Source organism: Phyllobates terribilis, unplaced genomic scaffold, assembly GCF_046119375.1.
Source record: "Phyllobates terribilis strain yellow unplaced genomic scaffold, ASM4611937v1 Scaffold_7__3_contigs__length_470593459, whole genome shotgun sequence".
NCBI classification, from domain to species: Eukaryota; Metazoa; Chordata; class Amphibia; order Anura; family Dendrobatidae; genus Phyllobates; species Phyllobates terribilis.
The window spans coordinates 191535710-191646279 of NW_027362767.1; the positions used below are offsets into that span (position 1 = coordinate 191535710).

At 49.0% G+C, this 110570-nt stretch overlaps 2 long non-coding RNA genes across 2 annotated transcripts; one reads left to right on the top strand and one right to left on the bottom strand.

Moving 5' to 3' along the window:
* Positions 1-3590: 3590 nt before the first annotated feature.
* Positions 3591-89371, bottom strand: LOC141153062 (uncharacterized). The gene is made up of 3 exons (XR_012247230.1): positions 89069-89371; positions 10357-10414; positions 3591-3859 (listed from the first exon to the last, which is right to left on the bottom strand). It is a non-coding gene; the product is annotated as an uncharacterized lncRNA (long non-coding RNA).
* A 5963-nt stretch (positions 89372-95334) lies between these two features.
* Positions 95335-97282, top strand: LOC141153061 (uncharacterized). Its single transcript, XR_012247229.1, has 3 exons — positions 95335-95645; positions 95732-95825; positions 96139-97282. It is a non-coding gene; the product is annotated as an uncharacterized lncRNA (long non-coding RNA).
* Positions 97283-110570: the final 13288 nt, after the last annotated feature.

Genomic DNA, 110570 nt, shown 5'->3' on the forward strand with positions numbered 1-110570 from the left:
GGATTAGTCAGGCAACTGAGTTTAGGATAGATTGGAGGAATGCTTTGTTTGCCAAGGTTAGAGTCTTGAACTTGAGTCTCTGGGCAATGGGGAGCCAGTGCAGGGATTGTCAGAGGGGAGAGGCCGGGGAATAGAGGGGGGACAGGTGGATTAGTCGGGCAGCAGAATTTAGGTTAAATTCAAACGATGCGTTTTTGATGCGTTTTCGCTGCGGTTTTCCCGCCGTGGAAACGCTGCGAAAACGCTTGTAACAGGTCTGCCAGCTGTAGCAATGGTAATCCGGATGTTCTGTGCACATGATGGGAAAATTTCCACTCCCTATTACCATTGTGGTAAAAAACGCAGCATGACTATTTCTTGGCGATCCCACTTCAAATTCGTGCCCATTGACTTACATTGAATTGAAGCAAACTCGCAGGTATATTATCTATACCTGCGGATTTGCTGCGTTTCAATTACAGCCAATGGCCGCGAATTTGCGGCGGAAATGCGGTGCAGGTGATACCCAGGCCGGGAGAGGAGGACTACAATTCCTCTCATCCGACCGCTGCTCCTGCTGATAACAGCGAGAGCGACGTGGATGGGAGGAGCAGTAGTCTGCTTTGCCCAGCCCGTGTGCCCGTGGTAAAAAAAAAAAAAAAAAAAACTTATACTCACCTGTCCAGCGGCCCCCGGCGTCTTCCTGGTCCCCGGCGGCGATACTCTCCTCCCGGTGGCCGGCGGTACACTGCGGGAGCACGCGCTCCCGCAGTGTACCGGGCTGCCAGGACCTGCAGTGATGTCAGCAATCAGCTGATGGTCTCGTGACCATCACCTGATTGGTGACGCCCGCGATCAGCTGATTAGTCACGTGACTGATCAGCTGATGCTCACCTGACCCTGGGAACATTCGCAAGAATGTTCCTAGGGTGGTAAGCTCACCGGGGCTGATCAGCGGATCTTCAGCTGATCAACCCCAGTGACCTCCTGCAGGATGTATACTGATAGGGGTGATTTTACACCCCTGTCAGAAAACAGTCCTGTCTTCTACAGCAGTGACATCAGTGATGGCTGATGTCACTGCTGTAGAAGTGACCCGGATCGCTGTGGGACAATCGATGGCGGTACGTGGACTACGTCGTTGACGGCGGACAGGTGAGGACTATGGTTGTTTGTTATTTTACGTTTTTTAAGGAGATCGAGGGCTTCGCTGACGGAGTGTAATAAAAAAAATTGTAGAACCGTCTGTTTTTTAATTCATTAAAATACTTTATTCTGGCCGTGTCTTTTATTGAAAAAGCGGCGACCATTTTACTATGGGGTTAGTAATGGGGGCGGCTTATAGATGCCCTCCATTACTAATCTGGGCTTCACGTCAGCAGCCAATACAAGGCTGACGTGAACCCCAACCCCATTACCCCACTCGCCACCGTACAGGGCAGTGGGAAGGGCGGAAGCTAAGTGCCAGATTTGGAGCATCTTATGGATGCGCCATTTCTGGGACTGCTGAGGGGTGATATTAATAGCCGCGGAGGGGGCTAGTATCCATAGCCCCTTCCCTGGCTATTATTATCTGCCCACAGCTGTTTAGTTTAGCCTTTGCTGGTTAGATTTTATAGGCGGACCCCACATCAATTTTTTTATGGGATCACCATGTAATCTAGCCAGTAAGGCTAAACAAACAGCTGTGGGCTGATATTATTAGACAGGGAACATTGTTGTCTAATGGCCCCTTCCCCGGCTACTAATGTCAGCCCCTAGCGGTCGGCTTTCACTCTGCTGGTTATAAAAAATTACGCGGGAGCCCATGCAATTTTTTAAAAATTTAGGCTCTGTGCCCACGATCCAGACATAACAGCGCTTTGGACGCATATTTTTTGCTGCGTCCAAAACTTTGTATTCTATTGAACGCAGGTAAATCCACATATGTTCACTGAACCATGTGTATTTATCGCATTCTATACATTCTAGTGAGCAAATTTCTGTTGCGGAGACTAGCGACTCCGCAAGAGAATTTGACATGCTGCGGTCCTGAAAGACATGCCGCATGTCAGTGTCCGCGGGTGATCTGCAGCCTCAGATGCACGCATAGCGGACATGGGATTTCTAGAGATCCCATCCACTATGCTGCAACATCTAAACGCAGCAGGTTTGACACCATATAAACACAGTGTCAAACCTGCAGCGGCTCCTGACCATGGCTACATACCCAAACTCACCCGCAGCATGTCAACTTCTGTAGCGGACACGCTAGTCTCCGCTTATGATTTTGACCGATTGAAGTGTCATTACATGCGGTGGATTCACATGTACCAACAACAAAAGTGCCGCATTAGAACACCACGTTTTGGAAGCAACAAAAATGCGCTGCATCCAACGCGCTGCTGAGAGCTGATCGGGGGGACGTAGCGGCTAACAAACCAGCTGTGAGATGTTATTTAATGGCCAGGGACCATGTTTGCAAATGGCACCTTCCCAGGCTAAAAATACCAGGTCACAGCAACTGCATAAATTACATGAATAGAAATGCTAATGAAGATTGGGTGAATGGGATTAGCTGACACCCAGCTCTTTTGTTTGGTTATGATAAGGTGTCAATCAGACCTTTTCATGACCAAAACTAATTAAAGTAAAGTAAAGAGTTAAACACACAGACACAGAGCAAACACTTTATTTGAAATATAACAGACACATTCTTTAATCATTTAATGTAACCAATTTACTCACCCCAGTTCTGACGGTAATCCAAGGGTTTAAGCAATGTCCCACCAAATAACTTTATTTAGCCCCAAAAAGCATTCATTGATGTACAAAAACTTGTCAAAAACACCCAGCGTTTTTCCCGCCAAGGAGATGCAGAAACACTCAGGAAATTTCTGCTTCAAATCCTGATCGTGCGCACATACCCTACGCTATAGAGGCATCATACTGCATGAGGGTGAAAGTGAGGGCATAACACTGTGTGTAGGAGAATGTACTTTGGGGGCATCAGACTGTGTTGAGAAGTGTACTGTGAGGGGCATTATACTGTTTTGGTGGTTGTGGGGCCATTGTTGGAGGTTTATAGGCCATACAATGCTTCTTTGGGATCTTAAAGATGGAAATTGTACCTTCAGAGAGGAAGAGGACTAGAACTCTAGCTCCACCTACTAGAAGTAGCAATCCTAAAAGTCAACATTGACCTTTAAAGAGACTTAACACATGAGTTAGGATAAAAGCTAAAGTAGATATTCTATTTGAAGACATGTGTTTTGGGTTGTTTGCCCCTCTTCAGTGCAAAGCAAGAGATCTGATTTGGCTGTATGAGCAGTCTCTGACTGAGATCTAAGGGGTAATGTCTCTATTTCAACTTTTATCCTAAGTCATGTGACAAGGTTCAATAAAGGGTTGATATTGACTTTTAGGATTGCTACTTCCAATAGGTTGCATTAGACTTCAAGTCCTCTTCCTCTGTAAAGAAGCAATTTGCATACTAACAAAATAGTTAATTCTCCAGAAATGTCTTGCCGATTTCAGTTCATTTTGACAGAATGAACTACAACCCCAATTCCAAAAAAGTTAGGATGCAGTGTAAGATGTAATGAAAAGAAGGATGCAGGGACTTGGAAATCTCTTAGAGCCATAATGCCATATTTTATTCACTACAGAAAATAGAACAGGTCAGAAGGTGGAAGTTACTGTAGGGAAACATTAAGTCATTTAGAAACTGAAGAGGCAATACATCGAAAAAAAAATGGGCTCGGGTCACGTCTAGTGTCTACCGTTGAGTACCGTCCTCTCATCTTCTTACAATAGGCTGTGACTGTCTGGGAAGTGCACCAACTGCTTTTATTGATGAAAGGTCTGGACCGAAGGCGGCAAGTTCACCCGGAATCTTCTTCTGCGAAAGCCATAAAACTATTCATTCTCCCACATTGTCTGAGAGCTGAAATCTGTAACAGGTTATGGGCCAAGACACAACTACCATAAACCACTGCACAGCATAGCAAAGCACAGCACAGCACTGCATAGCATAGCACAGCACTGCCTAACACAGAACAACATAGCACAGAACAACATAGCACAGCACAACATAGCACAGCACAGAACAACATAGCACAGCAAAGCACAGCATAGCACAGCACAGTATAGCACATCATAGCACAGCACAGAACAACATAGCACAGCAAAGCACAGCATAGCACAGCACAGTATAGCACATCACAGCATAGCACAGAACAACATAGCACAGCACAGAACAACATAGCATAGCACAGCACAGTATAGCACATCACAGCATAGCACAGAACAACATAGCACAGCAAAGCACAGCACAGCACTGCATAGCATAGCACAGCACTGCCTAACACAGAACAACTAAGCACAGAACAACATAGCACAGAACAACATAGCACAGCACAGAACAACATAGCACAGAACAACATAGCATACCACAGCACTGCATAGCATAGCACAGCACTGCCTAACACAGAACAACATAGCACAGAACAACATAGCACAGAACAACATAGCACAGCACTGCATAGCATAGCACAGAACAACATAGCACAGAACAACATAGCACAGCACAACATAGCACAGCACAGAACAACATAGCACAGCACAGAACAACATAGCACAGCACAGAACAACATAGCACAGCAAAACACAGCATAGCACAGCACAGTATAGCACATCACAGCATAGCACAGAACAACATAGCGCAGCACAGAACAACATAGCACAGAACAACATAGCACAGCACAGAACAACATAGCACAACATACCACAGAACAACATAGCACAGCACAGTATAGCACATCACAGCATAGCACAGAACTACATAGCACAGCAAAGCACAGCATAGCACTGCATAGCATAGCACAGTATAGCACATCACAGCATAGCACAGAACAACATAGCACAGCACAGAACAACATAGCACAGCAAAGCACAGCATAGCACATCACAGCATAGCACAGAACAACATAGCACAGCACAGAACAACATAGCACATCACAGCATAGCACAGAAAAACATAGCACAGCACAGAACAACATAGCACAGCAAACCACAGCATAGCACAGCACAGTATAGCACATCACAACCTAGCACAGAACAACATAGCACAGCAAAGCACAGTACAGTATAGCACATCACAGCCTAGCACAGAACAACATAGCACAGCAAAGCACAGCACAGCACAGTATAGCACATCACAGCCTAGCACAGAACAACATAGCACAGCACAGTATAGCACATCACAGCCTAGCACAGAACAACATAGCACAGCACAGAACAACATAGCACAGCACAGTATAGCACATCACAGCCTAGCACAGAACAACATAGCACAGCACAGCACAGCACAGTATAGCACATCACAACCTAGCACAGAACAACATAGCACAGCAAAGCACAGCATAGCACAGCACAGTATAGCACATCACAACCTAGCACAGAACAACATAGCACAGCAAAGCACAGCACAGTATAGCACATCACAGCCTAGCACAGAACAACATAGCACAGCACAGAACAACATAGCACAGCACAGTATAGCACATCACAGCCTAGCACAGAACAACATAGCACAGCACAGAACAACATAGCACAGCACAGTATAGCACATCACAGCCTAGCACAGAACAACATAGCACAGCACAGAACAACATAGCACAGCACAGAACAACATAGCACAGCATAGCACAGCACAGTATAGCACATCACAGCCTAGCACAGAACAACATAGCAAAGCACAGCACAGCACTGCATAGCATAGCACAGCACTGCCTAACACAGAACAACATAGCACAGCAAAGCACAGCATAGCACAGCACAGTATAGCACATCACAGCCTAGCACAGAACAACATAGCACAGCACAGAACAACATAGCACAGCACAGTATAGCACATCACAGCCTAGCACAGAACAACATAGCACAGCACAGTATAGCACAGAACAACAAAGCACAGCACAGAACAACATAGCACAGCAAAGCACAGCACAGTATAGCACATCACAGCCTAGCACAGAACAACATAGCACAGAACAGCATAGCACAGCATAGCACAGCACAGTATAGCACATCACAGCCTAGCACAGAACAACATAGCATAGCACAGAACAACATAGCACAGTAAAGCACAGCACAGTATAGCACTTCACAGCCTAGCACAGAACAACATAGCACAGCACAGAACAACATAGCACAGCACAGTATAGCACATCACAGCCTAGCACAGAACAACATAGCACAGCACAGAACAACATAGCACAGCAAAGCACAGCACAGTATAGCACATCACAGCCTAGCACAGAACAACATAGCACAGAACAGCATAGCACAGCATAGCACAGCACAGTATAGCACATCACAGCCTAGCACAGAACAACATAGCATAGCACAGAACAACATAGCACAGTAAAGCACAGCACAGTATAGCACTTCACAGCCTAGCACAGAACAACATAGCACAGCACAGAACAACATAGCACAGCACAGTATAGCACATCACAGCCTAGCACAGAACAACATAGCACAGCACAGAACAACATAGCACAGCATAGCACAGCACAGTATAGCACATCACAGCCTAGCACAGAACAACAAAGTGCAGCACAGAACAACATAGCACAGCACAGAACAACATAGCACAGCACAGTATAGCACATCACAGCCTAGCACAGAACAACATAGCACAGCACAGAACAACATAGCACAGCACAGTATAGCACATCACAGCCTAGCACAGAACAACAAAGCACAGCACAGAACAACATAGCACAGCAAAGCACAGCACAGTATAGCACATCACAGCCTAGCACAGAACAACATAGCACAGCACAGAACAACATAGCACAGCACAGTATAGCACATCACATCCTAGCACAGAACAACATAGCACAGCACAGAACATAGCACAGCAAAGCACAGCACAGTATACCACAGCACAGCCTAGCACAGAACAACATAGCACAGTACAGAACAACATAGCACAGCAAAGCACAGCACAGTATAGCACAGCACAGTATAGCACATCACATCCTAGTACAGAACAACATAGCACAGCACAGTATAGCACAGCACAGTATAGCACATCACAGCCTAGCACAGAACAACATAGCACAGCAAAGCACAGCACAGTATACCACATCACAGCATAGCACAGCACAGTATAGCACATCACAACCTAGCACAGAACAACATAGCACAGCATAGCACAGCACAGCATAGCACAGCACAGTATAGCACAGCACAGTATAGCACATCACATCCTAGCACAGTACAACATAGCACAGCACAGAACAACATAGCACAGCAAAGCACAGCACAGTATAGCACTTCACAGCCTAGCACAGAACAACATAGCACAGCACAGAACAACATAGCAAAGCACAGCATAGCACAGCACAGCACAGTATAGCACAGAACAACATAGCACAGCACAGTGTAGCACAGCACAGTATAGCACAGCACAGTATAGCACATCACAGCCTAGCACAGAACAACATAGCACAGCACAGAACAACATAGCACAGCAAAGCACAGCACAGTATAGCACTTCACAGCCTAGCACAGAACAACATAGCACAGCACAGAACAACATAGCACAGCAAAGCACAGCACAGTATAGCACTTCACATCATAGCACAGCACAGTATAGCACATCACAGCCTAGCACAGAACAACATAGCACAGCAAAGCACAGCACAGTATAGCACTTCACAGCATAGCACAGCACAGTATAGCACTTCACAGCCTAGCACAGTACAACATAGTGCAGCACAGAACAACATAGCACAGCACAGAACAACATAGCACAGCAAAGCACAGCACAGTATACTACATCACAGCATAGCACAGCACAGTATAGCACATCACAGCCTAGCACAGAACAACATAGCGCAGCAAAGCACAGCACAGCACAGTATAGCACATCACATCCTAGCACAGAACAACATAGTGCAGCACAGAACAACATAGCACACTAAAGCACAGCACAGTATAGCACTTCACAGCATAGCACAGCACAGAACAACATAGCACAGCAAAGCACAGCATAGCACAGTATAGCACATCACAGCCTAGCACAGAACAACATAGTGCAGCACAGAGCAACATAGCACTCCAAAGCACAGCACAGTATAGCACTTCACAGCATAGCACAGAACAACATAGCACAGCATAGCACAGCACAGTATAGCACATCACAGCCTAGCACAGAACAACATAGCACAGCACAGAACAACATAGCACAGCACAGAACAGCACAGTATACCACATCACAGCCTAGCACAGAACAACATAGCACAGCACAGAACAACATAGCACAGCACAGCACTGCATAGCACAGAACAACAAAGTGCAGCACAGAACAACATAGCACAGCAAAGCACAGCATAGCACAGCACAGCACAACATAGCACAGCACAACATAGCACAGCACAGTATAGCACAGCACAGTATAGCACAGCACAGTATAGCACATCACAGCCTAGCACAGAACAACATAGTGCAGCACAGAACAACATAGCACACTAAAGCACAGCACAGTATAGCACTTCACAGCATAGCACAGCACAGAACAACATAGCACAGCAAAGCACAGCATAGCACAGTATAGCACATCACAGCCTAGCACAGAACAACATAGTGCAGCACAGAGCAACATAGCACTCCAAAGCACAGCACAGTATAGCACTTCACAGCATAGCACAGAACAACATAGCACAGCATAGCACAGCACAGTATAGCACATCACAGCCTAGCACAGAACAACATAGCACAGCACAGAACAACATAGCACAGCACAGAACAGCACAGTATACCACATCACAGCCTAGCACAGAACAACATAGCACAGCACAGAACAACATAGCACAGCACAGCACTGCATAGCACAGAACAACAAAGTGCAGCACAGAACAACATAGCACAGCAAAGCACAGCATAGCACAGCACAGAACAACATAGCACAGCACAACATAGCCCAGCACAGTATAGCACAGCACAGTATAGCACAGCACAGTATAGCACATCACAGCCTAGCACAGAACAACATAGCACAGCAAAGCACAGCATAGCACAGCACAGTATAGCACATCACAGCCTAGCACAGAACAACAAAGCGCAGCACAGAACAACATAGCACAGCACAGAACAACATAGCACAGCAAAGCACAGCACAGCACAGTATAGCACATCACAGCCTAGCACAGAACAACATAGCACAGCTCAGAACAACATAGCACAGCAAAGCACAGCACAGTATAGCACTTCACAGCATAGCACAGCACAGTATAGCACATCACAGCCTAGCACAGAACAACATGGCACAGCAAAGCACAGCACAGTATAGCACTTCACAGCATAGCACAGCACAGTATAGCACTTCACAGCCTAGCACAGAACAACATAGTGCAGCACAGAACAACATAGCACAGCAAAGCACAGCACAGTATACTACATCACAGCATAGCACAGCACAGTATAGCACATCACAGCCTAGCACAGAACAACATAGCACAGCACAGAACAACATAGCACAGCACAGTATAGCACATCACAGCCTAGCACAGAACAACAAAGTGCAGCACAGAACAACATAGCACAGCACAGAACAACATAGCACAGCACAGTATAGCACATCACAGCCTAGCACAGAACAACATAGCACAGCACGGAACAACATAGCACAGCATAGCACAGCATAGTATAGCACATCACAGCCTAGCACAGCACAGTATAGCACAGCACAGTATAGCACAGCACAGTATACCACATCACAGCATAGCACAGCACAGCATAGCACAGCACAGTATAGCACATCACAGCCTAGCACAGAACAACATAGCACAGCACAGAACAACATAGCACAGCACAGTATAGCACAGCACAGTATACCACAGCATAGCACAGCACAGCATAGCACAGCACAGTATAGCACATCACAGCCTAGCACAGAACAACATAGCACAGCACAGAACAACATAGCACAGCAAAGCACAGCACAGTGTAGCATATCACAGCCTAGCACAGAACAACATAGCACAGCACGGAACAACATAGCACAGCATAGCACAGCATAGTATAGCACATCACAGCCTAGCACAGAACAACATAGCACAGCACAGTATAGCACAGCACAGTATACCACATCACAGCATAGCACAGCACAGCATAGCACAGCACAGTATAGCACATCACAGCCTAGCACAGAACAACATAGCACAGCACAGTATAGCACAGCACAGCACAGCACAGTATAGCACATCACAGCTTGGGGAATAGACTGATACAAGGAATCTTTCAGAGATTTACAAACAAGAATCTTAGAATAGACATATAAAGGAAAGAATGAAAATGGTTTGTGTTCAAAGTGAATATTATTACCCGCTATGGAAGTTGAAAGTGGAGACGTCTACGGTTTCCATCAGAGTAATCCTGGGGGCTGAAATGAATAGCTTGTTAGTAAATAAGTTTTAGGTTTATTCAATAATTAACAATATTTGTAGATGAAGAGTACACGTGGGGATCAGACAGATTCTGTAAACCAGATCAGGTCCAGGAATCACCGACATCTACCAGCCTTAAAAATACACAAATAATCTGGGATTAATGAGGTGAACGGCTCGCTTTGTTCCCGCCACAGTCATTTACTTTCAGGGGATTTAGTGACAATGCAGACAGCATGTCTGTGCCTTCAGTATTATGTATGATAAACCCATCAGCTTTAAATGTTATTCACATTCTGGAACTAGCAGAATTGTAATCTAATTATTAGTTCAAGAAGATTGGTCTTATAAGAAGACGACTTCTAACTAAATAGGTGCAGGATCCATTGCAGTTTATTTGTCGTCAGAAATAGTTTTCAATGCATTATCCAATTATTTCAAATGTTTAATATTTTATCAGTGTTAACTGTGACAGATAAGGACAACTTTCACCTGATCATATCTGCAATGAACCATGAGTTATCTTTGGAAAATATTACAGCTCAGATGAAAAATTACTGGACATCTTCTATGTCAATGATGGACAATGTGCAGTTGAAAACTTTATCTATGGCCCCAAATCATGGTGTTTATTCCAGACACCTTCAAACATTGCAGAATTTCTGTGCATCACAAATCGTGCATCATGTGCATCACGACTTCAGGATTTTGATGCTAGTTTTGGCTGTTCTGCCAAATTGGTTAGAACTGGGGAGGATCCGGGGTGGGACGGATCATGGTAACACCCACCTAACAAATGTATTATAAGTGGCGGTGTTTCTTACAACAGAAATTTTATTCTAGTCCTAACAGGAGTAACATTTTTGTGGAGGTGCACCAAGGCTCTCAATGAATTAAGTGTGTTATTCCTGCACACCTGTCATTAACAATAGTTCAGGTCTTAGTAAATCCAAAGTTTGTGTTTCTAAGTGAAAATTATATTTTACAAAGCACAGTAAACATATATTTATTGTAACTATACAAGGTGAGACCAACTCTTGTACCTTTTTCATTTCTATCTGCCCTTAAGTGCATCCAGTTTCACATAGCAGAATGGGCGGTCATATTCTTAGCTGCTAAAGCTACATTTTCCCAGCAGCACTTGCTTCTCCTCAGTGCTGCAGACCCCTCACCCCTCTCCTGTGTACTCCTGACTACCCCACCTCTCTGAGTTATCATTAAAAGGTTATTTTCCACCTGTATCTTGAGTAGCACACAGCCTTCCAGTCTCCTTACTTTCTTGTTGCTGGAGGTGCGGGTATTTCTCCTTCTGGTACAGTATATATTGCTGAGCTTACTTATTCCAATGTAACACATTATTTGTCTGTTAGTGCTTGTTCTGAAATCTACACTGTCATCACAATACTATCATATACAGATATACAGCACCTTTGAAGAAGGGCACAGCTCAAGTGAAAAATGTGATGATGGGGGGGAAGTATTTTGCAGCAATGATAACAGGTCAAGAGCAGACAGGGAGGGTGTATAGAAATCAATGGGCTGGAGAAGGTTGGCTAATATCACAGGAGTTAACTCCTCAGCCTGTACTGTAGCTACTGCGCATACTTGGCCAGGCTCTGGTGGTAGATCTCCTTAGCTGTAAACAATGTAAAATAAAAGCTCTCACAGCAGGTTAATGACAGCATATAGAAAAAGCAAGGTAATTGCAAACTTTCATATTGCCTAAGTATAACCAGAGAATTACCCTGAAAGATAATGTAAGTGTGGAATTCCTCTTATGCTTCTGTGCACTCTCTGCTCCTACGGTATTAATGAAAACCAGCTAGAGGGTCAATATTCACCTAAATCACATGACTGTGTCTACAAAGAGCATGTTATAGAGGCAGAGTCTCTCAGAAACAAAGAGGGTCAGAGGTGATCAGTGAACAACTGTGTCTGAAAATTGGGGAACAATTTTAGAATATTGTTCCTCAATGCAAAATTGTTAAAAATGACTCTTTAAATGAATGGCTGTCCAGGTAATACATGGATGACTTAAGTCACAATTTGCATTAAAATGAGCACAATGAGATTTTTATGCAATGTGAAATAGTTGGCCATGGTCAGAATGTTTTACAAAGATTTTCTTTTGGAAGATGAGACAGAAAATGCTAAAAATGTGGGCGCAATTCTATGGTAGATTCATTATCTGATTAAAGACGATTACAATGTGTGCGTCTTTGGCACTTATTATTACCCCACATATTCCTTTTTAGACTGTTGTATAACATATAAGTCTTCATAACTGTGGACCAATGTTATGCACGATCATAAAGTCATCCAGTGGTTTGGAGCAACGCCATGAGACATGATGTAAAAGAGCTGCCATCAGCCACAAAGCAGGAAATTCTGGGTTGTGAAGCATTAAATAAAAGAACAAATTGTGCTCTTGTTTTCTCTTTTTATAGAACAAATATTGAAGTAATCTAAAAGTACTAAAAACGATAAAACGGCAATGCAACAAATACATAAAAATAATAGACAACTGTAGCAACAACCTGTTAGGAACAAAAAAAAGATGCACCCGACCAAGTGAGTGGAAATAGCAATATGGTGGAGGTTGTGCTCCTAGAACAACATTGCTTGGATGTAACTAGAATAAAACTTGCCATTTGTTAAAGTGAATGGACATTTTCTTTTATAATATTGTTTAAAGAAGCAACAAAAAGGTTTTCCCTAAACCTTTCTAAAAATATATGCAATGTACAGTCATGGCCAAAAGTTTTGAGAATGACACCAAAATTATATTTTCACATGATCTGCTGGCTTCTGGTTTTTATTAGTGTTTGTCTGATGTTTATATCACATACAGAAATATAATTGCAATCATATTATGAGGACCAATAGGTTATATTGACAGTTAGAATGAGTTAATGCAGCAAGTCAATATTTGCAGTGTTGCCCCTTCTTCTTCAAGACCTCTGTAATTCTCCCTGGCATGCTCTCAATCAACTTTTGGACCAAATCCTGACTGATAGCAGTCCATTCTTACATAATCAATGCTTGCATTTTGCCAGAACTTGTTGGTTTTTGTTTGTCCACCCGTCTCTTGATGATTGACCACAAGTTCTCAATGGGATTAAGATCTGGGGAGTTTCCAGGCCATGGACCCAAAATCTCTATGTTTTGTTCCATGAGCCATTTAGTTATCACCTTTGCTTTATGGCAAGGTGCTCCATCATGCTGGAAAAGGCATTGTTGGGCGCCAAACTGCTCTTGGACGGTTGGGAGAAGTTGCTCTTGGAGGACATTCTGGTACCATTCTTTATTCATGGCTGTGTTTTTAGGCAAGACTGTGAGTGAGCCCATTCCCTTGGCTGAGAAGCAACCCCACACATGAATGGTTTCAGGATGCTTTACAGTTGGCATGAGACAAGACTGGTGGTAGCGCTCACCTCTTCTTCTCCGAATAAGCTGTTTTCCAGATGTCCCAAACAATCGAAAAGGGGATTCATCAGAGAAAATGACTTTGCCCCAGTCCTCAGCAGTCCACTCCCTGTACCTTTTGCAGAATATCAGTCGGTCCCTGATGTTTTTTCTGGAGAGAAGTGGCTTCTTTGCTGCCCTCCTTGAAACCAGCCCTTGCTCAAAGAGTCTCCGCCTCACAGTGCGAGCAGAAGCACTCACACCAGCCTGCTGCCATTCCTGAGCAAGCTCAGCACTGCTGGTAGTCCGATCCCGCAGCTGAAACAGTTTTAAGATACTGTCCTGGCGCTTGCTGGTCTTTCTTGGGCGCCCTGGAGCCTTTTTGACAACAATGGAAGCTCTCTCCTTGAAGTTCTTGATGATGCGATAGATTGTTGACTGAGGTGCAATCTTTGTAGCTGCGATACTCTTCCCTGTTAGGCCATTTTTGTGCAGTGCAATGATGGCTGCACGTGTTTCTTTAGAGATAACCATGGTTAACTGAAGAGAAACAATGATACCAAGAACCAGCCTCCTTTTAAAGTGTCCAGTGATGTCATTCTTACTTAATCATGACTGATTGATCGCCAGCCCTGTCCTCATCAACACCCACACCTGTGTTAATGGATCAATCACTAAAACGATGTTAGCTGCTGCTTTTAAGGCAGGACTGCAATGATGTTGAAATGTGTTTTGGGGGTTAAAGTTCATTTTCTGGGCAAATATTGACTTTGCAAGTACAGTAATTGCTGTTAAGCTGATCACTCTTTGACATTCAGGAGTATATGCAAATTGCCATTACAAAAAATGAAGCAGTAAACTTTGGAAAAATTACTATTTGTCTCATTCTCAATACTTTTGGCCATGACTGTAGTATATGTGTAGAAAGGAGAAAGAAATCCGGCACATCCATCTGATAAAATCAGTATTCTTTATTCAAATTCCATTAAAACAAGAGGATCCATACAACAACCTTATGTCTGATGCGTTTCTCACTCTTAATCTTACTATGATCAATGGTGTCTGTCGCACCAGAAACGAGTCAGATTAATATTGCTGTTTGGATGCTCTTGTTTTAATGGAATTTGAATAGGAATACTGATTTTATCGGATGGATGTGCTGGATTTCCTCCCCCCTTTCTACACATAATTTGGCTGTGCATCACCAGCATTATTTGGCACCCACCAGTTGAAGATCTCATCTTTCTCCATTTTGTGGTGGGCGTGATGAGCTCTACACCTTTCTATTTGTTGCAATGTAGTGTTGTGGCGCCCCTGAGGGTTCGACCGCCACAGGAATGCTGCACTTCTCTAATGGAGTGTGGTGTTCCTCCTCTGAGGTAAGAACAGTGTGATAGTCGTGACCCAACCTTTGCATCCAACACCACATTTCTCCACCAGAGGGAGCTAGTATGCACTAGGTGCTGCTCCCCTGGTTACAGGGAGACTGGGGAACCAAGAGTTAGGGGAACCAGTTAGTGGGTGAGGGTGGAGGACTTACAAGTTAGTTACACCTTAAATTTCATATTTAATAAAAAGCCATCTTGGTTCTTGGTCTTGGTGCTGCCAATTACTGTCAGGTACTGTGATCTCCCACCCTGAACGTGGATCCTGTGTGGACCTGCAGCGGATGGGGACACAGCCCTCGTGCCCCGGCCTTGGGACGAGGGGCAGGTTGTAGACAAGGAATGTCTCGACCCGGTCAAAGACCAGGACCAAGAAGGCCCGGAGCTTAAGAGTGTGGCTCCACAGCAAATGGATCCCAGGCAGGATGCAGACGGAGCGGTGTACGCCACCTGTCCTCGCCATGCTGATATATTCAGAGGGACTCCGGCTGCAAGAGGGGTACCGGCCCCTGACACCCGACCTTGCTACTCCATGTCCTGGTCGGGAAAGCCCGGTAGGCCCTGAGGATCCCACCGGGTATCGGACGGAGCGGAGCTGCCACCCGTGCCCTTGCTCTGAGAGGAGCTCAGAGGGAGACCCGGCCTATTTGCACACACACGGACAGGAAAGGATTCGGTCTCCATCGAGCACATCGGGGACGTTACTGGTCGGTGATTACATAGGAGCTGCAGCGTCTCCAGACTTGTCTCCATCGAGCACATCGGGGACGTCATTGGTCAGTGATCACACAGGAACTGCCGGCAGCGTCTCTGGACTTGTCTCCATCAAGCACATAGGTGACATCATTGGTTGGTGATTGCACAGGAGATGCTGGCAGCATCTCCCTTCTTGTCTCCATCGAGCACATCAGGGGCGTCATTGGTCAGTGATTACACAGGAGCTGCCGACAGCGTCTCTGGACTTGTCTCCATCAAGCACATCGGGGGCTTCATTGGTTGGTGATTACACAGGAGCTGCTGGCAGCATCTCCGGACTTGTCTCCATCGAGCAAATCGGGGGCGTCATAGTTCGGTAATTACACAGGAGCTGCCAGCAGCGTCTCCAGACTTGTCTCCATTGAGCACATCGGGAACTTCATTGATCGGTGATTACACAGCAGCTGCTGGCATCGTCTCCGGACTTGTCTCCATCGAGCGCATCGGGGACATCATTGGTTGGTGATTACACAGGAGCTGCAGCAGTGTCCCTGGACTTGCCTCTATTGAGTACATCGGGGACGTAATTGGTCAGTGATCACACAGGAGCTGCCGGCAGCATCTCTGGACTTGTCTCCATTGAGCACATCGGGGACGTCATTGTTCGGTGATTACACAGTTGCTGTTGGCAGCGTTTCTGGACTTCTCTCCATCGAGCATATCGGGGTCGTCATTTGTCTGTGATTACACAGGAGCTGCCGGCAGCATCTCTGGACTTGTTTCCATAGAGCACATCGGGGACGTCATTGGTCGGTGATTACACAGGAGCTGCCGGCAGCATCTACGGACTTGTCTCCATCGAGCGTGTCATTGTTCGGTGATTACACAGGAGCTGGACTTGTTTCCATCGAGCACATCGAGGACGTCATTGGTTGATGATTACACAGGAGCTGCCGGCAGCGGATCTTGATGATTTGCCTAAGGGCAATCAGTGGCATAACCTTCCTCAGATGACCAATAATACCCTCAGTGATAGCGGCTGAGGCAGTAAGTGCATATAATTTTAGCACTCATTCTCGATACTGAATAAATTGAGATGTTTTGAAAATGTTGTTTTCATTTTTTTATTATTTGCAGATCATTAACATGTCTGTCCCTCCTGGGATATCCATACTTCCACAACATTTCCGCCTTGGTGTTACTATTCATTATTGAGGAGTGTAGCTGGATGACCTATTCTAATAGTGGGCAACCTCTTTATTATATACCCGGAGTTATAACAAATGTTACCTCCCCACATCAACACATTATATCCAATTTGAATCCTCTGACCTCTGATCCTCATGTATATGATTGTTACCTGAATTCATGGATATTAGTTATTTTGTTCCTTTACTTTTTATTTTTATCTTGCCTTTAGCTATTGCTTTTTAGGTGAGACCCGCACTGATATATTTTGGTGTGCTGTCTACAAGTTAATGTATTGATGTTTTATCAAGATGGTTGACAGTGGTGAAAACGTGTCCTTTATCCCACGTATTTCTTTTTCAGTACATTACTTCAGTGTGAATTGTTGTCTAGCATTATAAGTTTTTTATGTATCATATTGGGTTCATCAATATGTTACAAAAGGGTTTTATAAGAGTCAGATACTTAAATGTAACATTTCAGTAACTAATTTCAGTTGAGCTTCTGTTTCTTTTCTTTTATGATAAAAAGTTGACAAAGAACAAAAAGCATCACTGCTGGCAGTCTACAAGTGCAGATTAGTGTTGAGCGAGCACTAAAATGCTCGGGTGCTCGAACCTCCGGCCGAGCTCGCCGTGATACTCGGGTGCTCGAGCATTTTTGCGGCGGCACGCCCGGCAGTCTTTTAAAAGCCTAACAAGTGCCCAAAACGATAGTGACAGTGCTCAAATGACATGGGGACAGCATGGGGATCGCCCCAGGAAGCATTTCTGACCCCCAGGTCACTGCTGTCAACAACGTGGTCAGAGGTATTAAGCCACTTTTACGGGCTCACAATAAAACGTTCAAAAACGAAACTGAAACTTTTTTCCTGTGAAATATGTTAAGGAACATCCTTTCCAGGGAAAAGACTTGAGTATAAGTTAAAATAAATGACCAAAAACAAAAATACTCCTCCACACCTTCGGCTATGTTCACAAGTAGCATTTTTTATGCGTTTTTGCACTTTTTTATTGCTTTCAACTATGACAAATGCATTCACCGTGAAATGTCATTTTAACATTTTACAACTTTATCTGGCGATGTGCTGTGTGACACATGCATAAAGTGCTGAAAAGACAAGGGAACAGCATGGGGAAGACCCCTGGAAGCATCTCTGACTCCCAGGTCACTGTCTAAAAGTGTGCCCATCATAAGTGATCCTTACCGCATCAGAAGATGCAGACTTGCAACTATCCCCATGCAAGTTCTAGTCCCAGGGCAGTGTTCAATTGTATCTCCCCCATTCCTTGCAATACAAGCGCAAGTATGCAGGCTGCCACCGACCCACCCCCAGGCTGCAATACCATACTGCTTGCTTGAACTTGAAATTGGGCCTTTTAGGCATGTGGAGGCGGAATCTGGCCACCACGTCATGGCTGTGTTGGCGGCCTGGAATCTATACTCAGTCCCCAGCCGCCCGGCGGCCGGGTGTCCATACTCGGTCCCCAGCCGCCCTGCGGCCGGGTGTCCACACACGGTCCCCAGCCGCCTGGGGGCAGCCGGGTGTCCATAAACGGTCCCCAGCCGCCCCTATTTCTCCTTGGAACATCCCCCCACACACTTTTCTTAGCCCAGCCTGCTTTAGGCAGCATTGGACGAGCCCACCAGAGAACCAGACTTCTCCGGTGGGCCCTGACTTCTCCATCGGTGGAGTTGAGAGTGCCAAGGTGAGGAGCATGATGATGATGACTGAAGTTAGCATCTGCTATGTTTTCTTTTAATGCAAGTGTAAGTGTGCAGCCTGCCACCCACCCACCCCAGACTGCAATTCCATACTGCTAGCTTGCACTTGAAATGGGGCCTTTTAGTTTGGAGGAGGCCGAAGCTGGCCACTACCTCATGGCTGCTTCGGCAGCGAGGTATCCATACTCAGTCCCCAGCCGCCCATATTTGTCCTGGTGTGCCTTATACATAAGATTAAGCGCGTATACCAAAACATTACCTGAGCCCTCCCCAGTGCATTTAGTGGGAAGGAGAGCCTATTCCGCTGTAGTGTGTGCATGCCAAACCCCTGTTCATGGTACATGCGAAGATGCCTCCCACCTTGCACCTGTCGTTGCAGACTTGCAACTATCCCGATTCAAGTCCTTGTCCCAGGGCAGTGTTCAATTGTACCTCTCCCATTCCTTGCAATGCAAGCGCAAGTATGCAGCCTGCCACCCACCCACCCCCAGGCTGCAATACCATACTGCTTGCTTGCACTTTAAATTGGGCCTTTTAGGCATGTGGGGGCGGAATCTGGCCACCACACCATGGCTGTGTCGGCGGCCTGGTATCCATACTCAGTCCCCAGCCGCCTGGTGGCCGGGTGTCCCCGCTTGCTCCCCAGCCTCCAGGGGGTGGCCGGGTGTCCATACTCGGTCCCCAGCCACCCCAATTTGTCCTGGTAACCTTTCCCACACTTTTCTTAGCCTGGCCTGCTTTAGGGCAGCATTGGCCGAGCCCACCGGACTATCAGACTCCTCCGGTGGGCCCTGGCTTCTCCATCAGGGGAGTTGAGAGTGCCAAGGTGAGGAGCATGATGAGGATGATAGAAGTTAGCATCTGCTTTGTTTTGTTGTAATGCAAGCGCATGTATGTAGTAGTGGCTAGGCCTGAGGTGGTCAGCGTTTTGGCGTATATCCTACCTCCTCCGAGGATTGCTGGATGTTTTCCTGCTACTATCCAAGTTCTATGATTCCCGTTAAAACAAAGCTTCAGGTGATAAATGATGGATGAGGTAGTGGCAAAGGAGAAAGAGCAGGAGGAACAGGGACCATTCACATCAATATCAGGCCAGTCAACCAGATATGTCTTGTAGGATATGTTTCTGTAACCAAAGGAGCGGTTCGGCTACACAGTTATAGGGCATACAGTGAGTGCAATGCCTACCAAAAATTTCGAGCCACTCCAATGCCCCTTGGAAATGACATGGAGGTCAGAGGGCATTAACTAAACCTTTTTTTCCATTTATAGCAACTGGGTCTCCCGTGCACTGTTGGCCTAAGCAGTGAATGGAAGGCTTTCCAAAAATTATGAGGAACTGCAATGCCCCTTACAAGAGCCATGTGTGGCACCCCAGGGGTCTGGTCACCACAGTAATAGAGATATTACGTCGGAGAGCAAGTGGGAGGTTTCCTGGTCAGGATCCCTTAAACATGCAACATCCTCCTGCCCCAGTTCTGGGAGGGGAGAATTCTGCACTTATAAACTGGATCTGGGGCGGGGTTGAGTGAGTCAGAGAACAGTCAGAGTCAGAGTGAGAGCAAGAGAAAGTAACAGCAAGGAGCTCTGTAGGAGCTAGGAGCTAAAGACCAGGGCCTGGAAGCTGAGCAGAGCTCGCCCTGGCAGAAGACAATAGGAACCGGACACAGGAGTCCGAAGCTGTGAGGACTTATATATCCAGCAGCAAAAACCAGCCGGCAGGGGATTTCAGGTCCTCTGGCCATAGAAGCCCGGAGGCTCAGTCACAAGCAAGGGACCTGCACCGCCGTCGTGGAGCGGAGGCTAACAGAAGGCCCCAAGTCACCAGCCATACGGGTGAGCACTACACGGTACACTCAGGGACGTGGGCTACTTCTACCCGCTTACAGCAAGGTAGCCAGGAAGAGTGCAGACAGACGGGGAGGCCTACAACTCCACCTGGCCAGGGGAACTCCTGCTTGCTCACAGACTGACCAGGCCTCTTGTGCTAGCCAGTACTCCCGGGAGGGTCTACCTTATAATCATCAGTAAAGACCCTGAACTGCACTGCAAAGACTCTGAGTCGTTCCTGCTGCGCTCGTGCACCATCACCCCCATCATCCACACTCACTGCCCTGAGGCTATACTCCTCCCGAGGGGAGTTATCCCATTCTATGCTGCGCACACAACACCAGCCTCAGCGGTCTGCCTCGCAGCGGTGGTACTCCCTGACCGCAATCCACGGGTGGCGCAGTCGGACAATTAACCTCAAAACCTAAGAAAGACTGCCACTGGTTTGACCAGCCTGAGCCACAGGACCTGGTCACTGCCACGGAGACTACAGACCCCAGAGACCCGGCACCGGGTATCCCACACACGTGTACACACGGCCCAGGGGGCGCGTCACATGCAGTACAGCATATTACAAACATAAGTACCATTATTGGGGAGTGGGTCTCCCATAGTATTTGCTTATGCCTTGCAAGCAAAAGCTGCCAAAAATTAGGACGGAGCAACTTGCAATGCCCCTTAAAAGAGCCATGCAGTACAGCATATTACAAACATAAGTCCCATTATTGGGGAGTGGGTGTCCCATAGTATTTGCTTATGCCTTGCAAGCAAAAGCTGCCAAAAATAAGGACGGAGGAACTTGCAATGCTGGCACCCTGGTGGTATAGTGGTGGTGGAGGCTGAGGATAAGGAGAAGAAGATAAAACAGCCGAAACGATGAAGCATATACCCATGTGTGGGTGTGAAGCGGTGCATGTGAATACACCTCCCGAAATAACACAGTGGATTTGACTTTATGTTACTCTGCTGTCATTTGGTGGTGATGAGAAGTCTGGCCCAATCCAGCCCTTGTTCATTTTGATAAGGGTCAGCTTGTCAGCATTGTCAGTTGACAGGCGAGTGCGCTTATCAGTTATAATTCCCCCAGTGGCACTAAAAACACTCTCTGATAACACGCTAGCGGCAGGGCAGGCCAGGACCTCCAAGGCGTACAGAGCGAGTTCATTCCAAGTGTCCAGCTTGGATACCCAATAATTATAAGGCACAGAGGAATCACGGAGGACGCTGGTACAATCGGCAAGGTACTCCCTCACCATCTTTTGAAACTTTCCACTCCTTGTGAGAGTACCCAGCGCCTCAGGGCCTGTAAGCTGGGCGGGTGTCAGAAAACTGTCCCAGAACGTTGACAGTGTTCCCCTGCCTCTGCTGGATTGGAGTTGCATCTCTCTCGCCTGTACGCCTTGGTTGGGCAACGAACTGTGGCCTCTGCCACTAGCGTGTTCAGATGGGAATTTTTTTAAGAGTTCTGCAGCAAGGGCCTTTTGGTACTGCCCCATTTTTGTAGACCTCTCCACCTCAGGAATAAGAGAGTGAAAGTTCTCCTTGTAGCGGGGGTCTACAAGTGTCACCAACCAGTAATGACTGTCACCCAACATTTTGACAACGCGAGGGTCACGGTTAAGGCAGCGTAACATAAAGTCAGCCATGCGTGCCAGACTGGTAACGGGCAAGATTTCCGTGTCCTCACCAAGATGACGACTGACCATGCTCTCCTCCTCCTCCTCCTCTTCCTCCTCCCCCCTGTCCTCAGGCCACCCACGCTGAACCGACGGTATGACACTTGTACAGGTACTACCGTCTACAACGCATGATAGCAGCTCCTGTTCTTCCTCCTCCTCCTCCTCCTCCTCCTCCTCTCCCTCATTGTCCCCCAATGCACGTTGGGATGAGATGAGGCTGGGCTGTGTGTAATCGCCCGCTACGGCTTCTTGATCCATCTCATCATACTCTTGCTGCAATGCCTCCTCTTTAATTCTCTGCAGAAAGCGTTTCAAAAGACAGACAAGTGGGATGCTGACACTAATGATGGCGTCATCGCCACTCACCATCTTGGTGGCCTCCTCAAAGTTTGTCAGGATGGTACATATGTCAGACATCCAGGTCCACTCCTGAGGTCTTATGTGTGGAGTCTGACCTGAATATCGACAGCCTTGTTGCAGCTGGTACTCCACAACTGCTTTCTTCTGCTCACAAATCCTTTGCAACATGTGGAGGGTAGAGTTCCAACGTGTGGGGACATCACACACCAGTCGGTGTGCCGGAAGCTGCAAACGCTGCTGCAACACAGCAAGGGCGGCGGAAGCTGTAGCCGACTTGCGAAAATAAGCTGACAGGCGGCGTACTTTCACGAGCAGATCTGGCAACTCGGGGTACGATTTAAGAAACCGCTGAACCACGAGGTTAAGCACATGAGCGAGGCATGGTACGTGTGTGATCTCACCTCGCCTCAGAGCCGCCACCAGGTTACGGCCATTGTCACACACGACCATGCCGGGATGTAGGTTCAGCGGTCTCAGCCACAGATCTGCCTGCTCTTTCACAGCTGTCCACAACTCACAAGCAGTGTGAGGTTTATCACCTAAGCTTATGAGTTTCAGCACAGCCTGTTGCCGCTTGGCTGAGGCAGTACTGCAATGCTTCCAGCTTGTAACTGATGTGGTGATATCTGAGATGGAGGCTGAACATGAGGAGGAGGAGGAGGAGGATGCGCAGGAGCTGTACACTGTGGGGGCAACTCTGACTGACATAGGGCCCGCAATCCTCGGTGTGGGGAGGATGTGTTCCGTCCCAAGGTCCGACTGGGTCCCAGCTTCCACTATGTTTACCCAGTGTGCCGTCAGAGAGATGTACCGTCCCTGGCCACAAGCACTTGTCCACGTGTCCGTTGTCAGGTGGACTCTCCCAGTAACTGCGTTGTTGAGGGCACGGCAGATGCTTTGGGACACGTGCTTGTGTAGTGCGGGGATGGCACACCGGGCAAAATAGTGTCGGCTGGGGACCGAGTACCGAGGGACGGCCACCGCCATAAGATTGCGGAAGGATTCCGTCTCCACCAGCCTAAAAGGCAGCATTTCCAATGCAAGCAGTCGTGAAATGTGCGAATTTAGGACTGTGGCCTGTGGGGCGTTAGCTGCGAATTTCCGCTTTCGTTCAAAGGTCTGGGATATGGACAATTGAACGCTGCGGTGGGACGTGGACGTGGACGTTGATGCTGTTTCTTGAGAAACTGCCATAACAAGTGAAGACTGAGAGGAGGGGGCATCTTTACATGCAGTATGGACAGGGGATTGCCTTGCACACACAAAAGGGGGTTCTATTGCACGCACAATAGTGGAAGAAGTGGTGACACCCGCTGACACTGGTCGTGGACCCTGGGTTTCGCTCCACAAAGTCGGGTGCTTTGCTGCCATGTGCCTGATCATGCTGGTGGTGGTCAGGCTGGTAGTTTTGTCACCCCTGCTGATGCTGGCATGGCAGGTGGAACATATGGCCTTTTTGGGGTTATCAGCAGAGTCTTTAAAAAAAATCCAGACTCTGGAAGACCTACCGCTTGTACTGGCAACGTCCCTCGTGTTGGTGTTACGGGGAACGGTTGCCTGCCTTCTGTCTGCGGCCACCACACTGCTTCTTCCTGCCTGTTGGGGTACTCTGCCTCCCTCCCCCTGTGTGCTGCTGGCCTCACTCTGCATGTCCTCCTTCCACGTTGGGTCAGTTACTAGATCATCCACCACCTCCTCCTCTTCCACTTGCTCACCACGATCCTCCTCCTCACTTCCTGGCAATTGTGTCTCGTCATCGTCCACCTCTTGTGACAGATTGCCAACGTCGACTTCCTGTGGCTGTTCAAATATTTGGGCATCGCAACATGGGATCTCCTCTTCCACCACTTCAAGCGTATCAGGCGAGGGGCCCAAATATGGAGATGGAACAGTGAACAGCTCTTCAGAGTGTCCAAGTGTGGGATCACTTGCTGTCTGACGACACTCGGCATGGTGGGAGGAAGGAGCATCAGGGTGAGGAGGAGTATGCGGTCGAGACTCACGGCTACTAAGAGTTGACCGTGTGGAAGACAGACCGGAGGTGGTGGTGCCCAGGTAACTGGAAGTATTATCTGCTATCCAATTAATAACCTGTTCACACTGATCAGTTCTCAATACTGGTGTTGTTCTGTGCTTCCCTAGTAATTCGGTCAAGAAGTGGGAGCGAGAAGATGTGGCTGTTGGTTGTGGCACATTTTCACCTTGGCCACGACCCCGTCCTCTGCACGAACCATCACCAGAACGTCCACTTCCACGTCCCTTGCCACGCGCCTTGCCCATTGTAAATGAAGTAAAATAGCTTACACTTGCACTATCAATGGAAAAAGGGTAATAAAGAGTAGATTAGAACCGTGGAAGAGGAAAACCACAGTTATTGTTTACTGGGGTATACCACACTTTTTTAAATAGAGATATTTGCGGCTGAACAGTGAGCGACACACTCAAACTGCTTTTTTTTTAGATACCAAAGGCCCAAAACTGGATAGTACAGCGATTTGACCCGTGAAACTGCGAAACCACACTGGGATGTCGGGCCTACACCAGACTATTTTCAACAGATATATTTTTGTGTCACAACAGTCAGGAGACACTACTGTTTTTCTTTACGGAAAATATACCAAAACCTGAATAATAGAGATTTTTTTACCGTGGGATGGCAAAACCACAGTTATTGCTTACTGGGGTATACCAGACTTTTTTAAATATATAGATTTGCGGCTGAACAGTGAGCGACACACTCAACTGTTTTTTTTTTAGATGCAAATGGCCCAAAAGTGGATAATACAGAGGTTTGAACCGTGGAAGTGCAAAACAACACTTCTGTTTCTCTAGCCTACACCAGACTATTTTCAACAGATATATTTGTGTCTGAAACATCAGAGACACTCTTTTTTTTGGGGGGGGGGCACCAAAAGGTTAATAAGATGGGTATTTGTACAGTGTGAAGGAGGAAAAAAAAAGAGGATTTAGATGAAAAAAAAAAAGGATTTTTCCTGTCCCCTGAGACCTGGAGCTAATTCCAGCAATTTCAGCAACAGGAGCACACAGGACTGTAATGCAGCGTTTGCTGGTATAACCACTGCGTCTCCTATACAGCCTACCTGATTTCTGGGATGGATATTAGTCCTGAGATGGACTGTTTGTTTGATCTGGCAGCCTTTACAGACCCTACACTAACTATTTCGCAGTTTATATCTCTCCCTAAATCAGCAGCGCTGTCCCTACACTGTCTGATCTGGAGCGACTGTGTCCAAGATGGCGGCGCCCGGTTTTAAATACTCGAGGTGACGCTGTGCGGCCAGCCAATCACTGTAATGCCCACAGCCAACATGGCTGCGGCATTACAGTGACTGGCTGGCAATCCCTGCATGTTCATTGGCTCTGTAAAGAGCGCCAAACATGCAGGGCGGAGACCCGAGCTCCCGCCCGAGTAACCCGGAAATGCTCGGTGCTCGCCGAACATCCCGAGTAGCGTGATGCTCGGGCGAGTACCGAGCAGTGTCGAGCATGTTCGCTCAACACTAGTGCAGATCAGTCAGGGAAATCAGCATCTGAATTTTGGAAGCAGATTAGGCTGAAGAGCTATGATAGATCTGAAGCCTCTGTCACTCCAGCTCTGTTTCTCTATTTCCCACCCAGTGCCGCCTCTTCCTGTTGACTGACAGCCTCTATTCTGTGTGACTTCAGTCAAAGAAGCCGTCACTCAAGCAGGAGGAGGTGGCGCTGCGTGGGGAATAGTGACAGAGGCTTCAGATCTACCATAGTTCTTCAGCCTAATTTGCATATCAATGCAAACGATAATTTCTCAGGAATGGAGGAGCGGACTGGCCATCTAAAGGTATTGCTGGACCTGTGTTTGAAAGAGCGACACGCACATATAAATAGTTGGGGGATAAAATCCTGCTGATAGGTAACTGATCAGTGCAGCAATTTACTTGTTAACTCTCCTGACAAGGAGTAAATGATTGGTCCTCCATAAATATAACAATTCAGGGGCAATGTTTCTTTAAATGACATTGTGCACAGGCCGGCATGAGATACATTATGCAATGGATATTAAATGTTGCATTAGACAAATGTATTACATGTAACATATAATATTTACTGTCATTTATTTATCTGATGGAAATCTGGTGTGAAAATGTGGACTCTCTGCTGCTGTTCTCTTACAAAACACGAAGAAAGAAGAGAACGAAAACAATACAGAGCAAAACAGAAAGCTGTGCAACCTTCATCAAAGAAAACAGAACAAAAATGTGCGTATGCTGCAAAATAATAACACAGAGGTAAAAATACATAATAGGGATAAGAGAGTGAAGCAGATATGGCCACGATAAAGTGTCCTGCACTGCCACCTTCCTGCCAGAGAGGAGCATGTCTGCGTACACTGTGTGCATGTCTGTGTACGCTGTGTGCATGTCTGTGTACGGTGTGTGCATGTCTGTGTACGGTGTGTGCATGTCTGTGTATGCTGTGTGCATGTCTGCGTACGGTGTGTGCATGTCTGTGTACGCTGTGTGCATGTCTGTGTACGGTGTGTGCATGTCTGTGTATGCTGTGTGCATGTCTGCGTACGGTGTGTGCATGTCTGTGTACGCTGTGTGCATGTCTGCGTACGGTGTATGCATGTCTGCGTACGGTGTGTCCATGTCTGCGTACGCTGTGTGTCCATGTCTGCGTACGCTGTGTGTCCATGTCTGCGTACGCTGTGTGCATGTCTGCATACAGTGTGTGCATGTCTGCGTACGCTGTGTGCATGTCTGTGTACGCTGTGTGCATGTCTGCGTACGGTGTGTGCATGTCTGTGTACGCTGTGTGCATGTCTGCGTACGCTGTGTGCATGTCTGTGTACGCTGTGTGCATGTCTGCATACAGTGTGTGCATGTCTGCGTACGCTGTGTGCATGTCTGCGTACGCTGTGTGCATGTCTGCATACAGTGTGTGCATGTCTGTGTACGCTGTGTGCATGTCTGTGTACACTGTGTGCATGTCTGCGTACGCTGTGTGCATGTCTGTGTACGCTGTGTGCATGTCTGCATACAGTGTGTGCATGTCTGCGTACGCTGTGTGCATGTCTGCGTACGCTGTGTGCATGTCTGCGTATGCTGTGTGCATGTCTGCGTACGCTGTGTGCATGTCTGCGTACAGTGTGTGCATGTCTGCGTACGCTGTGTGCATGTCTGCGTACGCTGTGTGCATGTGTGCGTACGCTGTTTGCATGTCTGTGTACGCTGTGTGCATGTCTGTGTACGCTGTGTGCATGTCTGCGTACAGTGTGTGCATGTCTGTGTACGCTGTGTGCATGTCTGTGTACGCTGTGTGCATGTCTGCGTACAGTGTGTGCATGTCTGCGTACGCTGTGTGCATGTCTGCATACAGTGTGTGCATGTGTGAGTACGCTGTGTGCATGTCTGCGTAAGGTGTGTGTGTAACACGGGTACTTTAGATGCAGGGACACAGAAACACAGAGCAGCCAATACGGGGTTAATAAACAGGGGAGGTTTATGATAACAGGGTCAATCTCCACGCAGGAAGTAACGGGAAAATATGGGGGAAAAACAAGGGAAGTAGCAGGTAGAAGTCTATAACTGACAGTTCACAGTTTAACTAGATGTAGCAGGGTCGAACTGGTTGTAATCAACAGTTTTTACGCTTAGCTGACTCTTGCTCCTCACAAGGCAGTTGCCAGCTGATGCCGGTGTTGATTTCTTCAGGCTTCCCCGCCCAAACAATGCTCCGTCTTCTGGCGGCAGCGGGCGGTCTCCGGTTTTATCCGCTGAGCCCCTAGTCCATAGCATGGCACCTCAGGTGATCAGTTCCACGGACCCTGCGTCTCTTCTCCCTCTAGTCAGCTTGACTCCTCCGGTCCACTGTGACTCGCCCCCAGAGCCATGGGGTACTCGGCAGCCGGGCCTATGGATGCCGGTGGGGGATATCACGGTGGCTGGCCCGGTCCGTGGCCCAGGGCGGTCACCAAAAAGGGGAATTTTGTTTATATGGGGTTTTTGGAATAGTGTTCATGACGCCACCTGTGGAATGCGTCTAAAGGGAACCGCCGCTGCGGAGCAGTCCTCTGAGGCAGATGTTAGGGCAGCTTATGATGGAACCACAGGTGGAGCGGGCCTCAGGGCACCGTAGGGTAATGGATGGTGGTACAGATGAGAGACGGCCAGGACAGTTCAGGGAGAAATGACGGACACTCACACGGGGGTTTGCTTCGGTACCTTTACTGGTGTAGTTGCAGGTATGGTCCAGGGTACTCAGTAGACAGGGTGCACTTCAGGACTCTCCCCAGTGAGCGGGTATAGGGCCTCCTGATCCATTGCTTTCACTTGCTAAGCTTCTGACCTGCCTGGAGCTAGGCCTGGCTTGATTAATGTCTCTCTCTCTTGCACCTGCTGACCTGGTGGTAGGGCCTTCTCTTGGAGATCTCTCTCCCTGGACGCTGGGGCCTCCGTGACTCCTAGCCCTGGTACTGTAGTCAGTGTTGGTCGACCTGAGACTTGTAGTCCTCCAGGTGTCCGGTGGTCCCTACTGGGTGTAAATGACCCGGTAGGCGTGGACCCGGTGTCCCGTGTATATTTCAGGGTGAGCCTGGTACGCTCCTCTGCCCCCTCAACTCCTTTCTCCTTTCCTCTTTGCCATCGGCCACACTCAGGGCCCTCACTACGGCAGCAGCAGAGGAGCTGCGTCTTCGCTGCTCTCAAAGTCAGCACGCTCTCCAACAACTAACTAAGCTGCCTGGCTCCACCCTCCCTATATATATCCCTAGCGGGCTCCCTCTGGTGGTCTGAGGTGGTAGGGTGGAGGTGTGTGAATGTGTGAGGGCCTCTTGTGGAGAAGTCAATCCATGCACCCTACTGGGTTCTGTGGCACCTGTGCGGAGCAGGGCGCCACATTCCCCCCTAGTACAATTCAGTACTCCTGTACTGAAGCATTTTTTTCAAAACAGGTTAACAAATAACAATTATGAATAACAGCAATAATAATAACATTAATGCAGTTACAGTAAGTCCCGTAACCTGGTGTCCATTTCACTGGTGAAGATGAGCAGCATAAGGGACCCGCCCGAAAACCCTCAACGTAGGCCCTGGGCGTAGCTACAGGGCATAAGTGATCCAGGTGCTGGACCATGTCTTCGGCCACGCCAAACGGGTTTTTGTTCCGTGGTCACCTAAGGGGGCACTCCAGGGAGTGCAACTATGTACAGGAACAGTTTTTGGGCTGCTCTCAGTCCTCAGCCAACAAGTCTTTATACCCTGACGGGTAATCAAATAAACACATATGTTTAATTTCAGTTCATACAATAAACAATACAGTAAGCAATGCACAACTGGGTAACTATTTACACTGCAGGTATTTCTGACTTACTCCTTATACCTGGCAGGGACCTGGCCTTTTGTACTGCGTGCTGACCTATGTAGTACTGGGGTGTTGTTGATGTCTGCGTTTGCACTGTCTGCTACCCTGTCAGATCTACGTGTGGGTAAATTGTAAAACTGCCTTAACCTCTCTAGGGGACTGGCAAGTACACTGGTTACTGGGCCTGCTGGCTCTGCTTCTGCCGGTGATCCTTCTTCCGGGGATTCTTCCTGAGCAGGCTCTTCTGGGGCGGTAACAGGTGTGACTTGCAGTGGAGAGTCTTCTGGCTGTTGGTAGAAGTGCATCACAGGTATTATTACGGCTCCATCCAGTTGAGGCCAATCTGCCGGGAAATCTCCTAAGACAGTATGGAGTACATCTTCTTTGGGTTCTTCAGTCACTATAAGAGGTACTTCTTCCCGTGGCTTCAATAGACCTGGGCACAACTTCAAGTGGTCTCTTGAGACTGTTGCAGTTGTTTTTCCTCCATCTTTACTGTTTAGACAGGTTTTTCTATTGTCGAACCTGGAATCCAACACAGTGTCAGGCTCTCTTTCCCACTGGTCATGCTTGTGGCTTCTTCTCTTTCACTTCAGCACAACTTCTCCAGGTGTTAAGGGTTCGGCTGGTGCACTCTTGTTGTACTGTGCTTCCTGCTTATCTCTCACCCTATTTAGACTGTCTTCAACACAGGCCTGTACTCTCTCGTACTGCTCCTGTCGAGTCGTATCCCAGTCTTCAGTGGACATATCTGCTTCTGGCTCTACCACTCCAAGCTCCAGGTCCATGGACAACTTTCTGGGTCTTGCTCTCATGAGGTACGCTGGAGTGCAATAGGTGGAACTCACAGGTATGTGATTGTACAGATCTACCAGGTCAGGTAGTTTGTCTGGCCACTGGATCCTTTCTTATAGAGGTAAGGTCTTCAGCAGGTCTATGATGATATTGTTCATCTTTTCACATAGACCATTGGTTTGAGAGTGGTACGGCGTAGTCCAAATCTTCTTACACCCGTACAGATGGCAAAACTCTTTGAACAGTTCGGCTTCAAAGGCAGGGCCTTGATCCGTCAGCACCTTATCTGGGTATCCATGGGGCCTGCACGATCAAGCAGGGCACTTTGGCTGGAAGAAGCTGGACACCCTCCTGAAGAGTCGGTTTTATTGGGTTGGAATGCGGAGTTCCATAGAGAGGTGGTGCCGGAATTGTGGGCCCTATAGCCTCAGAAGAAAAGACTACGGCAGCCAGAAAGCACCCTTGCAGTCCATCAAGACAACCCAGCCCCTAGAGATCGTCGCGCTGGATCACGTCAAGCTGTCGCCCAGCAGGTCAGGCTACTCCTATGCCCTGACCATGGTGGATCACTACTCCCGGTTCCTGGTGGTAGCCCCCCGTCAAGGATCTGACGGCAGAAACTGCAGCAAGGACGTTTCAAGCATACTTCTGCAGGCCCCATGCAACTTGCAACTGCACTTGGGGACACTTTCAAAGTTTGCCCAATTTTTCGGACTGACTGACCTTCATTTCTTTAAGTAATGATTGCCACTCATTTTTCTTTACTTAGCTGCTTTTTTCTTGCCATAATACAAATTCTAATGGTCTATTCAGTAGGACTATCAGCTTTGTATCCACCAGACTTCTGCACAACACAACTGATGGTCCCAACCCCATTTATAAGGCAAGAAATCCCACTTATTAAACCTGACGGCACACCTGTGAAGTGAAAACCATTTCCGGTGACTACCTCTTGAAGCTCATCAAAATAATGCCAAGACTATGCAAAGCAGTCATCGAAGCAAAAGGTGGCTACTTTGAAGAACCTAGAATATAAGACATATTTTCAGTTGTTTCACACTTTTTTGTTAAGTATATAATTCCACATGTGTTAATTCATAGTTTTGATGCCTTCAGTGTGAATGTACAATTTTCATAGTCATGAAAATACAGAAAAATCTTTAAATGAGAAGGTGTGTCCAAACTTTTGGTCTGTACTGTACCTTCGGCACAGCTTCTCTCTATAGATGAACAGCCGGCTTCTCTCATTCCACAGTTGCTTGGCTTGTGGAGGAGCGTCCTTCTCCAGGGAGGAACCTTCCTGGGTTACCAACTGTGATGAGGTAAAGGGTTTAGAGTCTTACCACGATACCTCCTGGAGGTGCGCTGCTCGTGGACAATCCCATTTCTGTGGAAGGCAAGTAGCTCAATCTCCTCCAGGTCATCCACTTCTTCTTCAGTATCCGACTGGTGAGGCATTCTGGATAGGGCATCGGTGTTGGCGTTCTTGCGGCCTGCCCGGTACTTGATGGTGAACTGATAGTTTGACAGTCGGGCCATTCAACGCTGTTCCATGGCTGTTCCATGGCTCCCAACTTGGCTGTCTCTAGATGTGTCAAGGGGTTGTTGTCAGTATAGGCCGTAAACTTAGTGGAGGCTAGGTAGTGCTTGAATCGCTCAGTGATGGCCCAGACCAAGACCAGGAACTCCAACTTGAAGGAGCTATAGTTTTCTGGATTCCTCTCGGTAGGACGAAGCTTCCTGCTGGCATAGATAATCACCTTCTCTTTGCCATACTGCTTCTGACTTAACACAGCTCCTAGTCCCTCGTTGCTGGCATCAGTGTACAGCAGGAAAGGTTGGCTGTAGTCATGGTAGGCCAGGATTTCTTCGCCAGTCAGGACCTCTTTCATCACTGCAAAGGACTCAGCCTGCTCTTTACCCCACTGGAAGGGGGGTCTTTGCCTCTGTTGGACTGTCCTACCAGGAGATCTTGCAAAGGCGCTGCCTTCTTGGTGTAGTCCTTTACAAATCTCCGGTAATACCCCACTAGTCCCAGGAACTGACGCACCTCTTTGAGATTCTTCGGCTCTGGCCATTTCTGGATTGCAGTGACCTTCTCCGGGTCTGGTGCTACTCCTTCTGGACTGACAATGTGCCCCAGGTACTGAACCTTCCGTTTGAGCAGGTGGCACTTGGAAGGCTTCAATTTTATCCCATACCGGGACAACGATTCAAATACCTCCGCCAGGTGCTTAAAATGGTCCTCATACGTCTTGGAGTATACTATCAATGTCATCCAGGTATAGCAGCACGGTCTCGAAGTTACGGTGTCCCAAAGAGCACTCCATCAATCTCTGGAACATTCCAGGGGCGTTGTAGAGTTCGAAAGGCATACTGTTGAACTCGCAGAGTCCCATCGGGGTAGTGAAGGCCGTCTTCTCCCGGTCCTCCTCAGCAACTGCTACTTGCCAGTACCCACTAGTGAGATCAAGGGTAGAGAAGTAATTTGCAGACTTTAATGCAGCCAGGGATTCCTCCTATACAGGGCAAAGGGTATGCATATTTATTTGTTATGGGGTTTACCTGTCTGTAATCTACATACATCCTCATGCTTCCATCCTTTTTCCTGACCAGGACCAGGGGAGCTGCCCAGGGGCTACAGCTATCTCTTATTACCCCTGCTTTCTTCATGTTATGCAACATTTCCTTCACTTTCTGGTAGTGTGCTGGTGGTATGGGCCTGTAACGTTCTTTGATGGGTGGATGGTCACCTGTGGGTATATGGTGTTGTACCCCTTTAATCCTCCCGAAATCAAGTGGGTGTTTGCTGAATACCTGTTCGTATTCCTGGACCACCCTGTGTACACCTTGTTTTTTATGGACAGGAGTGGCGTCAGTCCCAACATGGAGCTGTTGACACCAATCCTCCAACTGAGCTTCGGAGTCATTGTCCTCCACTGTATCTGGTGGGGTCAAGGAATCCACTGTATGTATGGCCTCATCATTCACGGTGTACAACCTGGCAACAGTGGCGTATCTTGGTAATTTAACTTCATCCTCCCCACAATTTAGGAGACGTACGGGTACCCTCCCATTGCGTACATCAACCAACCCTCTGGCAGTTAAGAGTGTAGGTCTGTGCTCTGAGCTAATGGGCTCCACTACCGCCTGGTAGTTCTGTCCTCTGAGACCTATTGCTGCCCTACACCAAATCAGCATTTCACTCATCGGGGGAATCACAATGGGTATCGGGTCTGTCACAAGTACATTACCAATCTCACCACCTGTTAGCTTTACCTGTTGCTGGTACAGGAGGGCTCGAATCTCTCTCTGGAGCACCTTCCTCTGCCCTGATTTGGCAGTATCAGCAATCTGTTGGAGCAAAAACAACACTTCTCCCAGTTACCAACAATGTTTGTACCAAGTATCATATACATGTCTGTATCACCAGGGTTAGGCTTCACTACAATCAGTCCTTGGTCCTTTAGTTCCACTCTCCCCACCTTAACTGTCACGTCCTTAACCCCTACTAGGTTAAGAGGAAGGCCGTTAGAGGCATACACAGAGAGGTTCGGGGCTGGCGGGTGGAGTTCATCTATGGACCAGTACCTTTTGTAGTGGACATCAGGTATGATGGTTACCTGCGAGCCGGTGTCCAGTAACGCAGGTGTAGCTATGCCGTCCAGCACGATGGACAGGAAAGGCCTTCCTCCTACGAACCGGTGGTACCAGCTTGATGGGCCTGGTTGATTTATTCCTGGGTGTCGGCCCTCGGCCCCAGGGTTTGCTTGTTGAAAGGACAGTTCCACGCTGCGTGGCCTGCCTTGTGGCAGCAGTAGCAGATGAAGTCTCCTGGAGAGCGACGTTGGTCGTTGGTCCTCCCACGGGGTGGCGTTGTCCTCCTCTGGGGTGGCGTTGTCCTCTTATGGGGTGGCGTTGTCCTACTTCTTCTCCTCATCCAGGGGACATCCTCAGGGCTATCAGTGAGTAGGATCCTTCCTTCTGGCTCGGGCTCCGTCTGTACCTGCAGGGTGCTCAGGACAGTGGCCAGGGTTTTACTTAGCTGGCGCACTTCAGAGCGCAGGCTGTCCAGCTCGCTAGGGGGCACTGTTTGCGTCTTTGTTTCAGCCGTTAATGAAGGAGCAGTGTCCTTGAGGGTGTCAAAGGTGGCGTCTGGATGATCTAAAGCCCACCACCGTACAGTTCTGCTCTCCTCCTGGGACCTCAACCCCCGGATGAACTGTTCCGTCAGCATTTTATTTTCATCTTGTATGCTGGCTGGACTAACCTGTTTCAGGGCTCGCAGGGCTTCCTGTAAGCGCCAGGCGTAGTCCCGGACACTGTCCTCAGGTTTCTGGGCACAGTGGTAGAACCTCATCAGGAGATCTGTATTAGTGCAGTTTTCAAAAACAGTTTACAGTCTCTTAAAGATGATCGATACTGATTCCTGGTCTGCGGCTGGCCAGGTTTCAACTTCCCACTCTGCGGCACCAGTCAATTGGCCCAGCATAACAGCGACTCTCTGCTTACCAGCATTGGGGGACAATGAGAGAGAGGAGGAAGAACAGGAGCTGGTATTATGCGCTGTAGACGGTAGTACCTGTACAACTATCATACCGTCGGTTCAGCGTGGGTGGCCTGAGGACAGGGGGGGAGGAGGACGAGGAGGAGGAGGAGGAGAGCATGGTCAGTCGTCATCTTGGTGAGGACACGGAAGTCTTGCCCGTTACCAGTCTGGCATGCATGGCTGACTTTATGTTACGCTGCCTTAACCGTGACCCTCGCGTTGTCAAAATGTTGGGTGACAGTCATTACTGGTTGGTGAGTAAGTAGAAGATTACCATGCACACTGTCTAATATGATCAAGGTGCAGATGCAATGGACTGATAGTGTCCGTAAATTGCATAGAAATTAATTGATCGCACACTCTCTGAAATTTGCTTATTTGGTGTAAGTTTATTCACACAGGAAAATATATACAATGGTGACAATAAATTGCGACAGTAAGATGTTTCGGCCACCCAGGCCTTATTCATTAAGTCGCTATTGTAACTGGTTTAGATAATGGGACAACGGAAGGCACCAGGGTATACGAGTGGAGGTTCCAATTTGAAGCTTCACAGTGGTATCAGAGTTCATCAGCCTGTGGAGAGCTGTTGCACCTGCGTCATGGACCTCTCTTAGGTGAGGTTCCCACATGTGGTGGCTGCGGAGGGTGTGTGAGCGGCGTTGAGGGTGTATGAGCAGCACAGCGTGGGAACGCCGCTCATACACCCTCCGCAGCCACCACACGTGGGAACCTCGCCTAAGCTCTCCGCAGGCTGATGAACTCTGATACCACTGTGAAGCTTCAAATTGGAACTTCCACTCGTATACCCTGGTGCCTTCCTTTGTCCCATTATCTAAACCAGTTACAATAGCGACTTAATGAATAAGGTCTGGGTGGCCGAAACGTCTTACTGTCGCCATTTATTGTCACCATTGTATATATTTTCCTGTGTGAATAAACCTACACCAAATAAGCAAATTTCAGAGAGTGTGCGATCAATTAATTTCTATGCAAATTACTGGTTGGTGACACTTTTAGACCCCCTCTACAAGGAGAACTTTCACTCTCTTATTCCTGAGGTGGAGAGGTCTACAAAAATGGGGCAGTACCAGAAGGCCCTTGCTGCAGAACTGTTAAAAAAAATTCCCATCTGAACACGCTAGCGGCAGAGGTCACAGTTCGTTGCCCAACCAAGGCGTACATGCGAGAGAGACGCAACTCCAGTCCAGCAGAGGCAGGGGAACACTGTCAACATTCTGAGACAGTTTTCTCAGACCCTCCCTTCGGACAGACCCTGAGGCGCGGGGTACTCTCACAAGGAGTGGAAAGTTTCAAAAGATGATGAGGGAGTACCTTGCCGACCGTCCCAGCATCCTCCGTGATTCCTCTGTGCCTTTTAATTATTGGGTATCCAAGCTGGACACTTGGAATGAACTCGCTCTGTACGCCTTGGAGGTCCTGGCCTGCCCTGCCGCCAGCATGTTATGCTGACAAGCTGACCCTTATCAAAATGAACAAGGGCTGGATTGGGCCAGATTACTCATCACCACCAAATGACAGCAGAGTAACATAAAGTCAAATCCACTGTGTTATTTCGGGAGGTGTATTCACATGCACCACTTCACACCCACACATGGGTATACGCTTCCTCATTTCGGCTGTTTTATGTTCTCCTTATCCTCAGCCTCCACCACCACTATACCACCAGGGTGACCGTGGTCCGTGTTGCCATTATTGAAAGTTCCTCCGTCCTTATTTTTGTCAGCTTTTGCTTGGAAGGCATAAGCAAAGATTGTGGGAGACCCACTCCCCAATAACGGGAATAATATTTTTAAGATGCTGTACTGTATGGCTCTTGTAAGGGGCATTAAAACCGTCTTGTTAAGCTACTGCGACCTCCACGTCTCTTCCGAGGGGCATTAAAACCGTTTTGTTAAGCTACTGTGACCTCCACCACTTTTCCAGGGGGCATTAAAACCGTCTTGTTAAGCTACTGCCACCTCCACGTCTCTTCCGAGGGGCATTAAAACCGTTTTGTTAAGTTACTGTGACCTCCACCACTTTTCCAAGGGGCATTCAAACCGTCTTGTTAAGCTACTGTGACCTCCACCACTTTTCCAAGGGGCATTAAAACCTTCTTGTTAAGCTACTGTGACCTCCACCACTTTTCCAAGGGGCATTCAACCATCTTATTAAGCTACTGCGACCTCCACGTTGTAATGCACACGCCCGGACTGACTGGCGTGTGCTTGTTTAGTGATCCCACTGGACCATGAACCGGAGAGTGCCTGGAGGGGCGTAACTAAGTATCTGCCCGATCCGACCAAGGTCGCACGATGGCATACGACGCCAGTGCACCAGGGAGGAACCAAGCCGAGGGACCAGGTGCTACTCCAGGTCAGACCCCGGACACGGCTGTTGGCCTACACCGGGGAATACAGGAACAGGCAGGTTCGGCTGGCACACAGACTGGTAGGTATAGGCAGACACGGCTGGAATGCAGATGGGTGGATGCTGGCGAGCACGACTGGTATGCAGGCAGGGAGGTACTGGCTGGTACGACAGGTTGGAGCACAGAGTGGATAGGACCCAGTACAGACTGGGACTCAGGAACAGAACCGCAGATGCGGTGGACAAACACAGCAGAGTGAAACCGCACGGAGCGGCGAGCAAGAGCAGAGCAAGACGAGACCGCCAGTAGCGGTGAGCGAGAGTAGAGCAGGACAAGACTGCCAGAGCAGCGAGCAAAGAGTCAGAGCAGGGCGAGACTGCCGGAGCAGCGAGCAAAGGGTCCGAGCAGAGCGAGACTGCCGGAGCAGCGAGCAAAAGGTCAGAGCAGAGCGAGACTGTCGGAGCAGCGAGCAAAGGGTCAGAGCAGAGCGAGACTGTCGGAGCAGCGAGCAAAGGGTCAGAGCAGAGCGAGACTGGCGGAGCAGCGAGCAAAGGGTCAGAGCAGAGCGAGACTGCCGGAGCAGCGAGCAAAGGGTCAGAGCAGAGCGAGACTGCCGGAGCAGTGAGCAAAGGGTCAGAGCAGAGCGAGACTGCCAGAGCGGTGAGCAAGGCAGAGCAGAGCGGAAACCGCAGGAGCGGTGAGCAAGGCAAAGCAGAAACCGCAGGAGCAGTGAGCAAGGCAGAACAGAGCGGAAACCGTAGGAGCGGTGAGCTAGGCAGAGCAGAGCGGAAACCGCCAGAGCAGTGAGCAAGGCAGAGCAGGCTAGAACCGCCGGAGCGGTGAGCAAGGCAGAGCAGGCTAGAACTGCCGGAGCGGTGAGCAAGGCAGAGCAGGCTAGAACTGCCGGAGCGGTGAGCAAGGCAGAGCAGGCTAGAACTGCTGGAGCGGTGAGCAAGGCAGAGCAGAGGGGACAGGGCTCTGTTCACACAGAACAGACAGGAAGGGGAAGGCAGAACCAGAAACACTCAAGATACTAGCAATGAAGTAGCGAGTGGACACTAAACTCACAAACAGAAGTACAGGGACAATGAGTAGGAGTTAGGAGCAGGTTCAGACTCTGCAGAAAAAGGGAAGGTACGGACATAGAGAAAAACAGGAGACGGGTAGGAGACAGTTCAGACAGGAACTGTTACTGCAACAAATACAGGAACGATCCAAGGTAAAGCCAAGTGCAGGTTCAGACAATGCAGGAGAAAGGGAAGGTACGGACAGAGAGAGAAACGGGAAGCAGGTAGGAAACAGTTCAGACAGGAACTGTACTGCAACAAATACAGGAACGAGTCTGGGTATGCGGCCCCCAGAGGGCGGGACGAACAGGCTAAGAGCGTGTTCACACGGGCCTGGAAATACAGCCTCCAGGAAGGCAGACAGACAGCTGGCTAGATCGCACAGACAGGACACAGTTCAGACACGGGAACTGATACCATAAGGCAGGAAACATAGACAGGACCTGGCACATCAGTGACAAGAAGCCAACTGATAGAACAAGATGCTCAGGCAAGGATTCCAGGGAGGAGCTGGGTTAAATACCAGGTGACAGACAGCAATAGGCTGAGGACGCATTAGGGGTAGGTCTGCAGCAGCTACAAGAAACAGGAAGTTCGGCGGGCGTCGCCCTAAGCAGACAGAGCAGAGCAGAGCAGACAACATGGAAAGAAGCCAAAGTGACAGTCTGGACTGAAAATCGATTGCGCCCTCTTGCACAGTGGGAGATGGACCACTATGCAAGGACGCCGCCAGGTATGTTACAGTACCCCCCCCTTATGCCCCCTCTTCTTCAGGCCTGCCAGAATCTTCCGCAGGGAATTCAAGGGCCAATCCTTCACTTCAAGGAGATTACTTCTACTGTCCACAGAAAAAACTGGTCTCATCTGGGGAGCTAGGATGCTACCTCCTATCCAGCCATCCTCAGCAACAGATGAAATGGGTGGAGTACCAGGAACAGTACACAAGGAAGTCTCTCTCCACATATTTTCAGATGGCACCACAGAGGGTACAGGAGACAACTGGAAGTCCTCCGCCGGGTTGGAGGGGGGCAGAGACTTAGGAGTAACCTCTGCTTCGGGGTACATCTTTTCAAGCTCACAGGATGAAATGGGCGAGGTATCAGGTACAAGGTGTAGAAAAGTCATTGTCTCTTTGTTATGTGGTGGTACCCCGGAGGATTCCGGAAACAACTGGGGGTACTCCGCCGGGATGGAGGGGTGCCGAGACTCGGGGGTAACCTCCGCTTCGGAGTACACTTGTTCAGACTCACTGGATAAAGCAGGCAAGGTATCAGGTACCGAGTATAGGAGAGTCTCTGTCCATTCGCTATCAGGTAGCACCCCGAAGGGTTCAGGAGACACCTGGAGGTCCTCCGCCGGGTCAGAGGAGTGCAGAGACTCGGGGGTAACCTCTGCTTCGGAGTACACTAGGTCGGACTCACTGGAAGAAGCGGGCGAGGTATCAGGTACCGGGTATAGGAGAGTCTCTGTCCATTCGCCATCAGGTAGCACCCCGAAGGGTTCAGGAGACACCTGGAGGTCCTCCGACGGGTCAGAGGAGTGCAGAGACTCGGGGGTAACCTCTGCTTCAGAGTACACTAGGTCGGACTCACTGGAAGAAGCGGGCGAGGTATCAGGTACCGAGTCTAGGATAGTCTCTGTCCATTCGCTACCAGGTAGCACCCCAAAGGGATCTGGAGACAACTGGAGGTCCTCCGCCTGGTCGGAGGGGTGTAGAGACTGGGGGTTAACTACTACTTTGTGCTACCCATTGTCAGGCTCACAGGACGGAGCGGACGAAGTATCGGGTACCGGGTGTAGGGAAGTCTCTCTCCATGTGTCATCAGGTGGTATCCTGGAGGATTCAGGAGGCAACAGGGGGTCCTCCGCCAGGTAGTAGAGGTGCACAGGCTCAGAGGTAATCACTACTTCAGAGTACCCTTGGACAGGCTCACTGGTTAAAGTGGGTGAAGCATCAGATACCGGGTGCAGGAAGTCCTCCTGTGTGGATTCTAGGTGGGCAGAAGTCTCTTCGGGCAGGAGAACTGGTGCGCTACCCACGCACATTACCCGTCGGGGCTGCTCCGGGATATAGGGAAATGAAGCTTCAGCAGGGACTTCAAGGTTGGGATCAGGAGGTCTTTGGGAGGACAGACCCTGGTGTGACGGCTTGCCTCTACGCCTAGCACGTCTGGACTGCCTCTTGAGGTTGGGAGAAGTATTCCGGAGAGCGTAGTCATCCTGTGTGGATTCTGGATGGGCAGTAGTCTCTTCGGGCAGGAGGACTAGTGCGCTACTCACACACATTACCCATCGGGGCTGCTCCGGGATATTGGGAAGTGAAGCTTCAGCAGGAGCCTCAGGGTTAGGGTCATCGAAGACCATTAGAAAGGCCACCAGGAAGGCCTGCAGGTCCAGGACGATAGGATCCTGTGCGTCCCATAGGGGGGTGATCCATTTCAAGGCATCACCTGCTAGGTAAGACATCATGAATCCCACCGTAACCCGATCGGTGGGAAAACAAAGAGGGTAGAACTTGAAGTGTAGCAAGCATTGCTCCACAAATGCACGACTCAGTCTTGGATCCCCATAGTACCGTGGCGGATCAGCAGGAACGAGTGCTGATAGATCCCTCTGGATGGGTGCGTAATTAGCCTAGAACTCAGCTGGTAGCAAAAAAATAAATTTCTTCTAGATGCACGTATTCGCTGAAAAACATCTCAGAGAGCGAAGGCCGTGGGGCTCAACGGGAACCATGGCCTGAGCATGCAGTAATGCACACTCCCCGGACTGACTGGCGTGTGCATGTTTAGTGATCCCACTGGACCATGAACCGGAGAGTGCCTGGAGGGGCGTAACTAAGTATCTGCCCGATCTGACCAAGGTCGCACGATGGCATACGACGCCAGTGCACCAGGGAGGAACCAAGCCGAGGGACCAGGTGCTACTCCAGGTCAGACCCCGGACACGGCTGTTGGCCTACACCGAGGAATACAGGAACAGGCAGGTTTGGCTGGCACACAGACTGGTGGGTATAGGCAGACACGGCTGGAATGCAGACGGGTGGATGCTGGCGAGCACGACTGGTATGCAGGCAGGGAGGTACTGGCTGGTACGACAGGTTGGAGCACAGAGTGGATAGGAACCAGTACACACTGGGACTCAGGAACAGAACTGCAGATGCGGTGAGCAAGGCAGAGCAGAGCGGAAACCGCCGGAGCGGTGAGCAAGGCAGAGCAGGCTAGAACCGCCGGAGCGGTGAGCAAGGCAGAGCAGGCTAGAACTGCCGGAGCGGTGAGCAAGGCAGAGCAGGCTAGAACCGCCGGAGCGGTGAGCAAGGCAGAGCAGGCTAGAACTGCCGGAGCGGTGAGCAAGGCAGAGCAGGCTAGAACTGCTGGAGCGGTGAGCAAGGCAGAGCAGAGGGGACAGGGCTCTGTTCACACAGAACAGACAGGAAGGGGAAGGCAGAACCAGAAACACTCAAGATACTAGCAATGAAGTAGCGAGTGGACACTAAACTCACAAACAGAAGTACAGGGACAATGAGTAGGAGTTAGGAGCAGGTTCAGACTCTGCAGAAAAAGGGAAGGCACGGACATAGAGAAAAACAGGAGACGGGTAGGAGACAGTTCAGACAGGAACTGTTACTGCAACAAATACAGGAACGATCCAAGGTAAAGCCAAGTGCAGGTTCAGACAATGCAGGAGAAAGGGAAGGTACGGACAGAGAGAGAAACGGGAAGCAGGTAGGAAACAGTTCAGACAGGAACTGTACTGCAACAAATACAGGAACGAGTATGGGTATGCGGCCCCCAGAGGGCGGGACGAACAGGCTAAGAGCGTGTTCACACGGGCCTGGAAATACAGCCTCCAGGAAGGCAGACAGACAGCTGGCTAGATCGCACAGACAGGACACAGTTCAGACACGGGAACTGATACCATAAGGCAGGAAACATAGACAGGACCTGGCACATCAGTGACAAGAAGCCAACTGATAGAACAAGATGCTCAGGCAAGGATTCCAGGGAGGAGCTGGGTTAAATACCAGGTGACAGACAGCAATAGGCTGAGGACGCATTAGGGGTAGGTCTGCAGCAGCTACAAGAAACAGGAAGTTCGGCGGGCGTTGCCCTAAGCAGACAGAGCAGAGCAGACAACATGGAAAGAAGCCAAAGTGACAGTCTGGACTGGAAATCAAGTGCGCGCTCTTGCACAGTGGGAGATGGACCACTATGCAAGGACGCCGCCAGGTATGTTACACACGTCTCTTCCGAGGGGCATTAAAACCGTCTTGTTAAGCTACTGGGACCTCCACGTCTCTTCCGAGGGGTATTAAAAGCGTCTTGTTAAACCACTCTGAACTCCACAGCTCTTTCAAGGGGCATTGAAATGTTGTTTTTAATTAACTCTAACCTCCACGACTCTTCGAACGGGCATTGCATTTCCTCCTAATTTTTGGTAGCTTTTGCTTGGAAGGCATAAGCAAAGACTATGGGAGACACACTCCCCAATAATGGGAATAATGTTTGTAATATGCTGTACTGCATGGCTCTTGTAAGGGTCATTGCAAGTTCCTCCGTCTTAATTTTTGGCAGCTTTTGCTTAGAAGGCATAAGCAAAGACTATGGGAGACCCACTCCCCAATAATGTGAATAATGTTTTTATTATGCTGTACTGTATGGCTCTTGTAAGGGGCATTAATACAAATCTTGTTAAGCTACTGCGACCTCCACCACCTTTCCAAGGGGCATTAAAACCGTCTTGTTAAGCTACTGTGACCGCCACCACTTTTCCAAGGGGCATTAAAACCGTCTTGTTAAGCTACTGCGACCTCCACATCTCTTCCGAGGGGTATTAAAACCGTTTTGTTAAGCTACTGTGACCTCCACCACTTTTCCAAGGGGCATTAAAAGCGTCTTGATAAGCTACTGCGACCTCCACATCTCTTCCGAGGGGCATTAAAACCGTCTTGTTAAGCTACTGTGATCTCCAACGACTCTTCCAACGGGCATTGCATTTCCTCCTAATTTTAGTCAGCTTTTGCTTTTCAATGCATAGGCGAACACTAAGGGAGACCCACTCCCCAATAATGGGTAGAAGGTTTTTAGTATGCTGTAATCCACTTCTGCTTCCAGGGGCATTGCAGTTCCTCATAATTTTGGAAAGCCTTCCATTCACTGCTTAGGCCAACAGTGCACAGGAGACACAGTTGCTATAAATGTAAAAAATGGTTTAGTTAAGGCCCTCTGACCTCCATGTCACTTCCAAGGGACATTGGAGTGCCTCTAAATTTTTGGTAGGCATTGCACTCACTGTATGCCCTATAACTGTGTAGCCGAACCGCTCCTTTTGGTACAGAAACATATCCTACAAGACATGTGTGGTTGACTGGCCTGATATTGATGTGAATGGTCCCTGTTCCTCCTGCTCTTTCTCCTTTGCCACCACCTCATCCATCATTCATCACCTGAAGCTTTGTTTTAACGGGAGTCATAGAACTTGGATAGTAGCAGGAAAACATCCAGCAATCCTCGGAGGAGGTAGGATATGCGCCAAAACGCTGACCACCTCAGGCCTAGCCGCTACTACATACATGTGCTTGCATTCCAAGAAAACAAAGCAGATGCTAACTTCTATCATCATCATCATCATGCTCCTCACCTTGGCACTCTCAACTCCCCTGATGGAGAAGCCAGGGCCCACCGGAGGAGTCTGGTTCTCTGGTGGGCTCGTCCAATGCTGCCCTAAAGCAGGCCAGGCTAAGAAAAATGTGTGGGAAGGTGACAGGAGAAATAGGGGTGGCTGGGGACCGTTTATGGACACCCGGCCGCCGGGCGGCTGGGGACTGAGTATGGATACCAGGCCGCCGAAGCAGCCATGAGGTAGTGGCCAGCTTCAGCCTCCTCCAAACTAAAAGGCCCCATTTCAAGTGCAAGCTAGCAGTGCAGCCTGGGGGTGGGTGGGTGGCAGGTTGCACACTTACATTTGCATTAAAAGAAAACAAAGCAGATGCTAACTTCTATCATCATCATGATGCTCCTCACCTTGGCACTCTCAACTCCCCTAATGGAGAAGCCGCCAGGGCCCATCGGAGGAGTCTGGTTCTCTGGTGGGCTCGTCCAATGCTGCCCTAAAGCAGGCCAGGCTAAGAAAAGTGTGTGGGAAGGTGACAGGAGAAATAGGGGCGGCTGGGGACCGTTTATGGACACCCGGCCGCCCCCAGGTGGCTGGGGACCATGTGTGGACACCTGGCGGCGGGGCGGCTGGGGACCGAGTATGGACATCCGGCCGCCCCCTGGCGGCTGGGGACTGAGTATGGATACCTCGCTGCCGAAGCAGCCATGAGGTAGTGGCCAGCTTCGGCCTCCTCCAAACTAAAAGGCCCCATTTCATGTGCAAGCTAGCAGTATGGCATTGCAGCCTGGGGGTGGGTGGGTGGCAGGCTGCATACTTACGCTTGCATTAAAAGAAAACAAAGCAGATGCTAACTTCTATCATCATCATCATGCTCCTCACCTTGGCACTCTCAACTCCCCTGATGGAGAAGCCAGGGCCCACCAGAGGAGTCTGGTTCTCTGGTGGGCTCGTCCAATGCTGCCCTAAAGCAGGCCAGGCTAAGAAAAGTGTGTGGGAAGGTGACAGGAGAAATAGGGGCGGCTGGGGACCGTTTATGGACACCCGGCCGCCCCCAGGTGGCTGGGGACCATGTGTGGACACCCGGCCGCGGGGCGGCTGGGGACCGAGTATGGACACCCGGCCGCCCCCTGGCGGCTGGGGACTGAGTATGGATACCTCGCTGCCGAAGCAGCCATGAGGTAGTGGCCAGCTTCGGCCTCCTCCAAACTAAAAGGCCCCATTTCAAGTGAAAGCTAGCAGTATGGTATTGCAGCCTGGGGGTGGGTGGGTGGTTGGCTGCATATTTGCGCTTGCATTGCAAGGAATGGGGGAGGTACAATTGAACACTGCCCTGGGACAAGGACTTGCACGGGGATAGTTGCAAGTCTGCATCTTCTGATGCGGCAAGGATCACTTCTGATGGGCACACATTTAGGCAGTGACCTGGGAGTCAGAGATGCTTACAGGGGTCTTCCCCATGCTGTTCCCATGTCTTTTCAGCACTGTATGCATGTGTCACACAGCACATGGCCAGATAAAGTTGTAAAATGTTAAAATGACATTTCCCGGTGAATGCATTTGTCATGGTTGAAAGCAATACAAAAGTGCAAAAACGCATGAAAAATGCTACTTGTGAACATAGCCCAAGGTGTGGAGGAGTATTTTTGTTTTTGGTTATTTATTTTACGTTATACACAAGTCTTTACCCTGGAAAGGAAATTCCTTAACATATTTCACAGGAAAACCGTTTCAGTTTCGTTTTTGAACATTTTATTGTGAGCCCGTTAAAGTGGCTTAATACCTCTGAACACATTGTTGACAGCAGTGACCTGGGGGTCAGAAATGCTTCCAGGGGCGATCCCCATGCTGCCCTCATGTCTTTTGAGCACTGTCACTATCATTTTGGGCACTTTTTAGGCTTTCTACAGACTGCCGGGGGTGCCGCCGCAAAAATGCTCGGGTCTCCCATAAACTAATATTGGGCTCGTTGCTCGAGTCGAGCACCTGAGTATCACGGTGAGCTCGGCCCGAGCTTCGAGAACCCGAGCATTTTAGTGTTCGCTCAACACTAATCCCTATATGTGGTCTCCGGTCCTTACAGAGCTGTCCACAGACGGTATCCTCCCATGGTGCTAGCCATGATCTGAGACATCCCTATATGTGCTCTCCGGTCCATACAGAGCCGTCCACAGCCGGTATCCTCCCATGATGCCGGCCATGATCTGACAGATCCCTATTAGTGATGAGCAAGCATGTATGCTACTGCTTGGTGCTCGTCGAGTATCTCACTGCTTGACATGCTCGGCGCTGGCCGAGTATTCCCGGGATTGCTCGTCGGGAGCTGGGGTCTCCTCCCTGCATGTTTGGATCTCTTTACAGAGCCAATGAACATGCAGGGATTACATGCCACTCACTGTAATGCCGTTGCCATGTTGGTTGTGGCATTACAGTGATTGGCTGGCCACACAGCGTCATCAGGTCTATATAACACCAGGCGCCGTCATGATCTTCACAGTCTACTCCGCAATCAGACAGTGTAGGGAGAGGTGCTGCTGAGCTAGGGAGAGATTTGCTTGTTTCTAGTTAGTGTAGGTGTACCAAACTATATTAGAGACACATATCCATCTCAACAAACAGTCCTTCTGAGGACTAATGCATCTGCAGAGATATCAGGCAGGCAGTGTATATAAGCAGGCAGGCAGTTCACATAGGACAAGAGGCTCCATTCCAGTTCTGTCTGCTGTTGCTCTTATATTTCTAGAAAATAGGCCCAGGTCTCAGGGGCCAAGAATAGTTTTTTTTGGATCTTAATCCTCATTATTTGCTTGAAAAGCAATCCAGAGGACACCGTTTTTCTGCGCCATTTGCTTGTTGGCACTGCAGAATACAGCCTTTCTGTAGCATCGGCGTCTCTGCCTTCTTCCAGGCAGAGACGCCATCCCTCTCACCTCCTCGCTCCCCGTTCTCCTTCCCAGCCTGCTGTTGGCGCGCGCAGACCTGTAGCTTCGGCGTCTCTGCCTCCTGCCGGGCAGAGACGCCGTCCCTCTCACCACGCTCCCCGCTCTCCTTCTCAGCCTGCTGTCTGCGCGCGCAGTCCCCCGGGCACTGTGCTTAGGGCGCTCGCGCTCCCCCCCTCTTAAATGGGCCGCGCGCGCGCCGTCCTAAGGAGTCCCCGGCCAATAGCCGAGGGTCCGCCCATATATAGGGCACCTCCTCCAAAATGGAGGTGCCTGAGCAAAGTTGTTGCAGTTTCTGATCTCTGCTTCAGCCCTCAGGTCCAGCTGCTAGCCTGACTCCTCGTCCTGCCTGCCAGCCTGTTATCTGCCCGTTACCTGCCGAGACTGCCAGCCTGCTCACCAGGAGCGCTCACCTGTTACCTGCCTGTTACCAGCCCTGTCTGCCAGTCCGCTCACCTGGGAGCATCCGCCTGTTACCTGCCCTGTCCGTCAGTCCGCTCACCTGGGAGCATCCGTCTGTTACCTGCAGAGTCCGTCAGCCTGCTCACCTGGGAGCGCTCACCTGTTACCTGCTGTGTCTGTCAGCCCACTCACCTGGGAGCACCCGCCTGTTACCTGCTGTGTCCGTCAGCCCGCTCACCTGGGAGTGCCCACCTGTTACCTGCAGTGTCTGTCAGCCCGCTCACCTGGGAGCACCCGCCTGTTACCTGCTGTGTCCGTCAGCCCGCTCACCTGGGAGCGCCCACCTGTTACCTGCCTGTTACCTGCCTTGTTGGTCTGCCCGCTCACCTGGGAGCGCCCGCCTGTTTCCTGCCAGCCTGCCTGGAGGCTCTGCCGTCACTTGCTGTGACCACCTGCCTGGTAAACCTAGAGACTACTACCTGCTCTGCTGTCACGTACCATGACCACCTGTCAGCTACCAGAGACTTCTGCCTGCTTGCCGTATCCATCAGTCATACCAGTCAGTCCCAGCCATCTGACCCGTGGGAGCCACCTGCTCTCTTACAAGGTCGTCCCCAGAGTAGCACCTGGTCCCTCAGCCCGGATCCTCCCTGGTCACAGTGTCGTTTGCTGCAGTCAGACCAGGGTCGGTTCGGGTTGATACTTAGTCACGCCCCTCTGGGTCCCTCCTTGCACCTCGGCACAGAGGTTCCACCACCCGGACCAGTAACACTTTCCATATTACAGCGCTAAAAATCCAGTTATTTAAAACTGTTTTCTCAGTCACACGGATCACATATACGTTTTCAGAAAATACTGTCATTTCGGACCTTCATTAAAAATTTGTTTCAGTGTGTCAGTGAAGCAATTGACACCAGATTGCTGTTCAAAATAGTTACCTACAGGCCAGGTATTTAAAACTGTGGTTTATCCGTCACAAAGATCACATATATGTTTTCAGAAAATACTGCCATTTCGGAACTTCAATAAAAATTTGTTGCAGTGTGTCAGTGAAACAATTGACACCAGTTTGCTCTTCAAAATAGTTATCTACAGGTCAGGTATTTAAAACTGTGGTTTATCCGTCACACGGATCACATATAAGTTCGCTCCAAATTCAGTCATTTGTTGTAAGCATGGAAGATATAGTCCTCCATTTAAAATGAGCAAGGCACATGGCAAGGGGCCGAGGCCGAGGCCGTGGGCAAGCTGAAATTCTGCCACAACAAACACCCACATCTTCTCACTCGACCTTCCTGACCCAATTAATAGGAGACCGCAGAACACCACTATTGAACTCAGAGCAGTGTCAAAAGGTTATTGACTGGATAGCAGATAATGCTTCCAGTCACTTAGCCACCACCACCACCACCTTGTCTTCCACACGGTCAAGTCTCAGTAGCTGTGAGTCTGGACCGCATATTCCTCACCCTGAACCTCCTTCCTCCTACCATGCCGAGTGCCTAGAGACAACTGATCCCACACTTGGACACTCTGAAGAACTGTTCACTTTCCTATTTATAGATCCGGGCCTCTCGCCCGGTCCACTTGAAGCGGGGAAAGAGGAGATCGCATGTAGCAATGCCCAAATATTTGAGCAGCCACGGTCACACAAAGGTGACTGGGAAAGTGTGATGAGACAATTGCCAGAAAGTCAGGAGGAGGACCAGAGTGCGAAAATGGAAGACGAGGTGGTGGATGATATAGTAACTGACCCAACCTGGCAGGAGGATATGCAGAGCGAGGACAGCAGCACACAGGGGGCGGGAGGCAGAGCACCCCAACAGGCAGGAAGAAGCAGTGTGGTGGCCGCAGAAAGAAGGCAGGGAACCGTTCCCCGTAACACCAACACGAAGGAAGTTGCCCGTACAACTGTTAGGTCTTCCCGAGTCTGGTTGCTTTTTGAAGACTCTGCCGATAACCCCAAAAAGGCAATTTTCACCACCTACCAGGCCAGCATCAGCAGGGGTGGCAAAACGACCAGCCTGACCACCACCAGCATGATCAGGCACATGGCAGCAAAGCACCCGACTTTGTGGGCCGAATACCAGGGTCCAGGAACAGTGTCTGCGGGTGGCACCATTGCTTCTTCCGCTGTTGTGCCTGCCAGCCAATCCCCTGTCCATGGTGCATGCCAAGATGCCTCCTGCCCTACACCTGTCATTGCACACTCTCAAGTAGCAGCATCAGGAAGCAAGCCCACGTCCTTGTCCCAGAGCAGCGTTCAATTGTCCATACCCCAGTCCTTGGAACGCAAGCGCAAATTCGCAGCCAACGCCTCACAGGCCACAGTACTAAATTCTCACATTTCACGACTGCTTGCACTCGAAATGTTGCCTTTTAGGCTTGTGGAGACGGAAGCATTCCGCAACCTGATGGCAGCGGCCATCCCTCGGTACTCAGTCCCCAGCTGCCACTATTTCTCCCGGTGTGCCGTCCCCGCATTACACGAGCACGTGTCCCAAAACATTAGCCGTGCCCTCAACAACGCAGATACCGGGAAAGTCCACCTAACCACGGACACTTGGACAAGTGCTTGTGGGCAGGGACGGTACATCTCGCTGACAGCACACTGGGTTAACAAAGTGGAAGCTGGGACCCAGTCGGACCTTGGGACGGAACACGTCCTCCCGATGCCGAGGATTGCGGGCCCTAGGTCAATCAGGGTTGCCCCCACAGTCTACAGCTCCTGCACCTCATCCTCCTCAGCCTCCTCCTCCTCTTCAGCCTCCATCTGCGAAATGACCACATCAATCACAAGCTGGAAGCACTGCAGCACTGCCTCAGCCAAGCGGCAACAGGCTGTGCCGAAGCTAATATGCTTAGGGGACAAACCGCACAATGCTGAAGAGTTGTGGACAGCTCTGAAAGAGCAGACAGATCTGTCGCTCACACCGCTGAACCTACAGCCAGGCATTGTCGTGTGTGACAATGGCCGGAACTTGGTGGCTGGTCTGAGGTGAGGCGAGCTCACATATGTACCATGCCTGGCCCATGTGCTTAACCTCATGATTCAGAGGTTTCTCAAATCCTACCCGGAACTGCCGGATCTGCTAGTTAAAATACGCCGCCTGTGTGCCCATTTTAGAAAGTCACCTACAGCTTCCGCCACCCTTGCCATGTTTCAGCAGCGTTTGCAGCTTCCGGCTCTAAGACTGGTATGTGATGTCCCCACGCCTTGGAACTCTACACTGCAGATTTTGGGAAGGATTTGTGAGCAGAAGAGGACAGTTGTTGAGTACCAGCATGAACACGGCTGTCGTGTATTCAGTTCAGACTTCACAGATTAGACCTCAGGAGTGGACATGGATGACAGACATATGTACCATCCTCCAAAACTTTGAGGACTCCACCAAGATGGTGAACGGTGATCACGCCATAATTAGCGCCACCATCCCGCTTCTCTGTCTTCTGAAACGCTCTCCGCTCACAATCAAAGAGGATACATTGCAGGCGGAGCTCGATGAGATGGAGCAAGGAACCATACAGGGTGATTACACATAGCCCAGCCTCATCTCATCCCATCGTGGATTGGGTGACAATGAGGAAGAGGAGGAGGAGGAAGTACAAGAGCTAGTGCACTATTGACGGTACTACCTGCACAACAGTCATATGTCTGTTCAGCATGGATGGACAGAGGACAGAGAGGAGGAGGAGGAGAGCATGGTCAGTCATCCTCTTGGTGAGGACACGGAAGTCTTGCCTGTTAGCAGTCTGGCATGCAAGGCTGAGTTTATGTTATGCTGCCTTTCCCATGACCCTCGCATTCACAAAATTTTGGGTGACAGTCATTACTGGCTGGTGACACTTCTAGACCCATGCTACAAGGAAAACTTTATATCTCTTATTCCTGAGGCGGACAGGTCTACAAAAATGGGGCAGTACCAGAAGGCCCTTGTTGCGGTACTATTAAAAAAATTCCCATCTGAAAATGCTGGCGGCAGAGGTCACAGTTTGTTGGACAACCAAGGAGTACAGGTGAGAGAGACACAAATGCAATCCAACAGAGGCAGGGGAACACTGTCAAAGTTCTGGAAGAGTTTTCTCAGACCCTCCCATCGCACAGGCCCTGAGGTGCGGGGTACTCTCACAAGGAGTGCAAAGTTTGGGAAGACACTGAGGGAGTACCTTGCCGACCGTACCAACGTCCTCCGTGATTCCTTTGTGCCTTTTAATTATTGGGTATCCAAGCTGGATAGGTGGAATGAACTGGCTCTCTATGCCTTGGAGGTCCTGGCCTGCCCTGCCGCTAGCGTTTTATCAGAGCGGGTTTTTAGTGCCGCTGGTGGAATTATAACTGATAAGCGCATCCGCCTGTCAACTGAAAATGCTGACAGGCTGACTCTTATAAAAATGAACAAGGGCTGGATTGGGCCAGACTTCTCAACACCACCAAATGATAGCAGCGTAACATAAACTCAAATCCAGTGTCTTTTTTTGGGAGGTGTATTCCCATGCACCTTTTCACACCCACACATGGGTATACGCTTCCTGATTTTGGCTATTTGCTCTTGCCCTCCTCATTCTCCTCATCCTCCACCACCATATCACCAGGGTGACCGTGATCCGTGATGCAACACCCATATAATCTTTTTAAAGGGTGTATGATGCTCGTAAAAAAATTGTTTATACAGTATGTTTATGTATACCCCCCCAGGGGTAAATGTTTGTCAGCCCATACACTTAGTGCATGGGCACTACAAGTATAGGAGTGTTAGAACCCTCCTGTTTGTTTTTTCCATCTTGTGTTTTGCGGTCACGTGACCATCTGCCTTTATATTCCAGCTCCGCCCTTGTGGCTGTGCTGGACTTCAGTGTTTTACTGTTTCTCTAGCCAGGTGCTTCGGTTCATTTTTGTCAGTTTGTCTTTTTTGTGTTCTGCAACAACTTCTCTGTTTAGGAGGTGTCCCATTTTTTCCCAGTCCTTAGTTCTTTTAGGGACCCCTCCCTTAATTCTATAGGTCTTCGTTCAGACTAGCTGAGGACTAAGGCGGGTCTGTTCGCTAGGAACAGGCAGCCCGCTACATCGTAGGGATTCAGCTTAGTCTTACTGTAGGGACAGCTTTCCCCTATCTTTCCTTAGTACATGTTGCAGATCATAACAGTAAGTCCAGCCCAAAAAACTAAAAGGAAAGAAATTCGGGGATCAGAATGGTTTCCATAAAGGATTCAGCTCAACACCTGCAGGGATTGTCTCTGGAGGTGGCCGATCTTCAGCAACACGTGAGTAGCTGTTCTGGAGCGCATTTTGTTGAACCCAAGGTAGGACTGCCTGATGTTTTTTATGGTAGACAGCAAGATTTTTTTTCCTTTAAAAATGCTTGTTTATTATATTTTCGTTTGAGACCAAGGTCCTCTGGGAATGAATCACAGCGCATTGGTTTTATTATGTCACTTTTGCGCAATGAACCACAGGGGTGGGCCTTTTCTATCCAGCCTAATGATCCGTGTTTAAGGTCTGTTGAAAATTTTTTTCTGCTATGGGGCTATTATATGACGATCCTGATTGAATCTCATCTGCTGAATCAGAACTCAGGCATTTGAATCAGGGGTCAGATGATGTTGAAAATTATTGCACACACTTCAGGAGATGGGCTTCAGAAGTTAAGTGGAATGATCCTGCGCTGAGATGTTTATTTCTTGCTGGTCTGAGTGAAAGGGTTAAGGATCTGCTAATTGCATTCCATGCACCTGAGACTTTGCAGGATGCCATGCAGTTAGCTGTTCGTATAGACAGGAGACTGAGGTGCAGGCTCAATGAGGTAAAGACTCCTGTAATGCCAGGTCCTAGTCCCCAAAAAATCTGCTCTGATGGCGGAGAACCGATGGAGGTTGGGGCGATGTCACTCCGCTCTCAGGAAAGAGACCAGAGGTTTGCCGAGGGATTGTTTCTTTATTGTGGTAAAGCTGACCATTTGATTAAGTATTGTGAGCGTCGTTTAAGTAAAGAAAAAAAAAGATCAGTTACGCCCGTATAGCTTGTTTATGCTCTGCAGGAGTATTTATTTCTGGGAGTACTACTTTGCAGGGAGATTTGATTGAATTTCAGGTATTTGTGGATTGTGGTTCAACACTTAATGTGATTGATAAAGGGTTTTTGGAAAATCTTAAATTGAAATCCAAACCTTTGTCATCACCTATTTCTGTGGTTGCAATTGATAACACTCCCTTGAAATGTATTACTCACAAGGTTGCTGCATTTCCCCTCACTATCAATGGAGTTCAGCAAGAAATTTTGGACTTGGTTGTTTTAGATAATTTACCGTCTCCAGTTGTTTTAGGTTTGCCTTAGTTAAAACTGCACAATCCTTTATTGGACTGGTCTACTAATGTGATTAAGTCTTGGAGTCCGAAGTGCTATGATAAATGTTGTGATGGTCGCATTGCGGCTGTGTAAAAAGGGGTATTACCAGTACCTGTTCAAGATTTTTGGAGGGTTTTTTCGGAGGAGGAGTCGCAAGTTTTACCTCTTCATAGGGATTATGATTGCGCCATTGAGTTTGTTCCTGGAGCTACTCTTCCCAAGAGTCGCTTGTTTAATCTGACTATCCCTGAAAGAAAGGCCTTGGAGGAGTTCATAGAGGCTACCCTGGCTGCTGGTCACATTAGACCTTCTAAGTCGCCTGTGGCAGTTGGATTTTTCTTTGTTAAAAAAAAGGACGGCAGTTTACATCCATGTCTGGATTTTCATGAATTTAATAAGATTACCGTACGCAATTCCTACCCATTGCCGTTAATTCCTGACTTGTTTAACCAGTTAGTGGGGGCCAAGTGGTTCTCCAAAATTGATCTCCGGGGGGCATACAATTTGTTACGAGTGAAGGAGGGTGATGAATGGAAAACTGCTTTTAACACTCCGGTAGGTCATTTTGAGAATCTGGTGATGCCTTTTGGTCTTACCTGCATTTTTCAGAACCTTATTAATGACATCCTGAGACCTTTGTTTGGTAAGAATGTGGTTGTGTATTTGGATGACATTCTGATTTATTCACCGGATCTGGAGTCCCATTGGCAGAGTGTACGTGAAGTTTTGCAGTTATTGAGTGATAATTCACTCTTTACTAAACTGGAGAAATGTGAGTTCGCTGTGCAGAAAATTAGTTTTTTGGGCTACATTGTCTCGAGCGAGGGCTTTGAGATGGACCCGGTGAAGGTTCAGGCGGTGTAGGAATGGCCTAGGCCTATTGGGTTGAAATCTATACAGAGATTTTTGGGTTTTGCCAATTATTACAGGAAATTCATTAAGAATTTTTCTGTAATTGTTAAATCTCTAAACGATCTCACCAGGAAAGGTGCGAATACGGCCCAGTGGACTACTGAGGCCATTGAAGCATTTGAGTATCTCAAAGAGAGGTTCAGTTCTGCCCCTATCCTTATGCAGCCTGATGAGACCAAGCTTTTTTTGGTCGATGCTTCATCGGTGGGGGTCAGAGCAGTTTTTTTCGAAAAAATTTTCAGAAACCGAATTGAATTATGATGTTGGAAATCGGGAGTTGCTGGCTATTAGACAGAAAGAACCAGGATGTTGAACAGTTTTTGCGTTGTTTTGTTGCCGGACAATCAAGAGGGGTGGTCTGAGTTTCTGCCTGTCGCAGAATTTGCTCTTAACAATCATACATCCTCCTCTGCTGGGTGCCGGAGCGAGGAGAATTTTTCCGGTGATTTGGAGAGAGTTTGGACTAATGTACGTTGCAACCTTCTAGAGGCTAACAAGAAGTCCAAGAAGTATTTTGATAGGAAACGTAAGGAGGTTTTGTTTACTGTGGGTGACATGGTTTGGTTGTCCTCGAAGAACCTGCGGTTGAGGATTCCCTCTAAAAAACTGGGTCCTAAGTTTGTGGGGCCATTTAAGGTGCTTCAGGTTGTTAACCTATCTGCTGTTAGGTTAGAGGTCTCTACTTCCTGGAAGATTAATCCTGTGTTTCATGTTTCCTTGTTGGAAAAGGCTGATGTATCTGATAGGGACGCCACTGTCACAGTTCCTCCTGTTGTGGAAGACGGCGAATATGAAATTTCTCATATCTTGAATTCTAGATGGCATAGAGGGAGATTACAGTATCTTGTCTGGAAGGGTTTCAGTACCGAAGACAACTCCTGGGTAAGGGCAGATGATGTCTCTGCTCCTAGCCTTGTTAAAGCTTTTCCACAGGAGGTTTCCGGATAGGCCTGGGCCTGGAGGATCCTCATAAAAGAGGGGGTACTGTTAGAACCCTCCTGTTTGTTTTTTCCATTTTGTGTTTTGCGGTCACATGACCATTTGCTTTTATATTCCAGCTTCGCCCTTCTGGCTGTGCTGGACTTCAGTGTTTTACTGTTTCTCTAGCTAGGTGCTTCGGTGCCTTTCTCTGTCAAGTTCGCTTGGTCCTCTGGGACCTCTAGTTCATTTTTGTCAGTTTGTCTTTTTGTGTTCTGCAACAACATCTCTGTTTAGGAGGTGTCCCATTTTTGTCCCAGTCCTTAGTTCTTTTAGGGACCCCTCCCTTAATTCTATAGGTCTTCGTTCAGACTAGCTGAGGACTAAGGCGGGTCTGTTCGCTAGGAACAGGCAGCCCGCTACATCGTAGGGATTCAGCTTAGTCTTACTGTAGGGACAGCTTTCCCCTATCTTTCCTTAGTACATGTTGCAGATCATAACAAGGAGACCCGCTCCTTTCTAATGGGAACATTTTTTTATGAGGCCCTCCTCCGGGTCTCTTCCAAGGGGCATTGGAGTGCCTCCCGATTTTTGGTAGCCCTTGCATTCACTGCAAATGACTAAAATCCTCCATAATCCGAACTTCCCACTCCCGTCTCCAAGATTTCTCGCGTGCTGCGCCGATTCTTTGGAATGCACTACCCAGGACAGTTCGATTAATTCCCAATACCCACAGTTTCAAGCGAACCCTAAAAACACATTTCTTTAGACTGGCGTATCGCCTAAACACACTCTGTCCGTCCCAATTTTCCCCCATATTAAAATCTTCTTCAACTTCAGGTTCATACCAACCTTGCACTTAATAGCCTCTGTCAGGACTGTACACATACTGGCTGGCGACCAGCCCATGTATTATTATTTATCCTATTTAGTATATCAAGGCTGCATTATACAATATATGTACTTTTTACCTTTTGTGTCTCCCCCATCTCCTCATAGACTGTAAGCTTGCGAGCAGCCGGACCCTCACTCCTTTCGATATGAGATATGCTTATTCTGTATTGTCTGTATATGTCCCCCCTAAAATTTGTAAAGTGCTGCGGAATATGTTGGCGCTATAAAAATAAAAACTATTATTATTATTATTACTGCATAGGCCAACACTATGGGAGATCCTCTCCTTTCTAATGAGAATTTGTCATTACTGTGGCCCTGCTCTGTGTGTCTTTAAATTCTTAGTGGGGTTTTTCCTAAATTTTGGCAGCCCTTGCAGTCACAACATGGGCATTACCACTATAGGAGACCCGCTCCTTTATAATGGGAACATTCTTTTTACTGAGACCCTCCTCTATGTCTCTTCAAAGGGGTATTGGGTTGCGTTCAAATTTTTGGCAGCCCTTGCAGTCACTGGATACGCAAGTATAGGAGACCCACTTGTTAATAATGGGAACAACAAAGCATAGCCGGCTGCTGGACTTTTAAGAATAGTAAAGGCTGTCTGATGGCCCTATAAAAATAGGCTTTATGACTTTCAGAGTCCCTCCATCATAAATAAAACAGGATGTGTCTGATAATGTGTCACACACCACATGGCCAGATAAGGTTGTAAAATGTTAAAATGACATTTCCCGGTGAATGCATTTGTCTTAAAAAATAACGTAAAAAACCCCAAAATAATAGGATCTTTCTTTAGTATAAAAAACAGTGTCACCATTTTAACCTCAATGTAATCACATTGTTCAGCTCCTGCACCTCTTCCTCCATCTCCGAAATGACCACATCAGTCACAAGCTGGAAGCACTGCAGCACTGCCTTGGCCAAGCGGCAACAGGCTGTGCTGAAGATAACATGCTTAATGCTTAGGTGACAAACCGCCCAGCGCTGCAGAGTTGTTGAAAGCGTTAACACAGCAGCCTGAGCTGTGGCTCTCATCGCTGAACATGCAACCAGGTATGGTCGTGTGTGACAATGGGCGGAACCTGGTGGTGGAGAAATGACAGCCGGAGTAGATACAGCTTCCCTCTATGCCAGTCCTTTCACCGAGCTAAAGAATATGGCTGTGGTGAAATACAGCTCCCACTGAGAAGCTGTCTCAGATTGTAAAACATTGTGCCCACCAGAGGATTTGTTTCTGAGGGCTAACCTTTCTCCCCCGCTCAAGAGCCCCATAGCAGCTGCAAAGTTAGCGCTATCATGAACTCTCCTGAGGTAGAAGCCAGGGCACACCAGAGGATTCTCTGGTGGGACCGTCCAACTTTGCCGAGAAGCAGTCCTGGCTAAGAAAAGTGTGTGGGAAGGTTCCCGGACACGCTATGGCTGCATTAGAGGACTTCCTGGGAGAAATGCCACCCAGAGTAGATACGGTTTCCCTCTATGTCAGTCCTTTCACCGAGCTAAATACAACTCAGCAAAAAAAGCTGTGGACTGGCTCCACACCGTCCCTGGCCACATTCACCTGTCCACATGTTTGTGGTTAGGCGGTCCTTCCCAATAAGTGCACTGGGGAGGGCAAGGGTAATGTTGTGGGACCCGTGCTTGTGGAAGGTGGAGACGATACCGGGAGAAATAGCGGCAGCTGGGGACTGAGTATGGATACCCGGTCGCCACTGCCATAAGATTGTGGACAGCTTCTGCCTCCACGAGCCTAAAAGGCCACATTTCAAGTGCAAGCATCTGTCAAAAATTTGGCAGTATAGTATTGTAGCCTGTGGGTGGGTGGCTGGCTGCATACTTGTGCTTGCATTCCAAGGAATGGGGTAGGGACAACTGAACGCTTCACTGGGACAAGAACGTGGACGGTGATTGCTGCAAGTCTGCAATGACAGGTGCATGGCAGGAGGCATCTTCGCATGCGCCAAGGATCACTTATGATGGGCACACTTTTAGGCAGTGACCTGGGAGTCAGAGATGCTTCCAGAGGGCTTCTCCATTCTGTTCCCATGTCTTTTCCGCAATGTATGCATGTGTCTGATGATATGTCACACACCACATGGCCAGATAAGGTTGTAAAATGTTAAAATGACATTTCCTAGTGAATGCATTTGTCATGGTTGAAAGCAATGCAAAAGTGCAAAAACGCATCAAAAACGCTATGTGTGAACACATAGCCCAAGGTGTGGAGGAGTATTTTTGTTTTTGGTTATTTATTTTGCCTTCTATACAAGTCATTACCCTGGAAAGGATGTTCCTTAACATATTTCGCAGGAAAATCCATTTTTGTTTTTGCACGTTTTATTGTGAGTCCGTAAAAGTGGTGTAATACTCTGACAACATTGTTGACAGCAGTGACCTGGGAGTCCGAAATGCTTACAGGGGTCTTCCCCATGCTGTTCCCATGTCATTTGAGCACTGTTCCCATTGATTTGGGCAATTTTCAGGCCCTCTGCAGACCGCCGGGGGGAGCTGCCTATAAAATGCTCAAGTTTCCCATAGACTTACATTGGGCTCATTGCTCAGACCGAGCACCCGAGTATTGCAATGTGTTCGACCCGGACAACAAGTAGCTGAGCATTTTAGTGCTCGCCCATCACTAATCCCTATATGTGGTCTCCGGTCCTTACAGAGTCGTGCACAGCTGGTATCCTCTCATGGTGCCAGCCATGATCTGACACATCCCTATATGTGGTCTCCGGTCCTTACAGAGCCGCCCACAGAAGGTATCCTCCCATGGTGCCAGCCATGATCTGACACATCCCTATATGTGGTCTCCGGTCCTTATGTGTCACCCTACCTGGATGCCACAAGTGTAATAAAGCTGTGTCTGAGAGCAAGGGGGAGGTTCTCTGGTCAGGGGAACATTAGCATGCAATGCCTCCTGTCTCAGGCCAGTAGGGGGAGCAGGCTGCCCCTATAAAAGCTGGTACTGGGGACAGGGTTAGAGAGAACTGGATTGCCTGTCTCAGCTTTGAGACGTGTCCCAGAGTGGAGCAGGGACAGAAAGTTGCATTGTAACCTAAGAGGAAGTGTGGCAGTAGGAGAGAGCCACAAGCCAGAGACAAGAGGCGAAGAGAGCCTGTCTTGGCAGAGAAAAGACTTCATTTTACCAGACTTTGGTGTCTGAGGCTGGAAGGATTCTACATCCTCCAGCAGAGAACCAGTCCGCAAGGGACTGTACTTTCCTTGGCCTAAGAAGCCTGGAGGCCCTGCCACAACCGAAGGGACCAGTAAAGCCGTACAAGGCTGGGAGCAGAAAGGAACCCACGTCGCAGGCCATACAGGCGAGAATACACGAAAAGCTTGGAAACGTGGGCTGTTATCCTATCAGGAGGAGATAGTCAGAAGGAGCGCAGAAAGCACGGTAGGCCTACACCCTCACCCTGACCAGGGCCAATTTCCCCGTTGCTCTCAGACATCCAGGTCCCCTCCTAACTGGGACTGCTTGTGGGTCAGTTTACCTGTTCAAGTAAAGACCCTGGACTGCAACCTGTTGTCTGTGTGCTCCTTGCTCATCCAGCACTATCATCACTGGGACTCTCACTACCATCACTCCCACCATCCACTATACTGCCCTGGGGCCGCACTCTTCCCGTGGGGAGTCACACTACCATAGCTGCACATCTCATCAGCCCCAGCGGTCTGCATGCAGCGGCGGTTCCTAATAACCGCAAATCCACGGGTGGCGTAGTCGGACATTATCAGCAGAACATAGCAGACTACCATTGGCCTGACCACCCTGAGCCACGGAACCGGGCAGCCACTACTACCCCCATCGTCTCCCTATTGCCCGGATCCGAGTGCCCCACGGCCCAGGGGGCGAGTCAGCTTTGGCGTAGTCGGCAGGATTTCGTGCCCGCAACCACCGGGTACTGCGTGCCTGAAAAAGACTGTTGTAAACTTACCTGTGGAGAAGTTTCCCGCCGTCCGGAGTCGTTTCCCGCCGTCCGGAGCCGATTCCCGCCATCAGACGCCATCTTGGACCGTTTCCCGCCGTCTTCTGCCGTCTTCCCGCCATCGGACGCCATCTTCAGGACGCCGCGCGGGAAGAAGAGGGGCATGGACGTCAAAACCGCGCGAGATCCGAAGCTCCGCCCCGCGCACCGACGCTGCGCAAGGTCCTGGAAGGGAGAGAGAGCGACGCTGACGTCATCGGAGTGCGACGCCAGGTCCTCGTCCAGAGCAGCAGCGGAGCCGCGGCCTACAGAAGAGGATCGTCGGAAGGTAGGCCACACTTCACTAGGGGGGGAGGAAGATGTCGGACACAGAGGCGCCCACTACCACCAACGCAGCTGCAGCAGCGGTGATGCCCTTTTCCCTGCCTTACATCCCTGGAGCGGCCTGGCTGCCCAAATACTCAGGGGAGCCCCATGCCCTAACTGACTTCAAGGAAAGGCTATACAGTTTGTTCCACGTTTACACCCTGACAGAGGAACAGAAGGTCAGCATACTAACAGGGCAGTTAACTGGCGCAGCCCAAAGGGAGGTAAAGTCATGGCCCACTGAGGAGAAAAGGACTGTGAAGGGTATTCTGGCCCGGCTGCGGGGTACCTTTGATACACGTACCTCCGCTGAAATTAAAATGAGGTTCTATGGATGTAAGCAGCGGGCACAGGACAGCATCAGAGACTATGCCCTAAATCTGCAGGAAGCCTTGAGGGCTATTCAACAAACTGACCCTGGCAGTGTGCAGGAAACCGATAAGCTGCTAACAGAACAATTCATAGAGGGTCTGCTGTCCAGCGCCCACAGGGCCCAGCTGCGCCTCATGTTCTTCCAGAACCCCGACCTGACCTTTGCCCAATTTAAGGACAGGGCCATAAGGGTGAATCTGCAACCAGTGGCGCTATAAACCCCCGGCGCCCTCCTCTATGGACTCCGTGGAGGCTGATGCACAGGCCCTGAACCAAGCCCCGTCGAAGACCTGCACCACCAAGTCCAGGAGCTGACCAGGAGTGTCGCGGCGTTGACCAGGACCATCCAGGCGTTGCAAGTGGACCCGTCAAGACCCATCAAGCTGGCTTCAAGTCCGGAGGATGTCCCGTGGCGTCGACAGAGGAGGATCCCGTCGTTCCGAGGGAGGCCCACAGACCACTACGCAGAGGATGGACAGCCCATTTGCCGTCGATGCAACCAGCCCGGACACATTTCCAGGTACTGTAATTTAAACGGGTCCAACCTGGGGCAGAGGGCCGACCCCCAGGCATAAGATCACCAGGCCCTTATAATTGGCGTGATAAGTACGTTGGGGGGCGCCCGGTTTTACCCGTGGTGCTGGACGGTATCCCCATGAGCGCCTTGCTGGATACTGGGTCGCAAGTAACCACAATCCCTTATGTACTTTTTAAGCAGTATTGGACTGATGCTGATATCACACGGTATCCAGACAGTAACTTGAACATCATCGCCAGTAATGGCTTATCCGTGCCGCAGATGGGGTTCAAGGAGATGACCATTAAAATTGGTAAAGTTGAACTGCCGGCACAGGGAGTGATTATTGTGGACATTGACCGTCATGAAAGTCACCCTAAAATAACTGTGGGTACTAACATAATTGAAAATTGTCTTTCAGAAGTAATTGTAATTCTACAACAGGTGGCGGTGAATGCTAGTTCCAGCCAACAGAGAGTCCTCAACAAGGAGATAAAAGCCCTGATGAGACGGCAGCAGGTAGAACTGTCTGGTGGTGAGATCGGTAGCGTAAGACTCAGTGATCCATTCCCCATTTCCATGCCTCCCAAAATTGAAATGATGATCTGGTGTCGGACTGCAATCGGGTTGAGAGGTAGAGACTACCAAGCCATGGTAGAACCCGTGTACTCAGACAGCAGGCCCACCATTTTGACAGCCCGGGGGGTGGTTGATGTCCGTCATGGGAGGGTGCCCGTCCGCATCCTCAACATTGGGGAGAGGGAAGTACACTTACCCAGGTACGCTACACTCGCCAAACTGTTTGTCGTCGAACACCAAGCTATCAGGGCCTTCATCTCCACAGGCGGAGGGTAATGGCTCCCAGAAACAAAAGGAGGACTGGTGCCAGAAACTCCACGTGGGTGCTGACTCCACTCCCCTGCACCAAAAACAAGGAGTCTACCGGGTGGTACAGGAGTACGAGAGAGTCTTTAGTAAGCACCCGCTAGACTTCGGCAGAGTAAAAGGGATAGAACACCACATCCCCACAGGGAGCCACCCACCAATAAAAGAGAGGCACAGACCTGTACCCCCTGCACATTATCAGAACGCCAAGGGTATGCTAAGGGAGATGAAAGAAGCTGGGGTCATTAGAGACAGCTGTAGCCCCTGGGCAGCCCCCTTGGTTCTGGTCAAAAAGAAAGACGGCACCATGAGAATGTGCGTGGACTATAGACAAATCAACCGTATCACCCACAAAGACGCATATCCGCTGCCTAGAATAGAAGAGTCTTTAGCCGCACTAAAATCTGCTAACTTCTTTTCTACTTTGGACCTTACTAGCGGGTACTGGCAGGTTCCTGTGGCAGAGGCTGACAAGGAGAAGACCGCCTTCACCACCCCGATGGGACTGAGCGAATTCAACTGTATGCCTTTCGGGCTCTGCAACGCACCAGGGACCTTCCAGCGGCTGATGGAATGCTGTCTAGGGCACCGAAACTTCGAGACGGTCCTCCTTTACCTGGACGACGTGATCGTCTATTCGAAGACCTACGAGGACCATCTCAAGCACCTGGCTGAGGTGTTCGAAGCCCTGGCAGGCTATGGCCTGAAGGTGAAACCATCGAAGTGCCACCTGCTGAAACCAAAGGTCCAGTACCTAGGGCACGTGGTAAGCGCGGAAGGAGTGGCCCCGACCCTGACAAGGTCACGGCAATCAAGAGCTGGCCAAGCCCCTCGAACATCAAAGAGGTGAGACAGTTTCTCGGGTTGGTAGGCTACTACCAAAGGTTCATCCCCGGGTTCACTAAGATGGCAGCTCCTATGCAGGACCTCCTGATCGGACAGTCAAAGTCCAGAAGTCAAAAGCCACCCTTCAAGTGGGATAAACCGGAAGAGGAGTCCTTCCGCCAGCTAAAGTTGGCCCTCACGGGGGATGAGATCCTGGCCTACCCTGATTACGGCCAGCCTTTCATTCTCCACACAGATGCCAGTAATGTGGGACTGGGAGCCGCACTGTCCCAAAACCAACAGGGCAGAGAACGGGTGATCGCATACGCTAGCCGGAAGCTGAGGCCCACCGAAAGGAACCCGGAGAATTACAGCTCCTTCAAGCTAGAATTCTTGGCGGTGGTGTGGGCCGTGACGGAACGCTTCAAGCATTACCTGGCCTCCGCAAAGTTCACCGTGTACACGGACAACAACCCGTTGACACACCTGGACAATGCAAGACTGGGTGCCCTGGAACAGCGGTGGATGGCCCGTCTCTCCAACTATGACTTCGTGATCAAGTACCGGGCAGGCAAAACCAACGCCAACGCGGACGCCCTATCAAGAATGCCTCACTTACCTGAAGGTGACGAAGACCCAGAAGAGCTGGAAGAGGTAGAACTCCCCGCGTTTCACCGGTATGGAGCCGCTCAACACTCTCACCGCGTGAAGGAGGAGGATCTAACAACTGTGATGATGAATCCCCTACCTCACCACAGCTGGGCTGAAACCCAAGATAGTGACCCTGCTGTCCGCCTGGTGAAAGATCTGCTGACCCGGGAAGACGCCCGCCTAGATCCAGATGCCCCAGAGGAAGCCAAGCAGCTATGGAAGGAGAAGAGCAAGCTGTTCCTCTACGAAGGCAAGTTGTGCAGAAGGATTGTCAACCACCGGACGCACGAGCTGACCTGGCAAGTCGTGGTCCCAAGGCGAGATGCAGCTATGGTCCTGGGAGCTTACCATGACAGAGCGGGACACTTCGGTTGGAAGAAACTGGAGTTCCTACTAAGAGGAAGGTTCTTTTGGGTCGGCATGAGAGGAGCAGTAGAAAAGTGGTGCAGAGACTGTGGCCCTTGTCACCTGAGGAGGAAGGACCGCACCAGCCAGAAGACACCCTTGAGGCCCATCGTCACCACGCAGCCTCTTGAGCTGGTAGCTCTGGACCACGTCAAATTGGCTCCAAGCCGGTCCGGATACATCTATGCCCTGACAATCGTGGACCACTATTCCCGTTTTCTAGTGGTGGTCCCGGTAAAGGACTTGACAGCCCAAACAGCGGCCCGTGCCTTCCAGCAATACTTCTGCCGTCCACACGGGTATCCGGAACAGGTCCTGACAGACCAGGGTCCAGCGTTCGAAGCTGAAATCTTCCAGGAGTTCTGCAACCTCTATGGCTGTAAGAAGATTCGGACAACGCCTTACCACCCCCAAACCAACGGGATGTGTGAGAAGATGAACAATATAGTCATTGATCTCCTGAAGACGTTGCCCCTGGAGGAACGCAGCCTGTGGCCAGAAAAATTGCCGGACCTGGTGGACATGTACAACAACATCCCGGTGAACGCTACAAACTGCACCCCGGCTTACCTGATGCGAGCTAGACCAGGTAAGCTGCCCGTAGACCTGGAGATGGGAGTCCTAATACCTGAGGACACCTCCCCGGATGCGGACTGGGATACGGAAAGGCAACTGCAGTACAAGAAGGTACAGGAGAGTGTGGAGAAGAGCCTGGCCCAGGTGAGAGAGAAGCAAGAAAGACTCTTCAATCAACACGCCCCTGCTGGTCCCCTAGAACCTGGTGAGCAAGTCCTAAAGCGAAAAAGAAGGCTACATAAGTTGGACGACCAGTGGGAAAGGGAACCCTACACCGTACTGCAGTCTGACCATGACAACCCAAAGGTGTGCGTAATCACCAAGGACGGAGGAGAAACCACTAGTGTCGTCTCCAGAGACCACCTCAAAAGGTGCCCCGAGCAACTCCGTAGTGCAGAAGAGGATCAGAGTGACCTTGAACCCGCAGAGGACAAGGAAGAAATGATCAGCACCGTTCTCGGAGAGTTCCCTCAGTCCTGGACTCGCATAAATGATGCCATAGTAGTACCCGTCCTGCATTTCCTGCAACCGGCAAAGCAACAACCAACACCAGAGCCGGAAGGTGAAGAGGAGCAAGCGGTTCCAGAGGCAGAAGAGCCTGTACCAGCAGCCCAGGAGAGTCAACCCTCTGCTGACAGTGAGCCTGCCATGCCTGCGGTGAGCCAAAGAACCCGCAGACAGCTGCCTGCCCTACCTGTACACCCAGCTGGTAGCTGTACCCCTAACGCTAGTGGGGAAAGCCAGGTTGGTCCACCACCAGACAGTGGGTTAAGGAGGTCAACCAGGAGCACAAAGGGACAGATACCCGCTCGCTGGAGAATATAGAGTGTACTAAGATTGTAAATAACCCTGTTGCCAAATGTTAAAATGTTTGCCAAAGTTACCTGCATGTTTATTGATAGTGTGTTTCAGTTTCTTGCAGCTACCGTAAGGACTCACAGGTTATGGACTTTTTATAACCGGGACCTTGTGTGGACTGCATTCTGAGCCTAACCCAGGAATGAACTAAGACTGTGAAGGACTTGGGGTAGGACAGACCCCCACCTGGTTAAGGCTCCCCGTTGTTTTTGGTGATATGGACACCCGGTCACAGACCACACTGTGACCTAAAGAACTCAATTTGTGCGTCGTCTGTCTATTAATGTTTTATTGTTATGCATATTGTCTTTGTTTATTGTTTAGTCCCGGAGTACTAAATTTCACTAGGGGGGAATGTGTCACCCTACCTGGATGCCACAAGTGTAATAAAGCTGTGTCTGAGAGCAAGGGGGAGGTTCTCTGGTCAGGGGAACATTAGCATGCAATGCCTCCTGTCTCAGGCCAGTAGGGGGAGCAGGCTGCCCCTATAAAAGCTGGTACTGGGGACAGGGTTAGAGAGAACTGGATTGCCTGTCTCAGCTTTGAGACGTGTCCCAGAGTGGAGCAGGGACAGAAAGTTGCATTGTAACCTAAGAGGAAGTGTGGCAGTAGGAGAGAGCCACAAGCCAGAGACAAGAGGCGAAGAGAGACTGTCTTGGCAGAGAAAAGACTTCATTTTACCAGACTTTGGTGTCTGAGGCTGGAAGGATTCTACATCCTCCAGCAGAGAACCAGTCCGCAAGGGACTGTACTTTCCTTGGCCTAAGAAGCCTGGAGGCCCTGCCACAACCGAAGGGACCAGTAAAGCCGTACAAGGCTGGGAGCAGAAAGGAACCCACGTCGCAGGCCATACAGGCGAGAATACACGAAAAGCTTGGAAACGTGGGCTGTTATCCTATCAGGAGGAGATAGTCAGAAGGAGCGCAGAAAGCACGGTAGGCCTACACCCTCACCCTGACCAGGGCCAATTTCCCCGTTGCTCTCAGACATCCAGGTCCCCTCCTAACTGGGACTGCTTGTGGGTCAGTTTACCTGTTCAAGTAAAGACCCTGGACTGCAACCTGTTGTCTGTGTGCTCCTTGCTCATCCAGCACTATCATCACTGGGACTCTCACTACCATCACTCCCACCATCCACTATACTGCCCTGGGGCCGCACTCTTCCCGTGGGGAGTCACACTACCATAGCTGCACATCTCATCAGCCCCAGCGGTCTGCATGCAGCGGCGGTTCCTAATAACCGCAAATCCACGGGTGGCGTAGTCGGACATTATCAGCAGAACATAGCAGACTACCATTGGCCTGACCACCCTGAGCCACGGAACCGGGCAGCCACTACTACCCCCATCGTCTCCCTATTGCCCGGATCCGAGTGCCCCACGGCCCAGGGGGCGAGTCACTTACAGAGCCGCCCACAGAAGGTATCCTCCCATGGTGCCAACCATGATCTGACACATCCCTATATGTGGTCTCTGGTACTTACAGAGCCGCCCACAGCCGGTATCCTCCCATGGTGCCAGCCATGATCTGACACATCCCTATATGTGGTCTCTGGTACTTACAGAGCTGCCCACAGCCGGTATCCTCCCATGGTTCCAGCCATTATCTGACACATCCCTATATGTGGTCTCCAGCCCCTACAGAGCCGTGCACAGCTGGTATCCTCCCATGGTGCCAGCCATGATCTGACACATCCCTAAATGTGGTCTCCAGTCCCTACAGAGCCGTGCACAGCTGGTATCCTCCCATGGTGCCAGCCGTTATCTGACACATCCCTATATGTGGTCTCTGGTACTTACAGAGCCGCCCACAGCCGGTATCCTCCCATGGTTCCAGCCATTATCTGACACATCCCTATATGTGGTCTCCAGTCCCTACAGAGCCGTGCACAGCTGGTATCCTCCCATGGTGCCAGCCATGATCTGACACATCCCTATATGTGGTCTCCGGTCCCTACAGAGCCGTGCACAGCCGGTATCCTCCCATGGTGCCAGCCATTATCTGACACATCCCTATATGTGGTCTCCAGTCCCTACAGAGCCGTGCACAGCTGGTATCCTCCCATGGTGCCAGCCATGATCTGACACATCCCTATATGTGGTCTCCGGTCCTTACAGAGCCGTGCACAGCCGGTATCCTCCCATGGTTCCGGCCATGATCTGACACATCCCTATATGTGGTCTCCAGTCCCTACAGAGCTGTGCACAGCCGGTATCTTCCCATGGTGCCAGCCATGATCTGACACATCCCTATATGTGGTCTCTGGTACTTACAGAGCCGCCCACAGCCGGTATCCTCCCATTCGTCCGGCCATTATCTGACACATCCCTATATGTGGTCTCCAGTCCCTACAGAGCCGTTCACAGCCTGTATCCTCCCATGGTGCCGGCCATGATCTGACACATCCCTATATGTGGTCTCCAGTCCTTACAGAGCCGCCCACAGCCGGTATCCTCCCATGGTGCCGGCCATGATATGACACATCCCTATATGTGGTCTCCAGTCCTTACAGAGCCGCCCACAGCCGGTATCCTCCCATGGTGCCGGCCATGATATGACACATCCCTATATGTGGTCTCCGGTCCTTACAGAGCCGTGCACAGCCGGTATCCTCCCATGGTGCCGGCCATGATATGACACATGCCTATATGTGGTCTCCAGTCCTTACAGAGCCGTTCACAGCCGGTATCCTCCCATGGTGCCAGCCATGATCTGACACATCCCTATATGTGCTCTCCGGTCCTTACAGAGTCGTGCACAGCCGGTATCCTCCCATGGTTCCTGCCATTATCTGACACATCCCTATATGTGCTCTCCAGTCCTTACAGAGCCGTGCACAGCCGGTATCCTCCCATGGTGCCGGCCATTATCTGACACATCCCTATATGTGGTCTCCGGTCCTTACAGAGCCGTTCACAGCCTGTATCTTCCCATGGTGCCGGCCATGATCTGACACATCCCTATATGTGGTCTCTGGTACTTACAGAGCCGCCCACAGCCGGTGTCCTCCCATGGTTCCGGCCATGATCTGACACATCCCTATATGTGGTCTCCAGTCCTTACAGAGCCGTGCACAGCCGGTATCCTCCCATGGTGCCGGCCATTATCTCACACATCCTTATATGTAGTCTCCGGTCCTTACAGAGCCGTTCACAGCCGGTATCCTCCCATGGTGCCGGCCATGATATGACACATCCCTATATGTGGTCTCCAGTCCTTACAGAGCCGCCCACAGCCGGTATCCTCCCATGGTGCCGGCCATGATCTGACACATCCCTATATGTGGTCTTCAGTTCTTACAGAGCCGCCCACAGCCGGTATCCTCCCATGGTGCCGGCCATGATATGACACATCCCTATATGTGGTCACCAGTCCTTACAGAGCCGTGCACAGCCGGTATCCTCCCATGGTGCCGGCCATGATATGACACATCCCTATATGTGGTCTCCAGTCCTTACAGAGCCGCCCACAGCCGGTATCCTCCCATGGTGCCGGCCATGATCTGACACATCCCTATATGTGCTCTCCGGTTCTTACAAGACCTTTTTATTGCTCCGTGTAATTGACATGTTTATTCTGTAGGTGCTAATGATATCATGTTTCTTTTTTTATCATTTATTAATTTTGCACAAATAAATATCAACTAGAACAGGGTCTTTGTAGTTTTCGTTACTGACAGCGCTGATGGGTTTCCTCACATGATGATCTGTTCATTAATTCGTCATCCTGCTCCTAATACAGGATAACTGATACCATGAATCAGGTGAGAACCTAAGTAATGAGTCACAATGTAAACTGCTGGAACGATGGCACCAAATATGGCGTCTACATCTAGAGTAAAGCTACTGTCCACAGCAGCCAATCACACCACCTGTATCATTCTCCAACCTCCACTGGGAAAATGAAAGATGGAATGTGATTGGCTGCGGCTGGTAAGCCTGCCTCTTTTTGCACCATACTTGTGTGGCACCCCAGAGGGTCTGGTTGCCACAGTGGTAGTAATACCATGTCTGGGAGCAAAACAGGGGTTTCCTGGCCAGGAACACATTACATGTTACACCTGCTGCTCCAGACCAGAAAGGGGAGGATCCTGCCCTTTATAACTGGGTCTGGAGGCGGGGTTAGTCAGTCTAAGTTTAAGTTCAGTCAGTGTCAGGAGTGAGATAGGACACTAAGGAGCAAGGAGCCAGGGACTGGAGCTGGTGATAGCTCGTCATGGCCAGAGTACATACCGAGAACCGGACACCGGAGTCCGAGGCTGTGGGGATTGTATATCCAGCAGCAGAAACCGCACGGCAGGAGATTGTAGGTCTCCTGGCCAACAGAAGCCCGGAGGCTCAGCCACACGAAAGGACCAGTACCGCCACAGAGGAGCAAGGAATACACGGGATCCGAGTCGCAAGCCATACAGTGAGCTTAGCACATCACACTCAGGGACGTGGGCTACAACACGACTATAAGCGAGATAGCCAAAGAGTTTAGTCAGAATGGCAGGCCTACAACTCCAACTGGCCAAGAGGATTCTAGGATTGCTCCCAGACTGACCAGGCCCTCATCCCTAGCAAGTACTCCCGTTGGGGCCTATATAATTGCCACCAGTAAAGACCCTGGGACTGCACTGCAACGACTCCGTGTTGTCATTACTGATCCTGGCACTATCACCACCATCATCCATACACGCTGCCCTGAAGCTCCACTCTTTCTGTGGGGAGTCACATCACCTTGCTGCACACACCATCAGCTTCAGTGGACTGCTCTGCAGCAGCGGTTCCCAATAACCGCATTCCACAGGTGGCGTAGTCAGGCTATATATAACAGAAACACATAGACTACCCTGGTTTGACCACCCTGAGTCACGGACCGGGTCACCGCCACGGTGACTACTACCCCCAGCATCCACAAGGCCCGGCTCCGGGTACTCCACGGCCCAGGGGGCACGTCACTTGTCTATGAGACCTTAAGACTTGGTTGTGTCTGGAGTGGAGCTGATTTTCTGGAGGATCTCACGGCAGCCTCTCCACTCTAGACAGGTCAGTGCTGAGGTGAGTCAGATGGAGTTGCTGGAGCGAAGTTCTCGAAAAAAAAAAATCAACTCCAATGTAGACATCACTGAAACGACTAGAATGGAGATGGTTCTTGGAGCTCCTAATAGACTCCATTCTAGTCTCCTCATCTGTCTTTTTAATGGTTTTTTTTTATGCGTTTTTTATGGAATTTCTCATGTTTTTAATGGTGCAAACATCAGAAATCAGACATGAATTCTTTTACACTGTTATCTTGTTTATATACTTGGGCAAAATTCATCGTTATGACTAAATGATACATATGTACAGTCCATCATTCTGATATGAAGACAATAGCTGCATTCATTGTAAAATGATGAGAATTACAAGAAAAGTTATCTGCATAAGTTTCTTCTAAAAGAAAAAAAAATCACTGAGACCTTAATTTTTTTTATGAACTGGGCAAAAAATTGACATATTTTTAAGCACAGTCCTGGAATTTTTGACAGTTGGCAACTTTGCACGCCCTCAGTCCACAAGCCAGACATGAACCGCCAGAGGGCCGGATGTGGCCTGCGTGCTGCACTTTGCCCAGGTCTGATGTATGCCCATCTATGCACTATAGATTTGAGTTACTGCAAATTCTGTCCTCCTTCTTGGCTAAAATCACTCCTCAAAATTGTTAAGGGGAGTGTTTTTACTCCTCTCTGAAATATGTAGTGTGACCTCTGCCAGAGCCCTTCCTATGGAACAGTGGGGGCTCCTGCAGTCAGACCCTCAGCAACCGATGGCCCTTTAATAAAAATCTGTAAAAAAATGTTTCGTCCCATGTGACTTGTACAATAGATCAGCTGTAAGGGGCCACAGAGAATGGTAAGGGGCCACAGAGGATGGTAAGGGGCCACAGAGGATGGTAAGGGGCCACAGAGGATGGTAAGGGGCCACAGAGGATGGTAAGGGGTCACAGGGGATGGTAAGGGGCCACAGAGGACGGTAAGGGGCCACAGAGAATGGTAAGGGGCCGCAGAGAATGGTAAGGGGCCACAGAGGATGGTAAGGGGTCACAGAGGATGGTAAGGGGCCACAGAGGATGGTTAGGGGCCACAAAGAATGGTTAGGGGCCACAGAGAATGGTTAGGGGCCACATAGATTGGTAAGGGGCCACATAGAATGGTAAGGGGAAACAGCGAATGGTAAGGGGCCACAGCGAATGGTAAGGGGCCACAGCGAATGGTAAGGGGCCACAGACAATGGTAAGGGGAAACAGCGAATGGTTAAGGGCCACAGACAATGGTTAGGGGCCACAGACAATGGTTAGGGGCCACAGACAATGGTAAGGGGCCACAGCGAAAGGTAAGGAGCCACAGAGAACGGTAAGGGGCCACAGACAATGGTAAGGGGCCACAGACAATGGTAAGGGGCCACAGACAGTGGTTAGGGGCCACAGAGAATGGTTAGGGGCCACATAGAATGGTAAGGGGAAACAGCGAATGGTAAGGGGGCACAGAGAATGGTAAGGGGAAACAGCGAATGGTTAAGGGCCACAGAGAATGGTAAGGGGCCACAGAGAATGGTAAGGGGCCACAGACAATGGTTAGGGGCCACAGACAATGGTTAGGGGCCACAGACAATGGTAAGGGGCCACAGCGAAAGATAAGGAGCCACAGACAATGGTAAGGGGCCACAGACAATGGTCAGGGGCCACATAGAATGGTAAAGCTCCACAGACAATGGTAAGGGGCCACAGCGAAAGGTAAGGAGCCACAGAAAATGGTTAGAGGCCACAAAGAGTGGTTAGGGGCCACAGAGAATGGTAAGGGGCCACAGAGAATGGTAAAGCTCCACAGGGGATGGTAAGGGGCCACAGAGGATGGTAAGGGGCCACAGAGGATGGTATGAGGCCACAGAGAATGGTTAGGGGCCACAGAGAATGGTTAGGGGCCACAAAGAATGGTTAGGGGCCACAGAGAATGGTAAGTGGCCACAGAGAATGGTAAGTGGCCACAGAGAATGGTAAGGGGCCACAGAGAATGGTAAGGGGAAACAGCGAATGGTAAGGGGCCACAGAGAATGGTTAGGGGCCACAGAGAATGGTTAGGGGCCACAGAGAATGGTTAGGGGCCACATAGAATGATAAGGGGCCCCATAGATTGGTAAGGGGCCACATAGAATGGTAAGGGGAAACAGCGAATGGTAAGGGGCCACAGTGAATGGTAAGGGGCCACAGCGAATGGTAAGGGGCCACAGAGAATGGTAAGGGGCCACAGACAATGGTTAGGGGCCACAGACAATGGTTAGGGGCCACAGACAATGGTAAGGGGCCACAGCGAAAGATAAGGAGCCACAGACAATGGTAAGGGGCCACAGACAATGGTCAGGGGCCACATAGAATGGTAAAGCTCCACAGACAATGGTAAGGGGCCACAGCGAAAGGTAAGGAGCCACAGAAAATGGTTAGAGGCCACAAAGAGTGGTTAGGGGCCACAGAGAATGGTAAGGGGCCACAGAGAATGGTAAAGCTCCACAGGGGATGGTAAGGGGCCACAGAGGATGGTAAGGGGCCACAGAGAATGGTATGAGGCCACAGAGAATGGTTAGGGGCCACAGAGAATGGTTAGGGGCCACAAAGAATGGTTAGGGGCCACAGAGAATGGTAAGTGGCCACAGAGAATGGTAAGTGGCCACAGAGAATGGTAAGGGGAAACAGCGAATGGTAAGGGGCCACAGAGAATGGTTAGGGGCCACAGAGAATGGTTAGGGGCCACAGAGAATGGTTAGGGGCCACAGAGAATGGTTAGGGGCCACAGAGAATGGTTAGGGGCCACATAGAATGATAAGGGGCCCCATAGATTGGTAAGGGGCCACATAGAATGGTAAGGGGAAACAGCGAATGTTAAGGGGCCACAGCGAATGGTAAGGGGCCACAGAGAATGGTAAGGGGCCACAGAGAATGGTAAGGGGCCACAGAGAATGGTTAGGGGCCACAGAGAATGGTAAGGGGCCACAGAGAATGGTAAGGGGCCACAGAGAATGGGAAAGAGCCACATAGAATGGTAAGTGGCCACAGAGAATGGTAAGGGGCCACAGAGAATGGTAAGTGGCCACAGAGAATGGTAAGTGGCCACAGAGAATGGTAAGGGGCCACAGAGAATGGTAAGGGGCCACAGAGAATGGTAAGGGGCCATATAGATTGCTAAGGGGCCACATAGAATGGTAAGGGGAAACAGCGAATGGTAAGGGGCTACAGAGAATGGTTAGGGGCCACAGAGAATGGTTAGGGGCCACAGAGAATGGTAAGGGGCCACAGAGAATGGTAAGGGGCCACAGAGAATGGTTAGGGGCCACAGAGAATGGTAAGGGGCCACAGAGAATGGTAAGGGGCCACATAGATTGGTAAGGGGCCACATAGAATGGTAAGGGGAAACAGCGAATGGTAAGGGGCCACAGCGAATGGTAAGGGGCCACAGAGAATGGTTAGGGGCCACAGAGAATGGCTAGGGGCCACATAGAATGGTAAGGGGCCACATAGAATGGTAAGGGGCCACATAGATTGGTAAGGGGCCACATAGATTGGTAAGGGGCCACAGAGAATGGTAAGGGGCCACAGCGAATGGTAAGGGGCCACAGAGAATGGTAAGGGGTCACAGAGAATGGTAAGGGGTCACAGAGAATGGTAAGGGGAAACAGCGAATGGTAAGGGGCTACAGCGAATGGTAAGGGGCCACAGCGAATGTTAAGGGGCCACAGCGAAAGGTAAGGGGCCACAGAAGGCCGGGATACACCGAGACACTGCAGGGACCTAACACATTGGTTACATAAGCTATTATCATGTTTTTATTTACTTGTTTATTTAAATGCTGCTGAGGAAAGAGTCAGTGCGATCTGAAGGATTTAGTGCAGCTCTACTAGTGAGGACATTGCGGCAGATCATTTCCCAATAAATTGCAAAGTGTGAATATACCCCGAGCTTTAGAAATATAGATATGAAAATTCAACCCGTAGTTCTCAAACTGTTTTATTAAAACACATAAATAAGTCTAACAAAAAGGAGAAAGATATAAAACATATTTATACATACAATGAACGTTACAAATAAATACGTAGAACTAAGCCATGTTAGAGATAAGTGACGATGAAAGCATAAAGCACATAAGTGACAATACCCCCCACCTCCACAGCCGCCCTACATGCAGCCCCACGTGACCGACATCACCCTACTCCCTGTGCAGACCAACTCTCCCACATGCAGCCCCATGCATGAGAAAGCAACCCCTTCCCTACATAGCCCAGCCCACCACATGCAGCGACAGGCAAATAACATCACCCACCACCCCGAGCAGCAGCCCAGCATACAGCCCCACACGAGTGATAATGACCTCATTCACCACGCAGATCCCCAGCATGCAGCATCCGTAGTCAGCGCTTTGAACGCAGCATACTGATTGTAATGTAGAATGCAAGTGCATGTGCGCTGCGTCCAATCTGCAGTTTCCTGACCCTTACACATACCCTTAATCCCCTTCCCTTTGCAGCCTCCCAGCATGCAACTCCACGCAGCTCCCTCATATATCAATCCCCTAGCATGCAGCCCCATGAAAGTAACATCACTACCATTCCAGCACAGACCCCAATGACTGACATCACTCCCTTCACAGCCCCAGCATGCAGCCCCATGAAAGTAATATCATCCCCTTCCATGCGCAGCCCCCCAAGCGAGTAACATCACTCCCTTCTCCACACAGGCACTCAGCATTCAACCCAACGCAAGCGACATTACCCCCTTCACTATGCTCCTCATGTAAGTAGCATCACTCCCTTCACAGTGCAGCCCGCAGCCCCACCTTCCATACAGCCTCACGAGATTGAGATTAACTACTTTCCAACACAGCCACAAGCAAGTTACATCACTGCCCTTTCCTTTGCAGCATCATGACCCCCTTCCTCGCACAGCCCCTCATCATCAACTCCCCATCTCCGCACAGCCCCTCATCAACTCCCCATCTCCGCACAGCCCCTCATGATCAACTCCCCATCTCACACAGCCCCTCATCATCAACACCCCATCTCCACACAGCCCTTCAACTCCCTATCTCAGCACAGCTTTTCATTATCAACTCCCCATCTCCGCACAGCCCCTCAACTCCCTATCTCAGCACAGCTCCTCATTATCAACTCCGCACAGCCCCTCATCATCAACTCCCCATCTCCGTACAGCACCTCATCAGCATCAAGTTCCATCTCCACACAGCCCCTGTTCATTAACTCCCCATCTCCGCACAGCCCCTGATCATTAACTCCCCATCTCCGCACAGCCCCTAATCATCAACTCCCCATCTCCGCACAGCCCCTAATCATCAACTCCCCATCTCCGCACAGCCCCTCATCTCCACACAGCCCCTCATCAACTCCCCATCGCCGAACAACCCATTATCATCAACTCCCCATCTCTGCACAGCCCCTCATAAACTCCCCATTTCCACAGCCCCTCATCAACTCCCCATCGCCGAACAGCCCCTCATCATCAATTCCACATCTCCGCACAGCCCCTCATCAACTCCCCATTTCCACAGCCCCTCATCAACTCCCCATTTCCACAGCCCCTCATCAACTCTCCATCGCCGAACAGCACCTCATCATCAACTCCACATCTCCGCAAGTCCCTCATGATCAACTCTCCATCTCCGCACAGCCCCTCATGATCAACTCTCCATCTCCGCACAGCCCCTCATGATCAACTCTCCATCTCCGCACAGCCCCTCATCATCAACTCCCCATCTCCTCACAGCCCCTCATCATCATCAACTCCCCATCTCCACACAGCCCCTCATCATCATCAACTCCCCATCTCCACACAGCCCCTCATCAACTCCCCATCGCCGCACAGCCCCATATCATCAACTTCCAGTCTCCGCACAGCCCCTCATCGTTATCAACTCCCCATCTCCGCAGAGCCCCTCATCAACTCCCCATCGCCACACAGCCCCCATCATCAACTCCCCATCTCCGCACAGTCCATCAACGCCCCATCCCTCACCTCCTTACTAACCAAAATCCCACAATGTCTGTCTGCTATTTCAAACTTCTTCTCTGCTAGATTTCTAAAATTTAACATGGACAGAATTCATCATCTTTCCGCCATCTCATTCACCCCCCCCCCAACTGCCCTATCTATCAATGTCAATGGCTGTCCACTCTCCCCAGTCCATCAAGCTCACTGCCTTGGGGTAACCCTGGACTCTGAACTGTCCTTCAAACCACATATCCAAGCCCTTTCCACTTCCTGCCGACTCCAACTCAAAAATATCTCCCGGATCCGCACATTCCTCAACCATGAATCTGCAAAAACACTAGTGCACGCCCTCATCATCTCCGGCCTTGACTACTGCAACCTCCTGCTCTGTGGCCTCCCTTCCAACACTCTTGCACCCCTCCAATCCATCCGAAACTCTGCTGCCCGACTAATCCACCTGTCCCCCCGCTATTCCCCGGCCTCTCCTCTCTGTAAATCTCTTCACTGGCTCCCCATTGCTCAGAGAGTCCAGTTCAAAACCCTAACCATGACATACAAAGCCATTCACAACCTGTCTCCTCCATACATCTGTGACCTAGTCTCCCGTTACATACCTGCACGCAACCTCCGATCCTCACAAGATCTCCTTCTCTACTCCCCTCTCATCTCCTCCTCCCACAATCGCATACAAGATTTCTCCCATGCATCCCCCCTACTCTGGAACTCTCTACCCCAACACATCAGACTCACGCCTACCGTGGAAACCTTCAAAACGAGTCTGAAGACCCACCTCTTCCGACAAGCCCACAACCTGCAGTAACCACTGATCCACCACACCGCTGCACGACCAGCTCTACCCTCACCTACTGTACCCTCACCCATACCTTGTAGATTGTGAGCCCTCGCGGGCAGGGACCTCGCTCCTCCTGTACCAGTCACGGTCACATTGTGTTCAAGATTATTGTAAGTGTTCTTGTATGTAAACCCCTTTTTCACATGTAAAGTGCCATGGAATAAATGGTGCTATAATAATAAATAATAATAATAATTAACACCCCATCTCCGCACAGCCCCTCATCATCAACTCATCTCCGCAAAGTCCCTCATCATCAACTCCCCGTCTCTGTACAGCCCCTCATCATCAAATCCCTGTCTAAGCACAGCCCCTCATCAACTCCCCATCTCCGCACAGCCCCCCATCAACTCTGCATCTCCACACAGCTCATCATCATCATCATTAACTCCCCATCTCATCACAGCCCCTCATCAACTCCCCATCTCCGCACAGCCTCTCATCAACTCCCCATCGTTGCACAGCCCCTCATCAACTCCCCATCTCCTCAGTCGATCATCAACTCCCCATCTAAGCACAGCCCCTCATCAACTCCCCATCTCCGCACAGCGCCTCATCATCAACTCCCTATCTCTGAACAGCCCCTCATCATCAACTCCCCATCGCCACACAGCACCTCATCATCATCAACGCCCCTTCTCCGCACAGCTCATCATCATTAACTCCCCATCTCCACACAGCCCTTCATGATTAACTCACCATCTCCGCACAGCCCCTCATCAACTCCCTGTCTTCACACAGCCCCTCATCAACTCTCCGTCTCTGTACAGCCCCTCATCATCAACTCCCCGTCTCAGCACAGCCCCTCATCAACTCCCCATCTCAGTACAGTCCATCATCAACTCCCCATCTCCGCACAGTCCCTCATCATCATCATTAACTCCCCATCTCCGCACAGCCCCTCATCATCAAACCCCCCATCTCCGCACAGCCCCTCATCATCAACTCCTCATCTCCGCACAGCCCCTCAACAACTCCCCATCTCCGCACAGCCCCTCATCAACTTCCCGTCTCAGCACAGCCCCTCATCATCATCATTAACTCACCATCTCCGCAGAGCCCTTCATGATTAACTCCCCATCTCCGCACAGCCCCTCATCAACTCCCCATCTCCGCACAGCCCCTCATCAACTCCCCATCTCCGCACAGCCCCTCATCAACTCCCCATCTCCGCACAGCCCCTCATCAACTCCCCATCTCCGCACAGTCCCTCATCAACTCCCCATCTCCGCACAGCCCCTCATCAACTCCCCATCTCCGCACAGCCCCTCATCAACTCCCCATCTCCGCACAGCCCCCCATCAACTCTGCATCTCCACACAGCTCATCATCATCATTAACTACCCATCTCATCACAGCCCCTCATCAACTGCCCATCTCCGCACAGCCTCTCATCAACTCCCCATCGTTGCACAGCCCCTCATCAACTCCCCATCTCCGCAGTCGATCATCAACTCCCCATCTCCGCACAGCGCCTCATCATCAACTCCCTATCTCTGCACAGCCCCTCATCATCAACTCCCCATCGCCACACAGCACCTCATCATCAACGCCCCTTCTCCGCACAGCTCATCATCATTAACTCCCCATCTCCACACAGCCCTTCATGATTAACTCACCATCTCCGCACAGCCCCTCATCAACTCCCTGTCTTCACACAGCCCCTCATCAACTCTCCGTCTCTGTACAGCCCCTCATCATCAACTCCCCGTCTCAGCACAGCCCCTCATCAACTCCTCATCTCAGCACAGCCCCTCATCATCAAACCCCCCATCTCCGCACAGCCTCTCATCATCAACTCCTCATCTCCGCACAGCCCCTCAACAACTCCCCATCTCCGCACAGCCCCTCATCAACTTCCCGTCTCAGCACAGCCCCTCATCATCATCATTAACTCACCATCTCCGCAGAGCCCTTCATGATTAACTCCCCATCTCCGCACAGCCCCTCATCAACTCCCCATCTCCGCACAGCCCCTCATCAACTCCCCATCTCCGCACAGGACCTCATCAACTCCCCATCTACACACAGCCCCTCATCAACTCCCCATTTCTGCACAGCCCCTCATCAACTCCCCATCTCCGCACAGCCCCTCACCAACTCCCCATCTCCGCACAGCCCCTCACCAACTCCCCATCTCCGCACAGCCCCTCATCATCACCAACTCCCCATTGCCGTAGAGTCCCTCATCATCAACTCCCCATCTCCGCACAGCCCCTCATCATCAACAACCCATATTCGCACAGCCCCTCATGATCAACTCCCCATCTCCGCACAGCTCTTCATCAACTCCCCATCTCCGCACAGCCCATCATCATCAACTCCCCATCTCCGCACAGCCCCTCATCAACTCCCCATCTCCGCACGGCCCCTTATCATCAACTCCCCATCGCCGCACAGCCCATCGTCATCAACTCCTCATCTCTGCACAGCCTCTCATCATCATCATCAACTCCCAATCTCCACACAGCCCCTCATCAACTCCCCATCTCCGCATAGCCCCTCATCATCATCAACTCCCCATCTCCGCAAAGCCCCTCATCAACTCCCCATCGGCGCACAGCCCCTAATCATCATCAACTTCCCATCGCCGCACAGCCCTCTTCAACTCCCCATCTCCACAAAGCCCCAGACCATCAACTCCCCATCTCCACACAGCCACTCATCAACTCCCATCTTTGCACAGCCCCTCAACTCCCCATCTCCGCACAGCCCCTCATCATCAACTCCCCATCTCCGCAAAGCCCCTCATCAACTCCCCATCGGCGCACAGCCCCTAATCATCATCAACTTCCCATCGCCGCACAGCCCTCATCAACTCCCCATCTCCACACAGCCCCAGACCATCAACTCCCCATCTCCACACAGCCACTCATCATCAACTCCCATCTCTGCACAGCCCCTCAACTCCCCATCTCCGCACAGCCCCTCATCATCAACTCCCCATCTCCGCACAGCCCCTCATCATCAACTCCCCATCTCCGCACAGCCCCTCATCAAGTCCTCATCTCAGCCCCTCATCAACTCCCCATCGCCACACAGCCCCCCATCATCAACTCCCCATCTCCGCAGAGTCCATCATCAACTCCCCATCTCCGCACAGTACCTGATCATCAACTCCTCATCTCCGCACAGCCCCTCATCAACTCCCAGTCTCTGTACAGCCCCTCATCATCAACTCCCCGTCTCAGCACAGCCCCTCATCACCTCCCCATCTCCGCACAGACCCTCATCAATGCCCCTTCTCCACACAGTCCATCAACTCTGCATCTCCGCACAGCTCATCATCATCATTAACTCCCCATCTCCCCACAGCCTCTCATCAACTCCCCAACTCCACACAGCCTCTCATCAACTCCCCATCTCCGCACAGTCCATCATCAACTCCCCATCTCCGCACAGCCCCTCATCATCAACTCCCCATCTCCGCACAGCCCCTCACCAACTCCCCATCTCCGCACAGCCCCTCATCATCAACTCCCCATCTCTGCACAGCCCCTCATCATCAACTCCCCATCGCCACACAGCACCTCATCATCATCAACTCCTCTTCTCCGCACAGCTCATCATCATCATCAACTCCCCATCTCCACACAGCCCTTCATGATTAACTCACCATCTCCGCACAGCCCCTCATCATCAACTCCCCGTCTCAGCACAGCCCCTCATCAAATCCCCATCTCAGCACAGTCTATCATCAACTCCCCATCTCCGCACAGTCCCTCATCATCATCATTAACTCCCCATCTCCGCACAGCCCCACATCAAACTCCTCATCTCCGCACAGCCCCTCATCAACAACTCCCCGTCTATGCATAGCCCTTCATCATCAACTCCCCGTCTCAGCACAGCCCCTCATCATCATCATTAACTCACCATCTCAGCAGAGCCCTTCATGAATAACTCACCATCTCCGCACAGCCACTCATCAACTCCCCATCTAAGCATAGCCCCTCATCAGCTATCCATCTCCACACAGCCCCTCATCAACTCCCCATCTTCGCACAGCCCCTCATCAGCATCATCTCTCCATCTCTGCACAGCCCCTCATCATCTCCTTATCTCCGCACAGCCCCTCATCATCAACTCCTCATCTCCGCACAGCCTCTCACAAACTCCCCATCTCCGCACAGCCCCTCATCATCATTAACTCCCCATCTCCGCACAGTCCCTCATCATCAACTCCCCATCTCCGCAAAGCCCCTCATCATCAACTCCCCATCTCCCCACAGCCCCTCATCATCATTAACTCCCCATCTCTGCACAGCCCCTCATGATCAACTCCCCATGTCCGCACAGCCCCTCATGATCAACTCCCCATCTCCGTACAGCCCCTCATCCACTCCCCATCTCCGCACAGCTCATCAACTCCCCATCTCCGCACAGCTCATCAACTCCCCATCTCCGCACAGCCCCTCATCATCAACTCCCCATCTCCGCACAGCCCCTTATCATCCACTCCCCATCGCCGCACAGCCCCTCATCAACTCCCCATCTCCGCATAGCCCCTCATCATCAACTCCTCATCTCCGCAAAGCCCCTCATCAACTCCCCATTGGCGCACAGCCCCTAATCATCAACTTCCCATCGCCGCATAGCCCTCATCAACTCCCCATCTCCACACAGCCCCAGACCATCAACTCCCCATCTCCACACAGCCACTCATCATCAACTCCCATCTCAGCACAGCCCCTCATCAACTCCCCATCTAAGCATAGCCCCTCACCAACTCCCCATCTCCGCACAGCCCCTCATCAACTCCCCATCTCAGCACAGCCCCTCATCAACTCCCCATCTCCGCACAGCCCCTCTTCATCATTAACTCTCCATCTCCTCACAGCCCCTCATCAACTCCCCATCTGCTCACAGCCCCTCATCAACTCCCCATCTCCGCAGTCCATCATCAACTCCCCATCTCCGCACAGCCCCTCATCATCAACTCCCCATCTCCGCAGTCCATCATCAACTCCCCAGCTCAGCACAGCCCCTCATCATCAACTCCCCATCTCCGCACAGCCACTCTTCATCATTAACTCCCCACCTCCTCACAGTCCCTCATCAACTCCCCATCTCCGCACAGCCCCTCATCATCACTAACTCCCCATCTCCTCACAGCCCCTCATCAACTCCCCATCTCCTCACAGCCCCTCATCAACTCCCCATCTCCTCACAGCCCCTCATCAACTCCCCATCTTCTCACAGCCCCTCATCAACTCCCCATCTCCTCACAGCCCCTCATCAACTCCCCATCTCCTCACAGCCCCTCATCAACTCCCCATCTTCTCACAGCCCCTCATCAACTCCCCATCTCCTCACAGCACCTCATTAACTCCCCATCTCCGCACTGCCTCTCATCAACTTCTCATCTCCAAACAGTCCATCATTAACTCCCCATCTCCGCACAGCCCCTCATCATCATTAACTCCCCATCTCCGCACAGCCCCTCATCAACTCCCCATCTCCACACAGCCCTTCATCAACTCATCTCCACATAGACCCTCATCATCAAGGGGAAAGCCCTCCGTACACATAGCAGAGGCCCTTTTTCTGTGTGACCGTCCTACATGCAGCCCCATACAGTACCATCATCCATGCTTATTTACCCTGTGAGAGCAGGAGTTATTTTATCTATCCTGACTCCATCTTGATTTTTGTATACATATCTTTTGTGTTCCAGATTGGAGTTTGAGCTAGCATGTGTATTTTGTCCATGTACTTTGCTCATAAAGAGAAGCCTGTGATCAGATAAGGTTTTAGGAATGTCCTTGTTTAAAGAGACTTAAGGCCCCGTCACACTTAGCGACGCTACAGCGATCCCGACAACGATACGACCTGTCAGGGATCGTTGCCGCGTCGCTACAGTTATATGAAAAAGTTTGGGCACCCCTATTAATCTTAAGCTTAATGTTTTCTTAAACTTGGTGCTTTTGCAACAGCTATTTCAGTTAGATATATGTAATAACTGTTGGACACAGTAATGTTTCTGCCTTGAAATGAGGTTTATTGTACTAACAGAAAATGTGCAATCTGCATTCAAACAAAATTTGACAGGTGCATAAGTATGGGCACCCTTATCATTTTCTTGTTTTAAATACTCCTACCTACTTTTTACTGACTTACTAAAGCACTTTTTTTGGTTTTGTAACCTCATTGAGCTTTGAACTTCATAGCCAGGTGTATGCAATCTTGAGAAAAGCTACTTAAAGTGGCCACTTGCAAGTTGTTCTCCTGTTTGAATCTCCTCTGAAGAGTTGCATCATGGACTCCTCCAAACGACTGTCAAATGATCTGAAAACAAAGATTATTCAACATAGTTGTTCAGGGGAAGGATACAAAAAGCTGTCTCAGAGATTTAACCTGTTTCCACTGTGAGGAACATAGTAAGGAAATGGAAGAACACAGGGACAGTTCTTATTAAGGCCAGAAGTGGCAGGCCAAGAAAAACATCAGAAAGGCAGAGAAGAAGAATGGTGAGATCAGTCAAGGACAATCCTCAGACCACCTCCAGAGAGCTGCAGCATCAACTTGCTGCAGATGGTGTCACTGTGCATCGGTCAACTATACAACGCACTTTGCACAAGGAGAAGCTGTATGGGAGAGTGATGCGAAAGAAGCCATTTCTGCAAGCACGCCACAAACAGAGTCGGCTGAGGTATGCAAAAGCACATTTGGAGAAGCCAATTTCTTTTTGGAAGAAGGTCCTGTGGACTGATGAAACCAAGATTGAGTCGTTTGGTCATACAAAAAGGCGTTATGCATGGCGGCAAAAAAACACAGCATTCCAAGAAAAACACTTGCTAACCACAGTAAAATTCGGTGGAGGTTCCATCATGCTTTGGGGCTGTGTGGCCACTGCCGGCACCGGGAATCTTGTTAAAGTTGAGGGATGCATGGATTCCACTCAGTATCAGCAGATTCTTGACAATAATGTTCAAGAATCAGTGCCAAAGTTGAAGTTACGCAGGGGATGGATCTTTCAGCAAGACAATGATCCAAAACACCGCTCCAAATCTACTCAGGCATTCATGCAGAGGAACAATTACAATGTTCTGGAATGGCCATCCCAGTCTCCAGACCTGAATATCATTGAACATCTGTGGGATCATTTGAAGAGGGCTGTCCATGCTCGGCGACCATCAAACTTAACTGAACTGGAATTGTTTTGTAAAGAAGAATGGACAAAAATACCTTCATCCAGGATCCAGGAACTCATTAAAAGCTACAGGAAGCGACTAGAGGCTGTTATTTTTGCAAAAGGAGGATCTACTAAATATTAATGTCACTTTTCTGGTGAGGTGCCCATACTTATGCACCTGTCAAATTTTGTTTGAATGCAGATTGCACATTTTCTGTTAGTACAATAAACCTCATTTCAAGGCGGAAACATTACTGTGTCCAACAGTTATTACATATATCAAACTGAAATAGCTGCTGCAAAAACACCAATTTTTATAAAACATTACGCTTAAGATTAATTGGGGTGCCCAAACTTTTTCATATAACTGTATGTGGTCGCTGGTGAGCTGTCAAACAGGCAGGCTCACCAGCGATCAGGGGAGCAGCGACATCGTGGAAAGAATCTTTCCACGATGTCCTGCTCCCGTTACCAGCCTGCTGAAGCAGGAGCTGGCTGGTAACCATGGTAAACATCGGGTTACTAGGGGCACACGCGCACCTAGTAACTCGTTGTTTATCATGGTTACCACTCTGCTACAGTGAGCGGGAGGTTACAGCTCACTTTAGCAGGCTCGTAACCATGATAAACAGCGGGTTACTAAGTGCGCGTGTGCCCCTAGTAACCCGATGTTAATCATGGTTACCAGCCTGATCGCTGCTCCCGCTGGTCACACACAGCGATTTGTGCTGACCAGCGGGAGGGCAATGACCAAAAAATGGTCCAGGACACTTTGCAGCGATCAGCGACCTCACAGCAGGGGCCTGATCATTGTAAAGTATCACACATAGTGACATCGCTGGTGAGGTCGCTGTTGCGTCACCAAAACCGTGACACAGCAGCGATCTCGCTAGCGATCTCGCTATGTGAGACGGGGGCTTTAGAGATAAGGAAGAAATTAAACTAGAAGGTAGAGAGATTCCTAAAATCTAAAAGCTGGGTGAAGACAGAATTACCTTTAGCCAATGAGATGTATGTTTGCTAATGCAAGCACATATGTAGAGATAAGCTGAGCCAATTATATTGCTACAACTAATGTCCAAGAAATGACTATATATATATAAGTGAAGATGATATAATAAAGACAGATCTGCCCTGATGCTCAAACGTAACCGACGTGGTTCTTCCGTGCACGAATTTGAATTTTACAATTTAATTTGGAACAGGCACAATGTCTCAGAACGTCTCACATTTTGTGGCGACGACAAAACCTGGCGCAATGAACAGGGACTCGCTAATGCAAAAGACTGCTGACCCAACCAATTTGCTGGACCACCGACAGACGATTAACTCGGGACAGCTGCAGAAATTGGTAAGAAGCTTTATTTTAACACTACCTGAATTTATCCCTCTGCTTTGGTGCTTTCAGTGTGCGTTGGGTAAGTATTCGCAGATCATTCGATCTGTTCATAGTAAGTGAGTCCATTATTGTTAGACAAAGAACCCTGATGAGACCTTGTGTACTGTGTTGAGTTTTTGTGCGGTATGGAGTGTGTGGATTTGGTATTTAACTGATCATCTGTACGTGGGGTTGGATTGTAGTGATTAGTCGATTGTACCCGGTGGAGCAGATGTTGGTGATTGTCGGCAGCAGTTTCTTGTATTGCTAAGGAAACCCATATGGTTTCAATGGTTTCAGCTCCTAGACGTAGGGGCTGATGGTTTTTTTTGTCTGATATATATATATATATATATACACACACACACACACACACACACACAAGTCAGGCAAGGAGTGACAGAGCAGAAAGCCAATGTGTGTGTGGTTTGTCTCTCTAGTCCTATATGTCTGTTTTTAAAAGAAACAGATGGTGGGTAGTACTCTGTTCCATAAGGAACAGATTGAGGATGGTAGGACTGCTGCTGAATTTGTAAAAGAACGGAAAGAAATTTGTGCAGAAAATGCATAGGTATTGTTCAGTGTCTGGCTGTCCACCAGGTGGCAGAATTGATGAAAGTTTATGGAAAGTATTGAAGGAACAGCAAGGTTGTTTAAATGATGCTGGTTTACTGGACCAGGCTGAGATATGGTGGAAAAGCTCTAAATCTGTAACTAGAGGTGAGTTGGGGGGAAGAAAAACATGGTGATAAGTTTTTGTACGGTAAAGTGTGCAACAAAGATGGCGTTCATTCCCCTGCCGCTCCCAGTTTGACTCCACCTCCGTACATTGTCCCTGAAGGATGGACATGTTGTGTATGTAAGAATCAGAACCCAGATTGGGTGGAAACCTGTTGTGTATGTGGTGCCCCCTGTTGGCACATAGGAACCATTAAACCCCCTAGTCCTAAAACAGGATTGAACTCTTTTTGTTAACACCCTGCAATCCATTTGCATAGTGAGCCCCCTCTAGTGCAGTGTCCAAAGTGCTACACCCCCATAAGTCTTGGCCAGGCCCCCAATGAATATTATGCCTGCACTGGATGGGACCAACGCCCCTTCAGGCCCTGCCCTTCTCTCCAGCACCTCCCCTGACACAACCCAAATGGAAGCAACCTTTTGCTGCCATAAGACACACTAGGACAATTAGTCAGGGTGGGCAGCTCACTTTAACCCCACCTGCTGCTCGCCCACAGTGCTCACCCAGACTGCTGCCACCAGCCCTCACACCCCAGTCTAGTGGACCCGATATTGTAAAGCCCCAGAAGGGTGTGTGGTGTCCCTGGAATCCTAGTGAGATTTTGGCCGTGATGAGTAGAATGCCAGACCCTGAAATGTTTCTCATGCCATTTGTTAGAGAAAGTAGATAAAATTAGAAAGGCTTTCTCCTGTTAGTAGAAAAATATTATACCCAGCTCTGGCAAAGATGGCAGGACTGAGTATATGAGAACACGTCTAACGTTCACATCCTTTTACTGTCTCGTGTCTCTGTTGAAGGTTTAAAGCCCGTGATTAAAGAGCCACTAATAGTGTCCCACCTAGAGTATCCGGCTGTTCTACAAAGTAGCCAAGCGTGTGGATGCAACAAATGCCCTGAATAACAAGGCAAAAACCCGGTCCAGAGCCCCTCTTATGTACGACCAGTCCAGACAACGACAAAGAAATTTCTCGTTATAATTGTGAAAAGCTGGACACAGAAACTGTAGTCTGAGGCCAGAAGGGATAGTAGAGCGTGATAACTCCCCTCCTTCCCCCTTCTCCAGCAGGGAGGGGGGAGGTTCAGTGTCTTAAGTCAGAAATGCTGCGCAGCTCCTGCTCTATAAGTCTGCTGGAATTCCTCTAACTTTCTCTCTCAGTTAAAGTCTCTCATGATGTTATGGCCATTCTTTCTCAGTACTGCTTGACATCTCAGACTTTAATGTGCCCTCCTCATGCCTGATAACCTTACCATTCACCTTGTTGCCTCTGGAGGGGGGAGAGGGGTGGTAGTGATAATGTGGGTGATCTGCTAGTTAAGCCACAAGAGGAACATGACTGTGTACAATAATGTCCCATGGGGGGTTTCAGTCATGTTACCGATGTCCCACTAGATAACCCAGACCATGAGCTCTTTGTGGATGGATCGCGGTATGGTGTGGATGGCCAGTTCTACACTGGATATGCTGCTGTTTCTCTTCATGAAACCATAAAAGCAGAACCTCTTCCCTCACACATGTCCACCCAGGAAGCTGAACTCCGTGACCAAGAAGAAGCCTGCAGACATGCTAAAGACCAGACTGTTACAATTTATACAGACTGCTGTTATGCTTTCATGACTATGGACGTATATGGAGAGCTTGATCTTTCCTCGCAGCAAGTAAGCATATCAAGAAAGATAAATCCGTCGAAAGCCTGATGGAGGACCTACCTTTAAACGAGAAAGTTGCCATGGTGAAAGTCAAAGGCCATGCGAAAGACGACTTCACTACAGCTAAAGGCAACCAACTGCCTAACCAGACTGAAAAATCTGCAGCTTGCCAACCAAGAGACAACCCTGCAGGGGTGGCAGCTGCACAAGTGGTCTCTGCCACAGACCCACCGGTGACCTACGACCTTCTCCAGAAGCTACAACAGGCTGGTGGTGAAGAATTCGCCAGATGACAAAAGAAGGGAACTGTGCAGTCACCAGAAGGACTGTGACACGTGGGGGGCAAAGTTTGCCTTCCCCGAGTTCTGTATCTCATGATGGCTCAAACTACCCACAGCAATACCCACTAAAGACTGCCATGACAGACCTCGTCCACTGCCATTGGTAGGCTCCTGGGTTCAGTGTCACTGCAAACACGTTCAAGCCTGTCTGACCTGTGCGCTCAACAACGCGAGACGCACCACTAAGACGCCTATGAGACACACACTGAGGCCCCTGTACTTGTTCCAGTGTCTTCAGAAGGACTACATTCAACTTCCCAAGATGCAAACCTACGAGTATGTACTTGTGTGTTGACTTCTTCTCAGGATGTACAGAAGCGTACCCCGTGTGTAAAGCCACTGAAAAGTCTACAGCAAAGAGACTAATTTCAGAAGTCAACAATGGTGCAGCGGTCTCAGGGAGCGCCAGAGGAATACTGGACAATTTAGTAGATGTCAACCGACTTTTATTCTTCCTCCAATACCACTGCCACAACGCGTTTCAACGGTCTAAGCCGTCTTCATCAGGTGGGGTAACGGGGAATGTTACAATGACAGCTTTATAAAGGGGTGGTATTTTACAAAATTTAGACCACGTGTTGTAATCAATTAACCCTTTCATTGAAAAACTCCATATAATACATTCTTAACCAATTAACCTCTTATTTCCCCTGGAAACAGCATTGTGCACTAAAAAATCCCTACATGGATTCTTAAAATCACAATTCTTAGTAAAAACTTCCTATTTGTAAAAAAATAAATAAGTTTTTTTTTTTTTTTTTTTTTTTAAAAATATATTTATTACCAACTGTTAAAAATTATTAAAATCATCCTGGGGACCTTCTTGGGGTGTCTTGACAGTGTTATACTGCAGTTTCCAGCCCCCAATTCAAAAGTTGAATTTCTTAAAGAGACAGTGCACTTTCATATAAAATGGCCGAAAATAACCCTGTACAATTACCCACTACGATTATAAACCCCATAAATGTTTAAAAACACCCTGGGAACCTTACCAGAGTGTCCTGACAATGCTATACTGCAGTTTCCAGCCCCCAATTCAAAAGTTGGATTTCTTAAAGAGACAGTACACTTTCATATAAAATGGCCGAAAATAACCTTGTACCCTTGCCCACTGCGATTATAAACCCCATGAATGTTTAAAAACACCCTGGGAACCTTACCAGAGTGTCCTGACAATGCTATACTACGATTGTCAACCCCCAATTCTAAAGTTAAGTTTCTTAAAGAGACAGTACACTTTCATATAAAATAGCCGAAAATAACCTTGTACAATTGCCCACTGCTATAATAAAACTCATAAAACCCAATGCTATCCATTATCATGATCGGAACCTATGCTTCCAGTAAACTAAGTAACTGACGACAACATGAAAAAAGAACTAAATACCAGCCCGAAAGGGCAAGCAAATCTCCTGCTATGCTACGTCATACCATACCTTTAATCCTGTGCAGGTAGCCCCGCAAGCCATCATTAAACGGCTGATGACAACCCGAGAAAGATATGAGAGGGACAACATTAAACCTTCTCAGATTTAATGGTTTGATGTGTTTTCAATCGTAAGGTTCAAACCCTCAGGGTACAAAGTGCCCATTTTGTATATCCAAAAACTTTCTTTCTTTATAAGTGTACTCAATCGTTCTGGTCCATTATCCACAATGTGGTCAATAATGGTTATTTTCATCTTACTCGGGTCTTTGTGGTGATGGTTTGCATAGTGTCTGGAGACCCTATGTAATTGATATCCTGCCCTTATATTAGATCTATGTTTATTTAATCGGGCATGGGCGGTCTGAATTGTCCGGCCGATGTATTGCAAGCCACAAGGGCACTCCAGCAAGTACACTACATAGGTGGATTGGCATGTTAATCTCTGCTTGATCTGGAAAACCTCATTAGTGGTATTAGATTTAAAGGTTTTTGCATTATTGGTTATAACGCCGCAGCACATACATTTAGGTGTATTGCATGTGAAGCAGCCTCCTGTGTTAGGATTAGTCGTCACATCCCTTATTTTTTTCTTTTTTCTATTCGTGTTGCTGGGAGCAAGCAAGGTTTTTAAACTTCTATTCTTCCTAAAGATAATATTTGGTTTCTCTGGGATACTTTTGGAGAGAATGGGGTCACCTTTTAAAATAAACCAATGTTTTTGTAATAACTCCCGTACTACCGACCTGGATTGGCAAAATGTAGTAATTAAACTCCACTTTGTCTTTTCCTCTGTCCTTACAGAAGCCCTATCCGGATTCTCCCTTCTGTCCAAGCACGAGTCCTGTGATAGAGTGCATGTTCTTTTATATGCATCTTTTAAAAGTTTTTTTGGATAGCCTTTTTCCAAAAATCTCTTTTTGAGAATCTTGGATTCCACCTTAAAGTCAGAATCCAGAGTACAGTTTTTCCTGACTCTCCAATACTGCCCATAAGGCACATTTTTGATCCATCCAGGAAGGTGTCCACTGTTGAATTTGAGGTAGCTATTCACATCTACTGGTTTAAAAAACGTGGATGTGAATATTCTCCCCAGGTGGTCGAACTGCACCCATAGATCCAAGAATTGGAGAGAAGTGGATGATGCTGTGGCCGTGAATTTTAAACCCCAATCATTGTTATTTAGTTTGTCCGCAAAGCTCAATGCCTCCTCCATTGATCCATGCCATATAATGAATAAATCATCTATAAAGCGCCTATAGAAAAGTACTCCACTCGTGGATGATCCCGGCTGCGCGATGAGGACGGATTCCACCGCACCCATAAAAAGGTTAGCATAGCTTGGTGCGAATCTCGTCCCCATCGCGCAGCCCTTGATCTGTTTATATAACCCATCCTCAAAGGAAAACACATTGTTCTCCAATATGAACGCTATTGCGTTCAGAATGAATTCTCTTTGGTCTATAGGCATATTAGGGTCTCCAGTTAAAACCTCTTTGATGACCTTTATTCCCAACGTATGTGAAATATTATTGTAGAGCGCCACTACATCCAGAGAGAGAAAAATGCATCCCTCCATGGGTGGTAGAGCCCTTAATTCTTTAATTAATTGTGACGAGTCCTTTAGATATGATGTTAATCTCAGAACATATGTCTGCAAAAATAAATCTACATAATGCGATAGATATATAAAGTATAATCTTCTAATTAAGAAAGCTTATGAAAAGGGAATACTCAATAAAAAAGAAAAGAACTTTTTAGATATTGCACAATATAGAATACCTTTTTTCTATTTTCTGCCCAAACTGCATAAAGACCCAAAAAATCCTCCTGGACGCCCAATAATATCAGGGATCCAATCCATTACAAGTAATCTATCGCATTATGTAGATTTATTTTTGCAGACATATGTTCTGAGATTAACATCATATCTAAAGGACTCGTCACAATTAATTAAAGAATTAAGGGCTCTACCACCCATGGAGGGATGCGTTTTTCTCTCTCTGGATGTAGTGGCGCTCTACAATAATATTTCACATACATTGGGAATAAAGGTCATCAAAGAGGTTTTAACTGGAGACCCTAATATGCCTATAGACCAAAGAGAATTCATTCTGAACGCAATAGCGTTCATATTGGAGAACAATGTGTTTTCCTTTGAGGATGGGTTATATAAACAGATCAAGGGCTGCGCGATGGGGACGAGATTCGCACCAAGCTATGTTAACCTTTTTATGGGTGCGGTGGAATCCGTCCTCATCGCGCAGCCGGGATCATCCACGAGTGGAGTACTTTTCTATAGGCGCTTTATAGATGATTTATTCATTATATGGCATGGATCAATGGAGGAGGCATTGAGCTTTGCGGACAAACTAAATCACAATGATTGGGGGTTAAAATTCACGGCCACAGCATCATCCACTTCTCTCCAATTCTTGGATCTATGGGTGCAGTTCGACCACCTGGGGAGAATATTCACATCCACGTTTTTTAAACCAGTAGATGTGAATAGCTACCTCAAATTCAACAGTGGACACCTTCCTGGATGGATCAAAAATGTGCCTTATGGGCAGTATTGGAGAGTCAGGAAAAACTGTACTCTGGATTCTGACTTTAAGGTGGAATCCAAGATTCTCAAAAAGAGATTCTTGGAAAAAGGCTATCCAAAAAAACTTTTAAAAGATGCATATAAAAGAACGTGCACTCTATCACAGGACTCGTGCTTGGACAGAAGGGAGAATCCGGATAGGGCTTCTGTAAGGACAGAGGAAAAGACAAAGTGGAGTTTAATTACTACATTTTGCCAATCCAGGTCGGTAGTACGGGAGTTATTACAGAAACATTGGTTTATTTTAAAAGGTGACCCCATTCTCTCCAAAAGCATTCCAGAGAAACCAAATATTATCTTCAGGAAGAATAGAAGTGTAAAAACCTTGCTTGCTCCCAGCAACACGAATAGAAAAAAGAAAAAAATAAGGGATGTGACGACTAATCCTAACACAGGAGGCTGCTTCACATGCAATACACCTAAATGTATGTGTTGTGGCGTTATAATCAATAATGCAAAAACCTTTAAATCTAATACCACTAATGAGGTTTTCCAGATCAAGCAGAGATTAACATGCCAATCCACCTATGTAGTGTACTTGCTGGAGTGCCCTTGTGGCTTGCAATACATCGGCCGGACAATTCAGACGGCCCATGCCCGATTAAATAAACATAGATCTAATATAAGGGCAGGATATCAATTACATAGGGTCTCCAGACACTATGCAAACCATCACCACAAAGACCCGAGTAAGATGAAAATAACCATTATTGACCACATTGTGGATAATGGACCAGAACGATTGAGTACGCTTATAAAGAAAGAAAGTTTTTGGATATACAAAATGGGCACTTTGTACCCTGAGGGTTTGAACCTTACGATTGAAAACACATCAAACCATTAAATCTGAGAAGGTTTAATGTTGTCCCTCTCATATCTTTCTCGGGTTGTCATCAGCCGTTTAATGATGGCTTGCGGGGCTACCTGCACAGGATTAAAGGTATGGTATGACGTAGCATAGCAGGAGATTTGCTTGCCCTTTCGGGCTGGTATTTAGTTCTTTTTTCATGTTGTCGTCAGTTACTTAGTTTACTGGAAGCATAGGTTCCGATCATGATAATGGATAGCATTGGGTTTTATGAGTTTTATTATAGCAGTGGGCAATTGTACAAGGTTATTTTCGGCTATTTTATATGAAAGTGTACTGTCTCTTTAAGAAACTTAACTTTAGAATTGGGGGTTGACAATCGTAGTATAGCATTGTCAGGACACTCTGGTAAGGTTCCCAGGGTGTTTTTAAACATTCATGGGGTTTATAATCGCAGTGGGCAAGGGTACAAGGTTATTTTCGGCCATTTTATATGAAAGTGTACTGTCTCTTTAAGAAATCCAACTTTTGAATTGGGGGCTGGAAACTGCAGTATAGCATTGTCAGGACACTCTGGTAAGGTTCCCAGGGTGTTTTTAAACATTTATGGGGTTTATAATCGTAGTGGGTAATTGTACAGGGTTATTTTCGGCCATTTTATATGAAAGTGCACTGTCTCTTTAAGAAATTCAACTTTTGAATTGGGGGCTGGAAACTGCAGTATAACACTGTCAAGACACCCCAAGAAGGTCCCCAGGATGATTTTAATAATTTTTAATAGTTGGTAATAAATATATTTAAAAAAAAAAAAAAAAAACTTATTTATTTTTTTACAAATAGGAAGTTTTTACTAAGAATTGTGATTTTAAGAATCCATGTAGGGATTTTTTAGTGCACAATGCTGTTTCCAGGGGAAATAAGAGGTTAATTGGTTAAGAATGTATTATATGGAGTTTTTCAATGAAAGGGTTAATTGATTACAACACGTGGTCTAAATTTTGTAAAATACCACCCCTTTATAAAGCTGTCATTGTAACATTCCCCGTTACCCCACCTGATGAAGACGGCTTAGACCGTTGAAACGCGTTGTGGCAGTGGTATTGGAGGAAGAATAAAAGTCGGTTGACATCTACTAAATTGTCCAGTATTCCTCTGGCGCTCCCTGAGACCGCTGCACCATTGTTGACTTGTGAGATATCTCCATGCGGAGCTAAAGCGGCAGGAGCGGCCTGGTCTATTTGGATGTTTGAGGACCTGCGGTATCCAACCACCAGGTTAAACTACTGAGGACCTGCGGTGACGTGGTATCTGGTCCAGCAGGATCGTGTGACCACTTGAGGAGCACGGAGTTGCGAGGCAAACACCGACAGGACGGTACTACAAATAGAGGTGACCCGGAGCCTCATTAATTACACGCTTAATCTTGGTTGTGTAGACGTACACAACCTTCACAGGTGAGTGTACTGGCACTTTTTAAATTAAGCAAATAGCCCTGTGAGTCTACACATGCGCCCTTTCTTTTCTTTTCACATAATTTCAGAAGTCGTCTGCAGATATGGGGTGCCTGAGACCATGAAGAGAGACAGAGGCACCCATTTTACCGGAGAAGCAATGCAGGAAATAATGCCCGCCCAGTGAGTGAAAAAGGCCTTCACACAGTGTACCATCCACACAGTAGCGTAGAGAGATTGAATGGGACTCTGAAACTGAAAATCCAGAAAGCCATGGGTGAAACGGGCAGACCATGGACAGAATGCTTGCCCCTTGCACTCTTCTCAGTCAGGAAAACTCCCAACAAAAAGACAGGCCTCAGCCCATATGAAGTGTTATTTGGGTCAGCCCCTAGGCTAGGGTTGTATTTTCCACAGCGGCTCCAGATGCAACATGATAGGCTGTCTTCTTATGTTACTGAAATTACAAAACGCTTGTCTAACATATATTCTCAAGTTTTCTAGATCCAGATTCTGTGGAAGGGTGCCACGCCCTGCAGCCCGGAGACTGGGTGGTGGTTAAAAGACATGTCAGGAGAACCCTTAATCTTCGATTTGATGGACCCTTCCAAGTCCTGATGACAACGGAGACGGCTGAAAGTTCGAGAGAAAGCCCAACTGGATCCACGCTTTACACTGCAGGAAGACAGCTGAACCCAAGAAAGCCACCGAGTGATGTGGATGCACACCCTGTGCCTTAGCATTGATAAATGGGGGCTCATCGAGGACTATGTCCCAAGAGAGAAAGAATGGGGAAGTAGTTACCACTTTCTGGTTTGATACCTCAGACCCTGTAGTCTGTTATAAATTTGACCTGTGAAACACAGTCTCCTGTCCTAGAGAGGAGTGGCCGCGTGGGGACACCTATAGACTCACCCAAAAGTATATGAGTCACCACCGCCAATATTGGCTATGGGTCTGATTGCAAGTCCTGGAGTATGGTAGGGTGGAACATTGGGGAAGACTGGGCCTGCAACCCTTCCGTAGCTGGAGAAAAGACAGCACGGGTGTAAAATATTAATCTCTTATGATAAATAATCCATAAGAAACTTTGAAGCTTTGGTTTGAACCAAGTTTAATTTTAAATATTTTCAGAGAAAGCCTGAGGGGTTATTTTGAAGATCTGGGCAGAGACACCTGTTCTGTACGTCAAACCTATAGGGCCCTAGTCAATATGGGTTATTTGGAGATAACTAATGATCCTTTTAAAGGTCATTAGCCATATGCCAACATGAGGTAATTGTGCATAGTCAAAATACATATTCCATTATTAGGTTTGCCTTAATATGGAGAAGCTACTACTATATCAGCAAGTCGCCATATTGGGTTATGAAACTGTAAAAATAATCTTCAATGTATGTCTATGGGGCAAGATGGTATATAAGCAGAGACAGATGTATGGAGAGTAAATATCTCATACCTTGAGAATCTCCACCACGGATCATCTCATGCTTCTAAGACTGGATAAGTAAGAACTTATAATTGTTTCTTTTCTATTTTAAACCTGATACTTCTTTTTTGTGTGTTATGAACTATTTTTTCCATTTTTGTAATCTCACTTTTGAATGAACATTAAATAAGCTTTTGTTTTATCCACACAACTCAAGATTGCTTTTCTTCTATCTTCACCGTGGCCTTACCTAAAGTAAGGAAGTGTTAATATTTCTAACAACGGGTAGAAGCCTCCTTACTAGAATGAGGCTGTTACAACCAGAATACGTATCCAAACATTGTACAGTAGGGTCCTGTCTTGTAAGTCTGATAACTGTCTTCCCCTATACTTGACGATAGAGAACACATCTGTTACGGACGCAGGACTATATATGTGATGGGCATAAATATCCAAGGGGGCACTGACCAATTAGGACGCTTTTACCTTAAAGATGTCAGGGACCGACCTAGTCTAAATTAGACTGAGACCCTGCAACTTAAGACTTCCAAAGACTTATTCCTGGTGCTCTTCCCTATAAGCGACTAGGCAAACCTCATTGCTTTCTCCTGCCTAATTCTGCTACAGAATGAGAAAATATTTCAGAGTGTAATCTGCTCCAGTTGTATCTCCTCATAAAATCTAAAGTCGTAAAGGCCAATGGGCCTGGGAATTACACTTGTTTCAAGCATTTAACATGTACCATAGACCTAAAGCATTTTGGTTCCTCCTACTGCAGTTCCACCACCACTAACTTGGTAAGAGGCCCTCCTGAAACAGACGGAAGCTAGGGCTGACTTGGGAGAATGGTGACTTTTATCCAGTACTGCCAGTAGGATGGGAGCGCTCTTGTGCTATTGTTAAATTCCTGATACCACTCCAGATTGTGACTCTAAATACAGACAAGCTCCACGAATATGCTCCAAGAATAACAAAATCGGAGACACAAGCGTGACACCAGCATTCCTACTTCTTTTGACCCTCATGTGTACATTGACTCTATTGAGGTTCCAAGAGGAGTACTGGAAGAGTCCAAAACCAGAGATCAAGTATCAGCGGGACTTCAACAGTTCTTGCCATCGTTACAGCGAATAAAAATGTGGACTGGATAAATGATATTTACAGTAACAAACTGTTGGATGCCAACTCTGACAAGCACATGAATGTGGCATTTGTAAAGTTTCCTTGCTTGTTGTGGATTGAGTGTGTGTGTCCATCCGATGGTGTGACAGACAGACCGATCCGGTGAAGCAGTGTAGGAAGATCGGCTTCTTCTATTAGGGGAGGAGAATGTATCTGGGGGAGTCTGTAAATGGGCACTTTGGCTGGAACAGCCACCCACTGCCACAAGAGAAGGGAATTGTGAGAGCAGGAGTTACTTTATCTACCCTGACTCCATTTTTCCATGTATCTTCTACTTACCACAATGGAGTTTGAGCTACTATGTGTTTTGTCCATGTACTTTGCTGGCAAAGAGAAGCCTGCGATCAGATAAAAAGGTTTTAGGAATGTCTTTGTTTAACCGCTTCGCAACCGCCCACTGTAGATAAACGTCGGCGCTGCTTGGGCTCTGTGCAGCGCCGACGTTTAAGAACGGTGGGTGGTCCCGCAGCGCTCAGGACCCCGAGGGTCCTGCAAGCGCTGCAGGTGCGGTGCAGAGCGATAGCTCTGATAGGGAACATCATCGGGACCTGATTGGATCAGGTCCCAGTGATGTTAACCCTTTGCTGTCTTCTATATGCCGCGATCTATAGTGATCGCGGCATATAGAAGAGAGCAGGAGGAGAGGGGGTCGTCTTACTTACCTCTCTGACGACCCCTGATAGCTTCCAGGACCTGGCGTTGCTATGGCAGCTGGAGGTCACATGACCGCCTCCAGATCTGCCATATATGGTGTCCTGCCAGGGTCAGCCTGCAGCTGAAGCCTGGCAGGACACACTGACTGTGAAACAGTCAGCAAAGATCTCATGTAATGTAATACATGTCTATTACATTACATGAGATCAGTGATCAGAAAAATAAAAATTATTGTCCCATACAGGGACTAAGTAAAAATGTAAAAAAAAAGTAAAAAAAAAATGTTTTGAAACGGTTAAAAAAAAATCACAAAATAAATAAAAATAAATAAAATATTAAACAGATAAATCCGTATATTTATGCAAAAACAAAAAAAAGTACACATATTTGGTATCGCCGCGTCCGAAACAACCTGAGCTATAAAACTGTCACACTAATTAACTCCTTCTGTGCACACCGTAATAAAAATAAATAAAAAACGGAGCAAAAAACTATGCTTTTTCCTCATATCGCCAAACAAAAAGTGGAAAAAAATGCGATCAAAAAGCAAAATGGAAATAAAAATGGTACCGCTGAAAACGTCATCTTGTTCCGCAAAAAAAAGCTGCCATACAACTCCATCAGCCGAAAAATAAAAAAGTTATAGCGCTCAGAATAAAGTGATGCAAAAAAAATATTTTTTCTATAAAATGGTTTTATTGTGTAAAAGCGGCAAAACATAAAAAAAATATACAGTAAGTGTAGTATCGCTGTAAGCGTACTGACCCGAAGAATAACGCTGCCTGATCACTTTTACCACACGCAGAACGACATAAAAAAAACCTCAAAAAACAATTCCTGAATTGTTGGTTTTTGTTAATTTTACCTCCCAAAAACGGAATAGAAAGCGATCAAAAAATGTCACGTACCCAAAAATGGTACCAATAAAAATGTCAACTCGTTCCGCAAAAAACAAGCCGTCACATGACTGTCGGCCGAAATATGGAAAAATTATAGCTCTCAAAATATGGCGATGCAAAAACTAGATTTTGCAAAAAAAAGCGTCTTTTAGTGTGTGACAGCTGTCAGTCATAAAAACCCCCGATATCAATCTGGTATCTCTGTAATCGCACCGACCCGAAGAATAAAGTAATCTAATCAGTTATACTGCACGAGGAACGGCGTAAAGAATAAATAAAACCAATTCTTCACCTGCTACTGATTTGTTTATTATATCTCCCAATGTGCTCACCACACATCTAGATAAGTTCCCTAAAGGGTCTAGTTTACAAAATGGTGTCACTTGTGGGGGGTTTCCACTGTTTAGGCGCATCAGGGGCTCCCCAAATGCAACATGGCGTCCGCTAATTATTCAAGCAAATTTTACATTCAAAAAGTAAAATGGCGTTCCTTACCTTCCGAACCCTGCAGTGCGCCCAAACAGTGGTTTTCCCTCACATATGGGGTATCAGCGCGCTCAAGAAAAATTGCACAAAAAATGTTGGGGTTCATTTTTTCCTGTTACCCCTGCGAAAATAAAAAAAATTGGGTCTAAAGTAACATTTTTGTGAAAAAAGTTAAAGTTCATTTATTTCTTCCACATTCCAAAAATTCCTGTGAAGCACCTGAAGGGTTAATAAAGTTCTTCAATGTGGTTTTGAGCACCTTGAGGGGTGTAGTTTTTAGAATGGTGTCACTTTTGGGTATTTTCTGTCATAAAGGTCCCTCAAAGTGACTTCAATATGATGTGGTCCCTAAAAAAATGGTTTTGTAAATTTTGTTGGAAAAATGAGAAATCTCTGGTCAACTTTTAACCCTTATAGCTCCCTAACAAAAAAAAATTTTGGTTCCAAAATTGTGCTGATGTAAAGTAGACATGTGGGAAATGTTATTTATTAACTATTTTGTGTGACATCTCTCTCTGATTTAAGGGCATAAAAATTCAAAGTTTGAAAATTGCTAAATTTTCGCCAAATTTCCGATTTTTTCACAAATAAACGCAAGTAATATCGAAGAAATTTTACCACAATCATGAAGTACAATATGTCACGAAAAAACAGTCTCAGAATCAGGGGGATCCGGTAAAGCTCCAGAGTTATTACCTCAAAGTGACAGTGGTCAGAATTGAAAAAATTGGCCCAGTCAGGAAGGCAAAAACAGGCTCTGGTGCGAAGTGGTTAAAGAGACTTGCAGATAAGGAAGAAACAAAACTAGGAAGTGAGAGATTACTAAAATCCAAAAGATGGGTGCAGATAGAATTATCTTTAGCTAATGAGATGTATGTATGCTAATGCAAGCACATGTATAGAGCTATGCTGAGCCAATGATATCGCCACAACAAATGTCTAAGAAAAGTCATATATATATATATATATATATATATATATGTGGCACCCCAGGGGTCTGGTTTTCCACAGTAATGTAATGTTATGTCTGAGAGCAGGTGGGAGGTCCTTTGGTCAGGGATCCTGTGCATGCCACACCTCCTGCCCAGTCTTGGGAGGGGAAGAACTTCCCCTGTAAAAACCCGGGGCTGAGGCAGGGTGAGTCAGACAAGGAGAGTGGAGACAAGAAGCAGCATAGGAAACAGGAGAGTTCCAAGGAGTCAGGGGCTGGCAGCTGCAGCGCTCGCCCTGACTAAGAAGATTCTTTACCGGACCCGGAGTCCGAGGCTGTGGGGACTAACTTCTACCCAGCAGCAGAATCCGTCAGGCAGGGGATTTCAGGTCCTCTGGCCCAGAAGCCCGAAGGCACGGTCACACGCGTGGGACCAGCACCGCCATCGTGGAGCGGAAGCCATTAGAAGGCCCCGAGTCACCGGCCATACGGGTGAGCACCACACGGTACACTCAGGGACGTGGGCTACTTACATCAGCTTCTAGCAAGGTAGCCAGAAGACTACAGTCAGTTTGTGAGGCCTACAACTACGTCTGGCCAGGGGAGATCCCATCTGCTCAAAGACTGACCAGGCCCCGTTTGCTAGCAAGTACTCCGGGAGGGTCTATCGTTGTTACCAGTAAAGACCCTGAACTACACCGTACCGTCTCTGAGTGGTTCCTGCTACCCCCATCATCCACGTTGGCTGCCCTGAGGCCATACCCCTCCCGTTGGGGGTTATACTATCACGCTGCACAATCCTACCACCGGCCTCAGCGGTCTGCCCTGCAGCAGCAGCTCCTTAGCTGTACTCAACGGGTGGCGTAGTCATCAACTATTTACTACTAATAGACTGCCGTCTAGTTTGACTCCCTGGGCACGGACCGGGTCACCGCCACGAGACTACAACCCTCCACTGATCCGGCTCCGGGTAGGCTCCCGCATGCGCAACGCAGCGCGACACAGGCCCAGGGGCGCGTCAACTTTGGCGTAGTCGGCAGGATTTCGTGCCCGCAACCACCGGGTACTGCGTGCCTGAAAAGCAAAGACTGTTCAAACTTACCAGTGGTGAAGATTCCCGCTATCCGTGGAGGTTTCCCGCCATCCGGCGCCATCTTCTACCTTCTTCCCGCTATCGGTGAAGTTTCCCGCCATCCGGCGCCATCTTCGGCCTTCTTCCCGCCATCCGTGGAGTTTTCCCGCCGTTGGACGCCATCTTGGGGACGCCGCGCGGGAAGAAGAGGGGCGTGGACTCCGAAAGCGCGCGAGAACTGAAGCCCCGCCTCACGTCCGGACGTTGCGTAAGGTCCTGGAAGGAGCCCAGCAGACGCCGACGTCACAGGAGCGCGACGGAAGGTCCTCAACCCTGACGATCCACTGCGGAGCCGCGGCCTACGGAAGAGGATCATCGCAAGGTAGGCCACGGTCCACTAGGGGGGAGGAAGATGTCGGATACGGAAGAGAGCTTCACTGCCCCAACCCCCGCCAGCGCTACCGCTGCTGCAGTTATGCCCTTCACCATGCCCTATATCCCGGGAGCAGCTTGGCTACCCCAGTACTCAGGGGAGTCACATACCCTGCATGACTTTAGAGAAAAGCTGGATAGCCTCTTCCAGGTGTACCCCCTCACAGAAGAGCAAAAAGTGAGCATCCTGGTGGCCCAACTAACCGGGGCAGCCAAAAGGGAAGTAAAATCCTGGCCACCTGGGAGGAAGACTGTCGCAGGGATACTAACCCGGCTGAAGGACACCTTTGATACCCGCACCTCAGCCGAGATTAAGCTTAGATTCTACGGGTGCAAGCAGCGAGCGCATGAGAGTATAAGGGACTATGCACTAAACCTACAAGAGGCCCTGAGGGCCATAAAGCAGACCGACCCTGATGGGGTGGGAAACGAGGACAGGCTGTTGACTGAACAATTTATAGAGGGTTTATATTGCAATGCCCACCGAACCCAGTTGCGGGCAATGGCCTTACAGGATCCCCATCTGGACTTTGCACAGTTCAAGGACAGAGCCATCCGGGTGCTCCGAGAACCGGCACCAGGTGGCGTTGTGACCCACAGACGCCCCACTACCACTTACTACCAGGAGGCGGCGCCCTTGTCAGCAGGGCCTGTGGGAGCTGATGCGCAGGCTTTGGACAATGACCCGGCTCCAGACCTACACCATCAGGTCCAAGAGCTAGCTAAGAGCGTTGCTGCGCTAACCCGAACTGTGCAGTCTTTACAGGTTTCCACCCCAGGGAAGATCCAGCTGGCATCCGGACCGGAGGACATCCCGTGGCGTCGACCAAGGAGGACCCCACCGGCCAGAGGAAGACCCAGTGACCGATACAGCGAGGACGGACGACCCATCTGCCGCCGCTGCAATCAACCCGGACATATGGAAAGGTACTGTTCTTTAAACGGGCACAACCTGGGGTAGAGGGCCAACCCCCAGGAAAAAGATCACCAGGCCCATCGAACTGGCGCGACAGATATGTGGGAGGACGTCCAGTCTTGCCTGTGGTACTGGATGGCATTCCCATGAGTGCCCTACTGGATACCGGGTCACAGGTCACCACCATCCCGTACGTGCTCTTCAAGCAGTACTGGAATGACTCGGATATTACCCACTACCCTGACGACGACTTGAGTATCATCGCCAGCAATGGCCAGCCCGTGCCACAGATCGGATTTAAGGAGGTGGCCCTCAAAATCGGTAGAGTCGAACTGGCCGCACAGGGACTGATCATTGTAGATATTGATAAACATGAGAGTCACCCAAAAATAACTCTAGGAACTAACGTAATTGAAAATTGTCTTGCAGAGGTGATTTTCCTTTTACAGCAGGTTGCCAAGAACGCCAGCTCCGGCGAGCAGCGGGTGCTCCAGAAAGAGATCCGGGCACTGATGCAACGGCAACAAGTGGAACTCTCCGGCGGTGAGATTGGTAGCGTAAGAATGTGTGACCCTTTTCCTATTGCCATGCCCCCAAAAAGTGAAATGATGATTTGGTGCCGGGCAGCTATTGGTCTGAGAGGAAGAGATTACCAGGCAATGGTAGAACCAGTTTACTCAGACAGTAGGCCCACCATTTTGACAGCACGGGGGGTGGTCAATGTACGCCATGGGAGGGTGCCCATTCGCATAATAAATATCGGGGAGAGGGAAGTGTACCTGCCCCGGTATGCCACGCTAGCCAAATTATATACCACTAATCAAAATTCTATACAATCTGTGGAACCCTTGCCTCCATCTCACCCGGAGGAAGGTAACGGCTCTAAGAAAGACATGGAGGACTGGTGTCAGCAACTACATTTGGGTACTGATTCCACTCCCTCACATCAGAAACAAGGAGTCTATCGGGTGGTTCAAGAGTATGAGAGAGTGTTTAGTAAACACCCGTTAGACTTCGGGCGAGTCAAGGGGGTAGAACACCGCATCCCCACGGGAGATCATCCTCCCATAAAAGAGAGGTATCGACCCGTACCCCCTGCACATTACCAACACGCCAAGGGGATGCTTAGAGACATGAAGGAGGCTGGGGTAATCCGGGATAGCTGTAGCCCCTGGGCAGCCCCACTAGTTTTAGTCAAAAAGAAAGACAACACCATGAGGATGTGTGTAGATTACCGGAAAATCAACCGTATCACACACAAGGATGCGTACCCCTTACCAAGGATAGAGGAGTCATTGGCTGCTTTAAGATCTGCTAACTTCTTCTCTACCTTGGATCTCACTAGCGGGTACTGGCAGGTTCCTGTAGCAGAGGCGGACCGGGAGAAGACCGCATTCACCACCCCGATGGGACTTAGTGAGTTCACCTGCATGCCGTTCGGACTCTGCAACGCCCCAGGAACCTTCCAACGATTAATGGAGTGCTGTCTGGGCCACAGAAACTTCGAGACGGTCCTGTTGTACCTGGACGATGTCATCGTATACTCCAAAACTTATGAGGACCACCTGAAACACCTGGCGGAGGTGTTCGAAGCTCTGGCGAGTTACGGCCTAAAGGTGAAACCCTCCAAGTGTCACCTCCTGAAACCAAAGGTGCAATACCTGGGACACGTGGTGAGCGCTGACGGAGTGGCTCCCGACCCCGATAAGATCACCGCAATTAAGGGATGGCCAAGCCCCTCCAGCGTAAAAGAAGTGCGGCAGTTCCTAGGGTTGGTAGGCTACTACCGAAGGTTTATTCCCGGTTTCACCAAAAAGGCAGCGCCTATGCAGGACCTCCTGATAGGCCAGTCCCGGAAGGCCAAGAACCAGAAGCCGCCCTTCAAATGGGAAGAGCTAGAAGAAGAGTCCTTCCGCCAGCTGAAGATGGCCCTCACGGGGGATGAAATCTTGGCGTACCCAGACTATAGCCAGCCCTTCATCCTCTACACCGACGCCAGTAACATCGGGCTAGGAGCCGTACTATCCCAGATTCAGCAGGGGAGAGAACGAGTGATCTCCTATGCCAGCCGAAAACTGCGACCCACCGAAAGGAACCCCGAGAATTACAGCTCATTTAAGCTAGAGTTCCTGGCCGTGGTATGGGCAGTCACCGAGCGCTTTAGGCATTACCTCGCTTCTTCCCGGTTCACCGTATACACGGATAACAACCCGTTGATACACCTGGACACGGCAAGACTCGGTGCCCTGGAGCAGAGGTGGATGGCCCGTCTGTCCAACTACGAGTTCACAATCAAATACCGGGCAGGACGCTCCAATACTAACGCGGATGCCCTGTCCAGGATGCCCAACCTGCCGGACGAAGGAGAAGATCCGGAGGGACTGGAAGAAGTTGAACTCCCTGCGTTCCACCGTCATGGGACTATCCAGTATTCCCACCGGGTAAGGGGTAAACAGGCTGCTACGTTGAACCCCTTACCCCACTACAACTGGGCGGAAACGCAAGACAGCGACCCTGCCGTCCGACTGGTGAAGGAGATGCTGACTCGGCCGGAGGCTCGACTTGAACCAGACGCTCTGGAGGAAGCCAAACAACTATGGGCGGAGAAGAGTCGACTATTCCTTTACAAGGGGAAGTTGTGCCGCAGAATGGTCAACTCCCGGACGCATGAACTACTCTGGCAAGTAGTGGTGCCACGAAGAGACGCAGCCATGGTGATGGAGGCATACCACGACGGAGCTGGACACTTCGGGTGGAAAAAGCTGGAGTTCCTGCTGCGCGAGCGGTTCCACTGGGTAGGCATGAGGGGAACCATCGAGAAGTGGTGCAGAGACTGTGGCCCGTGCAATCTGAGAAGGAAGGACCGGGCCAGCCAGAAGACTCCCCTGCAGTCCATCGTCACCCGGCAACCGTTGGAACTGGTAGCCTTGGATCATGTAAAACTGACCCCAAGCAGAAGTGGCTACGTCTACGCGTTAACCATCGTGGATCATTACTCCCGGTTCTTGGTTGTCGTCCCCGTCAAGGACTTAACGGCTCAAACAGCAGCTAGAGCCTTCCAGCAGCACTTCTGCCGTCCACACGGGTACCCGGACCAAGTGCTGACGGACCAGGGACCTGCCTTTGAAGCGGAGGTCTTCCAGGAATTCTGCAATCTGTATGGCTGCCGGAAGATAAGGACGACACCCTACCATCCGCAAACTAATGGACTTTGTGAAAAAATGAACCAGGTGGTAATGGATCTGCTAAAAACATTGCCCCTGGAAGAACGCAGTCTGTGGCCTGAGAAGTTGCCCGATCTGGTGGACCTATACAACCACATCCCGGTAGGTTCCACCAACTGTACCCAGGCTTACCTAATGAGGGCGAGACCTGGTAAGTTACCTGTTGACCTGGAAATGGGAGTCCTGACACCTGAGGACACTTCACCAGAAACAGACTGGGACACAGAGAGGCAGCAGCAGTACCGGAGAGTACAAGAGAGCGTGGAGCGAAGTCTCTGTCAGGCTAGGGAAAAACAAGAGAAGACTTACAACCAGTATGCTCCCGCTGTTCCCCTGGTACCCGGAGAGCAGGTCTTGAAGAGGAAAAGACGGCTCCACAAGTTGGATGACCAGTGGGAGGAGGACCCGTACACCGTACTGCCCTCAAGCCACGAGAACCCGAAGGTCTGTACCATCAGTAAAGACGGAGGGGAAACCACAGCCATTGTATCCCGGGACCACCTGAAGAAGTGTCCCGAACAACTGAGGAACCCTGAAGAGGAACAAGAAGACCATCGACCCGTGGAAGAAAGGGAAGATATGGTTAGTACCGTGCTCGGGGACTTCCCTCAGTCTTGGACTCAAGTCAATGGTGCAGTTGTGGTACCCGTACTCACCTTCCTCCAACCATCATCCCAAGAACCTACGGAGCAACGGGTAGAGCTGGAAGAACAGCCGGTCCAGGAGGCAGAAGACTCCACACAAGCAGAACAGGAGAATCAACCCTCTGCTTATAGTGAGCCTGCCGTACCCCTAGTGAGACAAAGAGCCGGTAGACAGCTGCCCAGTTTACCCTTGACAGCTCCTACACCCTGTAGTTCAGGGCCAGACAGTCAGCTCCGTAGGTCCACTCGGGCCACTAGAGGCCAGTTACCCGCACGCTGGAGAATTTAAAGTGTATAAATTGTTTTATTTATGTTTTTCTGTGTATTGTTGCTTGTGAATAATTTTGTGTTTCCAGTTGTTTTTAGGAAACCTTGGTGGATTTACCGGGAATCCTTGTATATAGTTGGAGCGTAACCCAGGATGGACTAGAGACTGTTAAGGACTCGGGGTAGGACAGACCCCTACCTGGTTACGTCTCCCTGTGTTGGTGAAATGGACACCTTTGCTTTTCTTCAAAGACTGCACCCGGTTGCGGACACGCCGCAACCATCTTATGTGTTTTTCTTATTGTGTTGTTATTGTTATACTTTGTTATGTTTTTCTAAATGTGTTTAGTCCCGGAGTACTAAATTTCACTAGGGGGGAATGTGGCACCCCAGGGGTCTGGTTTTCCACAGTAATGTAATGTTATGTCTGAGAGCAGGTGGGAGGTCCTTTGGTCAGGGATCCTGTGCATGCCACACCTCCTGCCCAGTCTTGGGAGGGGAAGAACTTCCCCTGTAAAAACCTGGGGCTGAGGCAGGGTGAGTCAGACAAGGAGAGTGGAGACAAGAAGCAGCATAGGAAACAGGAGAGTTCCAAGGAGTCAGGGGCTGGCAGCTGCAGCGCTCGCCCTGACTAAGAAGATTCTTTACCGGACCCGGAGTCCGAGGCTGTGGGGACTAACTTCTACCCAGCAGCAGAATCCGTCAGGCAGGGGATTTCAGGTCCTCTGGCCCAGAAGCCCGAAGGCACGGTCACACGCGTGGGACCAGCACCGCCATCGTGGAGCGGAAGCCATTAGAAGGCCCCGAGTCACCGGCCATACGGGTGAGCACCACACGGTACACTCAGGGACGTGGGCTACTTACATCAGCTTCTAGCAAGGTAGCCAGAAGAGTACAGTCAGTTTGTGAGGCCTACAACTACGCCTGGCCAGGGGAGATCCCATCTGCTCAAAGACTGACCAGGCCCCGTTTGCTAGCAAGTACTCCGGGAGGGTCTATCGTTGTTACCAGTAAAGACCCTGAACTACACCGTACCGTCTCTGAGTGGTTCCTGCTACCCCCATCATCCACGTCGGCTGCCCTGAGGCCATACCCCTCCCGTTGGGGGTTATACTATCACGCTGCACAATCCTACCACCGGCCTCAGCGGTCTGCCCTGCAGCAGCAGCTCCTTAGCTGTACTCAACAGGTGGCGTAGTCATCAACTATTTACTACTAATAGACTGCCGTCTAGTTTGACTCCCTGGGCACGGACCGGGTCACCGCCACGAGACTACAACCCTCCACTGATCCGGCTCCGGGTAGGCTCCCGCATGCGCAACGCAGCGCGACACAGGCCCAGGGGCGCGTCATATACACAGTTAGGTCCATATATATTTGGACAGAGACAACATTTTTCTGATTTTGGTTCTAGACATTACCACAATGAATTTTAAACAAAACAATTCAGATGCAGTTGAAGTTCAGACTTTCAGCTTTCATTTGAGGGTATCCACATTACAATTGGATGAAGGGTTTAGGAGTTTCAGCTCCTTAACATGTGCCACCCTGTTTTAAAAGGGACCAAAAGTAATTGGACAATTGACTCCAAGGCTATTTCATGGACAGGTGTGGGCAATCCCTTCGTTATGTCATTCTCAAGTAAGCAGATAAAAGGCCTGGAGTTGATTTGAGGTGTGGTGCTTGCATTTGGAAGGTTTCGCTGTGAAGTAAACATGCGGTCAAAGGAGCTTTCCATGTAGGTGAAACAAGCCATCCTTAAGCTGCAAAAACAGAAAAACCCATCCGAGAAATTGCTACAATATTAGGAGCGGCAAAATCTACAGTTTGGTACATCCTGAGAAAGAAAGAAAGCACTGGTGAACTCATCAATGCAAAAAGACCTGGGCGCCCACGGAAGACAACAGTGGTGGATGATCGCAGAATAATCTCCATGGTGAAGAGAAACCCCTTCACAACAGCCAACCAAGGGAACAACACTCTCCAGGAGGTAGGCGTATCAATATCCAAATCTACCATAAAGAGAAGACTGCATGAAAGTAACTACAGAGGGTTCACTGCACGGTGCAAGCCACTCATAAGCATCAAGAAGCAAAAGGCTAGACTGGACTTTGCTAAAAAACATCTAAAAAAGCCAGCACAGTTCTGGAAGAACATTCTTTGGACAGATGAAACCAAGATCAACCTCTACCAGAATGATGGAAAGAGAAAAGTATGGCGAAGGCTTGGTACAGCTCATGATCCAAAGCATACCACATCATCTGTAAACCATGGCGGAGGCAGTGTGATGGTTTGGGCATGCATGGCTGCCAGTGGCACTGGGTCACTAGTGTTTATTGATGATGTGACACAGGACAGAAGCAGCCGAATGAATTCTGATGTATTCAGAGCCATACTGTGTGCTCAGATCCAGCCAAATGCAGCCAAACTGATTGGTTGTCGTTTCATACTACAGATGGACAATGACCCAAAACATAAAGCCAAAGCAACCCAGGAGTTTATTAAAGCAAAGAAGTGGACTATTCTTGAATGGCCAAGTCAGTCACCTGATCTCAACCCAATTGAGCATGCATTTCACTTGTTAAAGACTAAACTTCAGACAGAAAGGCCCACAAACAAACAGCAACTGAAGACCACCATAGTGAAGGCCTGGCAGAGCATCAAAAAGGAGGAGACACAGCGTCTGGTGATGTCCATGAGTTCAAGACTTCAGGCAGTCATTGCCAACAAAGGGTTTTCAACCAAGTACTAGAAATGAACATTTTATTTACAATTATTTAATCTGTCCAATT